Source organism: Anolis carolinensis, chromosome 1 (genome assembly GCF_035594765.1).
Source record: "Anolis carolinensis isolate JA03-04 chromosome 1, rAnoCar3.1.pri, whole genome shotgun sequence".
Classification (NCBI taxonomy): Eukaryota; Metazoa; Chordata; class Lepidosauria; order Squamata; family Dactyloidae; genus Anolis; species Anolis carolinensis.
In genome coordinates this window covers 257,665,155-257,809,333 of record NC_085841.1, presented here as the reverse complement: position 1 = coordinate 257,809,333, position 144,179 = coordinate 257,665,155, and the positions used below count along the sequence as shown (strand labels likewise).

Below are 144,179 nucleotides of genomic sequence, written 5' to 3'. Positions count from 1 at the left end.
TTTGACATTGCAGAGAATTCTTGAATGAGGTCTTTACCATAATCCATCAAAGGAATTATCTTCAGAATACAAGGTAATCTTATTACACAATGCAAAAGATGAAATATGAAATGATAGTAAAGGTAAAGCTTTTACCCTGACATTAAGTCTGGTTGTGTCCGACTCTGGGAGGTGGTGCTCATGTCCATTTCTAAGCCGAAGAGCCAACGTTGTCCATAGACACCTCCAAGGTCATGTGGCTGACATGACTGCCTGGAGCGCCATTATCTTACCGCTGGAGCGGTACTTATTGATCTACTAACATTTGCATGTTTTTGAACTGCTAGGTTAGCAGAAGCTGGGGCTAACAGCGGGAGCTCACCCCACTCCCCGGATTCGAACCGCCGACCTTTCGGTCAGTAAGTTTAGCAGCTCAGCGGTTTAATCCACTGCACCACCAGGGGCTGATAGCTACCTTTAAATATCTGAATGGCTATAATGTGGAAAATGAAGTAAGTTTGCTTTCTTCTGGTCCTAAGTGGATTCAAATTATAAGAGGAAAAACTTTCTGGTGGTAAGAGCTGTTCGATAGTGGAACAAATGGTCTTAGAAGGTGGTAGGCTTGCTAGAATTTTTAAACAGATGCTTTGCCTGCGGGATTCCTGCACTGGAAGGAGATTGGACTAGAGGGCCTTTGCGCTCCCTTCCAACTATGTGTTTCTATGATTCTATGCAATACAATCATTGGAGGTGTTATCTTGGCTAATTGCAACTAAAATTGCTGGACAACTGCAACTATAGATTAGCTAAAAACAAATATGAATATCTGTCTTATTTAGAAAATGGACCTTCTTCATAAGATAATAATTTAACACACACATACATATACACTCCCTCCCGCTCTCTCCCTTTGTTACTGCTGGTTAATTTTTGATACAAAAAGTTTCACAATAACACCTACCCTTGTATTTTCTTGCCAGTATTATAGAATGTATTAATGGGTGAGTTTACACTTCCTCTCAAACACAAGGTTTGCTGTTTGGGTATATTTCTGCACTCCACCCTGAGCCTGTATGCCCAGATTACAGCAGCGACCAGGAGTAAGTTTGCACAGTTAATACAATTGCATCAGCTGCACCATTCCTTGAGAAACCATATCTGGTTACAGTAACATATGTTTGGGTATATTCTCTTTGCACTACTGTAACACATTTTATGTGGGTCTTCTTTGGAAAACTGGTTTAAAACATCTGCGGGTCCAAAATGCCATGGTTAGAAATCTCCTCTTTCAAGCCTAGTGCCATCAAGTCAACTCTGACCTCTGGTAACACTATCCTATTGGCAAGATGGATTTCAAGGCGATATGTCATTGCCCTCCTCTCAGACTGAGAAAATGTGACTTGTTCAAGGTCACCTATTGGTTTCTATGGATGAGCTGAAATCTAGTCTCCCAGACTCATCATCTGACATGCAGAACAAGAGCAGTACATTATGATGACTCATATAAGAACCAGGCTATGCGTATGTTCCCCCCCTAAATGAGATACACACTAAGTGTTCAGAACACATGAACGTCAACATCTTAGCACTACTTCCCTGGCTCTTGGGATTTTGGAGACATAATGTTTATTTCACAAGAAATTATTGAAAAAGTTTTAAGGGAATGTCCTACTGATGTCCCCATCTGTCCCAGCGAAAGTGCTAATCTCTATTAAAATAACACTGAGCCCTGTGGGGAGGGAGCTGACATTTCCCAGAACTGATGATGAGTTGCAACCAAAATGTACATAACCATCCAAAACTACAGATGGCATTTCTGCTTGCTGTTTCCCTTTAGGCTTGTGCAAGAAAAGGGATGTGCATCTAACACCACACAACTGTCAGAATACATCTGAAGTGGACATGTAGGTTAGAGCAGCTGTCCGCATGCAGTCAACATCAGGCCAGTGAACATAGTTGCAACTGGTTATCTGTCATTTCCTTCTATACCAGCTCTTGGCCTCTCCACACAGGCTCAGAGTAATGGGGAGGTGGAGACAAGAGTAGATGTTGTTGGCTTGTTCTACATCTGACCTGCTTGACTGAGGGAGAATTATCTCAGCTTCCTCTTGACCTCCCATTGTTCTCCACTCTCAGGGTGCATGGGAGTTTTGAGTACTGTTTACAAGGTGATTCTTTCTTCACCAAACTGTCCAAACGAGGAAACCAAGCCAAGTCTGTCCTAACACTGTCCTAGAAGTTGGAAACGTTACTTTTGAGGACTACAATGCTCAGAATTTCCCAGCTATCACTGGCCATGCTGACTGAGAGATTTAGGGAGAAAATTACTTCTGTGTTTCACCCTCCTGTCCTTTCAAGTCTGATGGGGCTCCTTTTAAACAGAGGCTACATGGCCATCTGTTGGGGTACTTTGATTGTGCTTTTCCTGCATGGCAGGGGGTTGGACTAGATGGCCCATTGGTGTCTTCCAACTCTATGATTCTGTGATCGCATCCTAAATAAGTTAGTGGGGTGCAGTTATTGTGGTTGGTCACTGGAGACAAAGAGATTATCCTCCCCATCTGCCCAGGTTTAGGAAATGGATCAACTCTGGATTAAACATCAAACAACAGACCTGAACATATCACACCAGCTTCTCCTCTGTGTCCACAATCAGGGTTCTTCTCAGAGGGACAGTCCCATAAATAAGACTCATTCCCAGAGCATCTCACTTCTCCAAGATGGATGGGGCCAGTTCCCTTCTTGAAATAAGAGGCATTTGGAGCTTGAATGGCCTCACCACAACCTTGCTGCCGGCACACGACGGCAGCTTCAGCAAGGTCCCAGTTGTTATCACAGATCATGCCCCAGGTGTCATTGTATTTCAACTCCACCCTGCCAGAACAGTGACTTCCTCCATTCATCAAACGCAGCCTCTGGGCTCCTGGGGAAAGAAATGGAGAAAAAATTATATCAAACCTTGGGAGGCCAGGTCAGGAGTACCCCAGGGCCTGAGATTTCAAAACTAAAACTTGAGGCCTAGGGACATGTGATGTCATGGGGGGTGGGCCCAGGTGGTGTTAAAGCTATTTTTAAAAGCTTGAACAAAACTACCTAACCTTGTACAGCAATGGTTCTCAACCTGGGGCCCCAGACGTTTTTGGCCTTCAACTCCAGAAATGCTAACAGCTGGTAAACTGGCTTTGATTTCTGGGAGTAAGAGGTCAAAAACATCTGGGGACCCCAGGTTGAGAACCACTGTTGTACATGGTAGAATCCTCAGTTCTATTTTTCAGAGACACCATTTAGGGGATGGTGAGAGTTATAGACTAAGAGCATTTGGGTAGCCTCAGGTTGCAAATCCTACAAATACATTAGCTATTGGTTGGTCCACAGTCTGGTATTTAGGTTCCAAGATGATTTGTGTCAAGAGCCAGCCTGGTTATAGGTTGCCACAGAAGTCCTCAGATCCAGACAAACGTGTGAAGGAAGGAAGAGGTCACTAAAGAAAAGCAATAACAGCCCCAAATCTCCTCAGTTCTCTATCTGTGGGAAGGGTGCAACAGAAATTGCCACCCACACAACATCCTGCCTGTCTGATGAAAATGTCACTGAGGTGAGTGTACACGGAGCTCAGGGTAACCTCAAAAACCAGAAATGAGGTAAACACCACTTTCTGGGAGAAAATCCAGTGGAGGGGGGTTGCACCCCCCCTCCCCCCTGTAACTTTACACACTTCCAATTCGCCCATGGCACATCCAGAAATGCATATAAGATGTCTGGGAAATTCAGGATCTTTCTCCCTCTAGGATAAAGGATGCTTGTGTAAACCTGATTTCATGGTCTGAGTTGAAGATGTTATTTCCAAAGTATGGCAACCCTATCTCGATATTTTCTGGATTTGAGTGTGTGTGACTCACCCAATGTCTCCCAGTGAGAATTAAGACCTGGCCTCCAAAGTCGTAATCCAGCACTCAAATCACTATATCAAGTTGGCTCATTGACGTATAGATACACAACTGTATTCCTAACAGCTGTACTGGACACTGTGTGTGTTTCAGAAGTGTTAATCATTTTGGTTTTTTTCCTGATTACTTAGTGCTCTTTCAAATAACCCAGTGCCCTCCCTATTTGATGTACAGGCAGTCCCTGAGTTACATTTGATTTACAAATGACTCATAGTTAAGAATGGGGGTGAGACAAGAGGAAGTGAAGTTCACTCCTTAAAGAGTTATCATGGGTAAAAGGTGTGCAAACTGAAGTTTTACCACCAATCCTTGTTTCCACAACAAGCCAATTTTTTTCAAAATCCAGTTCTCACAGGTACAAAAAGTGCAGTGAAATATTCTGAACAGAGGCACAGACAGCAAAACAAACACCATGGGGGTGTTAACACTTTCCTGTGCTATCCAAAGCTCGCCCTCTCTCTCTCTCTCTCTCTCTCTCTCTCTCTCTCTCTCTCTCTCTCTATATATATATATATATATATATATATATATGTGTGTGTGTGTGTGTGTGTGTGTGTGTGTAGTTACATTTTGAAAAGTGATATATGGCTTGAGCTACACTTTTCAAAATGTAACTGTTTTGACTTACAAAGAAATTCAACTTAAGAACAAACCTGCAGAACTTATATTGTGTTGTCGAAGGCTTTCATGGCCAGGATCACAGGGTTGTTGTATGTCTTTTGGGCTGTGTGGCCATGTTCCAGAAGTATTCTTTCCTGACGTTTCGCCCACAACTATGGCAGGCATCCTCACAGCCTCTGAGGATGCCTGCCATAGTTGTGGGCGAAACATCAGGAGAGAATACTTCTGGAACATGGCCACACAGCCCAAAAGACATACAACAACCCTCAGAACTTATATTGTTCGTAACTTGGGGATTGCCTGTACTCATTCTTGGAGATAATGGCTTCCTAAAGGGTATTTAACAGCTGTTCTGACCTAATCACTTAAACTGCTAAACAAAATTTAGAATAAAAGGATGGTTTGAAAGGAATTGCTCTGTTTCTGTTTTGTAGACCAAGGAAATGAAGATGAAGGCAGATGTAGCAGTTTAGAAGCACCAAAGGCAGTTTGGCATCTCAGTGCCTTAAAGTACAAACATTTATTTCTAGATCTACAATCAAATGTTTTCAGAATAAACTAAATGATTGATTGTCAAAAATACCTTTGGTGAGTGCTTTTAGGGACAGCACCAGAGCATGAATACTGCACTCTATTCCTAGAAAGGTTTTGTTATTAAAGTGGTGATTATTTAAACTGAATACACCCAAATAAGAAAACAGAAATATATGGTTTAGAAAATTGAGGGAAGAAATGATAGTTGGACCAATATTTGATATCCTAATACAGTGTGTGTAAGATTTGTGAGAGCCAGCATGGTATAGTGGTTTGAGTGTTGGACTACGACTCTGGAGACTATGGTTCTAATTCCTGCTCAGACATGGAAACCACAGTTGACCTTAGACAAGTTATACTCTCTCAACCTCAGAGGAAGGCAAAGGCAAACCCATCTCTGAGCATAACCTTTGAAGAAAACTTCATAATAGGTCAACTTAGGTCAGAAATAACTTGAAGGCAGACAGCAACCACAAAGATCTGTGATGTTAACTCTTGTATATTAAGCTTATCTGCAGTAGCAACTGGTGGCTTCCATGTCAGTAGGACAATAAATCTACTTTGGGATTTAGTCCAAACTGTAAAGAAACTGTTCAAAATGCTGAATCCGCTCCCTGTAAATGGGTTCAATACCTTGTATAGTACCTTTAAAATCAGGACTAAAACCTAGAATTGATCCATTGTTCCACTGATATGGGAGCCAGCAGTAACCACTGCCTTACACACAGAACTGCAATATGCTTCATGTTCTTAGAACATATAGAGAACATTTGCGGATACTAATCATGTTTTGTTGTGGATATCACATAGTTTTGCCTTAACCTTTAAATATCAACTGCTTGATTCCAAAAGCCGCTTTCAGTGTGATGGTTTTGTGTAACCAGCTGTGTCTTGATGCCACCACATCTGTGTATTGATACTTGGCACTACTTTTCTTTCATGTCTGGCATCAAGTTTGCAGCTGCCCACGCAGTCTTTGCAGCTTCAGTATGAAAGGTCTCCATGTGGAAGTGTTAATGCCTGGTTGCCAAGAATCGCCACATCCTAAGCCACATCTGAAGCTGCTTCTGATACACCTGCGCATCTGCTACCTTTGTGAAGAGAATCAGGTGGTAGGGGAATTTAGCTGGCAGACTGGGGGCCAAATCTTTGTGGGGAATCTCCCCTGTGACCTACTTGTAGAACCTGGAAAAGTTGCTTTATTGGTCTACAATTCCTAGAATTCTTCAGCCAGCACAACCATACTGATTAGGAGATTCTGTGATTTGATGTTCCATTGGTCCTGCTTCTTTGCTTACACCACACAGTCCCATGGCTTCTCAATTGGCGATGGGGCTGCAGGAGGTTATTGGAGGGACAAGGGTTGGACAACATAAATCTGGAGTCCATCACAGAGGGCTTAAGGGTGCACTCCTTGTTCACATAAACCTTCATTTGGATTGGGTGCAGTACACAACTCTTATGAGTGCTATTTTTGGGCAAGCAGGTAAAACTGGCACCTGCTGTAGGATTCCCTTCTTCAAGGTTGCAGATCTCAGAATTTACTTCCAGCTGAGCCAGCCTGTCCTCTCTTTTCTCCTGCTTTCTATTGAGGAGGTAGAGGAAAGGGAGTAGAACAGAAGTCAAGAGGTGAAAGGTAGACTTGATCTTCCTCTTCCTTAGCATCCCTTTGTCTCAATATGAAATGGGTGGGGCTAGATCTGCCACTTTTGATTTCTCCAACATTCAGATTTTTAAAATCCCATTTTTTGTATCCTAATAAGAAGACCTGTGTAAATCTCAGAGCATTCTGACAGATAATGAATCGAACCTAAATTCCATGCCTGTCCCTAATACAGTGAACCATCTGGATCTGCAAGTGGTCATTTTCAGGACTCTATGTGGATGATCATGTCCAATGTTACTAAATGGTGGTAACATGCACACAGATGGTTCAGTGTATTCACATTGTCGTAATTTTATGTATAGGATGTGATGATCTGTGGTTGATGGAAATGGAGGCTCCAGAGTCATAGCCTGTGGATCTGGAGAGTTCTCTATATTTATATTCCACCCCATCCTCCTGAGAAAACCACGAGGGATTCGAAAAGACTGCTCTGAAATTGAGACTTCCCCTCTGTACTCTTACCTGGCTGCGCAGCTGTGCTGTCTTTGCTGTTGTTTCTGAAAGCAGGAGGTTCAGTTGGCTTTGCGTGCCCTGAAATCAAAACCGACAGCACTAGGAGTGAATAACCACTTACATCTAACCCCAAGACCCCAACAGCAAAAAAAGGCATCTCACCAGAGGCTGGAAAAAAATGAGCCTCGGAATTGCCTTAAGCAATCTGAAGTGATGCTACTGTATATAATTAAGGGCCAGTTAGCATTCGAGGACTGGTTTATTGGCAATCTGGGGGTGATGAACCTTTGTGAGAGCTAATTTATTGGTGGGATATTTCTGAGGCTCTTTTCTAGTAGAGATTTATCTACTCAATGCAGAATGCCTCAATATGGAACAAAATATCAAAGGTTTACCACCACCCCTTCCTTGTATCCAACAAGCATACAAAAATCGATGGGATAAAATATAATGTCACAGAGGAGCACTTATTTATGGAAACCTCACACAAACTGTTCATCCCAAATATAAATCTAAAGAAAGAGATCACAGGAGAGGCTCTGGATATAAAATCCTTCTTAAGTAAAGTTAAAACATTGAATTGTCTGAGAAGTTTTATTTTTAATAGATTTTTCTTTCCATTCTCTGTGTCAATTTTATTTAAACTCGCTTCTGTTTATTCATGAAACTATCTGAACATAATACCAGTGTTCTCTGTAGAAATGTGGTGCAAATGTATTCCAAATAATGTCTTGTTTACTTGATTTCGTTTTAATGTATTGATTTCCCCAGTTATAGATTTTTCTGATATTTAACCCAAACAATATCTTTTCCCGCTACTACAGTATTTTGCCTGTTGCTTTAAATAGAACAATAACATTTGGGGGGGGGGGGGAGAGAATGTTCTCAATTTACTTAAAACAAGGATTAATCTATGTGTTTTAATTGCTTATATGTTTAGATTGTTTATATTTTGATGAGCTGTGTTTTATTGTTTACCTGTGTGGCACTGAATTTTTGCCAGATCTGTAAGCTGCCTTGAGTCCCCTCCGGGGTTGAGAAATGTGGAGCAAAATGAAGTAAATAAGTAAATAAATAAATAAATCTAACCTTAATATTAAACAAATTGGCATTATGAAGCCCAAACCCAAACAGTGTTATCTGTATAATCTAGGAAGCATGCATCACAGATACATTAAATGCAAATTTAGCATGAATGTTCAACTGCCTATAAATCTACCACAAAATGTCATTTATTCATTTTTGTTTTGTGTATCCATAGCAGTAGCCAACAGTTTGGAATGTTTGACTGAGCAATATGTTGACATGGAAGATTCCCCTGCTATAGTCTCCCACCATTTCACAGATCCTCCAGCTTTCTCCGGCACTTGTTTTAGTTGTCAGCCATTTTATACAAGGGATGCCATTTTACTATGCCATTGTATCTAATGGAACTTGAGTTTGTTATCTAACTGGAACCTAACCCCATTGTATTTTATAAATGTAAAAAAAAACTTTAAAAAGTCATTTTTGGAATTCTAGTAATTTTCCATGAAATAATATGGCAGAAGAATATTACACAAAAAATATTCTGCTGTTGAATACCAAATGAAGAGATAAAAAAGCCATGACAATGAGCTAATGCCATTTGACTGGGAAGGACAGCTCGCCTTGTTCCTTTCCAAGGACTACTTAAGACTTCTTTGCCTTTGAGGGACAAAACTCACTTGCAGGTTTTCATAACCTTTTTGTTTTCTAAATAGTATTAGACATAAATACAATAAATAATTATACAATCGCAACATTGTACAACTTTCCTACATAAGTCACGTGAGTCTGTGGTTCCGTCTGTTGTTTAGCAGTTGGGCTCCTGCATCTTTAATAATAGCATGAACGTTTCCCTGATAGACTACACCTGCTGAAATTAACTCTTCTGCCCATCTCTTAAACATTGAAAAGCCCCAAAACCCAGTTTTATCAACTGACCACTCCAAGCAGGAAGATGGGCAAAATCAGGAATTTAATTCTTTTGTTAGCTAAAATGAATTTGCTATAGATGATTATGTGCCATCAACTTTGCTGGACTGGCCACGTTGCCCTAATGTCCAATAACCTCATCCCAAAGCAGTTACTTTATTCTCAACTCAAGAATGAAAAGCAGAATGTTGGTGGACTACAAAAGAAATTTGAAGATGAGCATAAGGCAAACGTAAAAAAATGTGGAATAAACACTGAGAACCGGGAAACCTTGGCCCTCAATCACTCCAACTGGAGGTTAGCAGTTTCCAACAGTGCTGGGGATTTTGAAGAGGTGCAAATAGAGGGTGAAAGGAAGGAATACGTCGAGCAAATACTTGTCATTTTTGTCTTCCATCTGGAAATCTATGTCCTCAATGTGAAAAACCACGAGGATCCAGAATAGGTTTTCACAATCATTTATTTATGTTAAGGTTCTGTCTCTGGAAAACAATCATACTTGGACACAAGGGATTGCCCATGATATCTAAGGACCTGGTAAAAAAGGTAAGTGGCCCCTAAACAAAAGCTTTAGTTTAGCAATGCAATTAATTGATAGAAAGTCCCAGTAGTCCTATACATATTTACTCAGATGTAAAAACCCCAATGTGGCCAGCTTCCAGTTAGGTGTATATAGGATTGCCACCTAAAATTTAAGTTTGTTCTGCACACATTGAGGAATACAGGCTAAAATGCAAGCTAAAATGTGGAGTGGAGAATTTGTAACCTTCCAAATGATAGATTTCCACTCCTAGCAGATCTTGCCAACATAAGCAATTAAAACGTTGATAGGAGTGGTTGTCTAGAAACATTAGTTTTCCTGGTTTACAAAAAATGGTGCCTGTGTTGACATCTCCTCTTGTAAAATTTTCCAATGGAAGCATGTTAAGAGCCAGAAACGTCTGAAATTTTATGAAGAAAATGGCCCATTTGGTTTTCAGCAGATGGCAATTTTTATTGAATAGCAAACAACAAATCTGTGTGACACCGCCATTCATGAATAAGGATTCGAGCCCTCCAGGTCACAACAGGGGTAACTTATTAATTTTCCGCACCGTTAACATTTGAATTTAGACCAAACAGGAAACCTGAAAACCATTTTTAAAATGTCGAATAAAAAATGGGATGTCATTCTTGTATTGTATTAAAAGATGCTCGGATTTAACTGAACGCAAACTCTGTTCTCGGCACTGACAAAACATTGCGTTTAGCTCCATTACTGCATAAAGATTTTACAGTACAAAAGTGCGTATTATGAATTCATGATGCACCACAAGCCAGTTGATCTAAACTAAGATTCCTATTGGAAACACAATTTACACTCTTTTCAGTATGGCTTGTGTCAGACTCCCTCTCCTTCAAAAGGGCTGGTGTTGCTCTTCTCCCTCTCTCATGAATAATGCACTACAATTAATTGAAATTGTACAATACCAGTGCCAATCACTCAGACTTAGGGATGCTGCCAGCCCAGTGGCTGCTACATGCTTATATACACAACGGTATCATCACCACAAATGTGAACAACTCTGCTGCAATTTTGCTGTATTTCTCAAAATCCACCTTCATTCTTCTCCCATCCTTTGTTCCTTTTAGTCTACGAAAGGCTTTTTCCCTTTCTCACATGGAAATTTATACATATTTTGTATCATTTCCCCTAATGTCTGCATTTTCTGGATAGGTTTAGTTTAATGTACAGATTTGTGAGCCATTTATTTTTTTCATTATATGCTTTTTTAGGTATTCACAATTTTAAATGTACATGTGATTTTGAACAGATTTTATTCCTCCACATCTTGTATAAGCCATCAAATACAGTAGGTGAATTCCTCTGGAGGTTGTGCTTTGTTTTGCAATTAGTTTAAGTAAGTAGAAACTGGATACTTTAGCTAAGAATCTCTGCTTTAAAGGGATTATTTTCCATTTTTCTATCACAGGGCAAATGGTCACTGCAATATTCAGCATCATGATCTCTATTTTTGCTGCTGTGTGTTTCTTTGTTAGCAGTGCTGAGAAGACCAAGGTTGCATATACAGTTTAGAATTAATACAGCTTGACTGTAACTTTAATAGCTCAATGCTCAATATTTTCATGAAGTTTTCACCCTTATCTGCCAAATCATGCTGGGGTCTCATCAGACTACAACTCCTAAGACTCCATAGCATTGAACCATAGAAGTAAAAGTGGTGTCAAACTGAATTACTTCAGATGTACCTCAGGACTCTTCTCTTGATGTGCATCTACACTGTGAAACCAAGGCTGTTTGATATCACTTGAACTGACATGGTTCAGCGCTATGGATTCATGGAAGTTGTAGTTTTACAAACTCTTTAGCATTCTCTGCCAAATAGTGCTGGTGTCTCACCAAACTACAAATAGCTCCTCCCCCCACTCTGTTCGCTTTCGATAAAGAATTGAAAACTTGGATGTTCCAATGTGCCGATGAATAATGGTTGAGGTCCCGACCATGGCCGCCCAGCCCTAATTTATTGTTTTGGTCTCCCTGCACTTTATTTCTAGCCCCGACCCTATTGTTCTGCATTTTGCACAAGCCTCGCTCATCCCTCTCAAATCTGAACATTCCCACTTTTTCCAGTTACTGGTTGTGATGTTGATCGGTGTATTTTTATGATGTTTTTACTTTTCTGGTTTTATTTGTTTTAATTATATTGTTTATTTGTTATATGTTTTTAATTATGTAACTATGCTGGGCTTGGTCCCCATGTAAGCTGCCCCAAGTCCCTTTATTTATTGTATTTCGTCCTCAATGTATGTGATCTTTCTCCTCAGCATTCAGAGCAGTAGGTCAATTTTTGGGCTAGGTAGGAAAGTTAACATTCAGAAAACAACTGAGACAAAAATTCATAACCAGAATTCATAATGGTGCACCAACAACTAAAAGAAATCAGTGGCACTGAAACTAATATTTCAAAATATGTGCTGTTAGAACAAAAAGGAGTTTATTAGAAATATTCCTTTCCAGAAGCATCTACCCATTCTACTCTCTCAATTGTGATGACATTTCTGGCTTTTTTGAAAGCCTGGGCAGAGAAATGGTGGCCGAGACCAGGGGCAGTTGGCTCCCTGAGGTGCCTTCCCCTCTCCATGGATTGATCCTAGGCTTATCCATGGGATATATCAAAATTAATAATTTTTGCCCCAAATCCTACCTTGACTTACAAATGAAATAACTTACACACGAGTATATATTAGTGGTTCTCAACCTGTGGTTCGCAGCCCAGCAGTGGGCAGCAAGAACGAAAATCCAGTCCGTGAACCTCCTTTCTCTTTATTTATTTATTTATTTATTATTATTAATTTTATTTCCACTTCTTTCCGCAGAGCTGACCATTGCATTGAATAGACCACATCAGTTCTAGATTATTAAATATGTTTTTTCTGTGGGCAAGCAGATGGCTACTGGGTGGCATATGTTCTGTATCAGAAACTAGAGCTGATGTAGTCTATCCAATGCAATTTTCTGAATTAGCACCCCAAATAACCAAACCAAATCTAAAGTTGACCAAAAATTGATTCATAATGCTTTAGTACTAATGTTGGAGAGTGGTGCCTGATCAAAGTGATCCCTGGTCAAAGTGGTCCCTGTTCAAGTGGTCCCTAGTCAAAGTGGTCCTGGCCAAAGTGGTCCTGGTCAAAATGGTTCCTGGTCAAAGTGGACCCTGGTAAAAAAAAAGGTTGAAAACCACTGGTATATACAGTAGTTTTGCATGTTGATGCAATCTTAAAATGCATTATATGGTCAGCGTAGATGGGACCTCAGTGGCCAGGGGAGAACGGGACAGTGGGACTGTCAATGTTATACAGATGCATATAGAAAAAAAAAGATCATCCTGCTGGACCTCCTGGGCCATTTGAAAATCTAACGGGATGATATTATCTTCATTCTGAAACTAGTTCCTAGAACTATCATTTTCTCTTATATCTTACTGAAGAAAAGCAACTAATGAGTCAAAGTAAACACCCTCAATATGGAAATAACAGCAGCACTAGCCAGATCTTGATAAGCAGTTATAGTGTTATATTAAAGATGAAAAGAAGATTATATTGTATTTGCTTCCTAGTTGAAAACATAGTTTCTTGACCATAAGAAATCTCATTCAAAAAAATAGCAGAGTGCAGAATTTTTCATAGTATTTGCCTGGTACTGAAACATCCTGAAGGATTTTGGGAAACAATTCTGGATAGAAATGCACTTTTTGTGAAAAAATGTGTTTTGCATTAAAAGCATACATTGTGCAAAAACTACATTTTTGTGTAAAGCACGAGTGTTTTTAGGAAAGCACGTGGAGTTTTTTTTAATCTATGGGAAATGCATGTTTTTTGTACAAATAGCATTATTTTTGCACAAAAGGCATGCATGTTTCTGGAATTATGTTTTTATGCAAAAAGCACCCACTGGTTTTGGCACAAAAATCACGGTAAGTATATTTCTATGTTGAATCATTTCTTCAAACACTTCATGATTTATGTGGAAACTGCACAGAAATGACCCCCCGCCCAACAGAAAGCTACAGAAAGTATTCATCTTTGCATGTAAAGACAAATTGAATATTTATATCCCTACATCTCCAGTTAAATGCTAATTTTCACCATAATGGTAGACATTACCACTGCTAATGTCTTCAGGTCATCACAATTACCCAGTCATTATCATTTGCAATCAATAAAAAGTATTGAAGCCAAACCTAGCAGGGCTTCACATTTTAAAATAAACTTGGCACTGTGCCGCACTTCAATAACAATGCTTAGGTTCCTGAACACACAATGTAGAAAACATAAAATAAAATGAGGGGTTCATGCAAAGAGTCTGAAATTGTTTCCTTGTGGCTCATTTTCAACTTGACCGACTTGCACTCTTCAAAATACATTTGAGGGGCAGAAGAAAGAAAGGGAAGGCAGACCCATTGAGCTTCACAGGAAACAAACTGCACAATTTCTCTATCTTATACATCCATCCAATGAGTCATGTATAATCAATGAAAAGACCAGCTTTCAGGAGAATTAAACCCAATGATAATTGTTTCCATCAAAATAGCTTCACTGTTGAAATTATAGCCCTGTGATATGAAAAAAGAAAATCCTTCATATTTATAATATTCTAATGATACTTGATAAAAGGAACACATGTTCTGCCCTAAAAAAAAGAGGAACCCCATGTTTGGAAATGAAACATGGCTGCGGGTTGTCAATAGCCTCAGAATGGCTTTATCCCACTCCTGGTCCTATTATCCTACATTTTGCAAAAGCCCTGCCCTTCCCTTGCCATTTTAATAGTCCCACTTCTGGTTCTGTGATGATAGTGTTTTGTGATGTATTTTAAAATGCTTATATTTTCACTTTTTGATTAATGGTTTTAACTATATTGCTCTGTTATGCCATTTAATTTTGTATTGTGTTTTAATTTTTGTATTTTAAATTCCTTGTTCTCTGGGCTTGGTCCCCATGTAAGCCACTCCGAGTCTCTCCGGGGAGATGGAAGTGGGTTATAAGTATAAAGTTATTTTTTTAATTATTATTATTATTATTATTATTATTATTATTATTATTATTATTACACAACAAACAAGATAGATATGCTGGATTTTGTATCACAAAATCACAAGTCAAACACTTCCCAAGCGTCTAGGACTGTGTGATGTATTTTCGGATGATGCATGCAGATCCCAGTAGGGTGGCCTTTTGCAGTTGACAGAACGTAATTTTGTCAAAGTCTATTGTTTCCAAATGCCGGCTGAGATCTTTTGGCACGGCACCCAATGTGCCGATCACCACCGGGACCACCTGCACTGGTTTCTGCCAGAGTCTTTGAAGTTCAATCTTGAGGTCCTGATATTATTATTATTATTATTATTATTATTATTATTATTATTATTATTATATAATGGCTTGCTACGTTATATAAGCAACTGCAGGATAAAGGAGACAATATTGACAATTGTCTAGGTTTAGGATAGGAAACTGGTTATCTTCCTAATTTTGTCCGTTCTCATCCATTCCAGGTAGCTTCACAAACAGTGGGGAACAGAGACTAACAATACATAGAGATTACAGGTTCCCGTGCTCTGATGAAATTGTAATTCAATTCATTATAAAAAGACCGCTGGTAAGAAATACAATTAACCAAACCTTTATTAATATGACTCATTGTTTAACACTCTCTTAGCAAGACAGCCAGCACAACACAGCAAGGTACTATAGTACATAAAACATACCCAACACATGTAATTCTGTTTACACATAAACATAATTTTCAGTTCATTAAAAACACACACGCAAAATGTTGTATTGGTAGCATATGGTTTTGTTTACCCACAGCATCTTTATTTTGATTTTTTTCAGACTGGTAAACAAATGATATTGAATGTAGGTGATGCAAACAAATTTCACTGCTTACATTTGTTAAAAAGTAAGGCAGGCGGGAAAGAGGGAAAAAGGAAAGCAAATTCAGTTGCCTAGGAAAAGACCAAAAGGGAATTCTTCTAACGAAGAGTAGAAAATAATTCAGTTCTCATCTCATAATCAAGAAAGCAGCCCAAACAGTAGTGTTCAAAGGTCTCTATCTTTTTGGTATCACAAATACCCAGCTATGCATGGAAGGGAGCCATTTCATAATGGTTTTCCAATATTGATTTTCTTTCTATTTTCTGGAACTGTGAGAAACTAAAGGTCTTTTTTTCGGGGTCATAGACTAACATGATTCAGAAGATTGAATGGTGTGTTTAAAAAACCCTTCAACACACTGCAGTTTCAATCCAATATAAACCTTTGTACAGTTGAAGTCGAAAGCCGATTATGGGAGGAGGAAAGTCCTATTTCTCTCCCACTTCTTTGAATCCTTTCTATTTCTCTGAATTCACATAACTCAATTTTCTGGTTCCTGTAAATTCTGTGGGCCAGTGCAAAAATAATACTTGTTGACACTAACTAGTTGCATGTATGGTGGGAATCTGGTGCACTAAAAATCAACTGTCATCTTCATCAGGAATAGCAAAGCTGTATATTTGAGGAACTTATCCACTTTATAGAAAGCAGTATGGAGGAAGCTAGGATTGAATGAATGAATTTCTTGAATTTGGGGATGTCTGGCTTGGATAAGCAACTCGCTGGAGTGAATAACATCAAGCTATTTTTAATTTATGGGTACCTACTGATTAATTTCTCCCAGATGCCCTTGCAACTCCACATCCCAGATATGTTGTTTAGTAACGGATTTGGATTTTTCATATCCAAGTGTTATTAAAAGCTGATGTAAAAACTCCAAGCTCCTCAGCTTTTCCTGTAACATAAATTTCCATTTTGTCTGAAACTTGTCTATTACAGTGAGAGGGGCCAGGCCCACTGGCCAAAAAAAAAATCAATTTCAACCAATAGTGGATTTTAAGGATCCACACTGGGGCCTCAATCAAAATTGACTCGCCTCCAGTGGGACTTATTTAAAACACAAGAAGGGATGTATTTTGTTATATAAGGTGACCACTTTTGAGTAGTTGGGATGTGTAATAAATATTATGGAATAGTAGAATCCTCACTGATGAAGTGCATGCATTTAAGTAGAGGATTAAAAGCAAATATTTAAATATGGAAAAAGAGATATCAATGAGAGTCCTGTAGAAATCTGATTTAACTCTGACTGAGACAGTGTGGTGCTACAAGTGGTCTAATCACTATCCCTTTTCCCATGCTAGCAGGAAACTGTCTGAAATTTGTACACTGGTCCCACAATAATAATAATAATAAAACACAGAATGCCATACCTGCAAGGTTTTTTTTGGGGGGGGGGTGTCAGTTCTGGCTTGTCAGAGGGAGGCAAATCAAATGGTCACATTCCAGTTTTACAGAAAACAAATTGTGGATGGAGGCCTAGAGTTTGTTAAGCTGTTCCTGTCTACAGGAGCAGTATGCTACATTATTCATAGCAAACCAGATTTCTACACAACTTGGGTTTTCTCTGACATGACAGTGAAGACAGCTATAGTACAACAGTGTGAAACATCTCTATTTTGACTACTTGGAGGCCAGGGGCAGAATCCTGTTGGGGACTTGGTAAATGAGCAAATGTCTGCAAGAATCAGAATTAAGCAATTCCATAATGTCCACATTCAGTAAAAAGCTGCTGCTATATTACTAAATGAGGGATTAGAGAAATGACTGATGTACAAAGTGATTGATGAACAAGAGGAGTGGTACTCGTACACAATGAGACATTGGTTAGGAAGTCCCAATGCATATTGAGGACACAATTGCTAGAGTCTTGTTATGCATTTTAGCAATTCACTAACAGGATTTCTTAGCTCGGTTCTACATAGCTAAGTATACTTTCGTAACTGTTCTAAAAAGTTAAATCCAACCATTTTTCTTTTTGATAAAAACTGTTGCCTAAATAATACCTTGGTTAAAATTACTTTATTACAATTTGGCAGGATCATTTGAAGGAGTGATATCTAAGGTGGTTTCAGGAACTGCACCAGGATTCTAAGTCAATTAACTCTGTTTTTGACAAAAGTATTTTGCAGAATTGATTCCAACCTGGGGTAATTCAGATCAAACCGTTTTTAAGATATTGTGATACTCATTTTCCTCGTAATTTTTCTTTGAGCATTTTTAGCAAAGGGTGTAAGCAAAGGGTTCTCTCTCACACACACCTCTACATATGTAGAGTTTTTCAAGTTTGAGCTCTCTTCCCAGATTTTTCAGGAAATGGGGAAGAGAGATAGGTTCACACAGTTTTTAAATAAGTTTCAGCACAACTGCTTACACTTCATTCCTCATAGTAACAGTAAAAGTAATAGTACATACACTCGAGTTCATAATTTTCTACTTTATTGGATTTGCATTCTGTCTCAGTGATCTTTTGGGAAGGTAAGAATGCTTTCAATGATAGGCTTGTACTGATGCATATGGCATTACTTTGCCAGTATTCTGCATATGAGAAACCGGTCATAACAAATGTGCTAGCCTTTCTCTTTATTTTTTATTGTATTTTTATTGTATTCTCCCTGAGGGATTGAAGGTGGCTAACAACCACATACTTTGGTCCCAATTTAAAACAAAGTGAATACAATTTTTAAAAAATTAAATACTACTGTATGAGTTAAAATATAATAAAAATATAATAAATACAATTAAAATGCATTTTAAAACACATAATCCCCAGCCCAGTCCCACCCACAACAGCATGCAACTTTTGTCACTTTTCCTTATTGTCTGATGCCTTTTCAGAATTAGGCAAGAGACTACATTCATGTTCAGGGCCACTACATCCAGACAGATTTGCATATCATTGGGATGAGACAGAGCCAATTGCGTAAAGGACAATTGATATATTGTGGATTCAGTCGGTGATTTGTAGAAAATGAAAGCTTGCCCATCTACAGGCAAGCTTTCAACACACTTGGACTGCCTATGAGCCACATTTTCCATAAGTGTTTTTTTTTTGTTTTCTGCACAAGAAACCTGTTTCTGGGGTAGAAAATTGTGTTTTTCCCCCAAGAACTGCACAGAACAAGTCCCGAGTTTTGAAAATTGCTTGGTGTTAAGTGATTTTTTTTAAGTGAAGGGTAAAATGATCAAATTATTCATTCTTGTCTATAAGAATGAAATTTACTAAGTTGGAACACATTGTCAGAGTAAATGAAAATTCACCACAACCTAAGTAAGAAGTCATCTACCTTCTTTATGAACAGCCAAGTGCATATGCAAGCACATTACAAGCTGTGTTATAATGTGTATGAATAGAATTTAGGCTTATGAAAAGTTATCTTGGTGACAATTGCTAATGTCCACAGCAAGATCCAAACTGGTTGAATACATTCAGCTGGGCAGTGACAGATCCCCATTGTGTTAAGCCAATTTATTTTCATAGAATTGTAGAATCAAAAAGTTGGAAGAAACCTTGTGGGCCACCCAGTCCAACCCCATTCTGCCAAGAAACAGGAAAATCGCATTCAAAGCACCCCCGAAAGATGGTCACCCAGCCTCTGTTTAAAAGCCTCCAAAGAAGGAGCCTCCACCACATTCAGGGCAGAGAATTCCACTGCTGAACAACTCTCACAGTGAGGAAGTTCTTCCTAATGTTCAGATGGAATCTCCTTTCCTGTAGTTTGAAGTTGTTGTTCCATGTCCTAATCTCCCGGGCAGCAGAAAACAAGCTTGCTCCCTCCTCCCTGTGACTTCCCCTCACATATTTATACATGGCCATCATGTCTCCTCTCAGCCTTCTCTTCTGCAGACTAAACATGTCCAGCTCTTTTAGCCGCTCCTCATAGGGCTTGTTCTCCAGACCCTTGATCATTTTAGTCACACTTCTCTGGACACATCCTAGCTTGTCAACATCTCACTTCAATTGCAGTGCCCAGAATTGGGCACAGTATTCCAGGTGGGGTCTGACCAAAGCAGAATACAGGGGTCGCATGACTTCCCTGGATCTAGACATTATACTCCTATTTATGCAGGCCAAAATCCCATTGGCTTTTTTTGCCGCCGCATCGCATTGTTGGCTCATGTTTAACTTGTTGTCCACGAGGACTCCAAGATCTTTTTCACGTGTACTGTTGAGCCAGGCACCCCCCATTCTGTAACAACTAGCAAATATCTGAAAGGATGCTTCTTCCCACAGCTGCTCAACTCTTTCCTAAGGAATGTGCAAAGTCCCTATAAAGATGGAAAAAGCATTTGTGAAAAAAAAGCAGACAAGATTTAGTTGGTCATGAAAGAGCTTAACTGGAGATTTGAAAGCATCTGTAGGTGGCAAAGTTTCTCTCCAGAAACCTAAATGAGGAGCAATATTTGTTGATCTGTTAATGCTCACAATCCCTAACTATGACTAACATATATTTGTGTGTGTAAATACCAGAGGTGTTGGGTATATTTCAGTAGATGGAACTGGCAAACCCACTACTGAGTATTTTTTCCCTACGAAAATCCTATAGAATTCACAAGGTCATCATAAATCAACAAGTGACTTGAAGAAACATATAGCTAGAACTAAATCAGATATCCCACAAATTCTACAATCTGATTAATTCAAATGATATCTAAATCACAGAGAATGCTTAAAACCCCAGCGATCTTGGTGCCCTGAGAATTGGGGTGCCAGGGCACAACAACATAATGAATCAGGGAGTACTTTGTGTAACAGAAAATGCTTTTGCCCTGATAAGGTTTGGCACCCAATTTTAATCAAACTATTATTTCTTTTACTTGTGACTGCTTTCCCAATTGCCAGACCTCCACAGTTTAAACTAAATCCATGAATAAAGTCAAAACTGTTCTATTAAATCATCTTATATTTTTTGGACTTCTATAAAAAAGGAAACTGTTATCACCAGTTAACAAACAGGCCCTGCTTTAGCAGATAGTGTCAGACAAATAAAAAGTGCCGTAGACTAAGAGATTTCAGCCAGGGAAGGAACAACATAAGCATGTCCCTGTTTCTTTTTGTGAAATGTTGGAAGGCACTTCAGATAGTTGGAAGCTTTCATTTTCCTAGAAAACAGCATGTCACAGATTTTATGTGTATTTATTCATTTACTTAAAGGCATTTATTTATCACCTCTTGAACCAGCAGGGTCCTCGAAGTGAATAAAGAATGGATAAAACACTGAGAACAGCAAATACATAACCTAAAACAATTAAGAGCACTTGCATGAGCAAACATAGCCAGGAAACGCAAAGCTAATGCAACATCTTTTCGAAGCAGCCTGACAACTAACCCCATTTGCTTCGGTGCAAACTAGGGCTGGAAAGAACATTCATTGCTATTCATTTTCTTGCCCAAAATAAATAGGTTTCCTGACATTCAGGAAAGCCAGTTGAGAAGAATAACAAAGACAAGAATTCTGAGCATTTTTCACACACTATTTGCACAATGCAACATGTTTTGGTAAATTAGTCTTTGCAAAAAAATTGTGTAGCTTTTGTACAAAATATTTTTTTTCTTGGTAATCCCCCTCCCCACCAGAGGTTTTATACACACGCTTTAGGTTTTCAGAAACATGTGAGCTGTTGTGCAAGAATTGTTTTTTTTTTTTTTTTACAACAGAACCAATTTGGCACCAAAAAAAAATCTCCATGGTGATTTGTAGAAACACAGAGCCCAGAAACAGCAGTACTTCCATGGATGTTTGTAGAAACAACCCTGTTTGTGGGCTTTGTGAGTAAATGTTTTTTTGTGTATTTTGTGTGGTGGGTATTTTGTGTGGTGGGTACAAAACTCCATTCCTGTGTGTATGTCTGTCCCAAATAATTTCTTGAAACACTTCAGAAAATGTGAATACTGCGTAAAAACTGCACAGAAAAATTGGATTTCTCGCAGTGGAAATTGTTTATTCTCATGAATAGACAAATATTAACATTTTTATTGCTGCCATAATACATGGAGCTGGAATCCTGTTGGTGCACTGAATTAGTGATTACACTGTTCTCTGAAAAAGGTGAAAGGGGCACACAAAATCTCACACCTCCAAGTAGCCTTTCCCCTCTTTTTCATGTTTCCAGTGCCTTGTGCCTTTTCCCTTATGCTGCTGTTATTTACACCAGTGTAATACAATGACCACTCCATTAGCATTGTTTAGCATTAGGATTCTGGCCCATAACTTTTATATCACAACAAGGTTTGTTTAACATCTTGGGCTTGGCCTAAAGGGAAGTGATGGGTGCTGAAGGCTCTGTTAAAATGTTCTTCCTCCAACCCACAATGGCTTCTGCTAAATGTTTCCTGCAGTGCTGCTTTTGTCCCCTTTGGCCATAACAGTGGACTACAGACTTTAGCTGAGCTATGCGATCTTTATGGTCATCTCTAAACCAACTCAGGCAACAATATATATTCATAAGTCAAATGAAATCTTGAATAATCTGCTCCTGAAGGTTAGTTCCTGGGGACTGTTGTCTTTCTTTGTTTTACCCTCAGATTCAATTATTCCATTTAACTGCACTCTTTCCAACTCGGCCTCATAGATATTACAAGCTTATAAAATGTTTTACAAGCCTGTTAGGGACAGGCAGAATAGAGTGGATAGAGATATAATGTCAGGGATGGTATGGAACAGAGCTCAGAAACATTACCGTTTTGGACTGCAGTTGTCAAAATTTCCCAGTGAGCCATCATGAGGAATTTTTGAGTTTTAGCTGAAAACAATAACATCTTCTTCTTGTAACTCAAAACAAAACGCATACCCCAAAAACAAGGCTGACATCCTGTTGAAGATACGCACACATGTAAATTCAGTATATATCGGTGTGTATATAAGTTCAATGCTCTTTGTGTGTGTGTGTGTGTGCGTGCATGTATGTGTGTGTGTGTGACTGTGCGCTTGAGGTTACTATAGGTTGAGAATCCCTGATCCAAAATACTAGGATTTGAAAATTTTTGGAATACCTGTATTTTTGTATTTGTACATAATGAGACATCTTGAGGAGGGACCTATGTTAAAACATAAATCTCATGCATGTTTCATATACACCTTCCACACATAGCCTGAAGGTAATTTTATGTAATAATAATAATAATAATAATAATAATAATAATAATAATAATAACTTTATTCCTATATCCTGCTCCATCTCCCTGAAGGGACTCAGGGCGACTTACATGGGGACATAATAAGGAATTTTGTGCATGAAGCAGTTTGTGAAGATTGAACCATCATAAAGCAAAGGTGTCATCGTCTCATGTAAACAATTTCGAATTTTGGAATTTGTAATGCTCAACAAAAGATCCCACTATTTTACTGCAGTAGCCACCTCCTTGAAGTTATTTATTGACTAGTGGAGGGAATTGGATATGTGTTTGGCTATGTCTATAATCATTGTTTAACCAAGAGAACCCCAGATGACCCTAGCTGAAAGTTGTCGGTGTCCACTTATCAAAAAATAGCCAGATCCTTCTTCAATCCCCCTCTTGCTCTCGCTCAACCACTAAATAGCCATGAGAGGGGCCTAAACAGTGAATCTAGGGGGGTTGTAAGAAGGGATGCACCTTTGTTCTGCCTCCAGAACTTTTATGTTACACTTTGCAAAAAAGGATCAGAACAAAGTAGTGTGAGGAAACATTTTTTTTTCTTTCCAGCACTTCACATCCCTAAATGGACTAGAGCATCTTTCTATTAGACAAAGAAGACAAATCCTCTTTCCTCCAGAAGCCCAGTCAGTTTCTCTGCTGAGAGCTCCATCCCTGTTCTGTCAATCTATTTGCTAACCTGCATGGTGTTCCTCATTGCCTGTCGCCATCAGCAGACCCAAGCTTCAATACAGGGTTTTTAAAATATCTGATTCCTAATCCTTAGCCTCCCATTTTTAATATTTTATGCAGTATATTGATTTTTATGACTGTTTTACTGACGTTGATGTCTTATCGATGTGAAAAATTGTTTTTATTGTTTTATCGCTGTTATTGTATTTTTATGTCGGGCATGGCCCCATATAAGCTGCTCCGAGTCCCTCCGGGGAGATGGGGCGGGGTATAAAAATAAAGTTATTATTATTATTATTATTATTATTATTATTATTATTATTATTATTATTATTATTAGCTCACTGAATTCAACATTGATTCTTTCAGCAGAAGGATCAATTGAAGATTTTCTATATTGAACCCATAGGTTGGAGAGTGACAAAGGCAGGAAAGCCACCTACCCTCACCCTATGGATTGTTCCTGAAGGAAAGGCACTTTTCAAATTCCTGTGTTAAATGAATCATGAGCTATACCTTTAAATAAGACTGCAATTAAAATCATGCTTACTTGAAAATGGACTTTGTAAAAATCAATAGAACTTTATTTAGAGAAAATGCATTTAACATAGGAATATCAATCTGAAATATACTGTTAGTTCTCTAAACAGAAATCGAACATGTGTGGCACAAAGCTACATACAAACACTGAAATGTATGTTTCTTTTCTTTCCTCCCTCCTCCTCTACTTCTAATACTTGCAGAATTGTTCTGGTGATCGTGCTGACAAAATTATATCCAAGAGCATCGCATTTTTTAAAATGCTCAAAATATACTACTAGAATCAGGAAGGAGTAAAAAATTTCAGGCAGTGTAATCAGTGCCAGACAACTTTTCACAATGAACATTACAAATTAGTATCCATGTTTCATCTTTGATTGGCCAATGTATCAGTTAAACACACTGGTTGATATTAACTATTTGATTGTTATTCATACCATTTTTATGGACACTATAAAAGGCAAAGGTTTTCCCCTGACATTAAGTCTAGTCGTATCCGACTCTGGGGGTTGGTGCTCATCTTCATATCTAAGTCGAAGATCCAACGTTGTATGTAGACGTCTCCAAGGTCATGTGGTCGGCATGACTGCATGGAGCACTGTTACTTTCCCCCTGGTACAGTAGTCTCACTTATCCAACATAAACGGGCCGGCGGAACGTTGGATAAGCGAATATGTTGGATAATAAGGAGAGATTAAAGAGAAGCCTATTAAACATCAAATTAGGTTATGATTTTACAAATTAAGCACCAAAACATCATGTTATACAACAAATTTGACAGAAAAAGTAGTTCAATAGGCAGTAATGCTACATAATAATTACTGTATTTTCAAATTTAGCACCAAAATATCATGATGTATTGAAAACATTGACTGCAAAAATGCGTTGGATAATCCAGAACACTGGATAAGCGAATGTTGGATAAGTGAGACTCTACTGTACCTACTGATCTATTCACATTTGCAAATTTTTGAACTGCTACATTGGCAGAAGCTGGGGCTAACAGCAGGAGATCATCCCAGTCTCTGGATTTGAACCACCAACCTTTCGATCAGCAAGTTCAGCAGCTCAGCAGTTTGACCAGCTGTGCCACTGGGGGGCCACACATGGACACTGTAAAAACTATAAAAACCATCCAAAAATCTTCATGTGTTGTACTGATCAGACAAGGAAGGACTATTTAAACCAGGGGTCCCCAAACTAAGGCCCGGGGGCCGGATGCGGCCCTCCAAGGTCATTTACCTGGCCCCCACCCTCAGTTTTAGACTTAGGCTCCCCCAAAGTCTGAAATGACTTTAAGACACACAACAACAACAATCCTACTTAACTTGACTATCTCATTGGCCAGAAGCAGGCCCACACTTCCCATTGAAATCCTGATAGGTTTACAGTATGTTGGTTAAAATTGTTGTTATTTTTAAACATTGCATTGTTCTTTCATTTACTAATATAGTGCTATGGTAATAATATAATATATTGTGTATACATATGGATAATAATATTATAATGTAATACAATATAATATTTATTTATTTATTTATTTATTTATTACAGTCTTTCTACCCCACCCTTCTCACCCAATAGGGGACTCAGAGCGGCTAATAATAATGATACAATATAATAATATTGTATAATATAATAATATTAATTATATCTTATATATTAAATGTAATAATACAGTAGAGTCTCACTTATCCAAGCTAAACGGGCCGGCAGAAGCTTGGATAAGTGAATATCTTGGATAATAAGGAGGGATTAAGGAAAAGCTTATCAAACATCAAATTAGGTTATGATTTTACAAATTAAGCACCAAAACATCATGTTTTACAACAAATTTGACAGAAAAAGCAGTTCAATACGCAGTAATGTTATGTTGTAATTACTGTATTTACGAATTTAGCACCAAAATATCACGATATATTGAAAATATTGAATACAAAAATGGCTTGGATAATCCAGAAGCTTGGATAAGTGAGGCTTGGATAAGTGAGACTCTACTGTACTAATAATATTATGGTATATTGGTATGGTGCTATATAGTAATATATAATTCTAATATTGTGCTATGCTAATAATATAATATATTGTATGTACATACAACTTGTAAGCTGCTCTAAGTCCCCTTCGGCGTGAGAGAGGGTGGGTATAAATGTAGCAAATAAATAAATAAATAATTGTTGTTGGGGGGCTTTTTGCACAACAAATAAGACATGTGTAGTGTGCATAGGAGTTTGTTCATATATTTTTTTCAAATGATAATTCGGCCCCTCAACAATCTGAGGGACCATGAACCGGCCCTCCACTTAAAAAGTTTGAGGACCCCTGATTTAAACCATACATGTAAGATAAACAAAAATTTGAAAAGTTGTTTTGTACAAACAAATTTCATAAATTTAAGATTGCAATAGGCTGAAGAGGGGTGGAGTCTACAAAATCTTATGGCTAATTGTTGGGTGTCATTCTGGACTCCACAAGTCTCCAGTCCCCAATGAGTAGCTAGATTAAGAAAACAGGATTAGAATGAGGGATTCCTTTCTCTATTCCTATGCATGCTTTTCTAGAAGGGGCTTTCTGTCTCTACTCCTCTCTTCCTGTTTGCTACTATCTCCTCCTCCATTTGTTGATGCAGAAATGTGATTTCTTTGAGGTATGAGGTAATTTCCTCTCTATTGCCATTTTGTTTGGGGCTAGGCTTTGACCACATGGTCGGCCTCCATTTTCCTTCCTCTTCTGCCTTTTGTCTCCTCCTCCATTCTCCAGGCAAGATGTAGCCGCATGCATATATTCTTTGATATTTTACTTTTTACCTTCTTTAGAATATGTTATTTAGAAAGTTAGTTAGCTCCAAGAACTTTTCTATTCAGAATGTATTTCTTTTACTTCAATAAATACTTTTGAACTTATATTTTTGACTCTGCAATCCTGTGCCATCCCAAGCAACATAGGCTTATCCTAGCTCATCACACATAAGTTTCTGCTGGTTGTGAAGTGTGCTTCTGGCACTCTGCTATATTTTTGGTGGAATCACCCTAAAAGAGGGTTACTTTGAGTCTAACTGCCCAATAGACTCCCAACACAAATAAAACTTGGCAGTTTTTAAGGCTCTCATAAGACTGACCATTTTTCCTGCAATAGAGTAATATGGCTATCGCTTTGAAAACTGGAAGAATTGTTGCATAATGATTAAAATGCTTCCTATTTCAAAATGTCTACCTTCCATCCAAGGAATTCTGGACATTGAAGACGCTCCACTCTTTGTGCCATCCCTCATGACCACCCTTTCAGAAGCACGAGAGGCTGCAGAGCCTACAATTGGGTCAAGTCATCCACTGAACTTCAAGGCTGAATAATGAATTGAACTTTAATCTATTCTCTCCTGACTTGTTACCCTACAGCACTGACTTCAACACTACCTTGACTCTCATGATAGCTGAACACCTTGGCAGGTAAGGACTCCCTTGACTGATGTCCTTGCCCTTTTCCAGAAATACTGTACAATCCATGTTGCAGGTTTGACTTTCTTAGATTTTATTTTTAAAACATTTCTCAAGGGATCCCCAGTGCAATTGTATGGTTGGCATCCAGTGGAAAATAACCATAGAGTTGTGCTAGAAGACCTAGAAATTCCTAAACGGGTGTTCTCTTAAAAGCCCAGCAAATGTAGATACAAGCCCCAACAAATGTAAAGAGGCAACTCTATTGGCAACCTCAAAAAAACAGAAAGCCAGTTGGTTATTGATGTCTATAAGGACCATGATGTTTCATACTGTTCCTCTTGCCTTCTGGTAGACATTAGAGGGAGCTGAAGTCTTCTGCCAGTACATATACACTGAGTACTTGGGACATGAACACTTCACTGCTCTCCCAATGCTGACTGTATTAAAAATTAAACTTTTAGCTATCCAGGTGTTAGGAGAAAAAAGCAGAGCTGGATGAAATAGAGAAAAGGATGTTGTAAAAAGAAGCTTTTATGTTAGAGGTCTTGTTAACTAAGATATGTTAATTTTGCAATAATTCTGTCTCAGTCTAGATCAATGAATACTACAATAAATCTTTTACATAGAAAACTACCAAAATTTCAAAGTAATTTCTACTTGGCAAGAATGTGAGTATCACTTTTTGTGATGATTTCATCGAATTATGCAATAAACCTTTTGCATAACGGCATTGTTTTGTACAAAGCCCATCCTTTTCTGCAAGAATCTCTGAAAAATCTTCAAAAAAGGCAACTTGAAATGGAGGGGGGTTGCAATTAACCTTCTGCTTCTAGGTTTGTGTCTAAAAATGAAAAGAATACCATTGTTCATCAAAGATTTAAACATTTTAAAATATTCTTTGCATTGCTACATGTCAGTGAGGTCACAGTCCTGCCCTGCGTAAATGTATTTGGGAGAAATTTGCCAAAGTAAAAAGTGGAGTAGCTCAATAAAAAAGTATAGAGGACACGACACTGAATTCTCTGAGAGTTCCCTTCAGATAATTTCCGAAAGGGGAATTATAGTCACCCAGTGGTTGCTGGACTACAGTTCACATTATCCCTGACATGCTACTTGGATAGGAGCAAGCCACATTGGCTGGGAGATTATGGATTATGGATGATTATGGATGTTCCTGTGGAATTCCCAAAATTGGAGAAAGCTGATCCACACAGTCATTCTTCACTGTGGTTTTTTTCTAGTTTATGGCTAGAAATTTTATATTTATATATATCAGACTTTATTCAAACCACAATACATGGGATCAGCGCTCAGAAGGCATGAACAATCGTAACGAATATTGTTTGCATTGACACATATTTCAGCGAAAACATATCCAGTGTGCTATGCAAGATATTGACAGATTTTTTTATTGAAAATGATTTTTCTCACAAGTCTTCTTGTAAGTTGTGCTGCTGGCTTAGAGATAAGATTTCACTAACAGTGGTGGGACCCACATAATGGAATTGGAAACCCCAAGATCTAAGGATGGTGCCAACTCTGCCTATCCGCATTGCAGCTTGAGTGATATCACTAGGGGACCGATCCATCAAGGCCTTGTTCATGTGCATCATCATGTCAAAGGAATACAAAATAATTGAAGCCTATGGAAATAGAGTCACATTAATATTTATACCAACATTCTGTGGCTATCTTCAGTGAGGAATGAATAGGGGGTTCCGATTTCCAGAGTTATTCCTCAATAGGGCACTTTCAATAGCAGCAATAATATTTTACAAAATTATTATTAAAGGCCATTCTGAAACAAACAGATGAAAAGATGTTTATCAGGACTGATTTACTGCTGGCATAGATCACTGAACAGTTGCTCTAATCCATTTCTCACATCACAAGTGACGGCATCTTCCCTTTCAATTGATTCACAGCTAGTAAATTGGATCACCGAGACTCAGATAATGGAGGATGTGCTGTATGTGCATCTTTGTATAAAGACACACAGCCAGGCACTAAAAGGCATGACAAAAGCAGGAGGAAGAGACCCCATTATTTTTCTCCCCTCTTTTGTTTATTATTTTTAATATCTTGCTTTCTTTCAATAATAATGCACAGGAAATGTGCCATAAAAATAGCAATAAAACAGCAGTCACAGAATCAAGACTGCACATCTGAAGAATCAGAAAGAAGCATATCAGCGGGGGAAAAGACTACCTAAAGCCAAGCTATAATTAATGTGTATCCACTGCATGGCTATCAGCCTCCTCCCAATAGACTCAAATCAAGGAAAAGCTTCATGAGAACCACCACTCCTCTTAATGTTCCTGCAGCAACAGCAAGAGTGTCCCTCTGGGCAGCTAAAGCAGGAAACCCCAACTGGATGCCCCCCCATGAGGGTCTCCCTCCAGGGACAAACCAAGAATGGGCAACTCAGAAGTCTTTGAACAGTCTGAGAAGTGGAGAGGGCAGATCAAAAGACAACCTGGCAAAATGGCACTACCTTGAAGATTCCTCCACCTTGTGCGATTGTGAAACAGAACAAACAACTCATCTGTATGCTTGCCCACGATGCCCTGCTTCATGAACAGAGAAAGAATTGTTGGTCGCTGTGATTGCTGCTTCCCATTTTTGGTCAAAAAGTATTTATCCGCTTATGTTCCCTTTATTTTTTATCAGTTTTATACTTATTTATGCAATGTTTTTGACTCAAAATAAATAAATGTGTATATATGTGCATGTGCCCATGCATTTAATATAGTTTTCACAGGCAAGGAATATCCATGGTGGTTTTGCCAGTTCCTCCCTCTGAAATAGACCCTTCAGCACCTGCTATTCATTAATGGTCTCCCATCCAAATACTAACCAGGGCTGATTTTGCTTTGTCTCCAAGATCAGACAGAATGTGGTGCCTTTAGTGTATTTGAGAATTAATCAGAATATTGCTACAAACAACAAGGACTTGTTTATTTCCCGAAATGTGGTGTTGGAAAGTCATTAGCCTTGGAACCAGAAAGCGACCCTGCTCCTATCTGAGATTTTGTATGCATCTACACTATAGAATTAATGCAGTTTGACACCACTTTAACTGCTACTGCTCAATGCTACGGAATCCTGGGAGTTGTAGTTTGGTGAGGCATCAGTACTATTCGTCAGACAAGCCTAAAGACCTTGTATTTATTATTTATTGATTGCAACATTTTTATCCCACCCTTCTCACCCCCGAGGGGGGGGGACTCAGGCAGCTTATAACCCGATATAAAACAGAATATATAAAACAGTTACAATACAACAACAATATTAAATTACATTAATTAAGTTAAAACATCCATATTAATAAACATTCAGAGGCGCATTCTGAGTCACAATCTAAGTCTGTCAGTTCTTTGTCATGAGTTCATAATCATTAATGCTGCATTTATCTCTCAAAAGCCTGGTCCCATAACCAAGTTTTCAGTTTTTTGCGAAAGTACAAGAGAGAGGGAGCCTGCCTGATCTCATTAGGGAGGGTGTTCCATAAACGGGGTGCCACTACGGGGTGCTGAAAAGGCCCCATCTCTCGTCCCCACGCTTGTAAAGCTACAACACCTGTGTACTATCACCTCATTTGTCTTGGTTATTATGTGTTTTATTGTATGCTATGTTTTATTTGCATTTTTTATTTGATTGTTGTACTATTGTTTTTTAACTCTAGATATCCGTTGTAACTGTTATATTTTGTTTCTATTTTGGGCATAGCCCCATGTTAACTGTCCTGAGTCCCTTCAGGGATATGGTGGCGGGATAGAAAAATAAAGTATTATTATTATTATTTAGCACTGAGCTATGACTGTTGAAGTGGTGTCAAACTGTGGTTATTTCTGCACTGATGGGACAGGGCTGCTCAAGTGATACTCTTCAACTGTCCTGATTTGGAAGGGACAGCTTCTATTAATCTTCTGTTGTCCCACTCTTTAAGCCTCTTTCAAAATGTCCCAATTTCTCTCTCAGTCCCACAACTTCACCCTCAACTTACTCCTATCAATGTAAACTGAGAACAAAGTGCACAATAGACTACAGTCAATTAGCTGAATGGGTGAACCTTGTCCTTCCCAGCAGGGTGAGGGGAAAACAAGCTGATGCAATCTCTCCTGGCTTGTGTGTTGTCCTGCCATCTTGTCCCTTCGGCATTAATAATGGGTCACATTATTATATGCCTTGGCCACATATCCTCATTTTCATTTGTGACATTTTGGAAGGTATGAGATGTTATGCAGATGGTACTTGTGTTTCCCTGTCTTTTGTATCTTCTGTGCAAAAGGCAAAGGGAGAGTGTGATCTGTGGACTGTACATATTCCCTCCTCTACAATGTGTTTAGACTCTGAGGGCCTCCAGCAGCCAAATTAATTTTGTGCAAGATCAAAATCTAGAGATTGCTTTTGACATTTTATATGTTGTTTTGCTCTTGTATAAGAAAATTAAATAAATGATTTACATCTCTCTAGATATATTGTTGAATCTCAACTGAGACAGAATCAAGGCAATTATTGTCACTCAATGCAATTACTGTCACTTGCAAAGAAGGCACTAAAATAGCCAAGGATGTTTGCTTTGCCATTAATCTTTCTGCTCTTTCTACACTGTTTATTGCCATTAGGAAGGAACAGGAAATGAAAGGAGTGACTCGTCTGCAGAAAGAATTATGATCTCATTATACACTAATAATATGCCAATTACTAACAGTGATCCATCTGTATTTGTTCACAAAATCCTACAGCTTATCCATAGCTAAAGCGACCTTCAATGCCAAAACATCAGAGAACTATAACTGGAAAATCCTTTTAAAATTAAATGGAGATTAGTATACATGCATATTTTATGTTGTTGATACTGTAAACATCATGATATTAACAAATAAAGCACCACAATGCCTTATGCTGCCAATCAAAAGAGCCTACCCTTCTAAAAAATTTTCATGTAAAGGCATAAAAAGAGAATCTGCACTGGGAAAATACAGGAAGGTAACAAGGGAAAGGCAATGATTTCCTATAAAATGTTGTGTTACACACTGAGAATTTCATCTAAAATGCCCTTCAAATGTTTTAAATGCATTAAGAAGCTTCATTGTAATTAAAAGTTAATTTCTCAGATAATGCAATATTTTCCCAATATTTATCCAGAAGATCACTTCTGAATTTCTCTCTCAACGAAAGGAATCCCCACAAGAGGAAGGGGCAATTTTTGGTGTATATTAGGGATATGCAATTTTTGGGAGAGGCAACTGCATTAGGAACCCATGCAGCCACTGGATGCACCAGAGTGGATTAAACCCTTGTGCTGGCAGGACTGATAACTTGAAGGTTGAGTTGCTAACCTGAAGGTTGCCGGTTCGAATCCAACCCGGGGTGACTGCAGATGAGCTCCCTCTATCAGCCCCAGCTCTGTCCGGGGACATGAGAGAGGCCTCCCACAAGGATGGTAAAAACATCAAAACAGCTCGGCTTCCCTGGGCAACGTCCTTGCAGACGGCCATTTTTCTCATACCAAAAGTAACTTGCATGAAAAGAAAAAACCTGGATGTTCAAAAAGGTATTCTCCCACTTTTCATTCAGTTCCCTTTTTAAAACAAGATGAGACCTTTGTTAAGGCTGCAGTACATTTGGTTACAGTGGAGATCTGGGAGGTGGGACACTGGACATCAGAGGGCAGGGAGACAGGCAGATTGACAGAAGTAAGGTAGGAAATTTCAGACCAGAAGCATCAAGTCTTTATTTATTTATTTATTTATTTATCTATATTAAAAAGAACTGTATCCCTGATGTCCTTGTGAAAACAGCAGAAGAGATTATTATTCCACAGCATGAAAAGCTGAATGCTGAATAAGGATAGATTAGCAGCTATTAAAAGATCAACCAATTCTTCGGAAGGCACTATGAAAAGAAGTAGAAACCATTGTAAAGCTCTATAATTATCCAATGTAAAGCTGAGCTTCATAATGGCCATTTTAATTGGCCTAAACAGCGTAAAGAGACTTTTGTCACTGAAAACATCAGAGCATTTACAGATCTATTGATGTTTCTTCTCTATGACTGTAATTCTGCCTTATAGCAAAAGTGCCAAAGAAAATCAATTAAGTCTACCAGCCTACCAGCTCTTTTTTCAAGCAAATGAAAATGAAAGGCTTTGTGACAAAAATATATTTATTCCCTTCTAAAGAATTAGGCATAGGCAAGTGAAAGTAAATAAAAGAGAAATAGGAAGCAGTGTATTGCAAGGAAAACCCACTTTTATAGTAATGAAAATAATTGTTCAACTTTTGGGTTTTCTGAATTGAAAATATATTTATACTGTATATATAATTCCAAAGTCTAATATGCACAAACCACTAATTTCTGTGTTCATGAGGGCCATTTTTTTCACCCAGCAGAGATCTACAAAAGCAAAATGTATTTGCCAGCACAATATAATCCTGTCATTGTTCATTTAGGTTTCTTGGCTGGCTAGGAGTGGCAGCGTTGACACCCCAACGGAGCAGATGTGCCTCTGTCTGTCTAGACATTCGGCATGAACATATTGAATCTAGGGCTGGTCCAGCCATATTTACACTGGGCTCAACTGGTCGGCATAGATGAGCCCTATTGTGGATATGCCTTTGAATTCTGTCACCAAAGAAAAAGGGTTGTTAGCTAAAGAAAGTTTGAAATGCAAGACCAGGAAGCCAAATATAAACAGGCTTGAAATAATCAATGCTACATCATTAAAGGTTTGAAAGATTCAGACAATTTTAAAGAAAGAGAGTCCATTCTGAGATGCTGTGGGCAGCTGCCTCAGTTGTTCTAGCTGTAAGCACAATTGCTGGTGCCAAAAGAAAAGGCTGATTTCACGAATCAGGTCACAGTGTCCATGGCTTTCCATTGCATGCGTGGATATTCTGCACGGGCCACTTAGCCCAAGCAATAGGGCTCCATCTCTGCTTTTTCACAGTCAAATAGACCTTATTCTTGACACTGGCTTATTTTGAACTAAACACTTTTATCTCTCTCCACTCAAAAACCTTCTACTTCCCTAAAAGGCTAAACTCCTGGAGGCGTCTGTCATTTTAATCTCAATCTCTTTCATCCCAACCTGAATATCTTCCTGCTATCAGCTTTATTTAACCTAAAAGTCCCATCTTTATCACAGAGTAGGAAGCAAACAGACTTTGCATGATATGGATTCTCCCCTGCCCGTAAGCACTTCTATGCTTATCATCATCCGGAGTCAGAGAGTCTATATTTTTTACTTTGTTGCCATTTCAGAAGATTTATTCCAATGGATAAACGCAGGTTGCTTCCACTATGATAAGGACATAGTGATATTCTTTAGATTAAAGCATACAGATTTATCTGCCAGTGTGATGCAGTTTCAAAGAAAGTTTGAATCCTGCATGTCCTTTTGGTGTGTGCTGTGATTCTTAAGCAGGCTGCATCTATCAAGATGAACTCATAGCATTTTGAGAACGGGTGACAACTTTCTGCAAATGGCTTCACACTGGTTTGCTACAGACCTGCTGGGGAAGATTTCCTAGCACACCACAATCAGGTCTTTCTGTTATCTTGCTGAAATTTCCCTTGTTAGTACTGCCCTGTCAAGATTTACTGCTATCCCTAAAGCATTGACTTTAAGTCCTTTCACAGCAGTGCATGTTCTATAATCCATTAGAGAATGACCTATGTGATCTCAATTCAGGCCTTTAGTTGGTCTAAAGGGTAGAGCTCAACTACAAAACAACACAAAGCAAATGCAAATAATGTGAGACGGGGCCCCTGAAAGAAATTAAAGAGACCCTTCAATTTTTCCAAATTCTGGATGACAAACTCAGCTACCTGGGCGACACAGAGAGAAAAACAAAAGGATTGAAAATGTACTGAAACAGTTCAGACTGTTGACATGGGCTGGATGCTATTTTTGAATGCTAGACCATGATTAAAAACAGCACCCCTCTGAGAGTACGAAACTGACCCATCAGGAGTAATATTTCAATTCCAGCTTTCCTCTTGCTAATATTCTATTTGTGGATACATTCCAAAGGATAGTTTTTACCTAAGGGTGGATTAAAAATGTGAGTCACAAACCTGTCACCCAATGTAATTTCACTGACATTGGTGTCAATGGCATGACAGCAGCCAATGCAGTGGTAGAATAAAATGGCCATTGGCACCACAGTGAAGAAAAGGAGCAGCACTGGTTGTCAGCTCTGTAAAGACAGAAGGCTCCCTGTGACCTGGCAGGGCAGCTTTATTTGAGAATGCAGATAGGTTTATTTCCAATTCCCTTGCTGGCTCTGTACACCACTCCAAACAGTACCCTACATTGTTGCACTGGGCATTACCTCCAGCATAAGTCGTCAAAGAGATCGGGGCATGATTTTCCACCTGAATTCAGAGACAGCACACCAGGGAGGCAGAGTGAAGCAATTGAGTTGCCTCAAATGGCAGATGCTGGGGCTGGGCAGGTAATTCCGTTTACGGTAAATTGCTCAGTGTCTCATGTAACCTTCAGAGACAGTGGAGGACTTTGTCCTGTTAACAGTATTGGAATGAACCCAGAGTGGAAAATTCCAGATTGGTCCTGGGATGGTTTTTACCACCAGCCTCAGGGTGCTGTGGAGGTGAGAAGGAGTCCTGACTGTTCAGTGGCACCAACGCCAGTTTGGCACCAGCAGGCAGCTACCCTTATGACCCTCTCCTATTTTTGTAGCAGTGGCTGCTGGGCAAGAAATGGCTAGTGGCAGTCACTCACACCTGGAGTGAAGTTGGCTGGAGCATCAAAGGACAAAGGAAGGGGAAAAGGAGGAATTGCCCACTCCTTTCCCGCCACTATGATGATAGGGGAAGTGCTCCAAACTGTGAGTCGCAACACATTAGTGTGTTGGTTGCAGTGTGTAGATGTGTCGCATGAACGCAACAAAAAACCTCAGAGTCTATGTGAAATAAGCAATATCAACTTGCATGCATTTTTATGAAGCAGGGGCTGATTAGTAATAGTAATGTTGTTAATATTAGTATTAATAACAAAAATCTTGGAAATGTATATTACTATCTTACAAATAACATATTTTAAAAAATATAAATGAAAGGTTTTCATGAGATATGTTGTATCCCCATAGAAGAGGTAAAGGTAAAGGTTTTCCCATGACATTAAGTCTAGTCATGTCCGACTCTGGGGGTTGGTGTTCATCTCAATTTCTAAGCTGAAGAGCCGGCGTTGTCTGTAGACATCTCCTAGGTCATGTGGCCAGCATGACTGCTGTGAGCACCATTACCTTCCCACTGGAGCGGTACCTGTTGATCTACTCACATTTGCATGTTTTCGAACTACGTACTTGGTTGGCAAAAGCTGGGGCTAACAGCAGGAGCTCACCCCGCTCCCCGGATTCAAACTGCCAACCTTTGGTCAGCACATTCATCAGCTCAGAGGTTTTACTTGCCACCAGGGGCTCCTGTTGTATCCTCATACATTTCATTATTAGAATTTTTGTATGTCCATCTCTGTTATAAGGGGTTGGTTTAAACTCCAGTTTGCTAGTACAATTGATTTACTGTGTCACAAAATGATGCATGTCTAAAAAGAGTGTAACCAACATAAAATGTTTGGAAAGCTCTGCTATAGTTGCAGATATTTCCCCCATTCAGGTTGGCCAGTTGCACACTCCATATTCATGGACTATAATTCAATCAAACACAAAAATACTTTAGGAGAGGAGACACAATAAACAAAAACAATGTCAGGAGAGAATCTGTATCCTTAGTGTGGGCCAAGTTTGAATAAACAGAAGGAGTTCAAGGATACAGATGGTTTCCTGCCATTGTTTCACCTCTTTTAGGGCCAAATTAACCCATACATGAAATGGGTGGATGAGTTTCATGTGTCTGTTCTTTCTAATTTAAAGAGCAGCCATAGGGAGCTGCAAAGAGGGCTGATAAGAACTGGAACTACAGGGTGAGAGGATAAGTTACTGGCACCAATGAAAGACTCACTTGCTGGGTAAACCTTTTTTTTAAAGGCCTTAGCACAGAAAAAAGCCCCTTCCCTATGTGGAACAGTTCATCTCGAGTTGCTATTTTTTAAAAAAGTGCACTCACACGTTTAGTACTTTGCATCTTCAATATGAATGTGTGAATCTCTTCATTTAGTTGAGGTTCCACTGATTCCAAACTTGCCAGATTTGTTAGTATTATTAGTATTTTATCTACGTGGATCTTTTCATGTGTTCCTAACTGCATTCCTCAGAATTCACATAGTTTTTGTAGCTTCTTTTTCTTTTCTTTTCTTTTTTTTGGATCTTGTGAATTACCCTGCTAGCTCAGAAATGTTCAAACTTCTAACTTCAAATTGCAGCCAGGTTCTCATTTGGGTTCAATAAATGTGACCTGGGTAATTCCACATAAAAATGTAACATAGGCCAATGATCGGGGTTTTTTTCAATATGGTAGTTTTTAAAAAGTATTTTTGAGTGCCAAATGTACAAAACACAAAATTGTCACAACACAATTCTATCTCCGATTCTACACTTTTATTAATTAAGTCGCTGATTAAGTTTGGATGCTGATCTTCCAGTGCTATTTCTTTGGTGCTTTTGAATGTTTTTTTGTGTTTCACGTTGAAAAATTAAAGTGTTTTGAAAGACTTTTCTTGTTGTTTGGTCTTCACAGACATTTACGGATCCACCACTTACGGATCCATTGGCTACCTCTAGTAAATAATCATTCTTGGCCACGACTGCCTATGATGATGACGTTTGCTCTTTATCCGCAAAGAAATTTTACTCAGTCACATATTACAAAGTAAAAATAAAAATATCAGAGGACAATTCAGTGTAGCATTTATTTGGCCATATCTTCATAGGTGTTTGGGCAAATTTTGGGGGGACTGAGATTATTTACCTCAATTGTGATTGAATCTGACTATTTTTCTCAGGGAAGTTACTTGACGGCAACTCAGGGAAAACAAAACCAACAACGTTTGAGCAGTTGAGCAATGGGGCTCTGTTAACAGCTTTTGCTGTTGCATTAATTAAAATGCTGATTTAAAAAAACCAAAACAAAGAGACTTGAGCAAAATAATGTTGCCATAGGGTACTAAATAATAAAAGCAACCAAGCACATTTTAAAATTAAACAATATTCAATTCATATTGGTGGCAGCAACTTCATTTGTAGGCTTTAAAAAGCCCATAATAATTATATGCTACTGTAGCATATTGGCCTATCTTCCTGCAGCAAAACATACTCTTGCTGTTAATATTCATATTTGAAAGAAAGAATTTTTCATTTCCTTGTCTCATCTCCCCTGTGGCCTCGGTCTTTGGAAATGCTGCAAAAGATTGCACAGGCAGTTTCAAAGATAGATCAAGTATCTCTCAGCCTCAATCCTTTCTCAGACAAGATGCGTAATAAGTGGACGACAACCTTCAACACAGGAAACAAACCAAATGCAGTCCATCAGCCAATTGATGGTACAGTAGAGCCTCACTTATCTAAGCCTCGCTTATCCAAGCCTCTGGATTATCCAAGCCATTTTTGTAGTCAATGTTTTCAATATATCGTGATATTTTGGTGCTAAATTCGTAAATACAGTAATTACAACATAACATTACTGCGTATTGAACTACTTTTTCTGTCAAATTTGTTGTATAACATGATGTTTTGGTGCTTAATTTGTAAAATCATAACCTAATTCGCTCGCTCGCTCGCTCCCGCCTCCGTCACAAGGGGACGAGAGAGGGGGCCTTCTCCGTGGTGGCCCCCCGGCTCTGGAACTCGCTCCGCAGAGAAATCAGGCAAGCCCCCACCCTGGTAGCATTCAGAAAGAGCTTGAAAACCTGGCTCTTTACTCAGGCCTTTAGATAAAGATTGCTCATCCCCATAACAATCTGTATCTGTGATCATTCTTGTACCGGTTTGCACTTTTTACCTTTGTCAACTTGATATAGACACAGGGTCTATTCTCATCCCAATTTGCACTTTCAAGAATTTGCAGCACTTTATCAGTCATGTCGTGTTTACAATATTTATATGGTGCACCTTACCCAGTCTACTTTTACAACCTCTCCGTTTTAATCCATGTTTTTATTAGTTCTTGTCATTTGTTTTTATTGGCTAATGCTTAAATTTTATAATTGTGCATGTTTTTTGTCTATTGTGTTTTATATTGCTATTGTTTTTATTCGAGCTTGGCCCTATGTAAGCCACCCTGAGTCCCCTTTGGGGAGATAGAGGTGGGGTATAAAAATAAAGTTGTTGTTGTTGTTGTTGTTGTTGTTGTTGTTATTATTATTATTATTATTATTATTATTATTATTATTTAATAGGCTTTTCCTTAATCCCTCCTTATTATCCAAGATATTCACTTATCCAAATTTCTGCTGGCCCATTTAGCTTGGATAAGTAAGCCTCTACTGTATATCCATTAGGGAATCTTTCTAGACTTTTTGGTTGGTCTGCATTCCTGGTACAGGTTGCGTGTCCCATATGCAAAATGCTTGGGACCAGAATTGTTTGGGATTTTGGAATACCCGCATTTGCATATATCTTCATAATGGAAATTATACCCAAGTCTAAACATGAAATTCAGTTATGTTTCATATACACCTTACACACAGGTAAAGGTAAAGGTAAAGATTTCCCCCTGACATTAAGCCTGGTTGTGTTCGACTCTGAGGGTTGGTGCTCATCTCCATTTCTAAGCCAAAGAGCCCGCGTTGTCCATAGAGGCCTTCAAGGTCATGTGGCCGGCATGACTGCATGGAGTGCCGTTACCTTCCTGAAGAAGCGATACCTATTGATCTACTCACATTTGCATGTTTTTGAACTGTTAGGTTGACAGAAGCTGGGGCTAATAGCGTAGGACTGAATTCACTAACTGCAAAATGATCTTTTTTGTTGCTGTTGCCTTTTGTGATCAGGATCACAACATCAAAAAGTGGCACAGTGATGGAGACAGGATCAGATTAGGACCATATCGCATTGTGTTCCCATTGCAGTCCCATTGAGAATTTCACCCCCTGTGCCTGCATCATAGCACAAAAACTCAAATTGATGTGCCAGATAGTTAATGCAAGTCACAACAGCTGAGGAAGGGTCAGAGACCTACTTCTGACTGGAACAGCCACAGGCCAAAAAGGGCAACGTTCTTCTCCCCATGTACCAGGGTTGCATTGTAATGAGGGGGGGGGGGATGCAAATGTGAGCATTGCCCTAAAATTAAGAATTCTGCCCACCAATGAAATTGTCCCCCAGTTCCCAATTTTCTAGCATTGCAAATGAGCAGCATAGTTGAGACATTCAAAGAAAAATATATGGTAGAATCCTGCAAAATAAACTTGTACAGGGAAGCCTTTCCATGTGTGTACAATTTGTATGCTGCAGGGCTGATATTTGGTGCATCTATAGTTCTGTGCAAATTCATTCTCAAATTTGACACATATGCTGACACCAAACAGGTATTTAATGAAAGCAAATTTACTTCTCCTTCCTTTTGAAAGTAACATGTTTGAAGGAATTTCAAGTGGGCAATTTCTCTACAATTTTGGAAGGAGAGCATGTCTCATTAGACTTTATAACAGTTCACATCACTGGAGTAGGATGACTTGAATGATATGTCTTTACTTTTTAGTCAATATTATTTAATTTTCACATGTGCAAGGATATTTTTTTGCTTTTTTGATAGTTAAGCAACACACCTCTTAATTAGAACACTTTCATTGGGGGTATTTTTGTCACTACTCATGGAAACTTGTGCTCAAAGCCTGATCCTATCATCAATATTTGTCTCTGCCTACAATCACACAGGCACACACACATGTACTGAGAAATGTCTCGCTAAACTTTTGGGTGCAATTCAAATATTCTTCTCATTTGCCATTACATGCAGAATATTTGTTAATTTTTGAAATCTACTATGCAGTGTGAAACCATTTAACCAACATCATGTCTAGTTCGACACTCAGTGAAAACACAACTCTTAACTATGTGCCTAAACTGATCTCCAGGTGCATTCCATCTCTACATAATGATCGCTAACAGATTATCACTGAAAATTCAATATCAAGAAAAAGAAATAAAAGGGCTAATTCCCTGAATGCCAGAGAATTAGATTTGAAACATCCAAACTGAACAGAGGTATAATGCACAGAATCCAAGATCACGCCTTTCACTCACACAGAATTTATCTGCAGATAGGGTTATATCTCTGTATGCAGAATGGCTAGCATTGTTATGGCCACATCATGAGATCCACTGGAAAAGTTCACTGTTTTGACTGTTTATCTCACTGCATGTCAGAGTTTTATTTCACAAGCTCTACAGCACAACGCAATAATCTGAAGAAGAATATGGAGGAGGAGGACTAACGTAAAGCTAACTCAACATATTGTATTGCCTGAAGTGAAACACCAGTTGATATTCTCTATCATCAGTACTCATTTCATGTACAGAAGGATTGGATTGTCTGTTGAATTTTACTTCGATACTAGCAGTAGGATAATGTCCTTCATTACACCTGAGCCAAGAGCCCCCAGTGGTGCAGTGGATTAAGCTGCTGAGCTGCTGAACTTGTTGACCGAAAGGTTCGCGGTTCAAATCCAAAGAGTGGGGTGACCTCCCGCTGTTAGCCCCAGATTCTGCCAACCTAGCAATTCAAAAACATGCAGATGTGAGTAGATCAATAGGTACCGCTCCAGTGGGGAGGTAAAGGCGCTTCATGCAGTCATGCTGGCCACATGACCTTGGAGGTGTCTACGGACAACGCCGGCTCTTCAGCTTAGAAATGGAGATGAGCACCAACCCCCAGAATCGGACACGACTAGACTTAATGTCAGGGGAAACCCTTTACCTTTACCTTACACCTGAGCTAACGGACTAGGTAAAAGAGGCAAAAGGCAGACTGGGTGGGACACACATTTCTATCCTCAAAAAGAAGGAAATAGTTGGGGAGGGGACTACTCAGAAAAAATGATAGATGAGCTGTTACCAACCCCCAACCCACCCACCCCCACACACACTCCTCAACATTTGCCACCTGAGAGAGCAGATAATGGTAGCACCAACCCTGATCCAATGAAACAGCACCAATGAATGCATCAACACCAGGGCTCTTTTATACTTAAGATGCAACAGCAAGCTGTGTTCTGCTCTACCACATCTAGGTAACCAAGGTTGACCATGTTATTATTTCTGTGCTACACAAAATATAATAATAAAATAAATTGACAGATTGGTGGCCATTTACAACACCCAAAGCCTGCTGTTCAGGGCCATGTAATGATTGAGCTGTTCTTGCATCAACCACAAAACACTAAAAAACAAAAACAAAAAACGAATCTCAACTTGGTACCTAAAATAGAATAACATGTATTTGTGTAAACACATCTGAGGAAAGTATTCTATCTGAACACTAAAAAATCTTCATGTCCTGCAGACAGACATCTGACACACAGCATTTGGTATTACATGAAATACCTCGATGTGATGCCGGTGCTGTAAACATGCTAGTCATAAGTATCGGTGAAATATACTTGTGTTTCCTCTGGAACATCACCATGTTTTTCTTAAAGTGTTCACTCATCTGTTCCTGCCTACTTTTGCTTGTGGTGAGAAGACTTGGAGCTAAATCCAATTACAGCTACTGCAAACCGTTTGAATCTATGGAACTTACACAAGTATTTACTCAAATTTCCCTTTAATTAACTGGGTATTTGCCAGTTGGGATGAGCAAGTGGACTGAAGCTTTTATCTTATTATAATCTTCTCATAGGGCTCAGTTTGTTTGCAATACTTTTTCTGGGACTCAAGGCAGCATACAAAAATTAAAACAGATACAGTGTTCCCTCACTTATTGCGGGGGTTAGGTTCCAGGACCACCCGCAATAAGTGAAAATCCGCAAAGTAGGGACACTATATTTATTTTAATATTTATACATTATTTTAGTAATTATACACTATTTTAAGTCTCTATCAACCAATGGGTGTTGATAAATCGCCTCCTTCTCTTCCCGTTGCCGCTTGGGCTCCTTTTCTCTCTCTTTGGCTTCTCCTTCCTCCCTTCCTTAGGCTGTAAATTTTAATTTTTTATGATTTATAATAGTTTTTAGAGTTTATTGAAAAACCGCAAAACAGTGAATCCACAAAAAGTAAACTGCGAAGTAGTGTGGGTACACTGTACAACTAAACATTTACAATATATGCTGTTTATAAGTTCTGCCTGCTATTTTCTGGCTGGGAGAATAAACACTCCTGTATGGTATCCTTTTGTTTTGTGAATAGAAAGAAGAGAATAGAGAAAGGATCACACCAAGCTTCAGGTGCTGTAAGAAATTGGCATGAGCTTCAAAAATGCATCTTAAGCCAGGATTTCATTGATCACATAAGAATGGTCCAAAAGAGAGTTGCTTTGAATAATGGCTAGGCAGAAAAAAGGAACACTGAAGAAATACATCTCATCCAAAAGACTTTGAGAAAAAACGGAGTAGAGAAGGAAGACATCACTTGAATGGACAGAAATGGAGGAACAGAACTGAGCAAAAATGGAGACTGAAGGGGTACCTTTTCTGACCGCCACAACGGACAGGGCCATGAGAAGCACATCCAGGAGGTTCACCATCACCACTGTCTCTCACAAGAGTGCTCAACAACAATGATCTTCAGAATTGGGGTAAGGCAAAAGCCCAGCACTTTCTTCATCTCATTCTCCTGACGTTGAGACTAGTTTCCATACAGTAGTTTCTCTCATATGCTTGTGGTTTCAGTCACCAGGAAACAGTTGGTTTGCTCAAAGTCCTGATGGTAACTCAAAAGTGTTGAAAAGTTTACTGTGATGAAAGAATGGTCCTTGAGGTGGTGGCCGTGGCAGCTGTGTTGGTGGTAGGAGAAACAAAATTACATCTAATTGATAATAGCTACATGGCACACATTGAGCACCAAGATTTCCACCATGACACATACTGCAATTATAACACGAAGGATAAAGACATTTGAAATTCTACTTAATTATTTGTCTCAGTAATATGTCCTTCTGGAGTTAATTTTTCTCTTCTTGTTTTGCCGTCATAATCTACATATTATTTCTTCCTTGGAAGGCTTAGCCTTTGGTGGAAACACTTGATGCCAGTAATTATAATTACTATCTCTACACATTTTCATCTTTGAAGCAGATATTTCCACCAGCGTTATGGCACCAGAATAACAATCTCAGTATCCTGATATTTACTTTGCACTAGTTACATTTGTAAAATTCAACAGAAACTGTTGGGGATTTTTTTGGCTGAAGAAGAAGATGGTTTGAAGAAAAGTATATAATTTTGGGTGTTGTTGTCATCATCACTGCCTTCTGCTTGATTTTGGAATGCTGGACAGTGCCTTCCTTAAGATTGATCCTTCAGCACAGAAGAAGTAATGTCAATCCGCTCCGTCCTTCTCATCAAGCTCTTTGTTACATGCCACAATCTTCCCACTGGGCCGCACATACAGAGTACAGTGCAATCCACAGTACTGTTGTTTATAGTCTGGTGCTCTAGCCACATAAACTAGAGAGAGCAATAAAAAAATATATATAACAGATAAAATGTGTCACCACATGCGTTGCAATATGACATCTGTCTCTAGTCCTGACCTTGGCACAAAAGAAACCTTCTTACACATCCCATGAAGCTTTGAAATGCTGCCCTCCAATGGAAAGTAGTAAATACTACAGAAATATATAGATGACCTGGGTCATAAGGTTGACATAATATGGAAGATCAAATGTCCTCAAGTGGTGTTCACAGACATAGCTAGCCTTCCTTTTGACCCAAGGGCAAAAGAAAGCCATGTAAGCTTCTTAAAATCAATGGAATTTAATTTGGAGGAAGTGTGTATAGATCATTTCTTATTGTTAAAGAATCTACAAGATAATGTACTGGCTTTTGGTTTGATAAGAAGCTTGGGCAAACGCCCCATCCACACTTCTTATGTCTTATATCTGCTTCTGGCACTTCCATTGTAATATGAGATTCTACCTTGTCCTTCAAAGCTTCTGATTCCAGCCTGTTTCCTCAGTATTTTCTATTTGTTGCTCAGGTGCAGATGGAACTGTTTTTGAACATCACCTGCCCACCCATCTGTTTCTTGACTCTGCTGTCTTTCTGATCCATACCTTTTGTGTTCTGATTGTCAGCCTTGATTATGAACTTCACTGAGGGACAAAACAAAGTGAAGGATGAATACCTTTCAAAGGTGTTGACAATGCAGCATAAAAATGAGAGATTCCTATAAGAAGACCAGAAAACATATAAGGAGTGAAACAACTATTTCTCTGTGAGACTTGGGCACTTGTTGTTGTTAACTTCCAGCAAGTTGACTTCGACATATAATAACCCCGTGAACGAAAGGCCTCCAAGTCACCCTGACATTGATAGACTTACTCAGGTGTTGCAGACTCTGGACCGTGGCTTCTTTGATTGAATCTCTTCATTTGGAATGTATGAGTTCTTTTCCTATATTTCTTTACCTTTCCAAGCATCATTGTATTTTTGAGTGAGTCATGCCTTCTCATGATATGGCCAACATATGACAGGCTTAGTTTAGTCATCTTGCTTCTATGAAGAGTTCAAACTTGATTTGCTCTTTGTATTTTATGGAGCATGGTATCTCCAGCACCACATTTCAAATGTTATTTTTCCTCCTCTCAGCTTGCTTCACTGTCCAATTTTCACAATAATACATGAAAATGAGAAATATGATGGCATGGACAATCCTAGTGTGTAAGTTAGTTCAAGATCTTGTCTTCATTTTGCCCTTCCAAATCCTACTAGCCTTCTTCTGGTTTCTTGACTGCAATATCCATTCTGATTGGTGCTTGGGCCATGATATAGAAAATTTGAACTGTCCTCAAAATATGTTTGCAGAATATGACTAGCAGATCTGATGCAGATCAAATATCTCCTGAATTATATCACAATGCACATCTATTATGTTGCAATCAGAACTATGCTTCATGAACTTGGCTAGTTAAGGCTAGGTGCCATTTTGATGCTGTAGGCCATGTTGATCATGAAGCAGTGTCAATATGGGGGAGGAGGGGGCAATCATTCCTCAAGTTATCACTAGCTTCATTGGAGCCAGTGCAGGACTCCAGTAAAATGTGGGCTAGACAAAACTACGGTTAGGTGGATCTGTAATTGGCTAAGCGAATGAACCCAAAGGGTGCTCACCAATGCGTCATCTTCATCATGGAAAGAAGTGACAAGTGGAGTGCCGCAGGGCTCCGTCCTGGGCCCGGTTCTGTTCAACATCTTTATTAACGACTTAGACGAAGGGTTAGAAGGCACGATCATCAAGTTTGCAGACGACACCAAACTGGGAGGGATAGCTAACACTCCAGAAGACAGGAGCAGAATTCAAAACGATCTTGACAGACTAGAGAGATGGGCCGAAACTAACAAAATGAAGTTCAACAGGGACAAATGCAAGATACTTCACTTTGGCAGAAAAAATGGAATGCAAAGATACAGAATGGGGGACGCCTGGCTAGACAGCAGTACATGTGAAAAAGATCTTGGAGTTCTTGTGGACAACAAGTTAAACATGAGCCAACAATGTGATGCGGCAGCTAAAAAAGCCAACGGGATTCTGGCCTGCATCAATAGGGGAATAGTGTCTAGATCCAGGGAAGTCATGCTCCCCCTCTATTCTGCCTTGGTCAGACCACACCTGGAATACTGTGTCCAATTTTGGGCACCGCAGTTGAAGGGAGATGTTGACAAGCTGGAAAGCGTCCAGAGGAGGGCGACTAAAATGATTAAGGGTCTGGAGAACAAGCCCTATGAGGAGCGGCTTAAAGAGCTGGGCATGTTTAGCCTGCAGAAGAGAAGGCTGAGAGGAGACATGATAGCCATGTACAAATATGTGAGGGGAAGTCATAGGGAGGAGGGAGCAAGCTTATTTTCTGCTGCCCTGCAGACTAGGACACGGAACAATGGCTTCAAACTACAGGAAAGGAGATTCCACCTGAACATCAGGAAGAACTTCCTCACTGTGAGGGCTGTTCGACAGTGGAACTCTCTCCCCCGGGCCGTGGTAGAGGCTCCTTCTTTGGAGGCTTTTTTTGCAAGTACTTTTTATTGAGATTTCTTTCAACACGAGGTACACAGACAAACAAGAATTAACTATAGGGGTAGGGGTGGGGTTTGTGGTGACACATACACAGATTGGGGTAAGGGTGCAATCGGGAAAAAAGGGGGGGGGCTGTGGGACATAAAAAAAGGGGTAGGGGGGTTGGGCAGAGGGGGGATGGGGAGGTGATATTTCGACTTCCAATTATGCTCACTAAGTCCATTACTTCAGTCCTTAATTCTTTTGTAGTTTTATCTTTAAGTATTCCTCAAAATTAGACCAGTCAGTAGCCTTTAGTGGGGTGCCATTATTTCTTTTGATCCAGAAGGATAGTTGGTCCATATTCTTGATTTCCATCACTTTTTCCAGCCACTGTTCTTTTGACGGTACTTGCGTTGACTTCCAGAGTCTTGCAATCAGGAGCCTTGCTGCGGTGATGAAAAAGGTGAAAAGTTTGTCGGTATTAGTGTCAATTCTGTCCTCGGGGTCATATAAACCTAGCAAAAGTAGTTCCGGCCTTTTCACAAATTTCGTATTTAATATGTCATTACTCTCTTCCAGGATTGTAGTCCAAAAATTATCTAGTTTCCTACACTTCCACCACATGTGGAAATAGGATCCTATTTGGGCTTTACACCTCCAGCATTTATTATTTGCGTCCTTATACATATGCCCTATTTTCTTAGGTGTTAAGTACCATCTATGAATAAGCTTAAGCCAATTTTCTTTCATATCTACTGAGTACGTATATTTTATTTTTTTATTCCAAATCGACTCCCATTCGCACAATTGAATGGGTCTGTTTATGTTCCTGGCCCATAATATCATAGAATTAGTTATTAAATCTGTTTCAATTTCCCAGGACAGTAGTTTATTATACAGTATGGATATATTCTTCCTCTCCACGTGGATAAGTTTATCCCAAAAACCTTGTTCTTGATCAAATCCGACTATTTTGTCTCTTTTATATGCCTCATTAATTTGGAAAAATTGGTACCAGGACACATTTTTGTTCAGTTTTTGTATTTCAGCTAATTCTTTTACTTTGGGGGGGTTGGATTTATCCTTTGCCATAATTAACAATTGGCTATAGGTCGGCCAAATCCGCCAACCTAATAGTCTTTGGAGGCTTTTAAACAGAGGCTGGATGGCCATCTGTCGGGGGTGCTTTGAATGCGATTTCCTGCTTTTTAGCAGGGGGTTGGACTGGATGGCCCATGAGGTCTCTTCCAACTCTACTATTCTATGATTCTATGATTCTATGATTCTATGACCATAAATTTTATGCACTTACAGCACAGCCCCAGTCAAATACAATCTGTTTGGGGTATATCAAACAGCTTGACTGTAACTCAGCCAGAGAGGATAGAAGCAATTGCCAAAAGATTATTTGGAGTACGATTTCTATGTCAGATGTTCCCTTCTCCAGCTTAATTTATTACTAGGAAATGTACCCACTGTAATTCACATTGGTGTCAATGATTTTGCACATAATTTAAATGAAACTAAGTTGAGTGGTAGTATCAATGATCCTTAAAATGCGTTCCTCACCATTCCACACAAACAATGCCAAACTTGGTTGTTGTATGTCTTTCGGGCTGTGTAGCCATGTTGAAGTTGTCCACATGCTTGTGGATTTCAATGGCTTCTCTGTGTAGTCTGACATGATAGTTGTTAGAATGGTCCAGCATTTTTGTGTTCTCAAATAGTATTCTGTGTCCAGGCTGGTTCATCAAATCCACAAGCATGTGGACAACTTCAACAGAAAGGAAGAAACCATGAAAATGAACAAAATCTGGCTACCAGTATTAAAAAACTCAAAAATCAGAACAGTAAATAAAAAGCAATACTCTGAAAACAGAGGATTTCCAGACATGAATCAACCAAGGGCAGTTAACGACTCTAAACAAAGGATGCCCCAGAGGCAGGAAGAAGACAGCAGATAAGCTTTTCAATGCTAATTAAAGTGATTAACTACACAACATTCACACTGACCTCTCTCACCCTAGACTTTCCACAGATATATATTAACCCCTTTGCTTAGTTTTCTCCATACCTCACAACCTCTGAGGATGCCTGCCATAGATGTGGGCGAAACGTCAGGAGAGAATGCTTCTGGAACATGGCCACACAGCCCGAAAGACATACAACAACCCTATGATCCCGGCCATGAAAGCCTTCGACAACACAATGCCAAACTTGCATGTAAATATTTGAATGTATATATCAAGTTTGATCAAAATCAGTTTACAAATGTTCATTTTGGAGCAAAAAGCACAGAAATCTAAAGTAGTAGGCTAACTAGGCCCTAAGTCTTATTACAATATACCTTTTGGTTGGTGACTTTATGGTCAAATGTGCGGATTTATAATAAACAGACGGACACTATAAAATTATAATATAGACTCAAATTAGTTCAGGACAAGTTCAAGCAGCATAGGAATAACTTACAGCTTCTGTAATGTCTGAAAGTCTGACTTCACATTTGCATATGCTGAAATATTATTTCTCACTTCAAATCATTATAGCTAATAAATAGGCAATACCCCTTGTTTCTCGGTTTAAGAAACTCCTGTCCTTCAGTCTTCCTCTTGATATTCTTCAAGTCACTACTTCCCAAGCTATTTAATGTGACAATCCAGGAATTATTATATTTTTTATCATGTCAAAAACCGGTACCACATTTATGACCAGTGGTTACAATGTTTCTTTCTCTCCCAGAAACTCACTATGGCCCAGGCTCACTAGCATGAAAGTATAGTGTTATCGTTTGTAAAGACACTGAAATGTATGTGTTTACTGGAAAAATATGTGTAAGAAGCTGATTGGCTGAACCTGCAAAGAGCTAGGAATTTGATTGGATACCTTTTTCTGTCATGCTGCTGGAGAACCGGTTTGTGCGGGTTTACCTCAGAGAGAGTGTGTAAGCTGACTAAGATACAGCCTGGAGACAAGATGGCTGCCTGCTCTATGAGGCCTTGATATTTCAGAGGCTCTGAAGCAGATTAATGGACTTTTAAAGGACTGTTTATGTCTACTAATCTCTGTAAGCAATCAGAGGAACTATTGTAAATACCATTGTTTATCTCTCAAAGTTAGTAAAGTTCTTGTGTTATTTGTTCTACAATCCTGAGTGGTGCGTCATTACCCTGCAGGGTGACTTTGGGTTCTCAGGCACATATATGAGCTTCCATTTAACATCTACAATCTCCAACATATAGCTCACAGACTGGCATTGGCATAGTGGACAGCACTTCGCATAACACTGCTTTAAGCTTGTTAAAAGGTGATGACAATCAAGAACAAATTCCAATTGTTTGCTATAGTTGGGAGGAATTGAGAAACAGGGAAGCTAATATACAGTAGTCAGGGAATTGTGCAACTCAGCCCACATATGTGAATTGTACCCCTATCATGCTATTTTTAACTGGGTAAGTCTAGCTGGTCAAGGGATTGATATTGTGGGAAATTCTGCAGTAGCTATTGTCACCACTTTGAATTATTTAAGAGTTCCTATATCCATTGAAGTCAACGCTGATTGATGTTGACTCTGTCCTTGGGATTTCTGGGCAAGATTTATTCAGAGGAGGTTTGCAGTTTTTTCTTCAGAAGTGGAAAAAGTCTGACTTGCCCAAGGGCACCCAGTGGGTTTCCATAGCCAAGCAGGGATTTGAACCCTCTTCTCTTAGAGTCTTAGGCCAATGTTCAAACTTCTATACCACACTCTGTGTCTGAATTACTTATCACAGATTCCTTTAGGGATACTTCAGAACTTATAGTTTTAAAAGTTTATGATGAGTCTCTCTCTGCACTGCACATATATCTTCTCTCCCCCCCTTCCCAAACAATGATATCGCCTGGAATGTGGCCACTTGAAAATTGCTAATGTACAATGAATTTGACAGCTGCCACATTTGTTTGCAGGAAACTGCTACTATAAGGTCATTTTCACGCATGATGCTAAATGCCCCTAAGTCTCTTCTTCTTTCTGTGTGTGAATAATGATCTTCTGTAGAACAATTCTGAAATCAAATAAATATTCTATTCCAGCACAAAGGGAATCTGCGGCCCTCCAGATACTGCCAAACTATAATACCCATCATTTCTGGCCATAGGCTAAGACTGAACAGAGCCTGGCGATAGCTAAAGGGGCAAAGATTCTCCACCTTGACATAGGCAAGACCATATATTGAGTTAATGTTTCAGATTAAGGAAATTCAATAGCTGTGCATTAAAATGTCATATGAAAATATCCTTAGGTTTTTTGACAACTTTAAGTTCTCAGAAAGTATCAGTGGAGCAGGTTTCTGATTTGGCTAGATCCTCAAATGCAAACTTATGCTAGAGAGACTTTAACTTCATCTTGGCTTGTCCGTATCTTTCCCTGATTCTTTAATGTAGCATTACTATATAAGAAATCATTTCTTAAAAAAAGAATAGGTGTGAGATCTAGGTCGGCTTATCCACAGGTCAATGTAAGTACTCCACCTTAACTCTCATATATATAATCTTCTCTAAGTAGAGTGATGAAAGGTGAGAATGTAATTCATCCTGACAGAACTTAAAAGAAGTACTATTCTATTGTTGCACTCCTTCTGCCTTTTTCAATACCTGGATAGCAAAATGGCTAAAGCAGCTAGCTCATTAATGCTGTGGCGCAGCTAGTTAGTAGCAAGCTGCAATAAATCACTACTGACCGAGAGGTCATGAGTTCGAAGCCTGGGTCGGATTGAGTGCCCAACTATTAAATGGCCTAGCTTGTTGTTTACCTAAGCAACCTGAAAGACTTCTGTCAAGCATCTGTCAAGTAGGAAAATTTAGGGACCGCTTATGTGGGGAGGCTAATTTAACTAATTTACGTCACCATAAAAATGTCCAGCAGTGTGCGTGCCCAGAAGATGAGAAAATACTCCATCAAGGACTCGGTGTCACAGTGGATGATGAAGCAACAGCTCCCCCTGTGGCTGGAATCGAGCATACCCTTATGAAGCCAGAAGCTAGAAAATGTTAAATAGCCTCTTTGTTTTTGTCTGTGTGTATCATATGTCTAATGGCAGGAGCCTCTGGTGGCCTAGAGGATAAAAGCCTTGTGACTTGAAGGTTGGGTTGCTGACCTGAAGGCTGCCAGGTTTGAATCCCACCCAGGGAGAGAGCAGATGAGCTCCCTCTATCAGCTCCAGCTCCATGCGGGGACATGAGAGAAGCCTCCCACAAGGATGGTAAAACATCAAAACATCCGTGTGTTCCCTGGGCAACGTCCTTGCAGACGGACAATTCTCTCACTCCAGAAGCAACTCCAGTTGCTCCTGACACGGAAAAAAAATATGTCTAATGGCATTGAATGTTTGTCATATATAGGTACATTTTTATCTGCCCTGAGTCCCCTTTGGGGTGAGAAGGGCAAAATATAAATACTGTAAATAAATAAATAAAATAAAATAAAATAAATTCTTATCAAAGAACAATGAGAGTAGAAAGTGTCAGTGTGTCTTTTAATTTCTTTCAGGTTGGACTAAACTTACATTTTATCCCACTCTCCTCAGAGAAGAGTATGTTTCCTTTGTTTGAAAGATTTAACAGCATACCTTGAGTTTTTTTCAAAATAAAAACCACCATATTTCTTCGCATAATAGTCACCACAACATGTAAGTCAAAACTTTTGATATTCCTCGCAGAATAGTCACACTTGCCCGCCCAGGTGCCTGCCCCTTGTAACCCTGTAGTTCTCGCCAGCAAAGACGCATGCAAGTGAGCCCTTACCTCTCGCAGCTATGGGGCTTCCCTCAACAACTGAGACATGCTCCTTAGTTACAACAAGGAGAGGTGGGTGGGCAAATTGCATTTTTTCTATGTAATAGTTGCCACTGCATAATGGGGGGTGGGTTGCAACTATTATGCAGTGAAATATGGCATTCCATTTTCTGAGTGTTAAAAGGCATGACTGGGAAAGATTGGTGGTATCAACCAAGATAGCTCACCTCCTGAGGTGGTACAGTCATTTTCCCCTCACCATGTAATGATGTTCAACTTATCCATGGGTCATATCAGAATCCATAATTTTGGTCCCCAAATCTGCCCTCGACCTTTGTATGAGATCAATCTATGCACAAGACCATACATTGCCTCCTTATTCTCAAGTCATTTGTAGTGGATTGGGGGGCTGAGCTGAAAAGTTGGGACAGGAGAGCAAAACAAACTCTGCAAATGATCAAATTGACTGGACAAGTTTAGTATAGCAGTAATATAGCAAATCCCTTTACAATGCAGAGATTAACTGGTATCTATCCTTCGAAACCATCAGCAGATATATGATTGGAATGGTCCTTCTCCCCTCTAAGGAAAGGGGCAATTTAACTTTACATTTTTTAAAAATCAAATTTGCAGGGTTTGGGGAAAGGATGAGATTATTTCACACAAAACAGAGAAGGTGTCTGCAAGGATCACTCTGATCCTTGCAGACACTGAAATATGGCTGGCTGAAATATGATGTGATGTGCATCTGAATGGGTTTAAGTTGTGACCCTCCACCTATGCTCATTCATTAGATTTGCAAACGAAACACAAATATGCCCCTAAATATATTGAAACTTCCTTCCAAAGGAAATTAAAACTGAGAATGCACTGGAACCCTTCAAATCTCGCATGGCTCAGAGAAATGTAAGGCTATCTAATACATAATCTCCAAACAAAAGCCATGAATTCCAGAAGACTGAATTCTACACTTATTATACCCCAGACAGTATTGTACTTTAGTGGAATCATTTAGCCTTCTATAAATTTCCAATTGAGGTTAGCAAAACTAATCTGGGATAAAGGCAGAGGTTAATGATGGTTCAGTCTGTACCACAATTATTTCTCCAGTCGGCCCAACTGTTAAAGTTTAATGACAGGGTGACTTTTGTGTGTGTGTGTGGGGGGGGGGGGATATAGACAATGAGCAGAATAATACAGTGCCTATGTAATCACACTGGGGCTAAAGCAGGATTGTAACTATCAGATAGGGACAAAATGAAGTCAAAAATCCCTCAGTTAAGAATCCTGCCCCCAGTGAAAATGTTTCCTTTTGCTCCAAAATATGTAGAAATATAAGTTAAACATTTAGAAATGTGGTTTGAGGCATCCAAAGAAAGATAAACTTGCCCAGAGAATGTGAACACAGAAAACCTTAAAAATTTACATGCCAATGATCTTTCGTGATTCACTTTCTGCAATGCTATAAAGTTGGGGATTGGAGGAAAATTGCATAGGAAGGGGACAATGTCCTCGTCTTCCCACCCTAACTATGTCCCTGTGAATATAGCAGGAACTTGTCAGATGTAAATAACCATACAGTAAACTACAGTTGGCTCCCATGACATGCTACGCAATGGCTCAGGGAGATGTTCAGTGTTCAGAGATTTGTAGCCTCCCCACCTGCTTCTCTGCCTGCTGCTGCACAGCTTCATTTGTGCCACCAGCATCATACCCTGCCCTCGTGTGCTCCCCCAAAGACATGCCATTCTTGATTATTTGTTAATTACTCACCACCCAGAGCCGATTATTGTGAAGGCCGAGTAGTTAATAGCTGACTTGATTTATATGTCTTCCAATTTGCTACTTAAATGGCCTCAAGCAGTGACTGTCTTTACAAATGGCTCATTAAATTTCATTTAGTCTTTGCCTTGTTAGGATTTTTAAAGCCGATGGTAAGTATCTCAGCTGGTCAATAATACCTATTTTCTCATTATCTTTACAAGTTACAAGGGTGCATTGAATCTATGTCTAATATCAAGACCTACTTGTCAACGTTGACTTACACAGTATTATGGTATTTGGAAATGGATTTGCACTCACTTAATAAATGCTGAAATTGGGGTATTTTAGCATTTTTCAAACAAGATATATTGAGTGGCTATGAAATATTATGACATCTAAGCCTAGAGAATATAGTTGGCCATTTAAATGCACATTTTCAAGTCTTTGTGTGTGTAATTAAGTGTGGTTTTATGAACTCATGTAGATGAAATATTCCCTGCCTTAAGGCTTTCCCATAACCATAACTGAAATCATAATACAATATTGTAAAATGAAAGCAATAGGAACAGTCATTAAAATGGCAGAAATAAAACAGCAGGGGAAGACGGCAAAAAGATAAACATAACCAACAGAGTGAAGCCAACAAGGGTGCGCCCAGATTGATTGAAAAATCTCAGATTTTGTTCCTGTTCTTTCCAATTTTATGCTGGGTTAAAATAAACAACCTGGGGAGCTGGTCTACAAAGTTTCTGATAATAACAGGAGCTGACAGAAAATATTTCATCTACACTCTGGAATTAATGCAGTGACACTACTTTAACTGCCATGGTCCAATGCTATGGAATCGTGGGAGCTGCAATTTTACAAAGGTCTTTGGTCTTCTCTGCCAAAGTTTACCCTGAATGCTCACCAGGTATGGATCCTCTTAACCGCAGTCCTGACTCCAAATTCAACTACAGATGCACCCTGGGATAAACAGAACATATATTGAACTGGAAATAAAATAAAACTAGAAAAGAAAAGAGAAACCCAAAATCCAGGACTTCTTAGTCTTTTGAATCAGTCTAGATCAGTGGTTCCCAACCTTTTTTGGGTCCTGTCCCCACCTAAGCATCTCTATAATCCTGATACTCCCAAGATATAATTCTTATTATTTAAAAAGTGAACTCTTTCCTCTTCATGTGGAGGAAGCTTACAAGGCCATTAACTTGGTCTAAACTAATTTCCAAAGAACATGGCATCCATAAAGGAGAAAGATAAAAGAACAGTTTGATTTGAGTAATTTGCATTGAATGCAAGGTAACTTACATGTCCAACTTCATTTGATGAAGAATATGCAAGAATATCCTGTCAGCTAAAGTCATTTTGTGTGACTAATAATATATATTTTAAAAATGCACACAAAAACATTGACTTACCTATGAAAGTAATAATTGTGCTTTGAATTTTTTTACAGATTTCTTGCTATATTCATATGTAGAACAAAAGACACACACACACACACACACATATATATATATATAGCTTGCAATGTTAAAAGAACACTGAGAGAAGTGGGGTGTTTGGAAGGAAAGTGGCCTCCTTTTTCTGGGCCCATGCACTCTTTTGTGAACTCTCTGCTCTTTCCACTATTTCCTCTCTATTCACGGGTTTCCTGCCTTTCCATTGTCACCTGCTGATTGCCATGTACATGCTGATTTTAATTTTACGCATCTATGTCACAATATCAAATTTAATTCGGTGTTTGAGGACCCTAGAACCATAAGAAATGCAAGAATATTCACGGTTAATAACTCAATATCGAATTGCCCCCTTTCAATTCAAATTGTCCTCTCGTAGCGTGTGTGCCCCATGTTAGGAAACAGGGATTTGAATGCACATTTAGCTGATTTTTAAAAAGATTTGGGAATGCAAAGGGAACAGCTGACATACTATTAGTGAGCTGCAAGTATTTTTGAACATTGTGGTGGTTGGAATTCTCTACTGATCTCACAGAAGGAGTTGCTTTCTACTGCCCCAGACACTAGGACACGGAGCAATTGATTCAAACGACAGGAAAAGAGATTCCACCTAAACATTAGGAAGAACTTCTTAATCGAAAGTGAGCCCTTTCTCTATAACTCCATGGGTCATAGGACTTCATGAACAACCCTGATCTCCCTGGAGCTCGCTTCCTATCTCCTGCTGTTCTATCTGTTCCTATCTCCTTCCTATTCCACAGCCATTAAGTGGCCAGTGGGGAGCTGGGGGCATTGGAAAAGCATCTGACTATGCATGAGAAAGTATCTGGCATTCCACTCTGAGATATGATATACAGTACTGAAATGAATCATATTTGTATTGCTAGACATATTTCCAGTGCAAATCACCTGATTTACAAATGGGATATATACAGACATAAAAAGAGGCTATTTTAATATTAATTGCTTACCCACTTTATATCTGGAGATTTCAGGGTGAAATACAAGCAATGGCCTAAATTGTCATTCCCAACCAATCAGCTAAAATTATCAAAGAATAACAAAGTTCAATGACCCATTCTAGCTATGACAAACAATAGGATGTAAGCCAATAAAATAATTTAAAGCAATTATAAAATATACTAAAACAATGCCAGAAAAATAAATAAAGGATAAAACCTCACAACCCAAAAGGCCAGAATCAACCTATAGTTATTGCTCTTAAGAAGTCTGTGAACTACCTGGTTTTAATATGGCATTGAATTGAAATCAACCTTAATGCCAATCCTGAGTCTAAAGGAGAGCACTCCACGACTCTGTTGCCACCGCATTATTTGCAAAATGTACTGATTCTATAGGTCAGTCCCTATGAAAAGCCTCCTCAGCAGACCTCAATACTTGGGCAAGCATATATCTTGGAAACTATTTAGGGCTGTAGATGTAATAGTGAGCACCTTTTATTAGATCAGGAAGAATATAACAATGATTTTGCTGTACAACCTCTGAATCCAAGATCAGTACCCATAGTTCATTTATATACAGTAGTCTCACTTATCCAACACTCACTTATCCAACATCCTGGATTATCCAACACATTTTTGTAGTCAATGTTTTCAATACATCGTGATATTCTGGTGCTAAATTCATAAATACAGTAATTACTACATAGCATTACTGCGTATTGAACTACTTTTTCTGTCGTATTTGTTGTATAACATGATGTTTTGGTGCTTAATTTGTAAAATCATAACCTAATTTGATGTTTAATAGGGTTTTCCTTAATCCCTTCTTATTATCCAATATATTCGCTTATCCAACGTTCTGCTGGCCCGTTTATGTTGGATAAGTGAGACTCTACTGTATAATTAACAAAATATTTTTCCTCTAGGCATTTTCTAGGTCTTCCAGTGTGATTCTATGGTTATCTTGGACCAGAGGTCTTTCATTTCTGAAAGGTTTTCTATTTTTCAGTTTTGCATATCTATGCAAAGTCTGGGATCATATCCCCAGCAGATACCTGTGTCATACTGTAATTCCTTTAAATCTGGTGTGATATGATTTCTGTAAGATGTAGCAAGCTAGTTGCTTGATTTTGCATGAGTTTAAAGTTTAGGTAAAGGTACTAGTTTAGCTACCTTAAGTCTTCTCTGTTTAGCCCAACTCAACATCTGTTTCTTGGACTCCAAAAATACTTTTGTCCTATGTTTGTATGTATTGTGTAAGTTTGACATTTCCTTGAATCACACTGCTTTTAAAGTCTGAGGTATCAATATGTGGAAATATCCATAGCTTCTATGTTGTCTTCATGGGTAACCCCACTGGAGTAGTGTAAGGTAGTATATTAACTTCTGGATAATAGTAATACAGCAAAGAGGACTGTAGTAGGAATAAGTTATCCCACCATTGAAACTCTATGATGGGATACTCTAATAATAATAATAATAATCATCATCATCATCATCATCATCTTCATTTATAGCCCACCCTATTTTGGTGCACATGAGGAACTCCTGTCATGTAAGCCTCATTTGGTTTCTCACAACATGAGACTCTCTGGCATCTTGAAAGAAGAGAAAACATCTTTCAGAATAATGAGCATAGGGAGAGATACTCAGAATACTAGTATCTGATACTGCTACACTAAGGAATGATAAATGATTCTTCTGGTGGGTGGCAAGTTACATATTAAATAAATAACATGATCAGGCAATTGGAACAATAGCCAGCAGACTCATGGGGACTGTGAGATGAAATCTCTCTTCTGTACCCTTCCAATTGTCTGGCCACAATGTTACTTTGCATGTTAAAAATGATAGTTTACATTACAGAACTGTTTTTCAGAGAAGGTATTTTACCTTTAAATATTCATTGCTTTTTAGCATTGAATCCATATTCCTCTTGCAACTGCTGCAATAGCAATATAGTCTTCAAAAGAATTTATGTTCAGCAGCATTCTTGTTGGAACATGCCCTTTTACTGCCGATTTACACAGGAACACCTCGGGGACTGGGCTTACCTTTGTAAATCTGTCATTTCTTTCCTCAGAGGACTCATTGAAGGAATTTTACAGGTGGTCCAGATGCTGCCCATTTCAAATTGTAGTCCTTCTAGATTTACTATCTCTCGCTCTCTCATATAAAGCTAAGGGGGAAAGGATGGAATACCTGCACAGAACCTTTTGAGAGTTGGCATTGGGAGCTCTCAATCTGGATGTGTCACTGCTAATCATTTCAGCATTTGAAAATAGTTTGAATTTGAAGTTTAAATGAGCTACCCAAGTTGCTGAACCTGTTTAGGGGACAAGATCCAAAACTTCTGACAGATTCTCTAAAGCCTGTGGATTCATTGTTCCAAGGTCATAGAAACCACTAGCCTCAACTGATGTGCTTGCTTCCACAACTTTTGGCAGAACTGAGGACCAAGGGGAGGAGGTTTCTTCGATTGTAAATGCGTAGGTTTATTATCTATAGGACAGAGCCCCTGGTGGCGCTGCGGATTAAACTGCTGAGCTGCTGAACTTGCTGACCAAAAAGTCGGCGGTTCGAATCCAAGGAGTGGGGTGAGCTCCCATCTTGCTTTTGTTTTTCTGCTCCCCTGGAATACTGTGAAGTTGAAACAATCAAGTAACTACTATTATCAATCTATGACGTGCCTTCAAGAATATTTCTTAGATATGACATGAGCCCATTCCATGGAGAGCTTTTTTTTTTTAAGAGAAAAGCTTTAGAGGTGAAAGAGAAATAAATTAGCACTGATATCAATTGTTTACTTTCTTGAAAGGAAGGAAGAGGAGCAGAATTAGTTGTAGCTAACGTTCCTTTCGTTGTTAATGATTCCCCAATATCTCATCTCATTGTGGTCTCATCTCCTTGTGATCTGAGTGGATTCATGGAGAAAAGACAGCATGAGGAACTAGGAAGAAGATAGCATGAGAAACAATTTGACAAAAGATTTGCTCTTGTTTATAAGGGTGAGGGCCTGAAGGGGAGGGAGAAAACATGTGAAGGCTCATGTGAAAGGGGAACTCGCTCTGGCCAGCGTAATATAAAAGTTTCCTTTCAGGGAAACGCACAGTCATATGATCTCTGTATTTGATCAGAGAATGAGGAAGTGCAAGTGGTGTTGAAAGGCTTTGGAGGACAGCAAACATTTTGAAGAATATTGGAGAGCCAGATGTAGAAGGCAGTGAAGAAAGATCCAGCGAAAAACAGAAAGGCACTGAGTGACCAACAAGGAAGCAGCTGAGAAGGCAAGAAACCAGGATCGACTTTGAGTGGAAAAAGCAAGGACCCAGGCACAGGGCCTGCATGGCCTCTCCAGGTGCCCAAGGGGAACGCAAGCCCCTCTTAGCACCGGAGGAGGCCCTGGACAGGCCTGCCACATCCCCTTTTGAGGGCAGAAGGGCTGCCTGTGCAGCGGTGCTGCTGGTGGAGATTCTGGAGCGTGCAGCTTTCTTTGGCATTGTCTCCAACCTTGTCCTCTACCTCAACAGCAGCACCTTCAACTGGGGTGGCTCTCAAGCATCGCGAGCATCTCTCCTCTTCCTGGGTGCCTCTTACCTGCTTTCACCCATCGGAGGGTGGCTTGCTGATGCTTACCTTGGCCGCTACTGGACCATCGCCTTGAGCTTCCTGCTTTACCTGCTGACCGCCTGCCTCCTGCCTGCTGTGGCCTCACAGAATGGACGGCTTTGGCTGTGTGGAGAGATGCCAGCCTACCCAGTGCAGCCCTCATGTCCAAAGGGGAGTCAAGATTGCATGGAGCACCTGCCAAGCCAGTACTGTGCCCCTGTCATGTACACGGGTCTCCTGCTCCTTGCCCTGGGCATCAGTTCAGTCAAAGCTAACCTCACACCATTTGGTGCAGATCAGGTAAGAGACTGTTGCTTAGATCTAATAAAACCTGAAATATGGCAACATTTGAAGTAACTCTTCAACTTCACACATAAGTATTTTTTTTTTATTTACAGTAGAGTCTTGCTTATCCAACGTAAACTGGCCGGCAGAACGTTGGATAAATGAATATGTTGGATAATAAGGAGAGATTAAGGAAAAGCCTATTAAACATCAATACACAATACATACAAACATAGGACAAAAGTATTTTTGGAGTCCAAGAAACAGATGTTGAGTTGGGCTAAACAGAGAAGACTTAAGGTAGCTAAACTAGTACCTTTACCTAAACTTTAAACTCATGCAAAATCAAGCAACTAGCTTGCTACATCTTACAGAAATCATATCACACCAGATTTAAAGGAATTACAGTATGACACAGGTATCTGCTGGGGATATGATCCCAGACTTTGCATAGATATGCAAAACTGAAAAATAGAAAACCTTTCAGAAATGAAAGACCTCTGGTCCAAGATAACCATAGAATCACACTGGAAGACCTAGAAAATGCCTAGAGGAAAAATATTTTGTTAATTATACAGTAGAGTCTCACTTATCCAACATAAACGGGCCAGCAGAACGTTGGATAAGCGAATATATTGGATAATAAGAAGGGATTAAGGAAAACCCTATTAAACATCAAATTAGGTTATGATTTTACAAATTAAGCACCAAAACATCATGTTATAGAACAAATTTGACAGAAAAAGTAGTTCAATATGCAGTAATGCTATGTAGTAATTACTGTATTTACGAATTTAGCACCAAAATATCATGATATATTGAAAACATTGACTACAAAAATGCGTTGGACAATCCAGAATGTTGGATAAGCGAATGTTGGATAAGTGAGATTCTACTGTATCTATCATGTCAGAAGCAAACTGAGGGTACAAGTTGTAATGTATTTGAAAACAAAGTTTTAAAAAGCTTGGCATTATACTAAATGTTCTTTGACCACTTGGAGTGCCTCTGGTGTTGCTATAAGAAGGTCCTCCATTGTGCATGTGGCAGGGCTCAGACTGCATTGTAATAATGGTTGGTGGTTTGCTCTTCTCCACACTCATATGTTGTGGACTCCACTTTGTAGCCCCATTTTTTAAGGTTGGCTCTGCATCTTGTGGTGCCAGAGTGCAGTCTGTTCAGCATCTTCCAGGTTGCCCGGGAGAAGTCTCTCATCTGGCGTGAGCCACTGATCAAGGTTCTGAGTTTTAGCCTGCCACTTCTGGACTTTCCATTGCTAGGGTGTTCCTGCGAGTATCTCTGTAGATCTTAGAAAACTATTTCTTGATTTAAGGCATTGGCATGCTGGCTGATATCTGAACAGGGGATGGGATGGAGATGTCAATGCCTTCGTCATAGAATCATAGAATCATAGAATAGTAGAGTTGGAAGAGACCTCATGGGCCATCCAGTCCAACCCCCTGCCAAGAAGCAGGAAATCGCATTCAAAGCACCCCCGACAGATGGCCATCCAGCCTCTGCTTAAAAGCCTCCAAAGAAGGAGCCTCCACCACAGCCCGGGGGAGAGAGTTCAACTGTCGAACTAAGGCAGGAATGAAGGGGTAGGAGGAAATGGCCATATAAGGAGGTACGAGCAGGCCAGGAACACAGCCGATGGGTTATCACATGGTTTCCCTGAAATCATGTGTTTTGAGAGAAACGAAAGTAATGAAATGTAATACTGCACCACAAATATGCACCAATGGTTTGATATGTGGGCGGTCGTAAACTGAACCCACTGAATTGTATAAATAGACACTCGACCCTGTCTGCGGGGTTCTCCCTTTTCAGCATCTAGTTGTGCGTGGGATGAACCTCTGCAGCTGCAGGAAACTTTTAGTAAACTGCTTTCTTTGGAAAAAACCTCCAGTTGTCTGTCTCCTACTTCCACTGCGTCCGCACAGACACACAAGCCGAGAAGAGGGGAAGTCTGGCTTCCGCTACATTTTTGGTGACCCCGACGTGATTCCACAATAAGACGGGCCAGGAGATCGGAGACGGATCCCGTTGGCGGGACGGTCCCAACTCGGCGGTGGGGGCCAGAGGCAACTACCGTGAGACGAGAAGGGGCCCCTGAATATTGTAAGACCGGCTGCGGTACTTGCCTCTGATGCCAACGCCGGCCGACGGTGGGAGCCGCAACGACAGCGAGGTTCCAAAGGAACCAGGCAGGGAAAAGGATCCAGGGAAAAGTCCAGGGGCGAAGGTTGGTCTGACGTCTACAGCAATCTGGCAAGTATAGTGGTTAAAATGAGACACTAAGGGAACAGCGCCGGGGGGGACACAAAGGTTCCCAGGGAGGTATAAAGGGGTTCTGTCTTGTTATTCCTGACACACACCGTTGAGTGTCCAGGTGCCCAGTCCAAGGCAGTCCCCTCTATTAGGCAGGATGGGAGGCAGTGGGTTCAAATCCACCACCCCATTACAGTGTATGTTAGACAATTTCGGCTCAGTTGCAAGTAGAGCCGTAGAAGGAATTCCCCAGAGAACAAGACTTGTGAGGGTGCCCCAAGACCAAGTCGTGCAGGGCTCATGAGGAGTCGCAACTCCCGGGGAAAGGAAAAAAAAACTGTTTGATTTCTTTGTTATGTGTGGGGAATAATGAGTTTCAAGTTCTGCATGTTTCGTGGTAATATTGAAGTGAAAATGAAAAATGAGTCTATAGATTTACACAAAAAATGTTGAGCACAAATATCTAGAAATGTTTTATTACGGTTGAAAAAATCTGATCCGAAGAGGGTCTGTCTGTGTTAGTTTGCTTTTGCTGACAAGCTGCAGAGAGGCGAGAAAAAGGGAGGGAGTTAAAGTGGTGTTGAGGCTCAGAAAGTTTTTTTTTTCCTTGTTATTTCTGAGGAACAAAGGCTGTTTTCTTAAAAAGTTTTCCTTTGCACCTGGGCCTCATGCCAAAAAGATAGTGGGAAAATCTTGGCAACAGTTCAAGGTAAAAACTCCCTGTTATTCTTGTTAAAACTCAGGCGAAATGCCCAGAGAAAGATAATGGAATTCCAGTGGACAGCCAAGGTCAATGAAAGCCGCTGTAAAAATGTAATGTGAATTTAATATGAAAAAAAGAAAGAAAGAAAATGATGATGTAAATGTGTGTATATATATATATATATTGGGGTTCTGTCTTTCACCTGGATCTTAAATCCTTGCTTTTGGACTTATTTTGGGACAACTGGGTGAGAATGTTTCATGAGCTGAGATAGAGTGTGTGACTTTATCTAAACAACTAACCACTAATCAGAATTCCTGTGGACCTTGTGTGAATGAGATGTATGTGTTGAATTCAAAATGCATAAAGAGTTATAAACAATGTTAGTAGATTTGTTCAGAAGCAATTCGGAAGCTGTAGATATTTTTTTTGGAAAAAAAAATGGTCTTAGGCTTGAAAAGAAAAAAAAAATCCTTGTTTTGAAAGAACAATGCTTCAGTGTTTTTAGAGAACATGGTGCTACAGACTTTAAACCCCTTACAGGTTATAGGAAAATGTTGGAGGTTCTTTTTTTTTGCAGCACTTTGGAATACAAGGAGAGGAGTTATTGGTTGTAGAGACTTTGTATGGAAAACTGTCACAAGTTGGCAGTGCAAGAAAATATATATATATATATTTGTTTTTGAAAAAAAATTTACCCCATATTCCTGACACAGAAGGATTAAGAACTGACATTGATTTTTAAATTTTTGATTGACATTTTATTCAAAAAGGGAGCTAGTGCCCAAGTGATAAAAAGTTATCCTTTTGAGAACCAAAGACATGATATAATTGGCTACGTCTTATGTTGCTTCATAATAATTTTGTGAGATTTGGATTCTGGACTTTGTGATTTTGGCCCAACTCTTTCTAAAGGTTACGGAAAGGAAGGACTAGGACTTTTGTAAACGGGACATTAGATCATGCAAATAGGGGCATTTTTTTTCCCATCGCCCCCAGCCTGGATTTTGCCAGATTTGAGAAGCGGCAGGAGGCTTTTCAACGTGTGTTACTAACAAATTTTGAGCTGTTCAACGAGTCGGTGTAAAAGGGGAATTGAGTAAGTTTAACACTGCAGCAGGACTGGAGTGGAAGATTGCATTGCAGCAAGTGGATACACGATTGTTAAATCGTTTGCGGAAAGGAAAAGAAAAAGATGCGGAGAAGAAAGATTTTGTTGGATTTCAAGACAGATGAGTGTGTTGTCAAAGGGACAACCTCTGAGGAGGCCTGCCTTGGATGTGAGCGAAACGACTAGAGAGAGTGCTTCAAGAGCCATACAGCCTGGAAGGATGAGTATTTCCCTCCCCTTCTTTTCCCTCTCATTGTTTTTTTGCTACAGGTCCTGAACTCCTGTATGGGATAAACCCAGAAGTCTATGAGACAAGTTTATTGAGAGGCCTGGGAGGGCCTATAGGTGTTGCTGAGTGCTAAGGCTGTGATGGAGTGTGGCATAAGGCTGGAGGCTGTAAGGGCTGACCAACTCAACAACATACAATTTTCTATTTTGACCCAACTCTCCTGGATAGGACCTTTTGTAATGGGACATTGCAAATAATTCGGATTTTTGACGGATTTGAGAGACAATGAGGGACTTTTTCATATGCCATCTAACAACCTTGCTTTTTAAGCCAAAAGGAGGATATAGCACGGAGGCAATGTGACAAAGAATAAAATAAGTTAACCATTGCAGCAGGACCAGAGTAAAAAGGATTACTGCAGATCGCGAAAGAAGGCCCATGGAGGAATCATTTCTCAAGAGGCCATGGAGGGGTCGTTTGGGAGCTGAATAGTGGCCTACCTGCCCCACCCGTGGAGAGACAAGGGATTTCAACAAGATTGGCTGAGACAAAAGTGATGCCGAACAGGATGATCGACAGATGGGTAATCCGTTCCCCCTCCCCCATTCTCTCTCACTGTCTTCCTGCTTTCTTTTTCAGCTTTTTTTTTTTTGGACTCCTGTTCCTAAATTGGAGATCCATAAGGCATTGTTACTGAGAGGCCTGTTTTCCAAAAATGGAGATCCATAAGGCATTATTACTGGAAGGCCTGTTTTGGAATCCAAAACAGTTTAAGTCTACCCCACCCACACGCTGGGTATACTAAGTATGACAGCTAAAGCCCTGTGAGAGATGGAGATTTTCTTTACAGACTTTTCTTTACACAGAGACAATTCTTAGAGACTAGAGACTTGATTGGACAAAGAGACTTTCTTCAAATTAACTGAACATTATTCCTTTGATCAAGGAAGAGGAAACACATCCCCAGTTTGACTTTATGCCAAAGACTGAAAAGACCTGAAAGTTGGACATGTATGTGAATGGCCACCTCTGGCCATAGCAACTAATCCATCATCGGAAGAAGCCAAATGACTGGGCTAGATCAGAATTCTACTGTGGACTATGTCCTTTCTAAAACCGGATTAATATTTTTAATCCTCATGTGTTGTTTACCTCTGGTGATGAAACTATGTACAAATGCTATTCTGCGCTCATTTTCCACTGAAAAGATAGCTTGGCTGCAAGCTAGAAGGGATTGGAGGGACCCATAAGTCTGCTCATTTAGTTTGCTTCAGCTTTTGTATACACGCTTCGCAAAAAAAAAAAATGGGGGAATAAGGCAGGAATGAAGGGGTAGGAGGAAATGGCCATATAAGGAGGTACGAGCAGGCCAGGAACACAGCCGATGGGTTATCACATGGTTTCCCTGAAATCATGTGTTTTGAGAGAAACGAAAGTAATGAAATGTAATACTGCACCACAAATATGCACCAATGGTTTGATATGTGGGCGGTCGTAAACTGAACCCACTGAATTGTATAAATAGACACTCGACCCTGTCTGCGGGGTTCTCCCTTTTCAGCATCTAGTTGTGCGTGGGATGAACCTCTGCAGCTGCAGGAAACTTTTAGTAAACTGCTTTCTTTGGAAAAAACCTCCAGTTGTCTGTCTCCTACTTCCACTGCGTCCGCACAGACACACAAGCCGAGAAGAGGGGAAGTCTGGCTTCCGCTACAGAACAGCCCTCACAGTGAGGAAGTTCTTCCTGATGTTCAGGTGGAATCTCCTTTCCTGTAGTTTGAAGCCATTGTTCCGTGTCCTAGTCTGCAGGGCAGCAGAAAACAAGCTTGCTCCCTCCTCCCTATGACTTCCCTTCACGTATTTGTACATGGCTATCATGTCTCCTCTCAGCCTTCTCTTCTGCAGGCTAAACATGCCAAGCTCTTTAAGCCGCTCCTCATAGGGCTTGTTCTCCAGACCCTTAATCATTTTAGTCGCCCTCCTCTGGATGCTTTCCAGCTTTCGTCCTTTCATTGCTGGCTGCTACTTCCTGGCAGATGTCACATGGTGCAATACCAGCTAAACAATATAATTTATCCAGTGGTGTGGGGCGTAGACATCCTGTGATAATGCAGCATATCTCATTAAGAGCCACATCCACTGTTTTAACGTGGTGAGATGTGTTCCACACTGGGTATGCGTATTCAGCAGCAGAGTAGCAAAGCGCAAGGACAGATGCCTTCACTGTGTCTGGTTGTCATCCCCAGGTTGTGCCAGTCAGCTTTCGTATGATGTTTTTGATGTTGCACTATGATTTGAATCATCTGGTTCTATCTGAACCCAACAATATGGTTTTCTTAGCTGAGTGGATGGTAATGAATTCAATAGGCATTTGATAGATTTTTTTCTATCTTTCTTGTTAATTTTATTATTTTGCTTTTTAATCATCTTTCAGTATGCCCTCGCTCTTTTGGTACTTTTGTATTAAATATAGACATTTGTTATTTGCCTTCAAGTCATTTCTGACTTATAGTGACCCTGATGTGGCCTACCACAGGGTTTTCTGGGGCTGAGAATGTGTGACTTGCCCAAAGTCCTAGCTGAGCAGAGATTCGAACCCTGATCTCCAAAGTGGTAGTCCAACATTCAAATTACTATGCCACACTGGGGTTTTTAATGAAAAAAGAAGACATACTATTGCTCACACCAAACGCAGAATGCTTTCTGAAGTTTGCACTAGAAGTCTGATAAGTCTTTGTATTAATCCTTCAAACATATTGCAAATTCTAGAAAAAGAAAGTAAAAAAATCACAAAAAGATTTGCAGGCTTAAGACTTTGGATTAAACACACAATTCTCCATTTCCAGTGTTTTTCTTTTAAGTTTTATAGGAGAAAAAACATTTGTGCTGAAGCTCAGAAAGTGAAGTATTCCTCTGAGCCTTTGCTTGGAAACTCTTGTGATTTTAATGTAGATTATTTGTTTTATGTGGCTTTTCTATTTTTGTTTGAACCTCTAAAAGCTTGGAAGAGAGAAGATGGAAAGGTTTTTTCCCCCAGCAAACTCCTTAGAGAGAACAAAAAAAGTGCTGTGCCTGTGGCAGAGAACAGAACGGTGTCTTAGTTCATCCTCTCCTCACAAGAGAAGTTCACTGGCACTCTTGCATTGTAATATGGTATTCTCGAGGGCTTCCAGATAATGCAATCAGGTTTTCTCATTCACAGGTTTTTATATCTTCTTTGGCTTGTATTGCTTCTGTATTTTTTCACAGCTTCTTCCATCTTATTTTCTCACCACAGAGGTCTGTTGAGGAAACAGTCATGTAACCCAGTGGTGCTCAACCTGGGATCCCCAGATGTTTTTGGCTTAGAAATCCCAGCCAGTTTACCAACTCAGGATTTCTGGGAGTTGAAGGCCCAAAACATCTGGGGGGCCAGGTTAAGAACCGCAGGTGTAACCACACAGTACTTTTTGACTGAAGGAGCTATCTTTCCTCCTTGCTCAAGGGTTTATGGTTAATTCTTCATCTCTCTTTTAAAATTGTGTCTTCACTTGTACTTAGACCATGTCTCCAATGGCTTGTATACATTCCAGATATCTCAATTTGACAGGGACAGTCCTAAGCAAAGCTATACTGTCACCATGATATCACCACCACAGCATTCCCACAGGCAGCCCAGGTTTCATGCATTTTTTGCTGAATCCTTTCTGCCCTCACTTGTTTTTTTCTGCTGTTGTGCACAAGCCAAGAAACTGTAAATACAATGCAGAGGACAACTGAATCCACTAACTCTGTTAAGGGGTACAGTAGGTCAGAAAGATAGGTCTCTCTTGGTGGCTCTCCACAGTGCCTTGCCTGCCCATTCCATTTTCTTGTTTGTGTGTGTGTGCTTCTTCCCATGATTCTGCTGCTCACGGATTAACCTTGTGAATAAATCCAGAAAATCTATTGCATAAGGAAGACCTAAAAGTCAAAGAAAAGTACAAGTAAAAAAAAAATGAAGTTCCTCTAACCTGAGAAATCCTTCCTTGGCCATGTAGGGAATGAGTTGAAAAGATTAATTTTTGGATTGTAACTTCAAAATCTCCTAGCCATCTTCAACACCCGCCATACTGGCTGGGGATTCTGGATGTTGTAGTCCAACAAGTATCTCTTCTACACTGTGACCAAGAGACTATTTTTACACTGGCTAGCCATACTATTGACTTGTTAATGAGAATATTTCTCAATGTGTAATATACATATTTTCATTGCAGGTGACAGATCGTGGCCGGGATGCTACACGACGATTCTTCAACTGGTTCTATTGGAGCATTAACATTGGGGCTGTGATCTCATTGCTTGTAGTTGCTTTTATCCAGCAGAATGTGGATTTCCTTACTGGCTATGCCATCCCTGCTGTCTGTCTGGCCCTGGCCCTCTTGGTTTTCCTCCTGGCTGCTCCTATCTTTGTCACCAAGCCTGCTGCTGGTAGCCAATTCTCCACCATGTTCCAGTTGGCCTTCCAGAACAGCAGCTGTGGAAAAGCACTTCAGAAGATGGCTGCGAAAAACAGGCATGTATACATTCCAGCTATCTCAATTTGGCAGGGACAGTTCTGATTACTCTTGTGTTCTCCCATTTTTCCAGCTACAGTATTTTTTAAAATTACCATGTTTTTCTCTTCAGCTGCGACTCTCAGCCTTTGCCTTCAATGTATTTCAGTTGCTGCAAATTGAGATTAAAGTGCAAAAGGATTTTACAGTTAACACAGTTCAAGGTTTTAGAAGCAGTGTTCTATATGTGGTCTCATAGCATGCCGTGGTGCATGGTATAAATGCATACAGGTGTGAAATGCACATTGATGGGCATTAATTTTTGGTTGTGCATTCAATTGCATATTGATGTCTTCATTCAGTTCTGCCACAGTATTATTCTACCCCAGAGCTACATCATATAATTTATATGTACCTTTGCAGATGGAGAATTTTGCTGTGCATTCTGCCTGGGAACGTGGCTGAAAGCATCCTAAAAAGTGCAGTGCATGTTTCTCACTTACTGAGTTTGGAGATCTTATAAACCAATAGCTCTTCTAGTCTTGTAATATAGGGTAATGATTTTTCAGAATATTGCTTTGGAATCAGAAGCAAGTACTTTGATTCTTTCATACCAATGGTCAGGAGGTGACATTGCTGTTTGGGGATAGATAAGCCTAAGGGCCCATCTAGACAGGCCCAAAATGCGGGACCTGTCTGGGTTTTTAGTGGGGGCATCCAAATGACGCTCTTGGTAAAACAGAATTAATTCAGAATAACCTCAGTTATTCCAAATTAATTAAATACCCCATTAGATCCGGGCCTTCCTGAAAGGCTCAGGTCTAATGGGGATGTGGGCCTGTGAGGACTTACTTCCAGATAGTCTTGGGGGAGAGTCCCCATTTGTCATCCCGAACCTTTTAGGCTCCTGGAGCCCAAAGGTCTGGGATAGTGCTCACATCCTCCCCCCAGCCCCCCATTTACCCCCAAAAGGTTTTTAAAAACATACCCAGCCACCATTATGTTCCTCCTTGCACCCTCCTGATACAAGGAAATGACGTACCAGGAGACTGAGGGGATGAGGAGCGATTTTCCTCCCCTCCCTTCCCCGGTTTCCTGGCATGTCATTTCCTAACACCAGGAAGGTGCAAGGAGAAACATTATGGTGGCCATTTTAAAAACTTTTTAGGGGTTCTTTTGGGGGGCTTTGGAGTAGCTGTATGCCATCCTGATAGTAATTGGTTGAACTCCTGTCTGGAAGTACCTTACATTATCCACCTTTGACACCCAAAATATGTCTCTGATCATTTTTCACACACATTTCTGTTCCATTTTTTATCTACAGAACAAGCAGTTCCCAGCCCGAAGCTGATGACACTGCCCCACTTTCAAGTATAACTGTTGGATCTTCACAAGAGGTTGAATCCAACTTCCAAGTTATGGGAAAAATAATTCCTGTGCTGCTTACCCTTATTCCATATTGGATGGTCTACTTCCAGGTAGAGAATATAAAGGACAGTGTGGCTGTATTTTGAGTCTCTGGCCTGTTTAGGTGTTGTTGTTGTTGTTGATTATGATTATGTTGTTGATGGTGGTGGTGATGATGGTGATAATTTTATGTTTTGTTTATTTTACAGATGTATCTCTTGCCTTTCAATAAAACTATCCCCAGTTAGTTTATAATTAAATCGTTACACAACAATAAAAATATCAAAACAGAAGCATCAAAGCAAAATTGAATGCTGATGGTTAAAATAATATTTCCTAGACATTCTTGGAAGTGTCGTGGAGTGAACTTTGGACCTTTTGTGCTATAAGCACTTCTCTGTCACTGATCTATGCTTCTTGCCCTCACTAACCTCCCCATATCTCCTATTATAATGATACCCTGAGCTTGTAATGATGGAAACCAAATAATCTGGAACTGAGAGAGGGGGATACTCTTCTTATTCTCAGGATGTGAGCTGCACTGAACTTAATGTAACCATTTTTCATGTTCAGCTGTGATGGTTACTTGTTCCACGTCAGTAAATCTGCTGTGAGTTTGAGTCCAGGCTGGAACGTTATAGGGTTCATCCCTATATACCCCCAGATAAATTCACCACATTGAATCGTTCATTTAATGTTCAGACTAAAGCCCAGAATGAATTATGCTCGGCATTGATTTGGAAACTACCAGCCACCACTGAGAGTAGCCTTGCATTCTTTGTAGGGTTGAACTCTCATAGAACCAAGACTGGCTCGGGCGCTGTGGTATATACTGTGCAGCAACACAGGTTTGACCCTTAGCAAGCATTAAGGTGACATACACAGAGCAGAAGAGGACTTCTGTTTTTTCCAGAGCTATGATGAAAATCTTAAATATCCTGAAAGCACCTGATCGCATCTGATCTTGGAAAGTAATCAGGGTCAGACCTGGTTCGTTCTCGGACAGAGGGCCACCAAGAAATGCCAGGAGCTGTGGGATATATCACAGAGGAAGACAATGTCAACTCGCTTCTGTTTTCCTTGCCTAAGAAACCCCTATGAAATTTATGGGCTCCACCAGAATTCAGTAGGCAATTTGAATGCACATACACACAGGCTGGGAAAAGAATTTCATCTGGGGCTAGTTATCTCTAACATGCATGACAAATTTCACAAATAGCAAAATTCTTCTACTTAACCTTTAAGCATCCAGGAATTCTATCTATCCAGTTAATTCACACAGAGCAAAAAATAACTTGGTATTTTTGCCTGTCCATTCCAAATTCAGCTGGGACAGCACTGCCAAGTTCAGTCATTTGGAATTAAAGCCTGCTCCAAGCAAGCCTAGAACCAAGCCCTAAGCTTTCCAATCTCTTGTTATTGGGGTAGAGAGTTTATATAAAAGGTCTGCCAGTTTCATTTCCCCCCTGATTCCTGTTTCCTGTTATAACTGAGCTGTAAAGTTGACAAGTGGTTGCAATAAACTGAAATGAAATGTGCAGTAAAAACCCAATGATATGAAAGTAAAGGTGTTTCTATTTCATTTTTAAAGAAATCTGCATTGTAAATCTCTATTTGTACAGCAAGCATGGTTTGCAAAGAAAATTTAGAACCAATTGCCCCAAACACATATTTGTGATGGGAAAGAAGTACACATGGAGATAATAATCGAATTGATTATTCTAAGACTGTTGTGAAAGAATGGCTAGAATGACTGTTCAATAACAATTTATGACAATTTTTTACGAGTCATTTACTGTGCGGTGCCATGGCATGAATTGGCTATTGAGAGAAACTTTTGTTTCCTAAGATATCTTCACTGTATTATGCAATTTCTAACTGATTTATAATCTGCCTTAAAACTAATTAGCCAATAAATGGTTAAAGTTATGCCAGAATAGGTTGACACATTTGCTTTGTAAAAATAAAATATGTGTGTGTGTACACACACACTAGTCCTGGTCATGCATCCAGAAAAGGCTTAATGTGGATGTATGGGGAGAAGAAAGAGTCTACCCAGTGGTTCTCAACCTATGGGTCCCCAGATGTTTTGGACTTCAATTCCCAGAAATCCTAACAGCTGGTAAACTAGCTGGCATTTCTGGGAGTTGTAGGCCAAAACACTTGCGGACCCACAGGTTGAGAACCACTGGTTTAGCCCCAGTAGTCTGGACAGGAGCACTTCTACTGGTTGAAAAGAGTTATAGTATGACTATGTGTAGATGACCAGATGGTCTTCATCTCTGATCTATTCTAGATCTTATAACTCAGGCCCCATCTATACTGACTATTTAATGCAGTTCAAAGCTAGCTTCAAACTGTGGTATCCAGACAAAAAAACTCCCACAAAAATGTGCAAAAGAAATCCTTTAATACACATCAGTGCTCTGAATGTACATTCTGGAACCAGCCTCAAACTGGTTCCAGGATTTCCTATATAAAATCGCTTTTTTCAGTACCAGTTTGAAACTGCATTAAATGTGCAGTGTAGGTGGGGCCTTAGTATCAAGCTGGGCCAAGGGAGTCTTGAATCAGTTACCCTCTCCTTGTAACATGTATTTCTTTAATAACATCCATTTCATGTTGAATTTTAGATGCAGTCAACATATTACCTGCAGGGTCTGCACCTCTTGATCCCTAACATCTTTCAAAACGGTTTTATGAACAATAGTGCACTTTCAGCATCTGTAGATGGCCGTTACACGGTAAGCTATGGGATACATAGGACTGTGTGCCATTAGATCTCCAGAAATTAGAATGGCAGTGTCTAACTTAGACAAGATTTCTTGCCTGTCAAATTTCTCATTTTTCTGAAAGATTTCCTTTCATGATGCTATTCTACACATGATGGTAGAAGTCACTTTATCAGAAATATGTCTCTAATCATAGAAAAAGTCTGCTCTGGGGATGAGACAGAAATGCTCAACATCTTTATACAGTAGAGTCTCATTTATCCAACATAAACAGGCTGGCATAACATTGGATAAGCAAAAATGTTAGATAATAAGGAGGGATTAAGTAAAAGCCTATTAAACATCAAATTACATTATGATTTTACAAATTAAACACCAAAACATCATGTTTTACAACAAATCAACAGAAAAAGCAGTTCAATACATGGTAATGCTATGTAGTAATCACTGCATTTATGAATTAAACACCAAAACATCGTACTGTATTGAAAACATTGACTACTAACAAATTGACTACAAATAAAGATAAAATGAACTTACAGTCACAACATTGTTGAAAATTAAATCTGTAAAAAGTTCAGTCCTTGCTGCCTAGAGAAACAGCTGTGGATCCGGGTGGGAGGCAGACTGTGTTGGATAATCCAGAACGTTGGATAAGCAAATGTTTGGTAAGTGAGACTCTACTGTAATATTAAACAGAGCTGAATTAACAATTGGGGAAGAGAGAGATTTGGCAGAAGTTTTTTTTAATCCCTTTATTATATACTGAAACTCATATGCGCACATACAGATCTGTTTAGATTTATATTAAGATATTTGCACATACACATATACAGTCCATGCAGTTATACTGGCCACATGGCCTTGGAGGTGTCCACAGACAACGCTGGCTCTTCGGCTTAGTAATGGAGATGAGCACCAACCCCCAGAGTCAGACACAACTAGACTTAATGTCAGGGGAAAACTTTAACCTATATACAATCCAGCGCATAAATGAGTGATTTTTTTTTCAAAAACTTCCACCGGATGTCTTAGATCCACCTGTCATCTTGTTCCAATACAGTGGAAGCCTTTGATGATGATGGGGAACCCAATCCTGGAATTAACAAATCTGTATAAGGACCTGCAGTCAGGTCCCGGGATTTTTTTACCGCCCATTTAAAATGTGGATTAATTCTATGGTGGAATCCAAATAAATTCAAAACATGAGCATTATTTTCAGGTACATGTACATGCATTTGCTAACAGGACGTCTGCTAATGTTATTGCCAATGATATTACTTTTCAAATACAATGTTGTCATGCCCTCATTAAAAAAAAGAAAAAAGGTTTCTTGCTACAGGTGACTTAATTGTTTGCAATGTTACTTCCGAGATCTGAAAAGAGGGAAAGCCACAAATGAGTGCTGTAAGAAGGAACAATGTACTTTCAGATAGGGATTGGAAAACTGGTGTGATTTATGGAGCTCAAGAGCCACATGCAGTCCTTGGGAGGTCCAACGCAACCCTTAGGATCCTGACTACCCTCCATCTTCCTTGAACATGCCATCCCAAACTCAGCTAAACTTCCCAAACAACCCCACAAGGAGACAGGGAGTGCAATATCATCTCTGGTTGTCTAAAATGGTAGCCATGATATACAGTGCAGCTGCCAGAGCTGTGAAGTGTCCAGAAATCATGTTATGCAGCCACCTACACTCCAAAGTATGCTCACCTCTGGAATAGAGAGAAGTTACAAAATACAAAAGGTCTGCAGGGACAATCTAGAAAAGATTTTTAATTACTCCTCCTTCTCTTTACCAAGTACAACCCCTGCTTTTGAAAGAAGACTAGCTCCTGATAAGCTGCACATGATTCTAGTTTTGACTGCAAGCCTTGCTTAACAGAAGACAGAGCAGAAATTGTTCTCTTTTTCCTGAGGCCACGAGTGGGGCTGCAGTGAGGAAACTATTAAAATGAGAGAAAGAACGATATGGCTAAGGAGGAGAGTTGAGGAATATGGGGGAAACAACTCAGATACTCATGTCAATTTAAGGCTTCTTTTTCAGACAGATCCCTTATTTCAGAATTGTAAATCCGTCCTTCTTTCACAGAGGAAATTATATTGTGGGGTTGTTGTATGTCTTTCGGGCTGTGTGGTCATGTTCCAGAAGCATTCTCTCCTGACGTTTCGCCCACATCTATGGCAGGCATCCTCAGAGGTTGTGAGGTATGGATCCATACCTCACAACCTCTGAGGATGCCTGCCATAGATGTGGGTGAAACGTCAGGAGAGAATGCTTCTGGAACATGGCCACACAGCCCGAAAGACATACAACAACCCTGTGATCCCGGCCATGAAAGCCTTTGACAACACATTGAAATTATATTGATTTGTCACTTTCCCCAACATTTCTGATACTGGTAAGAATGGTTGGTTAGTTCACGAGTAGAGTAGACCCATTGATTCTGTTGTTGAAGGGGGAGTCAACACTTTAGTAAATCCAGTTGATTCAGTGCTTCTACTGCACTCAAGACAAATAATAGGATTTAGGTCATTATTTACCAACCTCCCCTGTTTAATGATGGTGAGCAGGGATTGTTTTCCAACTGAATAGCTCACAGTTTTTTGTGCTCCTTTCAGTTTACATTACAGCTGTACTGAGGACTGATTCACACAGTCATTAGTTGAGCGATGGTCTTGGGAAATATGTTGAAAATGCTTGAGTCTATTGCTTTCCTACTTGTGTGTGTTTGGGGGGGGGGGGAAGGAGATAAGCATGTGAAAGGCTCAGGGTTTTTGCACACATTATGTTTTGATTAACAGGGCTAAGACATGTTTCTCTAGTTGTGATGCTTGTACAAATTCATCTTATCGTACTCATGAAGAGTTTACTTTGATCTCAGTTGGTCATCAGGACATGGATTGACCACAGTCGTGAGAGACGATTCATAGAGTCATAGAGTCATAGAATCGTAGAGTTGGAAGAGACTTCATGGGCCATCCAGTCCAACCCCCTGCAAGAAGCAGGAAAATCTCATTCAAAGCACCCCCGACAGATGGCCATTCAGCCTCTGCTTAAAAGCCTCCAAAGAAGGAGCCTCCACCACAGTTCGGGGGAGAGAGTTCCACTGCCGAACAGCCCTCACAGTGAGGAAGTTCTTCCTGATGTTCAGGTGGAATCTCCTTTCCTGTAGTTTGAAGCCATTGTTACGCGTCCTAGTCTGCAGGGCAGCAGAAAACAACTTGGTGAGGTGGCACTGCCTGGAGGAATCCTCCACCTTGTGTGACTATGGAGCAGAACAAACAACTCCGCATATGTATGCTTGCCCGCAATGTCCTGCCTCATTTACGGAGGAGGAGTTGTTTAAAACTACGGACAATGCGGTCGCTGTTGCCCACTTTTGGTCTAAAACTATTTAGCTGTTTGTGATTTCCTTTATTTCATCACTTTTTAAAATTACATTTATTATGCAATGCTTTTGACACAAAATAAATAAAAAGCAGAAAACAAGCTTGCTCCCTCCTCCCTATGACTTCCCCTCACATATTTGTGTATGGCTATCATATCTCCTCTCAGCCTTCTCTTCTGCAGGCTAAACATGCCCAGCTCTTTAAGCCGCTCCTCATAGGGTTTGTTCTCCAGACCCTTGATCATTTTAGTCGCCCTCCTCTGGACGCTTTCCAGCTTGTCAACATCTCCCTTCAACTGTGGTGCCCAGAATTGGACACAGTATTCCAGGTGTGGTCTGACCAAGGCAGAGTAGAGGGGGAGCATGACTTCCCTGGATCTAGACGCTATTCCCCTATTTATGCAGGCCAGAATCCCATTGGCTTTTTTCGCCGCCGCATCACATTGTAGGCTCATGTTTAACTTGTTGTCCACGAGGACTCCAAGATCCTTTTCACACGTACTCCTGTCGAGCCAGGCACCGTCCCCCATTCTGTATTTTTGCATTTCATTTTTTCTGCTGAAGTGAAGTATTTTGCATTTGTCCCTGTTGAACTTCATTTTGTTAGTTTCGGCCCATCTCTCTAGTCTGTCAAGATCATTTTGAATTCTGCTCCTGTCTTCTGGAGTGTTAGCTATCCCTCCCAGTTTGGTGTCATCTGCAAACTTGATGATCGTGCCTTCTAACCCTTCATCTAAGTCGTTAATAAAGATGTTTAACAGAACCGGGCCCAGGATGGAGCCCTGTGGCACTCCACTCGTGACTTCTTTCCAGGATGAAGACGATGCATTGGTGAGCACACTTTGGGTTCGTTCGGTTGCCCGATTACAGATCCACCTGACCGTAGTTTTGCCTAGCCCACATTTGACTAACTTGTTTGCCAGAAGGTCGTGGGGGACCTTGTCAAAGGCCTTACTGAAATCCAGGTACGCTACATCCATGGCATTCCCTGCATCTACCCAGCTTGTAACTTTATCAAAAAAAGAGATCAGATTAGTCTGGCATGACTTGTTTTTGGTAAATGCGTGTTGACTATTAGCAATGACCGCATTTGTTTCTAAGTGTTCGCAGATCACTTCCTTAATGATCTTTTCCAGAATTTTGCCTGGTTTTGATGTGAGGCTGACCGGACAGTAATTGTTTGGATTGTCCTTTTTTCCCTTCTTGAAGATAGGGACCACATTCGCCCTCCTTCAATCTGCTGGGACTTCTCCCGTTCTCCAAGAACTCTAAAAAATGATTGCTAGTGGTTCCGAAATAACTTCCGCTAGTTCCTTCAATACTCTTGGATGTAGTTGATCCGGCCCTGGAGACTTGGATTCATTTAGAGCAGCCAGGTATTCCTGGACGATTTCTTTCCCTATTTGGGGTTGGATTTCTCCCAATCCTTCATCCATTCCATGTTGCTGAGGTTGAGGCTGGCTTTCTTTTTGTGAGAAAACTGAGGCAAAGAAGGCATTAAATAGTTCTGCCTTTTCCCTGTCCCCTGTCAGAATTTCCCCATCTTCTCCTCACAGAGGCCCTATCGCTTCCTTGTTCTTCCTTTTCCAACCGACGTAAGCAAAGTGGGTGAAGGTGGTGGTGAATGCCTCCCTTCGGGAAGGCATATTTCCAGCGAGCCTGAAATTGGCTGTGATCAAACCGCTGTTGAAGAAGCCATCACTGGACCCCACTCAATTGGAGAACTTTTGGCCTATTTCCAATCTCCCCTTTTTGGGCAAGGTCATGGAACGTGTGGTGGCTGCACAACTCCAGGCATTCTTGGTAGATACCGATTTTCTGGATCCGGCACAGTCTGGCTTCAGCCCGGGGCATGGTACCGAGACAGCCTTGGTCGCCTTAGTCGATGATCTACGCCGGGAACTGGACAGGGGGAGTGTGTCCCTGCTGGTTCTGCTGGACCTCTCAGCGGCCTTCGATACCGTCAATCACGGTATCCTTCTGGGACGCCTCGCTGGGATGGGTCTCGGAGGTACTGTTCTGCAGTGGCTCCGGTCCTTCCTGGAGGGTCGTTCCCAGATGGTGTCATTGGGGGACGCCTGCTCGGCCCCACAACCATTGACTTGTGGGGTCCCGCAGGGTTCAGTACTGTCCCCCATGTTGTTCAACATCTACATGAAGCCACTGGGAGAGATCATCCGGAGTTTCGGGGTCCGGTGTCATCTGTACGCAGATGATGTCCAGCTCTGTCACTCCTTCCCACCTGTCACTAAGGAGGCTGTCCAGGTCCTGAACCGGTGTCTGGCTGCTGTGTCGGACTGGATGAGGGTGAACAAATTGAAACTGAATCCAGACAAGACAGAGGTCCTCCTGGTCAGTCGTAGGGCCGAACAGGGAATAGGGTTACAGCCTGTGCTGGACGGGGTCGCACTCCCCCTGAAGACACAGGTTCGCAGTCTGGGTGTGATCCTGGACTCATCGCTGAGCCTGGAGCCCCAGGTCTCGGCGGTGGCCAGGGGAGCATTCGCAGAACTAAGACTTGTGCGCCAGCTGCGCCCGTTCCTTGGGAGGTCTGACTTGGCCACGGTGGTCCACGCTCTGGTTACAGCTCGTTTGGACTACTGCAACGCTCTCTACGTGGAGTTGCCTTTGAAGACGGCCCGGAAGCTCCAACTAGTACAACGGGCGGCAGCCAGATTAATAACTGGAGCAGCTTACAGGGAGCATACCTCCCCCTTGTTAAGCCAGCTCCACTGGCTGCCGATATGCTACCGAGCCCAATTCAAAGTGCTGGTCTTGACCTATAAAGCCCTAAACGGTTCTGGCCCAATCTACTTGTCTGAACGTATCTCCTCCTATGAGCCAGGAAGATCCCTAAGGTCATCTGGTGAGGCCCTGCTCTCGGTCCCGCCTGCCTCACAGGCACGGCTGGTGGGGACGAGGGACAGGGCCTTCTCGGTGGTGGCTCCCCGGCTGTGGAACACCCTCCCCAGAGAAATACGGCACGCCCCAACACTTCTGAGTTTTAGAAAAGCCCTGAAAACATGGCTATGTGCCCAGGCTTTCAAAGATTAAATGATAAAAGACGACCCCAGACTGATTTATGGCTACAGCACAAGGATTTTGGAGGAATGGATTTTAATCATATGTTTTATATTTTTCTATTGTTTTAATTGTTTTATTGGATTTTCATTGCTGTTTTAATTATGTGCAGGCATTGAATTGTTGCCAATTTGTACGCCGCCCTGAGTCCCTTCGGGTGAGAAGGGCGGGATATAAATGTTGTAAATAAATAAATAAATAAAAGAAGCCTTTTTTTATTGTTTTAATGTCGCTGGCAAGCCTGAGCTCGTTTTGCGCTTTAGCATAATCACAGTGTGCTGAACATGTTAGTTGACTGAGTTCTTCTATCCATAGTTTTGCATGGGGTGAATCAGTCCTACAGTTCTTTCATCGGGTGCTCATTCAGTCGACTTACCACAACTTTTGTAGTAATTTTTGATGCAACCATTCTGGGCATTTTGTGACATAATTGTTGTGAGTGCTTTCCGAACTCTACATGAATACACTCAGAGTGTGACAGTTTGGTTGTGGATGGATCTACACTGCTACGTAACCCAGTTTCTGATTCCAGATTATCTGCTTTGAACTGGATTATATGGCAGTGTAGACTGATATAATCCAGTTCAAAGCAGATAATCTGGGATCAAATACTGAGTTATATGACAGTGTAGATCCAGCCTAAGTGAACTGGACCTTTATGGCTCCATGGCATCCACAGTCTCTTTGTGTAGCCTCCTATGAAACAGGTGTTCTCCAATAAAGCCTTGCCTTACAACAGACACATAAAAAAAGATAAATTATTTTTGATTCTTGGCATTTTGACATTTGACTCTTGATCTCTTTATAGCTCCCAGATGCCTGGCTCCTTTTAGCTAATGTGGTGGTTCTGTTGATTCTGGTTCCTCTGAAAGACCGGGTCATAGATCCATTTCTAGCAAAGAGGAAATTGTTGCCTTCAGCATTAAAGAGGATGGCTCTTGGCATGTTCTTTGGACTTGGATCAGTCATTTTTGCAGGTAAGTAATCTGTCTTAAAGAACTGGAAGCTAAGCAGAGCTAGGCCTAGTTAACACTTGGATGGGAGACTGCCAACAAATCCTAAGAGCTGTAGACTATATTTCAGAGGAAGGAATGGACAAAGTCACCTCTGAGTTTTCCTTGCCTAAGAAAACCCCATGAAATTCATAAATCAACAGACGACTTAAAAGCACATTCAAACATATTTTATTAATTAGCTTATGGATATTCCATTCTGGAGCTCCTGGTGGCACAGCAGGTTAAATCGGATACTGCTCCAGCAGGGAAGGTAATGGCACTTCAAGCAGTCATGCCAGCCACATGACCCTGGAGGTGTCTACGGACAACGCCGACTCTGCGGCTTTAAATGGAGATGAGCACCAACTCCCAGAGTTGGACACGACTAGACTTAATGTCAGAGGAAAACCTTTACCTTTACTATACTCCATTCCCTCTTTCTACAATTAAAGCATTTCACGCCCAAATGAGTAGGAAAAATATTTATGAACCAATGTATGTATCTAAAAGAATAATAAACAAGGCTTGTCTACAGATATATCAATAAGTGAGAAAAAATGTGCTGTTTCTGTGCTTTCATACAACAATTTGTATGTTCGGGAATCTTGTTAAGAGTAGTCCTCCTAGGAATGTTTCACAATGTTGGTGGGAGATTGAAGGCTTGTTAATGCTCTTCCACGTAAAGCAACAACAGTAAAAGGCCGGCAATCTCCATTTAAAACAGTGGCACCGCAGATAAAAAAAATTAGGTTATGATCCTATTTTATAATGTTATCTCCCTCTGTTGCTATCCCCATAATCATCTATGTTTGAAGGGGTGGAGTTGGCCTTTTTAATGGCCATATACTAATTGATTGGCCCTATAATTTGTTCTTGTGAGAAAATGTTATTTCATTTTATATATTGCTTTCATGTTTCCCCGTTCAGTATTATAATTACAAATTGCCTTCATTTTTAAGAGAAAGACACTAAAATGTAATAATAACTGATGCTGAATAAATTGAGCCATATTGCTTGCTCCCCTTTCCCTCCCTCTTTCTCTCATACAGATGCTCTCATACAACACATTATCAGTACAAATACTCTTTGAGATTTGCTCTGAGCTTGTAAACTTGCATACTTTAAACAACGCTGGTTCTGACTGAGTGTTAGAACTGGTCACTTCACTGGTCACCTGGTGCATATAGGAAGAGATTTTCCATTTGCAAACATATCCAAAGCACATTTCCTGTATGTCTATATTACATCCATCAGGACATGTCCACAAGTCAGACCAGAGTTTGGGAAAATCCCTAGTATGTAAAAAAAGTAAAATTTCCAAGCTTTAAATCAGATAATACTCTTTTTACCAGTTAGGAGACTCCTTGTTAAAATGTAATTGGAATGTTAATTAAGGTAAGCCATTAATCATAATCATAATCAATATCCATTTACTTCTATTTCAGCATCATAATAACCCATCAAAATTGCTCAGGCAGGGGGCTTGTTCAAATGCACTGATGTGCTTTGTGTAGCTCCCTTGTTCACTGTCAGCTGGAGAGAGCTACTGCTCTGTAGGGAATACTCTTGCCTAAAGAATAGTAACTCTGCTGGGATCCCTAAAAATTCTGATATGTGTTTTCTGTGAGGTCTTATTCTGGGTCTAAATCATGGTGAGTGTCCTAATGGCCGGTCTGATGCATTTGCTATCTCACTTTAATAATGCAATTTATGAATGGTGATCAATGGGAATAGATGTTAAATTATAGTATTCTATCAGCAGCATGATTAATAGCCCTCCAGAGACCAAAAGCTTCCCAAGTGCATTAGAGCTATTTTGCCCTGGGAGAAAGCCTTCTAGAGCTGCCAGAATAGCTAAACCAAAGAGCAGGGGAAAGGAATAAAAAGAGATTCCTCTTTTCTTAGGGCTTGGAAATAGGGAGAAAAGGTTGAGTTCTCTTTAACAATGTGTGAAAGCATTATCTCTTGAATGTTATAAGGAGGCTGAAGAGTTCAGCCATCGTCTGCTAGTTATGCACAGTAAGGTAACCATGGCATTTATGACAATTTATTCCACCACCACAATGGAGAATGTGTTGCACCCTCATTCTCAACACCCATGGCCAGAGGTGATGGAAGTTGTATTCCAATAACACCTGGCAAGACAATAGTTCTCCGCTCCTGCTCTAAAGGCTGATTCTTTTCAATAGGTTTGCTGGAGACAAAACGGCTGCAGTATGTGAACAGCAATCAAACAATCACACAGAGGATAGGGAAGGATGACTACATTGCAGCCCCACTCTCCATTTGGTGGCAAGTGCCTCAGTACCTGCTAATAGGAATCAGTGAAATATTTGCCAGCATCCCAGGTAAGCAACAGAGGGAGTGCCTATTGCATTTGTAAGCCAACTTGGAACTATATGAGGCAAGTGTGAAGAGGTCCCAGTTCTCATACATGATCCTGGCCTATTTCTCTAATTTATTTATCCACATTAAGTCACATTTCCCCACTCTGGATGCAGCGAAGAGATCGGGCTAAACTGAAACTTGACTTGGGACACAATGGGCAGAAGTGATGGGTGGGAGGAACAAGCACAGGGTGGTGGCACAGTGTGTTAAAGCGCTGAGCTGCTGCACTTGCGGACCAAAAGGTCCCAGGTTCAAACCCCGGGAGAGGCATGAGTGCCCACTGTTAGCTCCAGCTTCTGCCAACCTAGCAGTTCAAAAACATGACAATGTGAGTAGATCAATAGGTACCGCTCCGGCGGGAAGGTGACGGCGCTCCATGCAGTCATGCCGGCCACATGACCTTGGAGGTGTCTATGGACAACGCCGGCTCTTTGACTTAGAAATGGAGATGAACACCAACCCCCAGAGTCGGTCACGAACGTCAGGGGAAACCTTTACCTTTACCTTTTAGGAAAACTTGAATTACCATTTCAACATAGCTGGTATGCCATTTTCCCAGCCATCTCTCTGAACTCTTCTTTCTTTCCCAGGGTTGGAGTTTGCCTACTCTGAATCTCCAAAAGCCATGCAAGGAGCCATCATGGGCTTCTTTTTCTTTATTTCTGGAGTGGGGTCACTTTTAGGATCTGGACTCTTGACTTTGCTCTCACTGTCAGCCATTGGTTGGATGCACTGCCCAGAGGATTATGGTGAGGAATACAGTCTTCTAGCTGCAGTAGAAGTACTTGCCCCCCCCCCCCAATAGTTTTGCCCTTGAGGAAAAGCTAAGGATGGACTGGATGGGGGAGGGGGTGGAGGGGGAATGTCCACAGGAGTCTAGGTGGAGCCAGGGCCCCATCGTGAATTTGATAGGCACCAACTATGCCTAGATAAATCAAAGAGACCCACAGAGTATTTGGAACTACAAAGAATGTGTTGTTAGGAGACTATTATACAAAGAAGATTCAGGAGAAGTGTGGCCAAGGGCAGCAAAAGGATAGTGGCACCAACAAGCTCCTTCTGCTTGCTTTGTGCTCACTAATGTCTTTCCCCTTCTATTTCCCTAGGGGACATTAACAAATGTCGGATGGATTATTACTTCTTCCTCCTGGCTGGGATTCAGATGGCAACCTGTATTCTCTTTCTCTGGATCTCCTTTCGCTATGAACGTCAGCAGCGGCCCTCCTGTCTCCACTGCACAGACCAGGAGGGCCACTGAGATACACTGCCATGTGTCTTTTGGGGGACTGTGGGGAGTTTACCAGCCCGATCCCAAACACTGCTGTATCATTATTGGATGGGATCTTCTGAAGGCCAATGGAATATAAAAGGATTTGGGAAATTAAGAGGGGATGAAACCATCAGTGGCAGCCAGCCAAAGGACTAAAATATATGGCCCCATACTTAAGTGTCATTAACATATTACTTCCAGAATTGGGAGTGTGAATATTGCAGACTATGGAGGCTGCAAACAAAAATTACCATGAATTGCAAAGCCATTGTGCTCAAATTAGGTGGATCATTCTCTAAGACAGCAAATGTGTTCTTGCTTCTGTTAGGACTTACAATTCTCTTTGCTCTCTAATATGTTTATTTGCAGGGTTGAGAGGGGCATGCTGAAATGAAAAAGGGTTTTCCTTGTGGCTATTTCAGAACCAACTCCCAGTGTATGTTGTAGAAATCCTATCCGTATGTCATAGCAATTTTATTAAAGATTGCTTCAGAATTCATTTCCTAAAATGCATCAATTCCCTGTTTCTCAAAGCCAGGATGGGAATAGCAAATGGAGATAGAGGGTGAGGGAGTAAAGCATTTTCTTGACAGCAGACCTTTCTAATATACTGATAGGATGTGGAAAGATTCATCTTCTCTTCTGTGAACCGAGAAGGTCTTAAGAACAACAGCCTCAGTTCTTGAAGGCCAGCTTGTCACAGAGGAAATTTACAAGAGCATGACATCTCAAAAGTAAGCTGTGTGGGGGATGTGCAACATATGTATGCAGGCACAATGCCAATAAGCTATTGGAAAATCTCTCAATGTCTTTCTGAATCAGGACAAACTCAGCAGCAGGGCTAATTCTTATCAAAGCTAGTTTCAGCTCAAGATTTTAGAATGTGTAGCCTTCATTTGCCTTCATGAATTTTTAAAATCAAGCTTCCCTACAGCAACATTTAATGCTTAACAAAACTTCTAAACAAAACTAAATTCCATGTGATGTATGTTTTGGCTGGTTTCCTAGTAATATGATCAGTGGGTCTATGTGGGAGAAACAGGAGAAAGGAACTGTCATAGAAGTAAGGTAACAACTCCTATCGAGAGAGAGAGACAGAGAGAGACATGGTTCCTGTCTCTTGAAAATCTGCAGCCATTCAACAGTGTGTCTTCATGGAAGGACAGGAAGCTGGACTTGATGAAATTCTTTTTTCTGTATGACTTACAGCATCAGGGGTGGGAATCATGAGATCCTCCAGATGTGGACAGAAAGCCTCAGGAACACTAGGTAGCAGAGGCAGTGCTGGAAACTGCAATAGGAAAACATCTGGAAAGCCACCTGATTCCCAGCCCTTTATTACAAATACAGGGACTCACGAATAAGTGATGAGACAGGAAGCTGACCCTGCTGAACCATAGCTGAAAGAGAGGAAAACCTGATGCCATGCTTTGTGAGAGAGCAAAGGCAGCCTATGGGCAGAGGGCCATTGAGTGTCTTAGCACCACAAAGCCTTGTCCTCCTTTGTTTCTTACTGAACAGACTAAGGCAAAGGAACCTGTGATTCTCAGATGTCATTGGACCAATTCTTATCAGTGCCCACTACCTTGGTCAGTGGTGAAGGTGGTGGGAATTGAAAGTCTCTAAGATCTGGATGAAGGTTTCTTATCCCTTTGATGTTTTTGCGGTGTGTTTAGGAAGTACCTTATTGCCTGTTATTTTCTAATGATTCAACTGATAAGGGAAAGACTTGAAAGAGCCATGTTCTGTGGAGACTAGTGTTCTTATCAGTGGGGCAATGAATTTGGTCTGGGATTTAGTCTAAAAGGTTTAACCCACTGCGCCACTGTGGGCTCCTGCAGGTGACTAAACAGGGCCTCCCAGTCACAAAGAAAGGCACCAGTGAATCATAAAACACTCAACTCTTGGTTCTTTTTTAAATTATTATTTATTCCATTTTAACAATGTAAGAATTAAAAATCTCCCATAAATAAAGGACTTGCTTGGCAACCTCCCAATACTACAGGTATAAAATGTGAGCGATTGTACAAAACTGTTAAGAACACACCAGGCACATGGCCAGGGGGTGGGAAGGAAAAAAAAAGCCGGCCAGTGCCTCCCTGGAGCTCGGCCCAGCTTCAAAGAGTAGGGTTTAGCAGTGGGAGAAAGAGCCCCAGGCTCAGACCACAGGAAAGACGGGACACTCGCTGTTAAAACCATCACAATGGACACAAACTGGCAATGAGAATCAAAGCAATAAGGGAGGCACAGGAACAGGGCCCAGCTGGGGTTCCCTTCTAAAGCACATCACAGCGTCTTGCTGCTGGCATATAGCTGCCTTGAAGTGTGCAACACCTTTCCTGCACCTAATAAAAAGGTCTTGGTGGGGAGGGGAGGGGAGAATCAATAAAGACACATGTTCTGTCTCCAGGAAGGAGAGCTGTAGTTCCACTGCATGAAAGTAACCAGAGGGGAAGGTGTTGTCTCTCACCTGTAAATCCCTCTTGTACCTTCAGTGGTACAACCAAGAAAGGAGATCTCTCTAACATAGAGAGTGGGAAGGGTATCTCTGGTGTCCCATTCCCCTCTCCCTTCCCTTCCCACCGCAGTCTGGTTTTTGCTCATGTGTAGAGCTCATTCTAGATGGGGAAAATAAAAAAGGTAGAGAAGCCCAGCTGGATGAGCCTAGGAGAGCACCCAAGGTGGAACAAATGCCGGTCCCTTATTGGTTTGCCCATATGGGTATGGGTGGAGAGTAAAGGAGAGCCTGAGATCAGGAACTGCCCCGGATTCTTTCCATATAGCTGCGCAGCTCGTCCGGATCATGTAGCCCCATGTCCTCGCATACCCAGCGGATGTCATCTTCGCTGGCCACCAGGATGGACTGAACAGCAGGCGCCGAGGTTGGAGGACTCGAAGCAGAGCCAGGAGGAGTGGCAAAGGTCACAAACTCCACACGTTTCCGCCGACCCCCCACCTCCCTGCCGTCTTTCTTCCGAGACAAGGTGGTGGTTAGGGCTGGGCTTCCTTGAGCTGTCGGGCCAAAAGTACTGGCAGAAACCAAGAGGGTTTCTGTTTCTGGCCCTGGGAGTGGAGCTGGGCTCTCTTGGGCTACAGGCTCCAGCCTCCCCTCTGGCCCTGCACAGCAGCAGCAACCCTCACCGGTGCCAGAAGGGTCCAGGGACAGGTCTTTGCAGTGCTGGTGGCGCAGATCCAGCTGCCGGCTGAGCTCCTCCTGGTCAGTGCCTAGCCAGACCCAGTTGTGAGGCTGCTGGGTTGAAGAGGCCGGCCCTGACCCGGCATCGGGGGGCTCCTTGCGTTGGTAACGAAGGACAAAGACCACACAGTTGATGAGGAAGATGAAGATGGCAAGGCAGAAGACACCCAGGAGAACATACATGCCAATTTCCAGATCTGTCACCCTTGCTGGGGCCTTCACCATCTCATCTTCCTCTTGTTCTGCTTCTTCCTCCTCATCTTCCACCTGATCAGCATCCTCATAGGAGCTTCCTCCAGGCCCCTCAAATTTGGTAATGGGTGGTCCCACTCCTATTGGTCCTCGCCTTCTTGTTCCCTTCCCGCTCTCTGTGACAGCTGCCACTGTCACAGCTTCACCTGACATAGCACCTTCTGCTCGCTGAAAGGGAGGGTCCCCATGGAGATGTGGGCTCTTCTGCCGTGGGCTACTTGTTGTGGAGATGCGCCGGCCAAAGTTTACTTCCAACCATGTTGTCCCCTGGGCAAGGGGAGCCCTGTGCTTGCCCTTGCGGCAAGAGTCTGGGGAATGGAGGCTGAGCTGCAGGAGGGAACCTTGTCCCGGTCCTTCAGCAATGATCGCTGGGCGAGCCTGCTCCTCGTCCAGCCGCACCGAGACCACATGAGGATTCAGAGAAGAAACCGAGAGCCCAGCATCCCGCCAGCCATAAAGCTCTACAGGAGCCAAGGTGTGATCAGTGAATGCCAGCCAAAGACTCAGGACTCCTTCCTGCAGGGAAAGGAAATGGGGATTAGGAGGAGAAAAAGCATGATCTGCAGTTGGCACACATGTATTAAAATAAACTGAGACTTACTTCAGATATATAATCCAACTCTTAGAAACTCTGTGTTTGAACTATAGCTTCCAGAACACTGAGCCAGCATGGTCAGTGGCACTGCTGGCCAGGAGATTCTGGGAATTGTAGGACCAACATGCTTTTTTTTTTTTTTTACAATATTGTATCCTGATCATCCAGATTATGCCTTCTGTATTTCTTCCAGAAACATACATAATCCTTTACACCAGCAGTTCTTAATCACTTCAGTCAGCATACAAATGCAGCATTCCACCCTCATTCTCTTCCTCTGACCTCTACAAGCCAAGTAGGGAATTTAACAACAAAATAATGTGACACATGTGGATTAGGAGAGAGATTTAGCATTGCTGATCTTAATAATGATTGCATATTTCCCATTATATCTTCTCAGTCCATAGGTTAGGACCTGGAAACTTCAGTGTACATAGTCCTTTGGGCCAAAAGGCTGAAGACCAACACAGCTGTTTGCTACCGCAGTATGTCTCACCTGCTTCAAAGAGCGCAGAGTTGAAAGTCCCTGACACATAGCAGTGAAGACATTTGGGTGTCCTTGCTCCACAGAAAGAGATAACGAGAGACCAGACACCAGCTGGGTCTGTAGCTCTGAGAGGGAGACCTTGTCATCTGATACCACCAGGGTCTGCTCCCCCAGAATAGAGTCAGAAACAGGAGAACGCACCTGAACCAGGAGATAAAAAGGACAAAATTACCTTCAAAAAGAGATTAGCCACCTACCAGAACTGTATACATAACGTCTAAGATCCTACATTGGCCTATAGCTCCACCATTTAGAGTTCTTCTCAGTGCACAACAGCAGTGAAACTCCATGAAGCACCCTTCCTGCTATCACTGCTGGGAAGGAGGTTGCAGGCTATGGAGAAGCTGCTAGTCTCAGACTGAAAATCTGTTGACCAGAGGGTTGGCAGTTCAAAGCCACGAGCTGAGGTGAGCTCCAGACTATCAGCCCTACCTTCTGCCAACCTAGCAGTTCAAAAGCATGCAATGTGAGTAGATCAATAGGTATGGCCTCAGCAGGAAGGTAAAAGGGCGCCCCGTGCAGATATGGAACAAGAGCACCTCCCCATGGCCAGAAGTTGAGCATCGCCTCCAGACGCAAGAGATGAAAAAAGGGTAAGACCTCTAACTCTCTGTGTGTATGTTGTTGTGTAAAAGGCTTGCCTCATATGTGTTCTGTAATCTGCTCTGAGTCCCTCTGGGGAGATAGAGCAGAATATAAATAAAGTGCATTATTATTAAGTAAAGCGCACTTGCCTTTTCCTTCCTCTGGAACCTCAGAGCAACAAATCTCCCCCCACCCATGCCCACCCCCCACCCCCTACCTCCCACCTCCCATCCCCACTATTTTACAACAGCAGTTGGATCTTCTCATGGAGACTGATAGCTACTAGGCAGTGGGAGGTTTTGGAACCCAGTTCAAGGGGAAGTGAGTAACATTTCCCCATCCAAAATTGGACAGGCTGTTGGCCATTGTTTGTTTGTGATATTGAAAACTGGCTCCAAGAAACCAAGCAGAAAAGTTGATTTTCCACAGGTGACTGTCAGAAATATGTAAATGTTCAAAGCTTGAAAATGTTCATTTTTTTGAACCTAAACTCCCTATAATCCCCTTATGAACTTTTTAGAATCCAGATTCCCCCAAACACCATGTCTATGGTTGATGGACTCAGGAAGTTTGGTCCAAAAGGTAATTTTTCCAACTGCTATTAAACAGTTATTTAAAATACTGATGGGCTAGCAACTTTCATGACACAAACCACTGAATATATATAAAGCCCAATCTTGTATACAGCCCTTCTGCAATTTATAGTCATTCCACTTTGAAGCAAGCATCTCACCCAACTCTACTGTAGCAAAGAATGAATTCTTCCTTTGCGCCCTGCCATAGGTTACTTACCTCCACAGATGTCATGCCTGGTTCACGGCCAATCACCACACTCCCCCCTTCCAATGTTGCCACTCGTGGGTCCTGGATTCTGGCATGTGCCTGCACCAGATGTGATACATCCAACAGCCAATCAGAGCTTGGCATGTAGGTCAGGTGCCGGCCACCATCTAAAGGGTGAGCCACAAAATGGGCCAGGAAACGAACACCAGCCCGTTGGTATTGCAGGCGACATCCACGACCTCTCCTCTCCGCTTCCTCTCCACCCTCTTCAGGCTCAGCTGAACTGCTGCTCAGAGAAGAGAGGATGATCATACTTGGCAAATTTTTAGACTCTTAGAACCACTTTGCTGATGTTATCCCAGTTCTCCTGTAAAGTTCATGCCATGTACTAACAGTTGAATGCCAATAAAAATTGCAGTGTGGTTAAAAATCTCACACCTTTCTTCAGATACCACCCAGAGCTGACCTCCTCAGTAGAAGTTATCACCCAATTTTACATGTTTTATTCTCTTGGAGCAAGGAGCAACAACCAGATATAATAAAACACTGGAGGAATTACAGTGAGGAATTTCCACTCATTCAGGCAACAAACACTGCTGAAATAGTTTAACAGTCTAAGTCTTTTGACTATTTAATCCTCAGGTGCTACGATAGGATGAATATTATAGTAGTTTTCTTCCTCCTGCAGAAGAAAACAAACATTCTTCCACAGTATTCTCCCTATGTTCAAATATATCCAGTGTTGTTGACAGAAAAAAAGGTTTTTCAGCTAAAAAGAAATTTGTACAAAATTCACTTTTATCAGATAACCCTGTTTTCTGCACAGAAAACAAATTCCCCAAGCAACAAACAGGTTTTTATGCAAAATTCCACATGTTTCACTCTTCAGAAAATTATACTGCAACACTTCAGGACATCTGAATATGGCAGGGAAATTATTGCTGGTCTGTTATTATTTCCATTGAGTTTCCTAACTGTTTGACCTGGGAACAAACAGTAATAAATATGCTTTCCATCCTACTGGAGTCTGAATCCCCACCTCCTTCCTTTCCCTGTTCAGTATTCAATCTTACATTATGCTTCAAACAAAGTGGCATGCAATCTCCCACTAATGGGGCCTAAAGAGTAGTAGGCTCAATGCTGCTAGACCTTCATGGCTCCACAGCTCTTACCCATCAGGAGTTGGCCCAGGAACCCTCCAACCTCGTACTTGCTCCAGTGAGGTGTCTGTCAGCTCAATGCGCAGAGGCAACAATGGGGCCCAGACTGTAAAGAGCAGTGAAGCATGCAGTCGACGGTACCAGAAATCCACCCGGACGCCACGTGCTCCTCGGCTCTCTTTCCCACCAACATAGACAGCGTCACACACATCTGAGACCTAAAAGTGAGTTTTGAGAACACAATACTGTATGCCAGAAAGTCAGAATCTTACCAACAAGAATGTTTCCACATTTGACAGATATTCAGTATCATATTCCAAGGACATAAGCAGAGTGTAGCAAAAACAAAGAGCTTTCTGATACTTTATAGACTGATAAGTTTTATGTGGTAAGTTTTAACTCTCAGGGGCTGTAGCCCAGATACATATGATGAAGGGGGCTGTGATCCATGGAGGCTGAAAGAAATATTGGTTCTTAACTATGATATGACTGTTTCCAGCAGATAAGGGATGAACCTCTTGTAGAATAAGTTTGCTTCCCTAAATGGAGGCACTGGAAGATCTTTCTTTTTCCTGCCTACCTGGAACAAGTGAGAAGATCAAACCCATAAAAATGAAAAATTGCTAGTCTTTAAGTTTTCACCAAACTTCGCTGTTCTTAAAAAGCAATATGGATATTGATCCTGGAAAGTTTCCAGAGAATTGAAAGTATCTTTGGTGAGGCATACCAGTTTCTTACCTGCAAGACCTGCTTGTTAGAAGACTCACAGCCCATCTGCTCTGTCACCTCAAATACTGCTCCCCCTGTTTCTACCACAATCAGCTTCACTGGCACTGAATGAGGAACCCCTGTTAGGAGTGCAGTATTCACAATCTCCTGCTCCTATGGAAGACAAACCAAGATAAGATGGTGAGAAACCAGTGTTACAGTCAATTCTGCTACAACATGGGGACTGGGGAAATAGGAACTCTAGATCTCACCTTCACCAAGGGAACCAAGGCCCGGACATCTCTTTCTGACACCTGGATCTCCCACACCATCTTGTCCTTCTCGGCTTCTGGGTCCTGGCCTGGGTACTCCACTTGCCAGGTGACAGGACGTGTAGATGCCAGCCCCCCTGTGCTGTTCTCCACCATGAAATCCAGATATAAGAACTCAGGAGAATCTATTGCACTACATGGAAAGAACAAGAAAAAACAGAAGGCTAACCAAAGAGGACAGGAGAACACCGAGCCTAGAAGAAGGCTAGGTATTGGTGAATATGATATGTTTGTCTTCAGTGGAGCTTGGGAAAGTTACCATTTTTTGGACTAAAGGTCCCTCTGACCTGCAGCCATGATCCTGAACTACGAGGGCTATCCACAAAGTAGGTTATGTTTTGGATTTTAAAAAGGACAAAGTATAGGAGAAATCATTTACCATATGCAGCTGAAAGACACATCCCAAAACTACAATCTCATGTAATCCCCATTGAAATGTAGGCACGTCTCATATAGATAAATGAGTTTGAAAAGTACTGCTCCAGTAAATTCCCCGCTTGTGTCCTCAGCCCTTCCCCTTCTCCCTTCCTGCAGCGTAGCCAAAACGCCGCGCTGCCAGCCACGCCCCCATTGTTAGAAACGGAGGAGAGAGGGGGCAAATTTACTGGGGCAGACCTTTTCAAACTCATTTATCTATATGAGACATGCCTAGATTTCAATGGGGATTACCTGAGATTGTAATATTGGGATGTGCCTTTCAGCTGCATATGGTAAATGATTTCTCCTATACTTTGTCCTTTTTAAAATCCAAAACGTAACCTACTTTGTGGATAGCCTTCGTATATGGTGCTAAAGTTCTCAGCATAGCTGAATACTATTCTTACATATCACAAAATTGCTCCTATCAAGTGTTAAAATATTTACTTATGGTAAATATAGTGTTACTGCTTCTTGAGTGTGACAAGAAGCTAGCCATGCAGAGCAAAACTGGGCATTTTTTTGCTCAGATCATCTTTCTTGCTGTGAAGCAGAAAGGGCATGGGGAACTTTGAATGACAGTGGCACCCAGTGGAGGATGGTGGCTTCTTTGTCTTTGAATCAAGTGGTGGCTTCTGTCCATGGTCTTTTAGTCCAAACTTTAAATGAGCTATGCAAACTGCTGAGTGCAAGCCCCAAAATAAGTTCAGTACCTTGGAAACTCAGACTTAAACCCACAGCTTCCAATAGCATGGGAGCCATCCACTGCCACTGGCAGAAACCCAGTAGAAGCTGTTCTTCTGATGGCCTTCTCCACTGGGAAAGGTGGAAGAGGGAGAACATACTGTATATAGTGCAACATCATTTGGATGTACTCAAGTTGCCTCCAACCAGCATCATGAAATAGTAATCTCTCCCAAAGAAGGGGGGAAAGGGATAGCAATAGGTTGAGCACTGCTGGAAGAAGACATCTCTGATCATTGTTTTGTGAGCACTACTTTCCCACTGGCCTTTCCAGTTCCCCACCTTCTCACCAACAACTCCTTGTACTGAAAATGGCTCTGAATACCCAATCAGTTTGGCTGGATTTGGCATCTATCCACCTCTGAAGGGGAGAGCCCCACTGATGATTGCAGCTGCCCGGTTGACATCACCTACCGCCAGTCCAACCCACTGCCAATGGAGCGGCGACAAGTGACCAGAGCGGTGTGGTGTTTGGAACCCTTGAACTTGTCCAGCTTTGCACTCCACGCATCTGGCCTCGTGGGACGAGCAGCCAGGACCTGTAGCCCTTTCTTCACCTTGATACTGCAACAAGAAATACAGCAAAAGTGATTTAACTGAAATTATACTCTCTCCCTTCCATTACAACCAGTACAGCATACAGACAAACAGAGGTCAGTACACTATCACAACTTTGAACTTGCTAGACTAAGACTGAGCCAGGATTAGAGCATTTGAGGTCTTACATTATTTGAAAATATGGCAAACCTCATCAGAAGCATAACATAGCAGTGGGACTATGAAGTCGAACCACAAATCATGAACTCCCTAGTTCAAATTTTGCTTCATGACCTAAATGGCTCATTCACTTTCCTTTAGTCTCAGTTCTCTACTCCCATCCCCCTGAGTAGGAGGAGTTGCACTTCAAAGTAAGCAGGGACACCTGCTGCTGGGTTGCAGCCCCAAGAAACACATGTAAGTGTTTATATGGACTGGCCCATGAGGTCACGAAGAATCGGAAACGACTATGAGAATGAGCAGCAGCAACAACACATAACACACACATACATTGCAATGGGTTTTTTTTTAAAAAAAAAATCTTCATTGACACCAGTTGAAGGTTTGGAAACATCTCACTGCAGTAACAGAGAGGCAATGGGAGAGTCACAATGTTGGGAATAAGTTACTGTCCCACCTCAGCAGTTATCCTGAAAATGATTCTAATTCCATGTTCTTTAAAAGTCTCATTAGTCTCAAAGGAAGTTTTTTTTAAAAGCCCAACTGCAGTGGGAGAAAGGCAATTTGGATTAGATGGGGAAAATGTGCTTCATTGGAGAGAGAAATGTTCAGGCATCTCCTTCCATGTTTTTAAAACCTCAGGCATGATGGGAAAGAAGTAAGGAAATTCTTTACTTGTGTTCATTGTTGATAAGGACAGAAGAATCTTTGTCAAGAGGAAAGGGAATCTCCCATGGGACAGATCTACCCTCCAAGGGCATGTTGTCCAAGGCTGTTGTCAGGTCTACAACCCAACAATGTATCTGAAACACTATGAATGCTTGGAAGCACTCAATATTGAGCATTATTATTCATGATGGTGATTCATAACCATTCACTGTGGCTACAATTATGATAATTGTGGTAGTGGAAATGGTGATGAACATGAGGATTTCCTTATGGAGTTACTTTGTAATACAATGAAACCAGCAAATTACAGCAAGAAGAGGGATGTACATCATCATCATCATCATCATCATCATCATTTACAAGTATTACAGACTGGCTTTTAAACTCACCGAAGTGTCAGCAGATCAGCAGTAAAGTTTTGCTGCAGGATGAGGGTGGCTGTGAAGAGCTGCCCAGGACGCAGAGCCATGTCAGGGACCCGGACCATCACATTGTCATCCAGCCGAACTTCCTGGCGCCGTGGAGGGCTCATCACTCGGATATCAACAGGGCCCACATAGTGCAGCTTCTCCTTATTGCCTTCACTGCCTGGACGTGGTTTTTCCTGGGTCTGTGCATGGGGGCATTCTCCAGGGATTTTCCCTGCCAGTGGGGGTTCTAGGGTGTAGTACAACTCAGCCCGGACAGGCGTGATGTTCAGGTCTTCTGATTTGTGGGGGTTGGTGGCAGCCACTGGAGGAGAGAGCCATTGAGCAGGGAGCTCTAGTTCCACTACACATACCCCCAGGGGTGCCTAGTCAGGAAGAATAGAGACAGTCAAACCTCCTCTGTCACTTTCCCCCTAAGGTATATTAAACTATACAACAACATCCTACTAAGATAGCTAATTGGTCTAGTTAGCGAAGCAGTCAAATCCACAAGGGGGAATTGTGTATCTTTTGTGATGAAGAACATGAGTAAGTGTAGGGATGTCTTGGATTACAGCATTCCCCCTGCCATCTCCTGAGTCTCCATGCTAGAATAGAGATTCTGGGAGGTACGTTCCAAAAAGGTTTTTTTAAAAATATCATTGGACTACAACGATTACAATCTCTAAAGAAATGCTTGGTGATCTAAAAGAAGCTGTAATGCACCAAATACATGCTACATCATCCTCATTCTTGACATACTAAGGGGAGGTCTCACTTACCATTGCTTCCCAGGAGAATAGGAAAATCTGAAATGACTGGGACCAAATCAAATATGTATTTAATTTGGTGCTAAACTTTCCAAGTGTCCTACTTCTTTGACAAAGCTTTCTTAAGCCATCCTAGTACTTCAAGAAAACAGGTATGGCTTTGCACAAAAAAGTACACCGTTTTCTCTGCAGAATTCCTCCACAATACTTCATAACATTCAAATACCAGGAGAAAACTGAAAAATTTCTATCCATCTATTATTTTTCTCAAAGGGCTTTCCCTCCAAGAAATCTGGGGAGGAGGCAATTAACCGGGCCTATCCCTAGGCCTAAGGCTGCCAACTCTGTCTTGCTCTTTATCACCATAGTCCAATGCTACTTCTTTTTACTAACCTTCTTTTCTACCCATTTGAGTAAGCTGTCTTGGCAGCGAATGTGACACTTCTGCATTTTGAAGTTGTTATATTAAATAGAGCAGGGTGAGCTAACAGGAGGAATGTCACATCAAGAGAAATGTCAGACTCACTCTGACATTACCAGGTCACCAGCACAAAAGGCAGATCTGACAGTTACCACATGCTCACACTGAGGGTACTGAGGGATTTTTGCGCTAGTCTAAACAGATGCATTGTGTGAAACACTTGCCCCCTTTGCCATAGGATATTGTTGAGAAGCTTCGGAGAAGGAGCTAATGGGATACACAGAAGGTCTGGTTGAACTACTGACATTCTGCAGCTCTTTATTTGGTGTTGTTGTTGTTGTTGTTTGCTTTCATTTCTGGCTCATGGCAACCATCAGGCAACCTTATCACGGGCTTTTTAAGCAATATTTGTTCAGAGGAATCTTGCCCTTGCCTTCCTCTGAGACTGAGGGAGTGAGATTTGCCCAAGATCTCCAGGTGGGTTTCCATGACTGATCAGGGCTTTGAACCCAATATACTGACCTGAAGATGGCAGGCGCGATGAACCACCTGAGCCTGGTGAAAGACATATAGGGTGACACATGGCAGGGGCTTCTTTTCTGACATCCAGTCCTGCCCCTGGAGATGGAACAGGACTCTGGTGTAAGGCTCATAGGGAGACACTGTGCCCTCAATGGACACAGCCCGAACATCCCAGGTAACAGAGGTATCAGTGGATTGAGAGTCATCAGTTGGTACCACCTGAAGAAGAGAAAGAGGATGAGTGTGGAAGCTCTCAGAGAGTTAGCCAAGCAAATAAGGAAACTTGGCTTCTTTACTTAAAGGAGGATGCTTCCTACCTGCTGGGCAGTGAAAGGCTGGTAGGTAGCTTGGATGGTTGGCTTCCCTGTGAGCTGACGGTGGAGAAAGAGGAAGGTCTCTGAGCGGGAGCTGAGAGAGGCATTTCCTGGCAGGTATCGATCTGTTCGCTGAAGACGGAAATATTCTGGGCCATTGAGCACTTTTAGTTCAGCCGGCAGAAACACCACATCAGGGGGATCAGATTCACAACGCACTGCAGGCAGGAGACCACCTTCATCAATAACAGATTATGCAGCCCCTTCTACACTCCATAATAGGTGTTCTTCCCCAATGCTCAGTCCCTTCCAGAGCTTTCAAAAAAGCAAGGTGTATCTAGAAATCACTAGGGGATTTCATCTGATCAGAACTAAGGACTGAAACCCAACAATGTTTTATGGCATCAGGCCTTGGATCAGGAATAGTCCCAACAAATGATGCATGGCCAGATCCAGACTCCATAAATATCCTGCCCTTGATTACCCTTACAAATTTGTCTGAGGTCTTTAAATCTGAACCTGGCCATGCATCATATGCCTCACAACTTCAATTGGCCCTGTTTCTTCAATTGGGCCTTAATTACGTGGTTACATGCTTTCTTCTTTCATGTATGAAATGGGCGCAACACATTCTGAAAAGATAGAGAACCTCTTAAAATGGCCTCTGAGGAGGAAGTATATTTGAGTTAGCACATTCGTTCATCAGTCCCTGTCTGATCAATGTCCTTATATGCGCTTGAGAGCACACACTCTATACCTGAAAAACTCTTTCTACTAGAGGAGGCTAATTCTTGTTATAAAGCTGGATCACTGGTCTGGAGCCCCAGGTCAGATTCAAGGCCACATATCCTATGAACAGTCTAAATCAATTTCTCTACTTAGTTGGCAGGCTGTTGCAGCTGATTACTGAAGTTAAAATAAATGGTAAAAGAAGGGTAAGGAGAAGTGGAGTTTTCTTTTAAGAAGCCCTTAGAAAATAGTTTGGCTGAAATGACATACAACCTCCCTTAAGAGAGAATAAAGAGAGCAGAATAATGACTGGACTTCTAGATTATGATCTGTTTTTGCAATAGAGTTTTCTAGTGCGTTAATACCCATTATTCGCAGTTTGTCACCACAAAAACAGATCCAGATCATTCCCATGGTTTCAGCCACGAACTTGGCTTATTGGTTTTGGAAGCATGCATTTAGATGCCAAATTCACAAATGCATACCAGGATAATGGCACGACATGATGAAGATATGATATAACTTGTCAAACACTGCTTGCAGTGGCATTATGATGCATTGTGGGTTTCAGGTTTCTATTATTCTTTCCCAATGCCCAATTCTTTGAGTGGCTGCCAAACTGACAGCAAAACAATATATGTGAATATAAAAAAAATCAAGCCCATTCAAGATGACCTGTATATCTGTGTATTTTTAACCACAGATTAATGTTTAGCTGAATTTTCAGTTGATTCTTAATGCAGAGCTTGTGAAGTTACTTGAAAAGATTAATGATATAATGACATGCTGAAGCATACAAAACAGAGCAATGATAGGATGTTACTCTAAATCTTTCCAGAGTATCATCCAACCAGTGCGGTTATAGACAGTTTCAGCATTGCATTATATTCATTCAACTTTTGAGCAAATGTTCGAGCTCTGAGTCTTAGTATATATTTATTAATCTGAGATATTTAGCCCACACAGATATTTGTATGACTATTTAAATCTTGACTTGTTACTTTTACTGGAAATGTTGCTGCACTTGATATTTTTCTAATGTTTCTTTGAGCATGGTTTTACCAAAGAAAAATTGCTACAACAAAGGCAGTGATGGTGATGTACGGTAAGTGGAACAGATGAAACTGAGAAGAACAAAAAGAAGTAAGTGATCACCAGATATCTCCTATCTGTTTCAAATAATGGTAGGGAATGGTACCTATTAAAATAACCAACTGCACTGTATTCAAATTAACTGGAGTAAGTTGAGCAGAAATACCCAATTAATACATAAAGAATGGTCTATAGCAGCTTAAAGATGAGGCTGTAGATTGATGCAACTGGATGTAATGAAATCACATAGAAATAATCCTCATAGTTCTAAGTGTCTGATATAACGCTATTTGCCTACAGCCTTGGTAAGAAACCCAGAATGGTTTCAGAATACAGTTTCACTGTACAATTTTATTGCTTTGTTCGTGGAATATTATGAAGGTCTAAATGGCATGGAATCTTAAAACTGCAGTCACAGGGGATCCCAAGAATTATCTAATACAGAATAGAAATCCACAGCAAAAATCCCTGACAGAATGCCACCCAACTTCTGTTTTAAAAACTCCAGTAAAATGCTTTTTGTACAAGTCCTTCCCCAGCCCTCTCTAATTCTGATCATGCCCACCATATCCCTGGTTACTGGTGCTGAGGTTTGGTTTTGATACATTTTAATGATGTTTTTATACCCTGCTGTTTTTAATTGTTTACTGTAGTTAGATTGTTATATGTATTATGTTTTTAACTGTGTTTTAGTTGATATATTTTGTTGTATGCTTTGGGCTTGGTCCTGCATGTAAGCTGCCCTGAGTCCCTTTGATGAGATGGTGGCAGGGTATCAAAATAAAGTTATTATTATTAAAGTTATTATTTTACCTTCCTAGTGTTTAGCTGGAATGTCCTTGTTTGCAGTTGGAATTCATTGGTTTGGATGTGATCTTCAGAGCATCAGTAAACATCTCTTCAGATATTTACAGATGGTTCTCATGTCACCTCTCAGTCTTCTCTTGTCCAGACTAAACATATCCAACTGCCTCAATCATTCTTCACATAACAAACCCATTACCATTTCCACCACCCACGTCTTGATACGATGATTGACTAACTATTGATTCCCTTCTTAAACTGTGCGGCCAGAGCTGGACACAATATTTTATGTAAAGCCTGACCACAGCAGAACAGAGTAGTACTACAGTAGAGTCTCACTTATCCAACACTCGCTTATCCAACGTTCTGGATTATCCAACGCATTTTTGGAGTCAATGTTTTCAATACATCGTGATATTTTGGTGCTAAATTTGTAAATACAGTAATTACTACATAGCATTACTGCGTATTGAACTACTTTTTCTGTCAAATTTGTTGTATAACATGATGTTTTGGCGCTTAATTTTTAAAATAATAACCTAATTTGATGTTTAATAGGCTTTTCCTTAATCCCTCCTTATTATCCAACATATTCGCTTATCCAACGTTCTGCCGGCTCGTTTACGTTGGATAAGTGAGACTCTACTGTATTAGTTTCCTTGAGCTCTGCACCAAATGTCTGTTGCTGCCGCCTAATATTGCATTGGTTTTTATCTCCTGCCACATCACATAACTGACATATTTTGCTTGTGTCTAAAATGATCCCTACATTATTTTCATGTGCACTATAACTGCACATCTAATTATTTCTGTCCACGTGTATTACATTCCATTTTTTAAAAAACAAAAATCATTTTGTTCTCCAGTGTTTAAGGTTATTTTGAATCTTCTCTCCATCTTCTGAATTCTTAGCTGTACCTGCTAATTTGGTGTCATGCACGAATTTGATGAGCTTGCTTTCTGTTCCCCCACCCAAATCATTTATAAAGATGTTGAACATCAGACTCAAAAGAAACCCTCTATTACCACACTCATCACTTTTATCAGTACAATTCATCTTTAGAAATAATCTGCCAATCAACTAGAAATCTAACAGTAACATCACTTTGGCCACTCTGATAACTTGACCACACAAGCCTCATAGGAACATTATTCCAAACCTTACAGAAATCAGGATACATTACAGTCACAACATTTCCTTCACATTCCAGGCTACTAACTCTATAAAAATAGAAATTAGAATGGTCTGGGCCATTTTCTAAGTCACACAAAAGCAAATCCATCAAGGAAGTCTTATAGCCTAGTGATACAGGAGTTCCCCAGGGTTCCAGGTAGTCGTGCCTTTTTCCAGGATAATCCATTCAATTATCCTCACCTTTGGTTGTCCTCCCCCTCTTTCAACAGTCACCATTCCATGCACAATCCTCACAATCCTCATGGAATGGGTGTAGGTTTACACTTCCTTGAGATTTGTTCCCCTTCAGGTTTGACTTGGTAAGGATCATACTTACAGATACAGTGTATTGTGGGCAAGTCTAGACAGATAAAAAACATAGGCTCTCAGTGATGCATGTAGCTTTTGGAGTGTATCTAGGGTTTTCTGCCCTTAACCCAACTTCATTCTGCTTCAGGAAAGTCGGGGATACTCCGAACTACAGACTATCCTAGGATTTTGTGACTATCTGGATCAGGTTCAATAGGTCCAATCCACTGTCCAGACAAATACCACCATGACCATTTCCCTGTGCTGGTCAGGACAGGGGAAGAGGATGGCTCATCCCTGTGTTGCCATTGGCACTTCCCACCGGCCACGGAATTTGCTGCAAGTGCCTGGAAGTCATGTCTGCTGGCGTCAGGATAAGAAGCCTCATGACAGCAAGAAGGAGCGGGTCACTCCATGGCTGGTAGGGAGAAGCTATGGTGACACAGAGGACAGGTGGACATCCCAGCAAGGCTGATGTGGTCTTGACCCTTCTGGACTATCTGGATGCCAATGTAACGCCACAGCAGATTTGGCCCAGTGTGTTTGGCTGCTATCACAGTCAGTCCGGCCTGTCCCTAAATTAAGTGACCGATGTAAAAGAGGCTGACGTCATATACTTGTTTGAAACGTAACATTCATAAGTTGTAGTCAGCAAACTCAAAACACAAGGATAACACTTCCAACAGCCAAATGGTTAAAATGCTGTTAATTGTCTGAGGCAGGCCCTTAATGTGCAATATTAATGTGACATTCACAGATAACTTCCCACCTCTCTTTAAACCATCCACAAAGGTTGTACTGAAATGCATAGATTCAGAAAATGCATGAATGGTAGTGTGAGATGTATGATATTTGGCAGTTTGATATAAAGCAACCTAGTTTTGTTTATGAGATTAGACAGATTTCTAGCCCAGGGCACTGATACCACATCTCCTGCCAAGGTCCATCTCAAGATGGCTTCATGCTTGAGTGGCAGCTGGGAGACAGAACTCCTACCTTTAAAATAACCAATCATGCTTTTTTGAATGAATCCTAAAATTATTTCACTCCAATGTAGTACTTTAAGCCTCAAGTGAGCAGATTCAAACATCTTACTGATTTGAAAAATCAATCCTTGGTTTTGCCAACTGTATCTCATAGCACATCATGTCTTAAGATATCAGAAGGATACTGTACAGTGTAAGAGAGGGTGTTCTACAAATAATCCTTTTCTGAAGTTATTGCTATCATTAAGGCAAATATTGGGTTATCATTCAGGACTGTGAGCACCATCACTGCGAATGGGGAAGATGGCAGAGAAAGAGGGAAGAGAAGGAGAAGGAAGGATATTCTTGTTAATTTCATAACATACTTTAAAGGGACAAAAGAAATGAATCCCAATTTCACTTCTCACTGGCTCCTTGCTCTTGGTTAGCATCCTAATTACTTTTCGCACATCCTGTGGATTAGAAGTGAAACCCTTTTTGGAACAGAATTAACTATAAGTAGCCCCATGGTTCTTTTTGAATTATTTCTTCTTCTATTCAATGCACCTGGGGAGGCTGAGAGCTGAAAAAGAGAACCAAGAGGGAAGCAGGAGAAGGTCTTCTTAACCCTTTTCTCTGTGGGTTGTTTTTCTACCAAAGGCCTCTCTCCTGCTGCTTCCTTTTCACTTTGCACAGCACTCCTCTCTCCAGCTTGGAAGGGTTAAAAGCAGCTAAGGAAGTTGCTTTTCAGAAAGAAGGCACTCTCTACCTGTGCCAGTCTTTGCATTATAGTCTCAAAGAAAACAAAACCTTACTGAAAAGTATAGAGCTCCATGCTCTCTTTTCCCTACGAAAACCTGATGAAGCCATTTTGCTTTTGTTCATTGCCATTGATGAGGAAGCTGTTCCTGAAATAGATGGACTCTAAAAGGAAGAAGCAGTGTTAACTAGGAATAGCCAATATGCAATGTTGTACAGAGTGTGCAGGTAAAATGGAGGTGGTCAAAAACCAACCCACAAATAAAAGAATACCCACAACAGCAAATAACAAAATCTTTTTCAAGTACTTCCTTAACCTCAGGCCGGTTAGCCAATCTACCTAGATCTCAGAGCCTGGGCCCTGTTCTCCAGTCCTTGGGATGAGGGGCAGATTTTCGGAGTGAGAGTGCTACTTTGACAATGATTTTTTATTGTGTGTGTTGTGTGTGTGTGTATATATATATATTCATCATTGTCAGATTCTGTATTATTTAAATGGACAACTGTGTGCACCTATGGTTAATTCTTAAAGTACCATGCTTATTGATCTCACCAGGGCCCGCCCTCTGTGACACAACAAGGAAGGAATCGCTTAGCCTCAGTTTGATGCTGAAAGCGCAGGGCTTGAGATTGCATCATCTTGGTAACCCTATATTCCATAGGCTTCTAGGCTTCTCTATTAAATATATAGGTTCTTGGGGTTTTTTTTGTTATACTGAAATTATTTGGGCAACAATTTTTTTTATTTAAATAATCAACTGTTTAGGAACAGATCCCATTTATTGCTATGGAACTCATTGCCAAATAAGCCCTTGGTTGGCTTATCATACCACAAGCCATTATTACAACTTGACACCGGTACTAATCAAAATGAAAACCATGCACCATCCATCATATTATATAACATCATTTAAGTCAGTAGATGACAGTGGTTTGAGTGTTGGAATAAGAGTTGAGACAACCAGGTCCTAATCCCCACTCACCCATGAAACTCACTGGGTAACCTCTGCTCGATTACTTCTCTTTTGGCTTGACTGAACTCAGGGCTCATCTACCTGAAAGCCCACCAGTGGCCAAGAAGCAGGTCCTGGGTGTCTACATGACACCCAAAGACCTCTGTTCCTTATTGTAGGATGAACTAGATTAAGCTGGGAAAAGAATCCCAGCTGCATATATATGCTTTTGGGATCTATGCTGGTAGTGAAGGGGACACTGAGAGATGGACAGGACAGTCAAAATGTCTTTGCTGAGAACAGACCTCCCTATGTTTTTGTTCTCTCAACAATGAGTGCACATAGCCATCCTCGGACATGCTAAGTGAGCTCTCTTGTCTTTTTTATTTTTATTTTTTTGCTTTTGCTCCTTTCACTTATTCCCTCTCGATGTACATATATGCAAACACAGATGTTCTGATTCAAAATAGTTCAGATAAGGAATACTCAACCTGTAACCATTTATGTTATTATTAAAAAGTAGACCTCTGGCCATTTCTTTTAGTTTCCTGGGTTGCTGTTTTGCATTTTTAGCCATCTGTGTGATTCCTGGAGAGTCCCAGAGGCATAAAATTGGCCTTTCGTCCCACTATAGTTGCCCACCCATGCAGTAGCCATTTTAAAGCCTTGGCTGTGTCAACTGTGCCACTCTTGTTTGCTAACATTTTAGCTGCCTTTTGAAAAGAAGTGGGGGGATGTTTTTATAGTAAAGGATTTAAATACATTTAAACAACTCAAAAGCACAGGACACGTTTAGAAGAACAACAAGATGAATGCAAATTGTACAAAGGGGGGAAAGGTGTCCTTTTTGTAAAACAAATCCGATTATGAGCAGCACCTAGATTTAGAAAATCTGCCTCTGTGATGCTCATGGAAAGCCTGGCATAAACCTAAGGAATTTGCATTTTGGCTTTTTTTTTTCACTTAGAAATTCAAGCCTTATCTTCTCTTGATTTCTCTGGGCACCCAGAGATCGGTATGAACACACCATCAGATGAGGAAAGGGAATGAAAGCAAAGTAGCTGAGAAAGAAAGGGAATTCCAGTTATGCATTTAACTCTTTGGACTACACAGCCATAGCCAGAGAACTGACCAGCTCTCAGCAGACACACACACACACACACACACACACACACACACACCTCCTTTTGATTGGTCTCCATGGAATTAATAAGCCACAACCAGGTCAGATTTCTGAAAGAAGCGATCGACAACCCCAGTGTTAGAAGAGGTTTTCCTTTATGTGAAGTAGTGCTCTGAAAGGACTAGTTAGCATTAATTTAGCAAGGAAAAGCTGGGATTAGGGATAATGGAGAGGCATCCTTTTAGAAAGATGCAGTACATTTCACCTCAAAGCTCTCTTGAACACAATGGATGTCCATTTTCCCCAAAATAACACAGATCCACTGTGGTTATATTCTCTCCTTTATTTTTGGCATTCTGATCCAACAGCACCAGCAAAGGGCTAGAGATCGGAAACAAACCGAGGCTTCCACTATTCGCTTGTATAATTTTAAATCGTATTTGCTTTTTTAAAAGTTCCATTTTAAAACTGTATGCCCTTTTAAGGGATTTTCATCAGGTGCCTCTGTGAGAGTAAACAAGCACAACTCTACTGGCTTCTACTGACAGTACCTCCTTAAAATTTCTTACCTATTCCCTAATATGCCTTGTTTGGTTTTATTAATATTTCTAGCAACACCTCCGTTCCACCTGGGATTTGAGGTTTTTCAAAGCAGCCATTTTAAAGCTGTGAGATGAATATGGGAGGAATACTGAAGGCAATTTTAAAAAAGCAATCCTCTGGAATATGTATATTTAGCTTTCAAGGTTTGACTTTGACTGGGATTTCCCCAGCCTCCAAACAATGTTAAAAAAATGATACCGATGCTGCTTTTAATTAACTGAAACCTAATTAGAGGCTCCATGAACTACTCTTTATGTGGAAAGGAGAGCATGTCTATAGCCTGAGGGTGTGTGTGTGTGTGCTAGTTGTAGTAATAGCAATAGTAGATTATCCATAGGGAAAATTGTTGCAGTGCTCCATCAGAGCATGGGAACTACATTATGAACATCAACTAATAGGAAGATTTTTAAGGCTGGTGCCTTGAGCCTCACTGCTTTTCAGCTACTCTTCACAAATAATAGCTCCAGCTGTTTTGGCAAGCAAAGAAAGCCTTCACAGATACAACCTTAGTGAGAAATAGAGATGCCCGTCTGTGTCTCTGGGGAGAGTTCAAGCCCTATGGATGCTGCTGCTGGGAAATGGGCAAGCTGCCAAGGCTATTAGTAGCCCTGAGGGGAAATTTAGTGCCTTGTGCCAGCACTAAAAGTAGGAATAGCCCATGACATCTCAACCTGTAGAAGGTGATAGTTCTGGTCCTTCAAATTTGGTAAAACTGGCAAAAGGTCAGAGTCTCCTACAGCAGATGAAAGAAGCAAGCAATCTTGGGAGGGTTGCCAATTCAACTCAGCTTTGTCCTCCAATACGTTTGAACAGTCTGCTGATCCTCAACATTTGAGTCAGCTCTGTTATTATGTTCCAACTTGTAAAAAGGTGACAACCCCAATAATCAAGTGTGCTGAAATGCTCTCCCAAAATTATCTTATACACACACACACACACACACACACACACACGGATTGCTGCATCGCATCTTTCTACCATGGAGGCTCATATGCAGTGCATACAGCAAACTTTCCAAATCTCCACATTCCAAAGGTGTTGGATGACAACTCCCATCATTCCTGACCAGTTCATGTTAGCAGTCCAGTTTGTTCGCAGAATCTGTAGAGTCGCCTGATCAAGAATACACAGTTACCTTCTGCCTGGGTGCAAATCTGAACCCCAGTGTCCTTGATCTAAAACCAAAAACTTAATTCCATTTCATCTTGGTGCTCTTGATGTACAATCAGTGCTTCAAAGATCGCACTGCATAAGCAGAATGGAAAGCCCAGCATAAGGCAATAGGGAAAGAGGGACTAGTTACCCTTAATCCTCTTGCTGCAACAAATGACTTCACTGGGAACAAAAGCTAGCACAATTGTATCCTGTATTCCCTGCAAATTCCTCCCTCTGCTTGTGTTAACATACATTTTATGGTACTGGGTGGCATCCATAGTCAATGGGAATCATCACAGGCACAACAGGTCAGTCCTGCCTTTTTATGACACCTTCCCATGCTTCTAGATGAATGCAAAAGCATCAAAACAGTACTCAGCTGTGGCAGGAGAATTCATGATCAACACACATCCAGTATGCTTCTAGGACTTAATGCAGCCAATAATTTCCCTGCATTTTAAATTCAAATGCATCTGGTAAGAAGGGAGCGAACCAGACCAAATGTTGGCAATAATAGAACCTAAGATCTAGGATGACAGGAACCAACACAGGCTGTAGGCTGGGTTTCCATGTTTTCAATACAAACCATCTCCTTTCCTAACCATCAGCAGGGTTGCTCTGCTATTACTGGCCAAGAATGGTCCAAACTCAGTTAGTAATCATAGCTGGGAAGGTTCTTGGAGGCGACCCAATCCAACTCTTGATCAATTCCAAATCTACAATGTAGGATGCAATTACAACATCCCTAACAAATTAACCCTCCCCTCCAAAACCTTCACTTCTTAAAACACCCTGTTCCAGAATCAACTATTTCCCTAATATTTCACTAAGGATACATCTATGTTGTAGAATTAATGCGGTTTGACACCAGTTTAACTGCCATAGCTCAATGCTATGGAGTCAGGGGAGCTGTTTGGTGAAGCATCAGCACCACTTGGCAAGAAGGCTAAAGACCTTCTAAAACTATAACTTTCAGGATTCCATAGCATTGAGCCATGTCTGTTAAAGTGATGTCAAGCTGCATTAATTCTACAGTGTAGATGCACTTTTAGTCTCTGCAATTGCAGTTTTTCATCCAGTGGTTCTAATTCTGCCCTCTGGAACAAGAGAGGACACGCCTCCTATGTCTTCTGCCTGAAAGCCTTTCAAGCATTTGGAAATGCTATCCTGCCTCTCTGAAATCTCTCCAAGGTAATGAGTAGGAGGATCAGCATTAAAAATGTTGAACCTAGTTTTCAGATATTACTGGAGGAGCCAAACTGAAGACATCATTTTTAATTCAGGGATCTGGATGATGTCTACCTGCCTAATACATCAAGTTTGTGGGTGAGAGTTAGTCAGTGAGTTTTGAACGAAGCTTTATGAATGTGCATGTGACATTTCAGCTCAGGGAACTAGGAAGTATTATTGAGTGTCATTTGGTACCACAAAGGATGAGTAAACACAGGTATGCATGCATATCTGCATGCATGTGTGCACAGACATCACCCTTACAGACGTATTAAATTCAGCCTACACATATGAACAGCCAAAAAGCAAAATGGTGCAAACCAGACTCAGGACAAAAAAAAATCTAGAGGGTAGATACATTTCCAAAAACAAAGTAATCTATTTTAATTTCCTTGGTTGATTTGAAAAATATGATTTTTAATACATTTTCTATTCTTCCTCCTTCTCAACTTCTTACAAAACACAAGAGATTTGGTATCAAAATATATGGTTTAAAATTATTAATTTATTAAATTTACAGAATCACAAGAGTTGGAAGAGACCACCAAAACCATCCAGCCCCACTCTCTGCCTTGCAGGAATAGGCAATCAAAACACTTCTGACAGATGGCTATCCAGCCTGTTTAAAAATCTCCAAAGAAGGCAACTCCGCCGTACCCCCAGGCAGCATATTTTCTGCCTTCCTTTCAATATGGAATTCAAGGAGGCTTGAAGTACAGTCAGCCCTCCACAGTCACTAGGATTAAGGGCAAAGGACCCCCACGAAAGTGGAAAAATGGAAATAAAAAGCCTACTTTTTAGGGCTGAGGGAACAGCTCTGTAAGGATATTTAGGATCACTGTCTGCTGAAAGCTGACCATAGAATTGTCCTGAAGGATTTTCAAATGCCTAATCAAACCCACAAATAATCGAGTCTGCACATACTACACCTCCAAATGTAAAGAGTTCACTGTATAGGGAGGGAAACTGAAAGCTGTCAGATTGTATTTCAAATATGGATCATGCTGAGTGAGGGAGTCTTTTCAGGCAACTCCTTGGGCTGCCCAATTCTGATTTTTTTCCTTTTTACTAGAAGTCCTAGAATCTCCCAGGCACTGCTCCGATTCTGGGGATGCAAATCTTAAAAACAATTTCCTTATTCCCCCCCCCCCCCCCCCCCTAAGCTCTAAGTCAACTGCATGGCTTTTTGTATCAAGGAGTTACAAAAATTCACTCTCAGGATGATACAGTCAGCCCTCCATACCTGTAGATTGTATATCTGTAAATTCAATCATCCACAGCTTGAAAATATTTTTTTTAAAACTCCGAAGAGCAAACCTTGATTTTTTTTTGCCACTTTTGCCTGCATTGTATATAATGAAACGTGTGCATCCACAGATTTTGATATCCACAAGAGTACTGGAACCAATCCCCAGTGATTACCAAGGGTCCACTGTTGCACCCATTTTCAAGAAGACTGATTAATGGGAGATTGCCTGCTCCAACACTGTACACAAATGGGGTGGGGCATTATGCACTTACGGCCGTAATGCTGCCTCCATAAATGGAGTCCTCTTACTATCCCCACCTGCTCTTCTGCATGACATGTATGCAGAGCATCAGATACAAATACCCTGCCACCCACTACCCCATTGAACAATGAGTCCCTGAAATGCTGCTGAAATGTGAGGATCTTTATCATACCTCCCCCAGGCTGTGTGTTGCTCTAGCTCCCCCTGAAGAAGGAGCAGATGGCTGAGAGATACCATGACATCACCCCCCTACTCTCTAAAAGGAGAATGAAACAAGTGGGCTCTTTACAACTTTGGCTTCTTCCTCCCTTAGGGTGTGACCTCCATCACCCCTGCCCACTTCTCAACGAATCCCTGCCTATTCCATCAATTCTCTCCTCCTTAGCTTGACAGCCTGATCCAGATATAACCTCCCCTCTTCATTTGGTATTGATCTAGCCCCTCCCTCCAAACTGGCGGCTGGGGTGGCCAAAGTGTGTGGAGGCAGTGGCACTCCCCCCACCCTGAAGTCCTAATATATTCCCCTGTTTCTCTCTCCTGAAATCACAAAAACTCCTTCCTATTTCATGCCATCTTGTGTAGCCCAGTTTAAATCTCCATTAGAACATCCACCAAGTTTGCAATCGCATCCCTCATAGGCACTACAAAGCACAAATACAACACACATAAAACACACCCAATCCTTGCAAAATTTGAAGCAACGGTAGAATCCCCTGGCCACTACACAATTCCCTCTTCTTTCATAATATTTGTTCAAAATGAGCCCCCTTGATGGCAAAAAACAAAATTAAAAAAATCTAGAGATGCTGAGCTCAAAAGCAGCCTTTAACCCAAAAGCAGCAGAGGACTTAATCCACTTTATCTTAATGGAACAATGATCCAATATATGAGAGTGGAGGAAAACCCTAGGAAATCCTTCTCTGGCCAAACCTTGAACCAACCTGGTAAGGTACAATCAGATACTACAAGTAGTATATCTCTGTCAAGAACACAATGTGGGACCAAACTAAGAGATGTCTTCTATACCCACAGAGATGGCTCTCTGTACAGAGATTCAAGAGATGGCTGTCTGTACCAGCTTCTCCATGTCTAATGCCTTCCAGATGCTGGCTGGGGGTGATGACAGCTGTTGCCCAACACATCTGGAGGGCAGCTAGATGGGAACACATATACCGTAATTCACAGAATCATAGAGTTGGAAGAGACCTCATGGGCCATCCAGTCCAACCCCCTGCCAAGAAGCAGGAAAACCACTTTCAAAACACCTCTGACAGATTTCCATTGAGCCTCTGTTTAAAAGCCTTCAAAGAAGGAGCCTCCGCCACACTCTGGGGCAGAGAGTTCCACTGCTAAACAGCTCTCACAGTGAGGAAATTCTTCCTAATGTACAGGTGGAATCTCCTCAACTGTAGTTTGAAACCGTTGTTCCGTATCCTAGTCTGCAGGGCAGCAGAAAACTATCTTGCTCCCTCCTCCCTATGACGTCCCCTCACATATTTATACACAACCCTCATCATGTCTCCTCTCAGCCTTCTCTTCTGCAGGCTAAACATACCCAGCTCTTTAAGCCATTCCTCATAGGGCTTGTTCTCCAGACTCTTGATCATTTTAGTCGCCCTCCTTAGAAACATTCTTTAATTGTAAGATGTCACCCATTGTAAAACGCACGCTAATTTCAGTTCCATCAACAGGGAAAAAACCCCAATGCACACACACACACACATATATATATATATATATATGTACATGAAAAGCACTTATGATTCTAAGATGAACCCCGTTTTTAGAGAGGTTTATTATATGGGAGTCCCTGCTGGCACAGCAGGTTAAACCACTGAGCTGCTGAACTTGCTGACCAAAAGGTTGTCAGTTCGAATCCGGGGAGTGGAGTGAGCTCCCGCTATTAGCCGCAGCTTCTGCCAACCTAGCAGTTCGAAAACATGCAAATGTGAATAGATAAATAGATACCACTTCTGTGGGAAGGTAATGGCACTCCATGCAGTCATGCCGGCCACATGACCTAGGAGGTGTCTATGGACAATGCCGGCTCTTCGGCTTAGAAATTGAGATGAGCACCAACTCCCAGGGTCAGACACAACTAGACTTAATGTCAGGGGAAAACGTTTACCTTTACCTATTATATAGGGCGGGAAGTGAATCTTAGAATAGAAGAATTACAGTATTGGGTCATTGTCTTAAGATGCTCTTTTAGACACATCTGAGAGCGGACCCTTGCCTGGCCAAGATACTTCAAAGTCCTGCCAATAACTACAGAAACACTTGATTTCCCCACATTGTTTTTAGAAAGAATAATTAGCACCCTATAATTCTAGTCCTAGAAATGGAGATGAGCACCAACCCCCAGAGTCGGTCACAACTGGACTTAACGTCAGGGGAAAACCTTTACCTTAATTCTAATCCTATCTTCTGACTTTTGCACATATGAAAAGAGATAGAAAAACATTCATAGGTGCAGAGAACAGAATAAACATCTATCCCACAGGCCGTGATGTGAAGGTGGCGTAAGGGGGATGAAGAAGAGAAGGGCTGAATGGGGTGAGATATTTATTATGATTTATTGCAGAGGGTGACAGGCTTTGGGGAGCTCTCTCTCCCTTGGAGATGGGGCTTGGCTTGTGCAGAGAAAGGTGCCCCCTGGGACCCCTCTGGTCCTGCTGGAGGAGGGGAGGGGGCTGCCACCCAAACCCTAATTGAATGATTGAATTACAGCAGGAGCAGACCTGGGGCGACGCATTTGCATGACAAGGGCAGTCCCCAAGGGGAAAGTAAGGGACATCAACCCACTCCCACTCCAGCAGCAGGTAGTGCTCCGATGACAAACAGCCCAACTCTCCGGGGCTGGGTGCGTGGGGCTCAGAGCAGGTCCCTTTAAAGGGGCCGCTGACCATTCCGTGGGGGAAATCTATGGGGCAGAAGGTGTGTGTGTGTGAGAGAGAGGGGTCCATTAGCTCCATTCACACGCAAAGAAAAACAAACGCGGGTTCTCTGTTTCCATGGCGATCCACAAAGAAGTGTTTTCTTTCTTGGGGAAAGGGGAGGGGGTGTTCTTTTTCCAATAAGTAACGAGGGTAATTATTATTATCCCCCCCCCCCTTGTGGATGGATCCACGCCCCCCCCCCCCCCGAGGAACAACCAGCCAGAGCCTAGATCCGAGAGTGGGCTTCCCTGGGGGGCTGCGAGGGTCTCCCCGACCCACTCACCTCGGGGAGCGGAGGCCAGCGCGGCCAGGGCGAGGAGCAGGAGGCGGCGGGAGCCCATTCTGCCTTAGATGCGCATCGCCCCACTGTCCCGGTCGAGCGGCGCGAGGACTCAGCCGAGGCTGGCTCGTGCGCTTCTGCCGGAGCCGCGCGCCCCTCCTCCCCCTCCCCTCCCTCCCTGTCCTCCTGGCCCAGACAATAGAGCGAAAGGGGAGGGAGGGGGACAGAGCACATGGGATCCGCGCTAACCCAACCGCGCCGCTGGGTCCTAGCGCCCGCCAGGTGACCCACTGCCCTACTAGCCGCGCCACGCAGCCCCAGGGCAGACAAGCAGGCAGGCAGGCAGGCAGGAGAGGACGGCGCCGTCCGAGGGAGAGAGGGAGGGGTGCTTGGCTGGGGGAAGCGGAGGAAAAGGGGCCGGGGCAGGAAGAAGGCCAAGGGGACTCCTCCCAAAGCAAGAAAGCCCCCGCCCTTTCATACCCCACGCTCTCATCTGCACTGAACATTTAAGGCCGTTTCAAACCGGCGTTGAAGAAAGTGCAGATGATTAGACTTTTGAACTGATGCGGTTTGACAGCACACTTTCACAGCCATGGCTCCATGCTGTGGGATATTGAGAATTGTAGTTTGGTGAGTGAGGCGGAGAAAGGTAAAGACGAGGGGGAATTTCAACATCTGAGGCCTCCATAGCATCCAGCCATGGCAGTTAAAGTGGTTCCCAACCTTTTTTTGACCAGGGCCCACTTTGACCAGGGACCACTCTCCAACATTAAGTACAAAAAGGGTTATGAATCAGTTTTTGGTCGACTTTAGATTCTGTTTGGTTATTTGGGGTGCTGATTCAGAAAATTGCATTGGATAGATCATATCAGCTCTAGTATCTGATATAGACCATTTGCCATTTAGTAATTGCCATCTGCTCGCCCCGGTGGCGAAGTGTGTTAAAGCTGCTGAACTTGCAGACTGAAAGGTCCCAGGTTCAAATCCTGGGAGCGGAGTGAGCGCCCGCTGTTAGCTCCAGCTTCTGCCAACCTAGCAGTTTGAAAACATGACAATATGAGTAGATCAATATGTACCACTCCGGCGGGAAGGTAACGGTGCTCCATGCAGTCATGCCAATGCCGGCCACATGACCTTGGAGGTGTCTATGGACAACGCCGGCTCTTCGGCTTAGAAATGGAGATGAGCACCAAACCCCAGAGTCAGACATGACTGGACTTAACGTCAGGGGAAACCTTTACCTTTACCTATCTGCTCGCCCACAGAAAACCATATTTAATAATCTAGAACTGATGTGGTCTATCCAATGCAATGGTCAGCTCTGTGGAAAGGAGCAGAAATAAAATTAATAAAATAAAATAAATAGAGGAAGGAGGTTCGCTGACCGGATTTTCATTCTCACGGTTCACTGCTGGGCCACTCCCCATAGGTTGAGAACCATTGCCGTATAGGGAAGCTGATGAAGAAACACAACCTACAAACTATAGACCCACTAAGAAAATCCAACAAATGCTACGTTCAGCAAAGGACAAGAGGGATCCTCTCACCTTTGCAGGAGTCTACCCTATACCATGCAGCTGTGGACAAGTCTACATAGGGACCACCAAATACAGGATTGCCCAAATACAAATCAAGGAACATGAAAGGCACTGCAGACTAATCCAACCAGAGAAGTCAGCCATAGCAGAGCATTTGAGGAACCAACCTGGACACAGCACATTATTTGAAAACAGAGAAATGCTGGAGCAGTCTAACAACCACCATGTCAGGATACACAGAGAAGCCACTGAAATACACAACAGAAAGGAGGAAACCACAAAAATGAACAAAATCTGGCTACGAATATTTAAAAAACCCTAAAATCAAGACAGTAAACCAAGAACAACACTCAGAAAACAAAGGAATTCCAGGCATGAAACAATCAGAACCAGCTAACACCTCCTGACAAAGGATTCCCCCACACAAAAAGCAGCCAGGCTTTGATGCTGAAAGGCCAATCAATGCCAATCAAGGTGGATAATTGCAACATTCACACTTGTCTCAAGAATACAAGAGTTCTTCCTCCCATCCTAGACATTCCACAGATATATAAACCCCACTTGCCTAGACCTCACAACCTCTGAGGATGTCTGCCATAGATGTGGGTGAAATGTCAGGAGAACATGGTCATACAGCCTGGAAAACTCACAGCAACCCACTGATGACACTTTTGAACTGATCCGGTTTGACAGCACACATAACAGCCATGGCTCCGTGCTGTGGGATATTGAGAATTGTAGTTTGGTGAGGCAGAGAAAGCTAAAGTCGTGGGGAAGTTTCAACATCCGAGGTCTCCATAGCATCCAGCCATGGCAGTTTAAGTGGGGTCAAACTGGATTCCTTACTTCAGTGTAGATGCACCTTATCACAGCAGGAACCAGGATTCAAATCCCTGCTCATATGTGGAACGAAGGTCGCACTTTGACAGCCTCAGGAAACCCTTGTGGGCGGCCACAAAGCAGAAACGACTTAAAGGCACGCGATAATGACATGTTTTGATTATTAGAACTCCTCCTATACTTCCTCTTTCTTAAAAAAAAACCCAAACTCTTTGAAAATAGTTTCTAAATAAAAGGTTCCCAGTAAAACAGACTAGGGCCCATTCTACACTGCCATATAATCCAGTTCAAATCAGATAACCTGGATTTTATGTGGCAGTGTAGAAAGGGCTTAAAATGAATGACTAAAGGCAACTCTATGAAAGAGAGACTTCCAAGCTTCCCAGTTATCAAGTACCCTGCTTAGGTCTTGCAAATTCAAGGCTGTGCTTTTTGGATGGATCTATCTATCTGTTCTAAAACAATGCCCAACAATAATTTGGTATAATCTGAAATCAGGGCAGATCCTGTTTTTCAAAGTTTACAGAACACTTGGTAATTGTTTCCTATCTATCTGACTGATTCCATGTCCCATATGCAGCTTGTCCATATGTCTAGTTGATGCAGGAGTGGATTTACAAGCTTTGTGCTTTTGAACAGGGCCTGAGAGACATATGGTTTCCTGCCAATTTTTCTTTTTCTTTGAGGGGTAACGTAACAGGAGAGTCAGAGAAATAGCTTTGCAAAGTATTTTTGAAGGTCCATATAGAGAGCCTGTGCTTCATTTCAGCTCTTTACAGGGACATATATCAAGGAAGATGTTCCAATCAAGAACTCGATTCTTGTTTTGACAAAGCCCATATTGCAGCTTCTGGCATTGCATCAGACAATCTGCAAATGATTTGATCTGATCTGATTTATACCCCGCCTTTTTCCCCAGATGGGATCCAAGGCGGCTGCTCATTACAATTCATTTGGGTTGTTTGAATTAGTTGTATATTCATGGATTTCCTGATCTTCAACAGATGGCTGAACACATTGAAGTCAGGTGCAATTTTGGCCAGCTAATCAGCCCCCAATAGCCAATGTAGGTTTGGGTGTCAGACTGGCACACCAGGGGATCAGGGTTTGAATCCCAACTCAGCCATGGAAACCCACTGGGTGACACTAGGCAACTTGTATTTTCTAAGCCTCAAAGAAAGCCATAGGTAAGCCTTCCTGAACAAATATTGCCAAGAAAGTCCTAAGAGGGGCCAACTTGAAGAGTGACAATCAGAATGTGTCAGAATGAGCAATCCTGAGTACGATCACTATATATGCCTAAACCCATCATTTCCACACCCAGACATTCATTGTCTCCTAAATTCCATCTTAAGTTTCCAGAGATGGATTCAGCTTCCTGGAAACCCTCTCTGCCCTCCTACAGCTGATTAGGAGCTGGAAGGGAATCTCCTGCTGTGTCATTGGGGCCAGAGCCAATCGCATTGCAGGCCTATCTAAGCATGCCCCTGGCCAATCAGAGGCACCGACCAGCTCCTAGCACTCAGTCAATCAGGAATGGGGGAGGGAATTTCAAACCTTGATAATTTTAATGCATGGAGTTTCTACTGTATAAATGTGACTGCATATCCCATAATGTTTATGCTTGTACATTTTGGCATACATTGCAGTACATTGCATCCCTTCTGCAGATTGAAGAAAGTCCTCTGTCATTTGCCTTCAATTGGTGGGTCCTTGTCTCTTCCTGAAGCATTGGCAGTTAGCGATTCTCACCAGGCAACGGGCCCTTGTCCTCCACAGCCCTTAGAAAACTAAATTTCACATGTATATAATGACCTATCTTAAAGATGGGACCCAAGACTAAATGCAGAATTCATTTATGTTTCATATACACAGACTGAAGGTACTTTTATGTGTACTTTAAATAATTTTGTACATAAAACAAAGTACCCTGAACTATCAGAAAGTAAAAAAAGTCACTATCTCAGTCACCCATGCAGACAGTTTTGGATTTTGGAGTATATCAGAATTTCAACCTGTATAGGAGATTCCAATTATCTATGGTGGCTTTGTTTCTTGTTCTTCTATAAGCTATAATAACAAAAATGGAGTCTCTTTGTTTAGAGGCAGTAGTTTACTAGACTGGTAGATGTTGGGGAGAAACCTGAAGGACTGGCTTTCTCAGCAAGGAAGATCAACTTGTAAGTTTCTTCAGCCAGCCCATGTTTAGACAAGACTGACCTCTGCTCTGCTTGAGCAAGGCAGTAGTATTTTTATGTTTGCAATCCCAAATGCTGTATGTTCTGCAGAATTCTCCTCGTATTGCTGGGGATGGGTTTGCACAAAGACATACCAGGCAGCAGAACTGATTAGCTAACTATTGAATCCAATGGCAAATAGAACAAATTCCTCCTTTAAAAACAGACACACATATAGAAAGGCAACAAGATTATGCTGGAAGAGGCACAGAAAGCTAAGAGAATGTAAAACAGAGAGATTTGTAGTGCACACCTTAGAAAGGAACAAAACAGACTCTGATGTGGGATTCTATCCAGAAAAAATGCTGAAGTGTACCTGGCACTGCCAGGGTGTGTATCTGATAGTCCTAACTGGGTCCATGGGGCCTCCTGTTTTCCCACTATCTTCTTTTGTTTATTTCAGGAATCCAAGCAGATCAGTATCTCACATAGCCCCTCTCTGATCTCCCACCCTTTTTAATTTCTCTCAAATCTTATCATCAGAGCCTGAAAAAGCTTATTTCTGTTTTCTAGCTGTTTAAAAATATTTCCTGATGAATTATAGCAGGCTCTTTTTTCCTGCTTCTAAGAATCACCCTCCAGCCAAACTTTAGCTTAAAAGTGGGTACTGAAACTTGGATGGCAACCAAAAAAACTCAGATTTTGAGCTATCTAATTATGGCAATCTCAGACAGATATGCAACTATCTCTTTTATGTTTACTTCGCCCAACACACATTTTGGTGCCTTACATATTAAACATGTTTGTGGATATATTTGACCTGCTAATTCCAAAAATGGCACCTGTTTTCTCCTATTAGCTCTAGCGTTTGAAATACAGAACATATGCCATATACTAGCCTTCATTTGCTCATCCACAGAAACCATGATAACCATATCTAAGAAACAGGAGCTGATGCAGTTTATTCAATGCAACTTTCTGAATCCATGTCCCAGATAACCCCAGGAACAGGCCTAAAAACCAAGACACCATAAACAAGTTTTTGCTCAGCTGTGTTATAGGTTTGTTCATTCATTCAATTTATACTCTGCTTTTTCCCACCAAAGGACCTAAAATGGCTTACAAGGCCACCCTGAGTCCCCTTTGGGGTTGAGAAAGGCAGAGTATAACTAGAGTAAATAAATAAATTCAAAAATTAAAATAAAAGTTGGCTAACATGTGCATTTAGAAATGTAAAACAACAATTAATTAGTAAAACTATTAAAAGTAGCTAATAATTCAAAGTACTTTGAAAACTCCAAAATAAACAGAACACATTACACAGCTGTCAATACTATCCACTACATATTTTGAAAATCAGTAAAATGCCTACCTAAGTAAGAAGATCTTAACCTGCCAGCAGAAAGAGAGCAACTAGGGGAGGCAATTGGACCTCCCATGGAAGGGAATTCCAGGACTGGGTGTAGTCACTGAGAAGACTGTCTCCCATGTTCTCATCAAATGAGGATGTAATGATGGTGGAACTGGGAAAAAGCTTTCCCTCAAGGATCTTAGAACTTGGGCTAACTCATAATTTATATCTCTATATCTTGCTCTTGCTCCCCTGAGCTCCAAGTGCTAAGTATATGTGGTTCTCTTCCTTTCTGTCCCCATATCAGCCCTGTGAAATAAATCACTCTCAGATTGAGAGTGACTGGCCGTCCCAAATCTATTTCAGAACCTTAAAAGGATTGGTTATTGGCATCCATGTGAGCAGGGTAGTAAATGGGCTTTACTCTGAACTTTAAAGCAAGGGTCCCCAAACTTTTTAAGCCGAGGGCCGGTCCACAATCCTTCAGACTGTGGAGGTGCCGAATTATCATTTGAAAAAAAAAATACAAACAAATTCCTATGCACACTGCACATGTCTTATTTGTAGTGCAAAAACAACAACAACAATGAAAGAACAATACAATATTTAACTATAAAAACAATTTTAACCAACATACATTTATCAGGATTTCAAAGGGAATTGTGGTCCTGCTTCTGGCCAATGAGATAGTCAAGTTAATTAGGATTGTTGTTGTTGTTGTTGTTGTTGTTGTTGTTGTTGTTGTTGTGTGCCTTCAAGTCATTTCAGACTTTGGGCGAGCCTAAGTCTAAAATGTATTTATTTATTATTTATTTACTGCATTTATTTACTACATTTGTATCACACCCTTCTCACCCCTAAGGGTGAGAAGTGGTTTACAAATTATATGTACATACAATATATTATATTATTAGCATAGCACAATATTAGCATTATATATTACTATATTGAACTATACCACTATACTGTAATATTATTAGTAATATTATATGTAATATAGAATATATAATTAAAATTATTATATGGTATCATTATTAGTGTTATATTGTATTACATTATAATGTTATTATCAATATTATATGTATATACAATATATTATATTATAAAACTGAGGGCAGGGGCCAGGTAAATGACCTCAGAGGGCCGCATCCGGCCCCCGGGCCTTAGTTTGGGGACCCCTGCTTTAAAGGATCTATCCAAGATTGCCAAACAGGATTCAGCACCTTGGATAGGTCTTTTAAAATAAAAGTCCTGGCGTGGATTCACTACTACATTACCATCAGAGCCAGCACCTACTCTAACCATCATGTTAGAAAGTATTCATGCTAAAATGGGAAGGTGAAAAAGTCAGGGAAGGTGTGACTATATCAGATTTGCAACTGCTGTTTGTCACAGTGCGGTTGCTCCTTTTATTTACAACCATAAAAACAATTCCCCCTCAAAGTTATATTAGGATATGTATAAAAGGTAAAGGTAAAGGTTTCCCCTGATGTTAAGTCCAGTCATGTCTGACTCTGGCGGTTGGTGCTCATCTCCATTTCTAAGCCGAAGAGCCGGCGTTGTCCATAGACATCTCCAAGGTCATGTGGCCAGCATCGGCATGACTGCATGGAGCGCCGTTACCTTCCCGCTGGAGTGGTACCTATTGATCTACTCACATTTGCATGTTTTCGAACTGCTAGGTAGGCAGGAGCTGGAGCTAACAGCAGGTGTTCATTCCGCTCCCGGGATTTGAACCTGTATAACAAAACAGAATTCCTGAACCTTTAAGAGTTCAATTAGAAAGAGTATTGAGATGTGTTTTATACAGTTCCCTGTGTTATGCATTCCTTTTCATGCTTTCCTTCTTTTTAAAAAAATATACTCTGTTTATGCACAAAGATATTGTGTCCATTTTAGCTGTTTCAAGATGAAGAAGCAGGAGCTGTTTTGAGGCAAACAGTCAGATAGCAGCTTCAAGGTGGTAAAAGAAACAATATACTATTGTAGACAAAAAAGCAACGAAGGAGCTGGGTTGCTGTGAATTTTTTTGGGCTGTATGCCCATATTCCAGCAGCATTCCCTCCTCATGTTTTTCCTGTATCTGTGGCTGGCATCTTCAGAGGTTCTGTTGGCAGTGACAAAATGTTTTTTTTTTACTTCTAGCACTGAAAAGACACACAAAGAAGGTGGAAAAAAGGGGGTGGGGTTGTGTTTCAGCCTGCCAGGAGCCCTGGGGCACCTTCTCACCTGCCTCTGGAATTCCCTTCCCTCCAGGCCTTCACACCCAAAGGGCAGGTTTCTGCTTGCCTTCTTCCAGGGAAATGAGCCAATGTAGATCAGGGTTTGACAAGAAGAACTCCCAGCCTAGCTGCATTGCCAGAGGGAAGACAGCTGGGAGATGGGCCTCTTGTGTTGTCTTTGAGAGGTGGGTGGCCTCCCTGCCCCTTTTCAAAATCCGTACTGAAAGCACAAATCAAATTGCCATTGTGGGTGCTTTTGAGGAATGAGGGAGGAGCTGGCAACTGTTTTGGTCTGCACCAACAAGGAGGGGGGGGGGGTCTGAGAAAGTCTGAGGCAAGTTGTAGGCAGAACTAGTACTAAGTCGTTTAGTAAGCAACAAACCTTACTAACTGATTTCAGAGGTGTTGTTTCAAATCATTTGCTCCAGAGTGTTACAGATGTGGATTCCCTTCAGTGACAATGAGCAAATTGGTAGGAAAATAATACTACTACTAATAATAATATAACTTTATTTTGTGTCCCGCCTCCATCTCCCCGAAGGGACCCTGGGGCAGCTCACATGGGGACAAGCCCGAACAACATAAATTAAAACATAGATCAGAAAAATTAAAACATTATAACCATATAAAATGACAAACAACATCAAACAGTGATTTAAAACCTGGACAGTAATAGTTACTGAACATTCAGAGGTTAAGAATTTGTGTACAGAACTTTGAGTAGGGCTTGTTAGATGGTGTAAGGGCAATCATAAATAGAGGCGGAAGAGCAGTATCAATGAAACACTAAAACCTATAGACCAAGGGACAGTGATAAAGTGCAGTAGCTGGTAGCAAGTTATACTTGGGGCTGAGTATCTAGTGAGACTCCTTACTCAAAGGTGCACTGGAACATCTACATTTTTAGGTCTTTGCAGAAGGTGGACAGGGTAGGTGCCTGTCTAATTTCCCTGGGGAGAAGGTTCCAGAGCCGAGGGGCCACCACCGAGAAGGCCCTCTCCCTCGTCCCCACCAGCCGCACTTGAGATGGAGGTGGAAGTGAGAGAAAGGCCTCCCTGGTGGATCTTAGGGCCCGCATGGGTTCGTAAGGGAGAAGGTGATCGCTAAGATAAGCAGGTCCTGAACCATTTAGGGCTTTATAGGTGATAACCTGCACCTGGAATTGGGACCAGAAACTTATCGGTAGCCAGTAGAGCTGCTTAAACAGGGGGGTTGACCACTCCCTTCTTCCCTGCCCCCCACCTCCTGCCCTGCTTACACAAAATTCTCCCAGACATCTAACACTAGAGACTGAAGGTACAGGAAAGGCCATCTAGCCCAACATGCCGTAAAATACAATACACAACAAAAGTGCTCTGAAGGATGCCTATTCAATCTCTGTTTAAAAGCCTCTGAGGCAGTGTGACCCACTGTTGAATAGCCCGCAATGTCAGGAATCTGTGTATCTTGTGATTCAAATCCATCGGTTCATGTTTTACTCTCTAGAGCAGCGAAAACAAAATCACTCTTTTAAATGACTGACTTTAACTGCCTTAGTTCCATCCTAAGGAGTGCTGGGATTCGTGGTCTGGTAAAGACTACAGTACTTGTAGTGAGATATCTAAATGTTCCTCCCTAAATTCCCAAAATCCCATTGGGCAGAACTATGACCATTAAAGTAGAATAATGGCTCTATTATTCTGTAGTGAAAATGGAACCTAGTCCATGAGGGCAGTGCAAGTTCTTCAAAAACAGATTACATTGTCCCTGTCTGGGCTCATGAACTAACAGTAATGCTGTCTTACTTGAGTTGAGCTTCAATTTGTTAGTACACATCCAGACTATTGCCACAGCCAGCCAGACACTCTCATTGCCTTACCAGGTTCCAAAGAACAGGAGAAACAGAATTATGGGTCATCAGTGTACTGATAACAACATACTCTCATTCTCTGAATGACCTGATTTATTGTCTTCATGTTGACATTAATCAGTATGAGGGATAAGGTAGCTGTGAGTTGAAGTTACCTAGGGGGTATAAATATAAGTTGGAAAGTCCTTAGTTCAAAGCTCACCTCAGCCAAAAACTCTACCATTTGTGGATAATATCAAAAGCACAGTCATGTTAGTTGGTATCCCCAGATATGAAAGAACCCTATATTTGAGACTAATGGAGAAAAAATGCTTTCTAGCTTTTCTAGCTTTTGATAGTTCAGATCAAAGCTTAGGTTTGAAATTTCTTTTTCTCAGTTTCAAAAATGTTAGAACATTCCTTTAAACCTTTTTTTATGTAAATAGCAATGTTATCAAAAAGGAGGCTGATACAAGTCAAACCTTTAGCAATGTACTATATGGATGCTGCTGTGCAGTGCTATTTTTGAGCATAGAATTTTTAGGAAGGCTTCCACTCAAATTCTAAACCAGAATATACATTACAATCTGTAAGTACGGAAATATTAACATGGCTTGCAAGGAACTGCATTTTCAATCACTTGGGTATCAAACCACAGAGTGATAGTTGTGGAAGGTGTGTGCGGGAGATGTTTATGAGGCTGTTGCTCACTGGGACTTGTTCGCTTGCTCTTTCACCGGCGATTACGCTAGAAGATATTCCATCTTATTTAATTAACAGGGCTAGCATATCACAGCCTCGCACATCCAGGCAGTCTCATTTACATAGTATGTGATTTATTTATGAATTTCAAAATTATGGATGTGAACAGCGTACGTTCTAAATTAGCATACTTCATTTGCGCTGTTTCTACCAGATGTTTTCACTCTGTTGCAGTTGCAGGCAAGAATGAGTGAAGAAACATGCTGCAGAAGGTCTTATCTGTCCATTTTTCAGTGTCAGAAGAGAATTGCTCTTCCATTCCCTTTTTAGAGCATGTCAATGCCAGTCTGAGACAAAATAGTCTCTTCTGTCCTACTGTCACGAGTGTTGTTGTTATTCACCCTCAAGCTGGTTTCTGACTTATTTGCAACCCTATAAATGAGAAATTCCCAAGGTTCTCAGTCATTAACAATCTAGCAAAGTCAGAGTTGAGGCTTCTTTTAATGAATCAATTTCTTTGCAATATGGCCTTCCTCTTTTCCTACCCACTTACATTTTTCATAGTGTTATCATAGAATGTTAGGGTTAGAAAGGTCATTTTGTCCAAGTCTCTGCCATGTGGGAATACACAGCTACAGCATTTCTGAAGGTTGTCTGTTCAGTCTTTGTTTAAAGAGCTCCAAACTGCCACCATCTGAGGTAATCTAGTCCACTGTTAAATAGCTCTTCCTGTAAAAAAACAGTTCTTCCTAATCTTCAGATGGAATCTCTTTTCTTGTGATTTGAATCCATTGCTCATTTTCTAATCTGTAGAACATCAGAAAGCATGTTTGCTCCATCTTCTCCATGATATTCCTCCACATATTTCAAGATAGCTAAGATGTCACCTCTCAGTCTTCTCTTCTCCAAGGTGAACATAATCATTTCCTTCAATTCTCCCTCATAAGCCTTGGTTTTCAGATGTTTGATCACCCTAGTCATCCTTCTCTCAACATATCACAGCTCTTCAATATCTTTCCTGAATTGTGGTGCCTGAGGCTGGATCCAGTATTCCAGACGGGTTCTGTCCAAAGCAGAATAGAGTATCCTAACACTCCCTTTGATCGGGACATTATACTTCTGTTGATGCAGCCAGAATGCATTGTCTTTTTGGGCTACTTCATCACATTGCTGGCTCATGTTTAGTTTATCATCTGCTAAGACCCCTATTCTTTAGAAGAAGAATTGGGAGTTCCAAATGGGGAACTCTGATAGAGTAAAAGGAAAAAGAAAATATAAAGAATTAAATCTCATTACCTTCAATTCAAATAAATATGTGAATTGAAGATACAACTGTCCCCAGTGGGTGGGTGGGGGTGGGGGTGGGGCTAAGGGGAGAGAAGAAAAACTGCTGGACACAAGTGGTCAATAAGAGTGGAATTGGGATTGGTAAGGTTTAGTAAATAAGATACATTACATTGAGTGAAAATGTAAGTGGAATTTCATTATCAAGAGTCGTATTATTCTACTTATGCCTTTTTTTAAAAAAAATGATTAATTGTAGGCACAAGTAGAGTAATACAACTCTTGATAATGAAATTCCACTTACATTTTCACTCAATGTAATGTATCTTATGTACTAAACCTTACCAATCCCAATTCCACTCTTATCAACCACTTGTGTCCAGCAGTTTTTCTTCTCTCCCCTTGGCCCCCACCCCCCACCCCCACCAACCCACTGGGGACAGTTGTATCTTCAATTCACATATTTATTTGAATTGAAGGTAATGAGATTTAATTCTTTATATTTTCTTTTTCCTTTTCCTCTCTCAGAGTTCCCCATTTGGAGTCCCAATTCTTCTTACAACAGCCCGTTGTATATTTCATCCTCCTTTCAAAAATATAATCCAGGAGCATACAGTCTGCTAAATATTCAAGTCATTTTTAAAATTCCAATTTTTCCTGTTCTTTCCAGCCCAAAACTACAGTTGCTTGAGCCGCTTTGATAATATGTTTTATGGTATCTGCCCATTTGTTAGTGCTGCCCTTGACATTGATTTTCTGAATAAAAATTCCCTTTTATTAATCTCTACCTTTTCCCCTATTAGTTCTTCCAGCTCTTTCTTTATTTTACAATAAAAGTTTTGTATCCTGTCACAGTCCCACCACATATGCATAAAAGAGACAATTTAGCCACATCAAGCCTTTCTCCTTCTCTAATTTCCATTTTAATATCTGATCAAAATCTGTTTCTGGATGTTCCTTTCTCATCCACTCTATAATCCTTTGTTTCAACCCATTCCATAACAGACAGTTACTTTGACCACATTTGTCTTTTATCATATCCCAATCTTTAATTGTCCCATTAGGGTTTAAGAGGTCACCAATCAACCTCATTCCACTTTGCTTTATCTATTTGATTTATTGGGAATTTATTTTGCCATTTTTTCCAACATTTCATTTAAGGAGGGGGGTCATTGGATCCCCTTTAATTTCTTTATTCCTTACATTTATTCTAGAAATTCATTTTGATGGTTTTGGCTGAGTTCTCTGATCTGTCAAGGTAATTTTGAATTCTGTTCATGTCATCTAGGGTAATAGTTCCTCTACTTTTACTATCATCTGCAAATTTGATAAAAATGACTTCTATTACATCATCCTAATAATAATAATAATAATAATAATAATAATAATAATAATAATACTAATAATAATAATAATAATAATAATAATAATAATAATAATTCTAGTTTGCCCTCTCTCCCAAAAGGGACTCAAGGTGTTTACATACATATAAAAGGCAAACATTCAATGCCATAATCAGGATCACACAGTATCAATGGATGGGGATTAAACATTAACAGACTTATTACCATAAAAATTTAATAAAAACTAGTTAGGAAGATGTGGTTAGATAAGTAGCCTGGACCTGAACTGTTTAGGGCTTTATAGGTAATGACCAGCACTCTGTATTTAGCTTGGAAACGGACCAACATCCAGCGGAGCTGCCATAGCATGGGAGTGGATTGCTCCATGTACGGGGCTCTGGTTAGTAATTTGGCTGCCGAACTCTGAACTAGCTGTAGCTTCTGAACTATCTTCAAAGGCTACCCCATGTAGAGAGCATTGCAGTAGTCCAAACATTATATGACTAAGGCATGGACTACCATGGCCAAGTCAAGCGTATCAAGGTACGGGCGCAGCTGGTGCACAAGTTTTAACTATGTGAAGGTGCTCCTGGCCATCGCCAAGACCTGAGGTTCCAGGGTCAGTGATGAGTCCAGGATCACGCACAGACTGTGAACCTGTGCCTTCAGAGGAAGTGTGATCCCATCCAGCACAGGCTGTAAACCTATACCCTGTTCTGCCTTTCGACTGACCAGGAGTACCTCTCTCTTGCCTGGATTTAGTTTCAGTTTGTTAGCCCTCAACCAGTCCATTACTGATGACATTACATTACAGTAGACTTCTGAAGCATACCTCTGATCACAACATTAAGAAAAGAAAAGGGGGTTCTCCAAAGCAGTATTTTATGTTATTACTGCAATAATAATAATAATAATAATAATAATAATAATAATAATAATAATAATAATAATTTTATTTCTTACCCACCTCTCCTTGTGGCTTGAGGAGGTTTGCAGAATAATTAAAACACATAAACATTGTAAAAATACCAAAATATAAATATTAACGTAACGGCGCTCCATGCAGTCATGCCGGCCACATGACCATGGAGGTGTCTACGGACAACACCGGCTCTTCGGCTTAGAAATGGAGATGAGCACCAACCCCCAGAGTCGGTCACGACTGGATTTAACGTCAGGGGAAAACCTTTACCTTTACTATAGATATTAAAATGTATTTCTATAAAATATACATATTATGAATAGAAACCATACCTCCACAATTATAGGTAGAAACTGGTATTGAAGTACTAGTGAAAGTATTATTAATAGCCCATCAGAAGAAATATAAGCATTCAAAAGAAAATTAAGAGAGATCAAACAGATGGAAACAGGGGTTAGAACATCTACCCCAAAACCTTTTCATTGTCTTGAATGGAAAGAACAAATGGCCTCAGTCTATGTACAAAAGCCAATTGCATTGCAGGTGCAATTTTCTTTCAGTGCTGATATGAAGACAATATCCTCCATTCACCACACCTCAGAGCAAGCATAAGGGGTTCAAAGCAAACTACATTTCCTCTCAACAACTCATTACTGCATCCCTCCCTGCTCTCCAGCATATGCTGCCTAAGCAAACCATCTCTCTCTGCCTTATGGTATGAATTGCCATGCTGATTTAATGCTGATTTAAAGTATGCCTAAGCCCAGTAATTTCCATATGGTTGATTCTGCTGAATTATGACCATAGTGTTAAATGCAGACTAGAGTAAGTGCTGATCTGTTTGTATCCATAAGGGCTTATATAAAAATGACTAGGAAAAGGATAATGAATGAACCATAAGGACCAAACAAGCTTGGAATTAGAAACCAGGAGATGGAAAATCTCTTTGAAGGCAACCAAGAGGGAATATACAAACAAATGAAGATTGAGAAGACAATCTGTTCAGTGGCCTTAAATATAGGGCATCGTGAGAATTATACGTTCTCAGGGAGCCCAATACACATATGTAAGTCAAAAAGCTGGAAAAGTAGTCCAAGAAACTGCACAAAGAGTTAGTTCACCATCACAGAGGCAAATTTGCATCTTGCACTGATTCTCTGTTGGTTGAAAAGTTTCAAGTTGCCCCACAGCAGGCTGAAAAGGTAGAATTGGGATGAAAAAGAATAGTGCTGTGAAGCTGCTGTTGTTTTCATGTGCTGGATCCTTTAACAATGGTAGTTGTGATCCGCTTGAGACATAGTCATAAGAGCCATTGTGTCATTGGTTGGGCATTCTGGAAGACCATGCCAGGATAGGTAGTCATTCAGTAGATACTTACTCACTTGACTGGGTGGGTGGGGAGATAATTCACACTTGGGCAACCAGTGAATACAGGACCATGGTGCAATTATTGAAGGAGTGGTCCACTCAAGTGATATTTATTATGTCTGAAGACAAATAAAGTCAGTCCTCCATAGCCATGGATCCTGCATCCATCAATTCAACCATCCACAGTTTGAAAATATTTTCAAAAATAATAATACAACCCCCCCCCCCCCGCACACACACGTAAACCTTGATTTTGTCATTTTGTATAAGAGACACCATTTTACTACACCATTGTATATAATGGGGCATGAGGATTCACTGATTTTGGTATCCACGGAGGGTCCTAGTACTAAACCCCAGCAGATACCAAGGACTCATTGTAATAGCATTTTCAGAGAGTTGAGAGCTGTGGGATGGATGACTCAATTTTTTTCTCCCATTTCACTGTTGTCTTTGTTCTTTGGTTTTGCAGCTTTGTGTGATGCTTCAAACCCCTTCAGGATCTTTTGATCAGAAACAATTCATATTTCATGTTGAAGATATGCCATGCTCAGCATTCTTCTCTTCATGAAACAGATGTCAGCTAAACCCTGGTATTCAGAGCTAGGAATAGGGAGCTACAGCAGTTTCACCTTCTCTCGTATTTGAATTTGGAGGATTTCTATTCAAATCTGTTCGAAAAGAAACGAAATTGAAATTCTCAGCCATCTTGGTGATATGAGCAAATCTGTCCAGCAAATTGAAATTAAAATTGCAAATCCTCATCTGTGCGAATGGATCGATTGATAACCTATCTTTCTCCCAATTTGGGATCCAAAGAAGCTCAGCATATGTTAAAACAAAGCCAAAATAACATAAGCTACAAAATTTTAAAAACCTATCAAACAAACAACCCAATTAAAACATTCATTTGAAATTGTTAAAAGTACATTCAAGGCATACTTCAAAAAACACAGCAGGCTCCATTAAAAATCCTTCTGTCCCAACTATTTAAATGTTGAAAGCTTTTTTAAAATAAAAGGATATTTTCATAGAAGAACCAACACACCTCCTTTGGAAAGGCATCACAAAGACTGACATTGTGGGAATTGGGTGGCTCCCCAAAAACATGTCCTCCAACTGTCCTATTTGGCAATGACAATGACGCCATTGAGGGAGGGGATGATATATCTATAACATTTTTCTGCAGTGTTTGCCAGAAATGTATTAGATTTTAATAAATCTACACTTGGATGTAACTAATTTTTTCGTAAGCTCAGCTCATAGTTACTGTAGCATGGTTATAATAGCATGTGTTCACTTTGAATAATGTGGTTTTGTCTACACGCACTTCAAGCTGGTTTTTGTTGTTGCTTATACTATAGAGAGAGAGAGAGAGAGGAAGGGAGGGAGGCAAAGGGAGACAGAATGAGAGAGAAAAAGAGAGAGAAAGAGGGGGGATAGTTGCTGAGTTGGACAAATGTTCCAGTATTTTAGCTACATTATTGCAGCCTATCCTGCTATGGGAGGAGGTCCATGAGTGTGATAACATAATTTCAAACACTGGGTGACATCAATCCTAGTGAAGCCACTGCTCTTAATTTGGACTAATATTTTAAGAGAGTCCTAAATATATGTTGCCACGAAGAATTGCATCTACCACTTTATAAGAAATTTTGTTCCATGCACAGTGCAGGGAAGATGATTTTTGATCAGCACAGGGAAGATGATGGGCCATCTCCATGTCACTGCTGTCATTCCTTGCTGGCAATGAAGCTCCCTGCAAGCTCCTGGCCATCATCTTTATGTCTGCTGATATCACAATGGGGCACCTGTAAAATAATCAAGAAGGAAAGGGTTGTTTCAACTTTATATCAGATACGTAACAACTTCATTATAGTCAAGAAAAGTGGAGGTGCTGTAGAAGAAGGAGAAAGAGGAAAGGAAAATTAAGAGACCTATACACTACATCAAAAAGTGAACGCCAGGGGACAGTGGCTCCACATTAATGTATGTGATTAAAAGGGAATCTGAAAAAGAGTGAGACTGAGCAGAGAAGATTAGAACATAAGCATCTTTTAAGATCGGAACATGCCAACAATTGCCTTTCCAGAGACTGTCTCCAGGGGTTAGCATGGCCTATATGAGGGATTGCTGAATGTAGAGGATATAAAGCTTTTCATCTGCTGAATGCTGGTTTAAATCCAACTAGGGCAAATCAATATCTAAAGTCATTTGTATATTCATGTGATGACCCATGGGCCTTGTAGTCCTGCTCAGGACATTGTAATTCCTGATGAAGATGAAAACTTGGGTTTTTTACCTTCCCAGTCTGAACTGGATTCCTCTCAGCCAGATCTTTCCCAGGCAGATCTGGGAACCTTGCACCTGCAAGAAAGTTGTCTCCCAGAAGTATGTCAAACAAGCCCAGAGCCTACTTCTCCCGTATTCTTGCGCCGGGAGTTTTGTAAACAACAGAGAAGTTTGGATTCAGCTTCGCGCAGGAGTGCGAGGATTGCAGCTAAGAATGTGGCCAATTAAGACTGCTTCTCGTGAGAATCTTTGGGGAGTCTCACATCTGGTCTCAGAGTTAGCTTTCGGTTCTGATTCCCAGAGAACTGCTTCGGCGGGAAAGCTAGACTCTATTTAGGTGTTTTACCCGCGTAGTAACTTCGCGGAGTCAATTCGTCAGCCTACGGAGCGAGTTGTGTCTGGACAGCGCGCTCCGGTTCAAGCCTCGCTCCTGCTCAAGCCTTGCCTTGCTATCCAGCCTTCGCCTTGCTTCCCAGCCTTTGTTTATCTACGGACTTTGCCTTGTTTCCCAGGATCAATCCTTGCCTTGTTCCACGGATTTATCAAGTTATTCCACGGACCTTGTTCTTGTTCTTAGTTACCTTGTTCCACGTTCAAGCCTTGTTTTAAGTATCAAGTTATTTCCTAGCCTCGCTCAAGTTTCATGGACTAAAGGACCTTGTCATCTCCCCTCACTTTGCTTGGCAAAGTGAGTGTTTCGGTTATTGGATTACAACTTTGGACCTTAATATTTCTTATTGGACATTGCTTTTTTGGACTAATTCTGACCTTTCCTGAAAGGTCTAATTCTGGACTATTTTCTACACTTGTTTTTATTAACCTTATATATTCCTACAATAAAGATATTAGATAGATTCTGGCCTCTGTGTATGGTTATTGGTGCTCTGCAGCCTGGGTCGTGACAGTTTGACTCCGCCACCCTAAGCACCAATTAACCTCGGCCAGAATGTCTACCGGAGTCGTACCTGGGCCGAGCGGCCAGCCGATTACCTACACCATCGACAAGGAAGAGGTGGACCGAATCCGTGATAAGCTCAATGCACAGGATGGAGAAATAAGGGGTTTGAAGGAACGCGGAGTTCGTCTTCCGGCCATGGCGTTGCCAACCAAGTTTACTGGAGAAGCTTCTAAGGTTCATGTCTTCCGTCGCCAATGTCAAGCTTATCTGGAGGCCCGTGCTGCCGAGTTTCCCCAAGAAGACATCAAAGTGGCATGGGTTTACAGTCTTCTAGACGGGCCAGCGGCCAGCTGGGCGACGGCACTGTTCGACCAAGCCTCTCCACACCTAAGATCAGCGCAACACTTCTTGGACCACCTCAAGGAGACTTGGGGAATCGAGGACAATTTGGAGGCAGCCGGTCACAAACTCCGTCGCCTTTTCCAAGGAGACAGACCTATGTCTCAGTATATAGCCGAGTTCCGAGTGCTGGCCCACAACACCGGCTGGAACGATGTAGCCCTCAGGGGACAATTCCGGGAGGGTCTCAACATTGAAATGCTGGAAGAAATCTCCAAGGTGGATCCTCCCCAGACCCTCGAGGCACTCATTGATCAATGTTTACGGGCTGAAGTCATGATTGCCAACAGGAAACAGTGGGTTCGAGGCCAGGGCAGTAGAGCCGGGGCAAAACCCCCCGCTCCCGCCAGCGTTCAGCCACGTCCGGTGTGGAGACCCCCACCGCCAACCCCATACCCCAGAGGAGGCGAGGAGGTGCCGATGCAGTTGGGCAATGTGCGTCCCAGACTAGATGCCGCCGAGAAGGCCCGTCGTCAACGCTTAAACCTCTGCTGGTACTGCGGGAACGGGGGCCACTTCGCCAGAGAGTGCCCAGCCAAAGGGAAGCCTGCCGCCCGTCTTGCGGCGGCATCCTCCACGGAGACGAGGGCGTCTGAGCCGACTGGCACACAGCCGGCGGGGGAAGCCAACGACCGGGTGTAGAGAGGCTCGCCAACCCGGTCAAAAAATCCATCCAAGAGCCGCCAACCGGGGTCCTGTTCCTTCTCGTGGTCACATTATGGTCAGCAAAAAGGGGACCCGTCATGATCCACGCCATGATAGACTCTGGAGCTACCAACAATTTCATCGATAGAGAGTATGCCGACTCTCTGGGATTACAATATCATGATTTCAAGAATGCCCGTGTGGTGCAAGCCATAGACGGCCGTCCCCTCAAGACGGGCCCCGTAAGTCAGTGGTCGGAACCCACCAGGATGTGGATAAGGGAACATATGGAAGAGATTTCCTTCTTTGTTACCGAGGTCCCCCATTTCCCTGTGATTTTGGGAATTCCATGGCTGACTCTCCACGACCCTAACATTTCCTGGTCCAACAGAGAACTGCAGTTTGCTTCACCGTACTGCCAAAACCATTGCCTCGTAGCCAAGGTATGCCATGCCACAGACACCGAGCCCATCATCACCTTGCCAAAGAAGTACTCCGAGTATTGGGATGTATTCAATGAGAAAGAAGCCGAAAAATTACCCCCACATAGACCTTATGACTGTGCCATTGACTTGGTGGAGGGGGCCCCGATCCCGCGAGGGCATCTCTACTCCCTGACTGAACCAGAGCAAGAAGCTCTCAGGGAATTCCTAGAGACAAACCTTCGCAAGGGATTCATCAGACCCTCTCAATCCCCAGCCGCCTCCCCAGTGATGTTTGTGAAGAAGAAGTCAGGGGAACTACGCTTGGTGGTGGACTACAGAGCATTGAACAATATCACCAAGCGGAACAGCTATCCCCTGCCCTTAATCTCGGATCTACTGGATCGGCTTCGAGGAGCCAAGGTTTACACCAAGCTGGATCTTCGGGGGGCTTACAACTTAGTTCGCATCAGGGAAGGGGACGAGTGGAAGACCGCCTTCCAGACCAAATTCGGATTATTTGAGTCCCGAGTTATGAATTTCGGTTTATGCGGAGCCCCCGCAACGTTCCAGCATTTTGTCAATGACATTTTTCAGGACTATCTAGACAGGTTCTTGATAATCTACCTGGACGATTTTTTGGTGTTTTCCAGATCACAATCAGAACATGAGAACCACGTCAAAATGGTGTTACAACGATTGCGGGATCATGGACTTTATGCCAAGCTGGAAAAATGCGCTTTTGATCTACAAGAGGTAGATTTCCTTGGTTACCGCATCTCGCCTCTAGGGCTTTCCATGGATCCAGCCAAAGTTTCAGCAGTATTGGAATGGCGGGCGCCAACTAACAAGAAAGAGGTGCAGCGTTTCTTGGGGTTCGCGAACTACTACCGCAAGTTCATTCCAGATTTTGCCCGCTGGTCCGACCCCATCACTAGCTGCATCCGTGGAAAGCAGCCTTTCCGCTGGACTGATCAAGCAGAGAAAGGGTTCCAGCAACTAAAGAAACTATTCACCTCCCAGCCAATTCTACAGCACCCAAATCCTGGAACCCCTTTTGTGGTGCAAGCGGACGCCTCTGATGTGGCAATTGGGGCTGTACTCTTACAACCGGTGGGAGATCACCTCCACCCCTGTGCCTTTTATTCTCGTCAACTAACCACACCAGAGAGGAATTACACCATTTGGGAAAAAGAACTACTGGCCATAAAGGCAGCCTTTGAAACTTGGAGACATTGGCTAGAAGGGGCCAAATTTCCCATTGAAGTCCACACTGATCATCGTAATCTAGAACATCTAAGAACTGCCCGCAAACTAAATCAGAGGCAGCAACGTTGGGCTTTATTCTTTGAACGTTTCAACTTTCAGATCCATTATGTGACCCCAGCCCAAACCAAGCAAGCAGACGCCCTGTCACGTAAACCGGAATACGCTGCAGGACGCAAGGAGACCTTTGAATCCCAACTGCTACAACCTGAGAACTTTGCCACGCTCACGGTGGGGAACACCAAATCCATTCCCATTGGTTCAACTTCCCCTACTCCAGGACCCATCTGTGCTCAAGAAATCAGGGCTAGTCAGCAAGCAGATGCCTGGGCGCAGGACCAACTTCGCCAAGGTCTGCATTTCCCCTTTTCGCTTAAAGATGGGCTGCTCTGCTATAGAAATCATGTTTATATCCCACCCGGACCGGGCAGGGAAAAAGCGCTTCGTCTGTGTCATGACTGCAAACCAGCAGGACACTTCGGACTATTTAAAACTATGCATTTGATCCTAAGGGATTTTTGGTGGCCCAAGATCCGCAAGGATGTGGAAAAATATGTCAACACCTGCCCAGTATGCCAGCGCTCCAAGATACGAAGGGAGAAGCCCTCAGGGCTTTTACACCCCCTTCCTACCCCATCTCGCCCATGGGAAATAATTTCCGCGGATTTCATCACTGACCTACCACCTTCCTGTGGATTCACCACGATCTTAGTGGTGGTGGACCTATTCACCAAGTTAGCCCATTTCATTCCCTGCGAAGGCCTCCCCACGGCCAAGGAAACTGCGGATCTATTCCTTCAACATGTTTTCAGACTACATGGATTGCCCAAGAGTTTAGTCACAGACCGTGGATCTCAATTCACCTCTCGTTTTTGGAAGGCACTACAAAAACTATTGGGCATAGACTCTCGCTTATCTTCAGCTCATCATCCCCAAACAGATGGGCAAACGGAGCGCACCAATGCCACTTTGGAGCAGTATCTTCGCTGTTATGTAAACTATCAACAGGACAATTGGGCTTCTCTGTTACCACTGTCTGAGTTTGCCTACAACAATGGAGTTCAAGCTTCTACAAAAGAAACGCCGTTCTTTGCAAACTACGGCTTCCATCCACGTTTCTTCCCCCCTGTCATTGAAACTTCAGAGGTTCCCGCAGCAGAGGATTGGCTGCAGGAACTCACAGCGGTGCAACAACTTTTGCTCCAGCAACTGGACCAAGCCAAGGAGGACTATAAACGCCACGCTGACAAACATCGCCAGCCGGGCCCCGAAATCAAGGTAGGAGATCGGGTTTTCCTGTCCACTCGCTTTCTGCCCTCCCACCGCCCTTGCCGGAAGTTAGATGCCCGTTTCATTGGTCCCTATCCAGTGGTGGCGCAATTAAACCCCGTGACTTTCAAACTCCAACTTCCGCGTTCAATGCGCATTCACCCCGTGTTTCACCGTTCCCTGCTCCTTCCGGCGGATGGTGTGCGACCTGATACAGACCAACCGGCCCCCCCTCCTGTTTTGATGAATGGGGAGGAGGAGTTCGAGGTTGAGGACATTTTGGATTCTCGCTTTCACCGCCGCCGCCTACAATATCTCATTGACTGGGTGGGTTTTGGCCCTGAGGAACGCTCTTGGGAAGACGCCTCCACAGTCCATGCTCCTGATCTAACCCGTCGCTTTCATCAGACCTATCCCGCCAAGCCACGACCTCGCGCCTCGGGGAGAGGGCCCCAGTTTGGGAGGGGCCTTGAGGAGGGGGATAGTGTGATGACCCATGGGCCTTGTAGTCCTGCTCAGGACATTGTAATTCCTGATGAAGATGAAAACTTGGGTTTTTTACCTTCCCAGTCTGAACTGGATTCCTCTCAGCCAGATCTTTCCCAGGCAGATCTGGGAACCTTGCACCTGCAAGAAAGTTGTCTCCCAGAAGTATGTCAAACAAGCCCAGAGCCTACTTCTCCCGTATTCTTGCGCCGGGAGTTTTGTAAACAACAGAGAAGTTTGGATTCAGCTTCGCGCAGGAGTGCGAGGATTGCAGCTAAGAATGTGGCCAATTAAGACTGCTTCTCGTGAGAATCTTTGGGGAGTCTCACATCTGGTCTCAGAGTTAGCTTTCGGTTCTGATTCCCAGAGAACTGCTTCGGCGGGAAAGCTAGACTCTATTTAGGTGTTTTACCCGCGTAGTAACTTCGCGGAGTCAATTCGTCAGCCTACGGAGCGAGTTGTGTCTGGACAGCGCGCTCCGGTTCAAGCCTCGCTCCTGCTCAAGCCTTGCCTTGCTATCCAGCCTTCGCCTTGCTTCCCAGCCTTTGTTTATCTACGGACTTTGCCTTGTTTCCCAGGATCAATCCTTGCCTTGTTCCACGGATTTATCAAGTTATTCCACGGACCTTGTTCTTGTTCTTAGTTACCTTGTTCCACGTTCAAGCCTTGTTTTAAGTATCAAGTTATTTCCTAGCCTCGCTCAAGTTTCATGGACTAAAGGACCTTGTCATCTCCCCTCACTTTGCTTGGCAAAGTGAGTGTTTCGGTTATTGGATTACAACTTTGGACCTTAATATTTCTTATTGGACATTGCTTTTTTGGACTAATTCTGACCTTTCCTGAAAGGTCTAATTCTGGACTATTTTCTACACTTGTTTTTATTAACCTTATATATTCCTACAATAAAGATATTAGATAGATTCTGGCCTCTGTGTATGGTTATTGGTGCTCTGCAGCCTGGGTCGTGACAATTCAGCACATTACTGTTGGGCATTTGTTGTTGTTGTTCTTGACTCAAATTGCATTTGGAACCCATTTGAAAATGAATTTCACAAAGAGAGCTGTGACCTTTTGTCTTTAGCCAGATGTTTGCCGATAATTGTTTATCTGAGGCTCAATAATGAGCCAGTTTCATATAATGGGACTAGCTGAATATCATCATGTGGAATATTATTTTATTTAATAGAGGAGTTAAAAACAGGAATGATTAATTAAGTCTCCTACATGAAACTGGAACAATTTTAATTTAGGTGCTTGTCAAATCAAAAGATTGGATCCGATGCAATCATTTATGCACTAATTAATCCGTTTACTAAAAATAGAAAATGTGATTTGTTAAAGATTTAGCTAATATCGCCAAACCGGAGTGTGGTGGAGGCTCCTTCTTTGGAAGCTTTCAAGCATAGGCTGTCAGGGGTGCCTTGAATGTGATTTTCCTGCTTCTTGGCAGGGGGTTGGACTGGATGGCCCACGAGGTCTCTTCCAACTCTGATGTTATGATTCTATATAAAATAATGTTTGACATCCAGACTGGTAGATCATGACTGGAAATGTCTCTTCTGAATTCAAACAAGCTATTAATCCAAGGATGCAAGCAAGCAAAATTGGTTCCCATCTGGTAAATGACCTCTCAGCCACTTACAAACACAATATTAAAAGCTACACTATTGATACAAGAGTGCCTTCATAGAATTATCCTGGGAAAAAAAAGAGGAACATGTGACCTGCCAAATTTTGTTGGGCTACAACTCTCATCAGTCTTTGATAACATGATCAATAGTGAGGAATGGTGGGAGTTGAAACCCCACAACACATCGCCCCCATCTCTGACCTGGAAAGTTCTATGCCCTGTTATGTCCTAACAGTTAGGTAGCCTCTTGTTTGTTTTTTTATTTCTACTGGTTCATGTTACGTCTTCCCGTGCTGGTTGTGTAGCATTCCCACTCTTGTTTTAAAATTCCCTTTGATTTCTCAGATCTTGTAGAAATTATTCTTATTCTTCCTTTTTTAAAGTCATTTTTTCTTTCCATGCATTAATTATTATACGGTAGTTCTCTTGTCCCTGTGCACGTCACCGAACAGTTGCATTCAAGGTTCTGCCCCTGTTTCTGTCACCTTTTATTTTTGCTTCTCCTCTGTCCTTAACTGATTGAAATTTTATCTATCATGCATTAGGACTTCTCTTTTCTTTTAGCTGCATATAGTCTTTTTGCATTCCTCCCTGACAATGATCCTGGCTTCAGTCTAGAATTACTAATTTTTTGGCTCCTAATGAATCTGACTTAATAGTTTAAATCTATTTTTATATTATCTTTGAATTTTATGGGAATGGTCTTCAGGTTGTATTTTGGCATGATGGTCAGTTTAGTGTTCCTCTTAGCTTTACTCTAATTTTTGATATTAGCAGTTCATGGTCTGTTGAATTGTACATTATGTTTTTGTCTACTCTATTTTAATTGTGTTGTTGGGCTTGGCCCCATGTGAGCCACCCTGAGTCCCCGCAGGGAGATGGTGGCGGGATATAAAAATAAAGCTATATTATTATTATTATTATTATTATTATTATTATTATTATTATTATTATTATCTTCTGCTTCTAATTATATAGTCTATTTGGTTTCCATATTGGCCACTAGGCGACAACTATGTATACAATTGCCTCTTTGATTACTTGAAAAAAGTATTTGCGATAAGCAAAATATTAGCTCCAAAATTAAATCAGTCACTCTCCTGCTTCACTTCTTGATTTTAAGTAAAATTCTCCTACAATTCTCCTGGTTGTGCTCTGTCTTCTACATTTGCCTTCTAATAACTTATGATGATATTCTGTTATGGTGTGTGATCAATTTCCTCTTGGACTCTCAGTTGTTTCCCCTGTTTGTTGGGAGCATAAATTTTGATTACAAGTGTAGTGAGTCCTCTACATTCATAGGGGTTAAGGATGCAAACACCTAGCTGGTCACTCCCTTTCTCTGATGTGTCAGCCTGAATTTAGCCTTCCCCACTTCTTCCCCACTCACTCCTTCTCATCCTTTTTATCTCCATCTGCTCTCCCCCAAGATGCCCACAGACCTAATTGCCTATCATGCCATCACAAGCCTCAGCCCATGGTGGAGAGCTGAAGATGTCAGTGAAGGGAGATGGATCAATGCAGGAAGGCTTTAAATTCAGGCTGAGGCTTGTGGTGGAATGATGGGCAATAGAATGTGTGGAAGGGAGAGATGAAGTAAGGGGTTTCAAATCTGGATGACACTTTTTTGGGCAGTTAGGGAAAGGAGCAAGTGAGGAAGTGTTTAAAACCTGGATGTTGCTTTGATTGCCAGATGGGGATTGGAACAATGGAGGAAAGAATTTAAAATCTAGATGTTACTTTGATGGGACAGTGGTAAGGGGAGTGATGGAGGAGTTTAAAATCTTAATGCAACTTAGATGGGAAGATGGGGAAGGGAGTGAGGGACTGGTAGTATTAGAGAGCTGGGGCAGCAGAAAAATTGGGGCAAGAAGATGAAGCAAATCAAACAGTCGCTACAAACTCATGAATAATCAACCCACAAAAGTTAAACTTATGAATCATATATTGAAAGATTTTCCCTGGAGTCTTACTGATATTATTTTGTCAAACTTCACATTATATCACTTCGCAATTAAAAATCTGTTTGAAAATGTATATTGTATTGTCTTGGGCATGGCCCCATGTAAGCCGCCCCGAGTCCCCATTGGGGAGATGGTGGCGGGGTATAAATAAAGTTTTATTATTATTATTATTATTACTGAAATCAAGTATGGTTATGTTTCTATTTCATTTCTTGTTTTATAATTTCCAGATTGCTTTGATTCATGCTTCCGTTGTTTCTACTGCAGGCTGAACATCTCTTATTCAAAATATTTGTGACCAGACATGTTTTGGATTTCAGATTTTGGGATATCTATATTTGCATGCATATATACATATATGTACATACATACGCACACAAACACAAAGCCTTTGTGCCTTTGTAGCTGAGGAGCAGTGTAAAAAATGTCTAAATAAACAAATAAACCCCTATATCCATGTTTCATGCACACTTTATGCACTGCATTAAGATAGTCTTATGTACACTATTGTTGAAGGCTTTCATGGTTGGAATCACTGGGTTGCTTTGAGTTTTCTGGGCTATATGGCCATCTTCTAGCAGCATTCTCCCTCAATGTTAGAACCTCTAAAGACGCCAGCCACACATGCAGTCTAAATGTTAGAGAAGAGAATGCTGCTGGAACATGGCCATACAAGCCTGAACAACCCACAGCAACCCAGTTTATATACACTATATCATTATTAATAATGTTGTGCATAAATCAAAGTTTGGGCAATAAATCATCAGAAAGCAAAGGTGTCACTTCCACAGTCACCTATGTGGACAATTTCAGATTTTGGCATATTTCAGATTTTAGATTTCTGAATAAGAGATGCTCAGCCTGTACATACATATACTTTTGAACTTTTTTCACCCCTGCTCATGACAGCAACTTAATGTCATTTTGGCTCGAATCTTGTTGTGTTATTAAACTTAGCACTCCTTGCACTTGATTTTGCAGTTCCCCAGTAGCTCTTTGAGTGCCTTATGACCTGGCACTATCTCTTATGGCATTTGGATTCTCCCATTTTACAGTTTCCAAGGTAAATGTCATTCAGGTGTGATTTATCCTTGCTGACTTCTGTGCAGGACTAAGTCCATCTCACTGAGGTGTGACACCACTGCCATTGTCTCAGAGAGCTCCTCCATCGTGGTTACCGCTTAGTACTGCTGCCGCCTAGTAGTTGTTCACCACTTTTATGCAAAAGTGTCTCTAACTTTGGAGACCCTACTAGCAGCAATGCTATCATCAATATAACCTTTTACCTCAATGGAGTAAGGAATCCTTCTCTGCCAGAGTGCTGATGCCTCACCAAACTACAACTTCCAGAATTCCATAACATTGAGCCATGACCTTAAAGTGTTGTCAAACTGCAATAATTCCAGTGTAGACATGCCCATCGTTTTTTCACTTATTGATCATTTGTTCAGTTAGCATCTCATGGTTGGTGCAACTCAGTAAATCTTCTATGAATAAAGTACTTGCTTTTTAAATGGTTACATACACTATACTAGATGTACATGTCAGACTGCCTAAGTTTTAACAAAAAGGGAATCGGGAAATATCCTCTGCTAATGTTATTGTGACAATAGTTCACTATCACAGCTGAGACCAAACTACAGAACAGAGGGTCTCCTTCCCTGCCGTTAACTTACCACATGGGCTCAGGTAAACCTACTACGTGTTCTCTCAATCTCATTTCAGCTGTTTACAAAATAGAAGATAATGTTGGCTTACATTACAGAGCTGACATAAGGATTATAGGAAATAATATGTGTGAAGGGCTGTAACACTTGAAAGGATTATTTTAAAAAGTACCCACAGCATGTGCTTTTGGAATAACACAATACTGTCTTGTAACTTCAAATTACAGTGTCCCTTGTGAACTTTTCTGTGAGCATCCCCCCGCCAGTGAATTCTGAAATGATCACTCTATGCAAGATTGCCAGCAACTGGGTAACTCACCAGGAGACTGGTTTAGTTTCATTTAGACCAGAATGAAGAAAACTGGTCCTCACAGATGCTCTGTGTTTCAGCTCTCAGAAGCACAAATCAGACAGTGATAAAAGATGGAAGCTTCATCCCTACAGTAGGTTTAGCAAGTAGAACAGTAGGAAAGAAAGGATAAATCAAATAGCAGAGGGCAACAATCCCTTTTTCATCTCTATTAGAGGGATAAACAGATAAATTTCATCTGTAAAAGTAGAATTCCATGGAAAGCTGAAGTGGTGCAATAGATCTGAGAGGGAAATGAAAAACAGTATCCATGTCCTCTTCTCATTCAGTTTAATCCCACATGGCCTTCTTTGGAAACAAGTTAAGTTTCCAAACCCAACAAGCTTAGAACTATTTGCTAATGCACCCATGTAAGCAGGACTGGATTTGTGGTTGTAAAAAGGTGAAGGTAAAGGTTTTTCCCAGACATTAAGTCTAGTCGAGTCTGACTCTGGGGGTTGGTGCTCATCTCCATTTCTAAACCGAAGAGCCAGCGTTGTCTGTAGACATCTCCAAGGTCATGTAGCCGGAATGACTGCATGGAGCGCCGTTGTGGTTGTAGGTAGATTTTAATAGGAACTGGGCTTAAATTTGATTACAAGCAAGAGATTGCTACACTCCATACTGAGCACAGTGGTGGTAGCTGATATGCCTCTGCACTCATTTATGTTTCCATTGCAAAAGCTAAAAACAGCTATGTGGAACTGGCACTACTCCAGATATCTTTGAAATGCCAACAGGCAGGGATAAGAAGTTCTTACATAACACTGAGAAGGGCTGGCATGAGAAATGAAAATATTTAGAAGCCTTAGCATCTTTAGCTTACCCGAGAAGAACTGTGAATTGCGAGAATTAATCCCTCATTAGCAACATGAAATGCTAAGAGGAAAGAGCTCCATTTCTAGGCCAGGAGCTTTGACTGACTGATACTGTTATCAAATTCACTGGAGCTTTATATGAATGTGAAACAGGAATTCACTTCACTGAACATTTCCTCTTGAGGGCGGCAGAAGCCGCCAATTACACACCCTTCCAAATGAAATCCTTTTCTTTAATCCAAACAACCACACTGCCTCCTGTCTTGGATCACAGCAATTGGAGCTGTTTGTATTCCATAAGCAGCTTTCTCAAACAGGGTGGCACCATCAAGA

General features: G+C 41.3%; 3 protein-coding genes and 1 long non-coding RNA gene across 8 annotated transcripts in view; 2 read left to right on the top strand and 2 right to left on the bottom strand.

The window, feature by feature from the left end:
• Positions 1-44,921, bottom strand: part of cd6 (CD6 molecule) — a 57,274-nt gene extending 12,353 nt beyond the window's left edge. For 3 of the 4 annotated variants that reach the window (XM_008115843.3, XM_008115844.3, XM_008115845.3), the window contains exons 1-3: positions 43,932-44,921; positions 7,210-7,278; positions 2,594-2,902 (exon numbers count right to left, since the gene is read on the bottom strand). In XM_008115843.3, coding sequence (XP_008114050.2) covers positions 2,594-2,902; positions 7,210-7,278; positions 43,932-43,989 — 436 coding nt within the window. In that variant the 5' untranslated portion in view covers positions 43,990-44,921. The remainder of the gene's footprint in view (positions 1-2,593; positions 2,903-7,209; positions 7,279-43,931) is intronic. The other variant, XM_008115846.3, reaches the window with a different exon arrangement.
• LOC134295327 (uncharacterized) lies at positions 21,066-43,937 on the top strand. 2 transcript variants are annotated; one of them, XR_010001870.1, is made up of 3 exons: positions 21,066-21,364; positions 27,337-27,387; positions 43,653-43,937. It is a non-coding gene; the product is annotated as an uncharacterized LOC134295327 (long non-coding RNA). The 2 variants fall into 2 exon arrangements; XR_010001871.1 differs by lacking the exon at positions 43,653-43,937 and adding an exon at positions 36,089-38,564.
• Positions 44,922-59,755: 14,834 nt separating the features above from the next.
• On the top strand, positions 59,756-85,900 carry slc15a3 (solute carrier family 15 member 3). Its single transcript, XM_003224127.4, has 8 exons — positions 59,756-61,323; positions 69,858-70,156; positions 71,461-71,614; positions 74,177-74,287; positions 81,557-81,725; positions 83,933-84,091; positions 84,722-84,880; positions 85,238-85,900. The coding sequence occupies exons 1-8, from the start codon at positions 60,760-60,762 to the stop codon at positions 85,387-85,389; spliced, it is 1,767 nt and encodes a 588-aa protein (XP_003224175.2). The 5' UTR covers positions 59,756-60,759; the 3' UTR covers positions 85,390-85,900.
• A 1,409-nt stretch (positions 85,901-87,309) lies between these two features.
• tmem132a (transmembrane protein 132A) lies at positions 87,310-114,340 on the bottom strand. Its single transcript, XM_062967435.1, has 11 exons — positions 114,170-114,340; positions 98,544-98,758; positions 98,227-98,445; positions 96,496-96,899; positions 95,135-95,284; positions 93,500-93,692; positions 93,258-93,401; positions 92,532-92,737; positions 91,369-91,645; positions 89,941-90,132; positions 87,310-89,365 (listed from the first exon to the last, which is right to left on the bottom strand). Exons 1-11 carry the CDS (start codon positions 114,225-114,227, stop codon positions 88,154-88,156), a joined length of 3,270 nt encoding a protein of 1,089 aa, XP_062823505.1. The 5' UTR covers positions 114,228-114,340; the 3' UTR covers positions 87,310-88,153.
• Between the last annotated feature and the right edge of the window lie 29,839 nt (positions 114,341-144,179).

Excerpts from the sequence above, each read along its gene's own strand:
- slc15a3 (XM_003224127.4), top strand. The coding sequence starts at position 60,760 with ATGGCCTCTCCAGGTGCCCAAGGGGAACGCAAGCCCCTCTTAGCACCG. Across the intron at positions 61,324-69,857 it reads CACCATTTGGTGCAGATCAG|GTGACAGATCGTGGCCGGGA; the intron begins GTAAGAGACTGT and ends TTTTCATTGCAG. Across the intron at positions 74,288-81,556 it reads CTGTAGATGGCCGTTACACG|CTCCCAGATGCCTGGCTCCT; the intron begins GTAAGCTATGGG and ends ATCTCTTTATAG.
- tmem132a (XM_062967435.1), bottom strand. The coding sequence starts at position 114,227 with ATGGGCTCCCGCCGCCTCCTGCTCCTCGCCCTGGCCGCGCTGGCCTCC. Across the intron at positions 95,285-96,495 it reads GCTGATCTGCTGACACTTCG|TATCAAGGTGAAGAAAGGGC; the intron begins GTGAGTTTAAAA and ends TTCTTGTTGCAG. Across the intron at positions 91,646-92,531 it reads CCTGGGCCAACTCCTGATGG|CAGTTCAGCTGAGCCTGAAG; the intron begins GTAAGAGCTGTG and ends TTCTCTGAGCAG.